General features: G+C 46.6%; 4 protein-coding genes and 4 long non-coding RNA genes across 13 annotated transcripts; 4 read left to right on the top strand and 4 right to left on the bottom strand.

Moving 5' to 3' along the window:
* The first annotated feature begins 873 nt into the window (after positions 1–873).
* Positions 874–18251, top strand: LOC307215121. The gene is made up of 5 exons (XR_013838286.1): positions 874–1038; positions 1214–1249; positions 7540–7645; positions 17274–17335; positions 18131–18251. It is a non-coding gene; the product is annotated as an uncharacterized lncRNA (long non-coding RNA).
* On the bottom strand, positions 3389–8808 carry LOC307215111. The gene is made up of 3 exons (XR_013838272.1): positions 8651–8808; positions 7069–7456; positions 3389–3483 (listed from the first exon to the last, which is right to left on the bottom strand). It is a non-coding gene; the product is annotated as an uncharacterized lncRNA (long non-coding RNA).
* An 11666-nt stretch (positions 18252–29917) lies between the features above and the next one.
* Positions 29918–43282, top strand: LOC307214685 (immunoglobulin lambda-1 light chain-like). Of its 4 annotated transcripts, XM_079973544.1 has the most exons (7): positions 32092–32455; positions 32630–32695; positions 34275–34594; positions 37278–37338; positions 39765–40100; positions 41526–41651; positions 43008–43282. In XM_079973544.1, exons 1-7 carry the CDS (start codon positions 32380–32382, stop codon positions 43013–43015), a joined length of 993 nt encoding a protein of 330 aa, XP_079829670.1. In that variant the 5' UTR covers positions 32092–32379; the 3' UTR covers positions 43016–43282. The 4 variants fall into 4 exon arrangements, with proteins under 4 accessions (XP_079829671.1, XP_079829670.1, XP_079829673.1 ...); XM_079973545.1 differs by lacking the exons at positions 32092–32455; positions 32630–32695; positions 34275–34594 and adding exons at positions 29918–30040; positions 30196–30527; XM_079973547.1 differs by lacking the exon at positions 32630–32695 and having other exon boundaries at positions 32095–32455.
* A 12353-nt stretch (positions 43283–55635) lies between these two features.
* Positions 55636–82294, bottom strand: SLC43A1 (solute carrier family 43 member 1). Its single transcript, XM_079985636.1, has 16 exons — positions 82146–82294; positions 78026–78153; positions 76248–76425; positions 73920–74112; positions 73069–73124; positions 72571–72647; positions 65429–65521; positions 64510–64643; positions 63564–63733; positions 61779–61925; positions 61498–61530; positions 60059–60197; positions 59793–59934; positions 59598–59671; positions 58353–58476; positions 55636–56929 (listed from the first exon to the last, which is right to left on the bottom strand). Exons 3-16 carry the CDS (start codon positions 76399–76401, stop codon positions 56735–56737), a joined length of 1731 nt encoding a protein of 576 aa, XP_079841762.1. The 5' UTR covers positions 76402–76425; positions 78026–78153; positions 82146–82294; the 3' UTR covers positions 55636–56734.
* On the bottom strand, positions 65538–67076 carry LOC307221252. The gene is made up of 3 exons (XR_013841327.1): positions 66945–67076; positions 66155–66186; positions 65538–65837 (listed from the first exon to the last, which is right to left on the bottom strand). It is a non-coding gene; the product is annotated as an uncharacterized lncRNA (long non-coding RNA).
* Positions 68347–72104, top strand: LOC307221247. Its single transcript, XR_013841326.1, has 3 exons — positions 68347–68477; positions 69490–69664; positions 71975–72104. It is a non-coding gene; the product is annotated as an uncharacterized lncRNA (long non-coding RNA).
* A 7274-nt stretch (positions 82295–89568) lies between the features above and the next one.
* Positions 89569–95480, bottom strand: TIMM10 (translocase of inner mitochondrial membrane 10). Of its 3 annotated transcripts, none has more exons than XM_079953709.1 (3): positions 95343–95480; positions 94556–94653; positions 89569–89899 (listed from the first exon to the last, which is right to left on the bottom strand). In XM_079953709.1, the coding sequence occupies exons 2-3, from the start codon at positions 94624–94626 to the stop codon at positions 89698–89700; spliced, it is 273 nt and encodes a 90-aa protein (XP_079809835.1). In that variant the 5' UTR covers positions 94627–94653; positions 95343–95480; the 3' UTR covers positions 89569–89697. The 3 variants fall into 3 exon arrangements, with proteins under 3 accessions (XP_079809835.1, XP_079809833.1, XP_079809834.1); XM_079953707.1 differs by having other exon boundaries at positions 94556–94656; positions 95343–95479; XM_079953708.1 differs by having other exon boundaries at positions 95209–95343.
* A 6310-nt stretch (positions 95481–101790) lies between these two features.
* Positions 101791–119260, top strand: SMTNL1 (smoothelin like 1). Its single transcript, XM_079953680.1, has 9 exons — positions 101791–101944; positions 108191–108650; positions 109720–109855; positions 110874–110928; positions 111786–111953; positions 114213–114315; positions 116062–116213; positions 117701–117908; positions 118854–119260. Exons 2-8 carry the CDS (start codon positions 108255–108257, stop codon positions 117843–117845), a joined length of 1155 nt encoding a protein of 384 aa, XP_079809806.1. The 5' UTR covers positions 101791–101944; positions 108191–108254; the 3' UTR covers positions 117846–117908; positions 118854–119260.
* Positions 119261–119969: the final 709 nt, after the last annotated feature.

Here is a 119969-nt window from a genome sequence, read left to right as displayed (position 1 = left end):
GATTGGGCGAGGGTGCAAAAGGGGAGCTTAAAAAAAAAGTTAAGGAGTTAACTCATTTGCAAGCCCGTAGTCACGTGCGTCAAGGCCTGTGTTTAACCCTTGCGCTCCTTCCCCTCCCTCGCAGTTTGTGACCTCCGGAATCAGCCCTCTCCCGGTCCCTAGAGACGCTCCCTCTTTTATCATCCTGCCCAGATCTGCTCCGCCAGCGGCCTGGCCGATGTCCTCTCTGCGTCCTCGCCCGCGCACCTGCCTCTCAGCTCAGCGCTGCGCCAGGGCGGACAGGGCAAGGGAGAGGCAGGGCGGCTGGCACAGTAGATCGGGGGGGGGGGCGGCGGCGGTGAAAACCTTCGACAGGGTCAAGGGGACCCCTTTGTCCGGCTTGCATCCCAGGGCCGTTTAGGAAGAGGCAGCTACTGTTCCTACTACTTTGGCCTCGCTTCCCCACCATGCCCTTCAGCTCTTGACCTGCGGCGGGGAGAAGGGGCGAGAGACAGCAGGAACAGCACCTGGGGAGCAGGACCAGGAGGCAGTTGGCTGAGAAATTCGCGGACGGAGGAAGGGAATGCAACAGCACTGGACTCCCCCCCCCCCGCCCCAGCAAAAGAGAAACTCGTTGGGATTCAGCCTAGATTGGGTGTGGGGCGGGAGGCCATTGTCCTTCCCGTCGGGCTGCAGTGCGGTGTGAATGGGGCGCGCGAGACAGGATGACACCTTCCCCGGTGGCTGGTAGGGCGGAAGGCAGGGAGGCCAACGGTAGGTGGCGCTAGAGACTGCCAGGCCATGCTGCGTCCCAGGTTGTCACCTTCCTCCCTCTCGATGTTGCCCTGGTGGACGTCAGCAGCGTGGAGGTTGGGAACAAAACTGGAATGAATCGGTTCCGCTTGCCACGGCTTCTGACTCCCGCGGCTTCTGGCCTCGCTGCCTTCTGGCCTTGGGGCACCCGTCCCCGCTGTAACCTAGAGAGGAGACACCCTTTGGATTTTATGCTTCAGAAGCCAACAGCTCTTGGGTTAACGCTTCCCGCATCTTCACCTTTGGGTAGGTATATTTCCCCCAAAGCAGCGGTGCAAAAATCCTTGGGCCTTCCCTGCTCTGCACCCCCCCTTCTTCCACCTCACCTTTCCTTTTTTCCTCCTTTTCCTCTCTCCCTTCCCCCCTCATCTGTATTCTGTCTTAATTAACACGTTTCCCCCTTTCTATTTGCGATCCCCAGAACATGAAACACGTTCCCTGGAATTTGCAGTCATGAGTAAGTGGCAACCAGCTCCTTCCCTCCCACTCCCGAATGCTCCAGTGCCAAGGATTAACCCTTTCCCTTACATATAATTATAATAAACATTATCATGGCTGGCAGCATAGGATCCAGAAAGTCATGAGGCTGGAGAGAAGTGGATACATCATAGCCTGGCTGGATTCTGAATTCACTGGCTGAACTTGGGACTGGTCATTTCTCCTTCTACTCCTTCAAATAGATTTGTCTTAAGGGTCCAAACTTGACAAAAGTAACCACAGGGCAGTTAACCATATGTGGTGTGATGCAATTCAAGTGCCATATGGAAGCTTAAGCATCAACTTGGTTAAGTCCTGCCACAGCCTTCTTCACATGGACAGAGGCTTTATGGTGGAGGATGTGTCAGTTCCTCATGCCCAAGGTTTCATATTTGAAAAAAAAAATGCAAGTAGCAACCTTCCTCAGTGTGAGAAAAGTCTGTATGAAGGCTAATAAGGCTGCAGTCCTGTGCACACTTTTCTGGAAGTAAGCACCATTTAACTTAATACAGTGGTACCTCGGGTTACATACACTTCAGGTTACATACGCTTCAGGTTACAGACTCCGCTAACCCAGAAATAGTGCTTCAGGTTAAGAACTTTGCTTCAGGATGAGAACAGAAATCGTGCTCCGGTGGCGCGGCAGCAGCAGGAGGCCCCATTAGCTAAAGTGGTGCTTCAGGTTAAGAACAGTTTCAGGTTAAGAACGGATCTCCGGAACAAATTAAGTACTTAACCCAAGGTACCACTGTAAGGGCTTACTTCTGAGTAGACATGTATGCAGCAAACTACCCTCTCCTTGAAAATGCTCCTTGACGTGGGAATTCAGTTTGAACTTCCATTGGCTCTAATGGGAGGCTGCTTTATGCACAGGGAGGAGCAGGAAGGGAGGTAGACCTGGACAAAAAGGCCCCCATGGACCAGTTCTAGCCCACCAGCTGGAGGTCTGTATAGGATTGCATTGTGTATTACTTTGCAGGAAGAAAGGCGGGATAGAGAGACGGCTTTGCTTTGGTATTGCTTCATTTCTTAAAGGGTCATAACCTTTTGCTCTGATAAGCAAAGTGCTATCTATCAGCCAATACTGTATTCACCATTTTGATTTGCCTATTATCCCTAGGGAACTGTGTTAAAAGACGGAATGCCACCTTTTAAAATGTATAACGGAGATTAACCTGTAGGGTTTTCTTTTCTTTTTAAAAACTAGCTCCATGCATTCATATGTAAAACAATTCACAGTAGAGAGGTGAAATGGTTTAGCCCTCACTTCCTTGGATTTGAAGGCCATGGCATCATTACTTTTAATGATTTGGGATTGTACCCATTATCTCAATTATGCAGATAGGAAAACAGAGGTGCAAGGAGGAGAAAGGTGATCCTTGGTTGGAGTCATGCAAGAGAGCAATGTTAGGGCACCCAGATTTCCAGAACAATCGTTTTTTAAATATTCTGTCTCTAGGCAACATCCCCTGTGATTTTCTTGCTCATAGGACATTTTGGAAAACGCAATTAACATTTTGTCACAGTATTGGAAACCGAAGCATTTGTCTGTTCACAGCCACCTTTTTCTTCTGCTACTTATGGTCTCCTTTCTGTTTTATTTTTTGCAAACCTAATCTATTTTGAAATTTTAATGGCCTGGAGCTCTTTACCCCTCATTTCAGACAGATTGTCTGAAGAACAATTTTCATACTGCACTATTACTTTTGTCTCCAGTAAGTGTGATACACTGAAATGTTTTCCTTTACTTCAAAATGAATGTTCATTGTTTTCTTTGGAACTGGAAATGAGGTTTAGGAGGAGGTCAAGGAGAAGATTATTTTGCTCCTCAAAATTTCAAACTTCTCATGCAGATATTTGTTTGAGAATGAGTTACAAGTGTTTCTAAAGCAATATGAAAGCCCAGTCCCATCATAGCTGTCACACTGCACTGTGACCAAGAGGGGCTGCGGTTTAGCTTACAGCATTTAGCTCACAGCACAATTATTCTAGCCATGCCAACTCAAGTCCTACTGAATTCAAACTACCATCTCTCTTTCCACACACGGCACCTGTCATGTCATCATGAAGGGCATTTTGCCAGTGTAATAACAACAAAAATAGATTTCCTTTTTAAAACTTCATTTTGGTGTTTCATTATTATAAAAAAGCTGTTTTCCAGTAAAGGTGTGGGGCTTGTTGACATCTCAAGCGATTCTGTCTCCGAAGTTCCTCCTGTAATGCATAATAGTGGTTAGAGACCGTCAGAACCAAAGTGGGGCAATGAGGGTGAAAATCCCCACTGGGTGACCTTGGACCAGTCACTGTCTCTCAGCCTGGGCCTACCTTGCAGGGTTGGTATGAGGTTCAAAGGGGAGAAGAAGGGAGGGGAAAACACCGTGTGCCATTCTTGCATTCTTTGGAGAAAGGACAGGGTGGAACAACTCGGATTTTTGAAAGAAACAATGCATGCTCATCATCAGCAGGGCCATGTTCCATGGGGGGGGGGGGGTCTTAGCAATGGGACTATGCATGGGCCTCCAACGCTACAGCCTTTGTTTTCAAGGCTTTCTGGCCTTGAAGACCTGACCACTGGATGCTATGTCTGTGCTAAGAAAGCAAGACAGCCAATGTCCCTTTGGGCACTCTCAAGCTGATGGGCACTGCCATTCAAATAGTGTGCGTGTCATGTGATCGATTCTCCCCCCCCCCTTTTTTTTATTCAAGTTGGCACCTCTGCCCAGAGAGACGGGGTGGGGGTGGGGTTTGCTGTGCGTGGCGATCCTGGCACCACGCGGCGGGCGACGAAGGAGGTCTTCCTGGCGAGGAAGAAGGCGCCGGGCCAGCCAGGATCGTCGTGTGCTATTCTACTCAGGGCAGGACTCCTCGCTGCTGCTCTGGCTGTTTTCAAGGAAAGAGGGGAGCGGCCCGCCTTGCCTTGCCTTCCTGGAACCGACGCCCGCGCGTTCGGGAAGTCCGTGTTCCCGAATGGGCGGCGGTTTAGTGCTGCGGATCGAAATGTACTCTGCACGCGCCCCGGAGACGCGCGCCCCGAGGGCTTCGCGCCCCTCCCCTGCAAGGAAAAAGGGGCTGACGAGCGCTTCGCGCGCAGACACTATCCAGCCTTTTTGGGACCTACTTGTACTGTAATAAGAAGATAGAGAAAGCCGAAGCTCCCAGCTCAAGCCGGGCTCCAGGGGATTCTCCGGCTTCCTCCTGGCCCGCTCCCTCCATGAATGAAAGGGGCGGGGGCGGGGCCTGAAAGAGAACCCACCCTTCCTGCTAGCTCCCCATCGGGAGATGAGGGGTTTAATCCTTCCTGGTGCTTGTCTCTGCTGGGCCCCCACTTCCATCCATCCATCGCCCCCCCCCTCTAATCCCGGCCCCCGCAGGAGGAGATGCAGCCCTTTCGCGCCATCTGTTCCCTGTTAAGCAGCAAAAAACACGTTGTTTTCCCGTTCTCAGCCCCTCGGTTTGCTCATCGCTGCTGCCTTCCCCCGCGCCCCGGGATTATTATTATTATCTCGAAGCATATTTGTGGCGGGGGGTGGGGGGGAGAGGAGAGAGATGAATGGTCATCAGATACTCCCCTCACCTGCGTTTCTCACGGCTCCTGCGCCTTTAAGAGCTAATCGGCAGGCAGAAGTTCAAGAAATAAAGCTGGGAGGGGTTGGCCAGAAAGCTGCACCTGTTGAGCGACTGCCTGTTGGGAAGCACTGAAAAGGCTTCGGGTGCGGGAGGGATATATATAATCTCGACTGGCCTCAGTTTGCATGAAGTTTCTTTGAACCTTGAATTAAACGCAGGAAGAAAGTCCAAAATGCTTCCTCTCTCCGTTCCCTTCCTATACAAGGGAATGGCTCGGAGGTGGGCAGAGAGAGGAGCCGGCAGGGTTGACCTGACACCACCGGAAACGCCTGCAGAGTTGTTTGTACACTGCGCTGCTAGCCTTGCCTAAGGGCTATTCTCTTTAAGGGCACACTCAGCGCCACCCCACTGTATCCATTGCATTGTACCCCCGATCAAGAGATCCTTATGGAGTGGGTCTCCGCCCCACACAATACGCCCAGGCATTCTTCTAATAATCCATTGTGAACAGAAAACGAGCAGATGGTAGTTATTCGGACTAATGAATCCCAAGTCCCCAAGATGAAGTATTTTCTATGTGGTGGAAAGATGGTTACACTCTTTTATTCCAGATTAATTAACCGCTAACAACTCCCTCCCCCATCCCGTTAAATGTCTTTAAAACCACTAATACCTACCTACCTATATCTATCTATCTATATCTATCTATCTATCTATCTATCTATCTATCTATATCTATCTATCTATATCTATCTATCTATCTATCTATCTATCTCTCTATCTCTCTCTCTATCTCTCTATCTATCATCTATCTATCTATCATCTGTTCACTACGTGTGTGTGTGTGCACCCGCATTTGAATGCATTAGCATCGCCATATAGATAATAACGCATTATAAGAGGAGGGGGAATCCACTCTTTTGCCAGCCCTCGATCATTTGGGTTTCTTTCTTTCTTTCTTTCTTTCTTTCTTTCTTTTCCCCGATCCTATCCTTTTAGCAGCAGCCTGGCGTGAAGAAATGTAGCAAGCTAAGCCTGGCATTCACCGGCTTCGTTTCTGCTTGCAGGGTGCTGCCCAATGCGCAGGAGCCCTGCTAGAAGTTGACACTCATAGCCTCGTTCCACAGTAGGAATCGTGGCTATTGGGGGCCCAGTTTCTGATCTATGTGGTTCCTTACAACCCACAAGGGTCGTGGCACAGCTGAGAAGAGCCGTAGCTCCGTGGGGAGAGCATCGGCTTTTCACGCAGAGGGTCTCAGGTTCAGTCCCCGGCATTTCCAGGCAGGGTCCCAAGAGACACCTGCCTAGGGGTTGCTAGACCAGGGATGGGAAAGCTTTGGCTCTGCGGATGCGGCAGGACTCCAGCTCCCGTCATCCCTGTCCGTTGGCCATGTTGGCCAGGGCTGGTGGGAGTCCAGCATCATCAGGCGGGCTTCAGGGAGGTGGATGGGCCAATGGTCCTTTGGCTTCAGCTTCGGACTATGTTCCAGTAGTGGTTGGGGGCTAGCATGCCAGCCTCCACTAGGTAAACCAGACGTGTGGGGCAGGGGACAGACCTGGGACAGCAGATCAGGCTGTGGGGCTGGTCCCCTCGACAGCTCAACGGGCCAAAGGGGGCTAATAATAACACCACTGAACTCATCACTGAATTCATGTCTCACAGGAGGGAGAGCAGATAGGCAAATGGGGAAATAGTCCAAAGTCTTTGGGAAAGACTACTGATTGATTGATTGATTGATTGATCATCTTAGTGTTTTTGGGAGCCACGAAGTTGTAGAAGCACAAAAGCTCCTGGTTACTGACGAAGTCAAGACTTCCTTGCTTGGTCCTTGTAACTGAGGGGCACTTCTTGCGAAAATACTGTAATGCGGACTTTCGACAACTTGATAAGCATCTCTTCACCCCAGGTGTCGCGGTGAGTGCCTCTCCAAACAGAGAGCGCCTACGGAGGACTAAATACTAAGTGTGTGTGGGGGGGGTACCTGCGGCATTCCATGTTTCTGCATCCCATCTAACATTGAAATGTTAAATTACTAATACTTCATTTCTGCACACGTTGCCGCCGCTAAATTATGCATTCCATCTCTTGAAGGAGAAAATGCTTTAATAAATGAATGAGAGCTGGATGTGAGCTATGTTGGCTGCGACAGCCGTCCCCCCCCCCCCCGGTGTTACGCGGGGCGGGGTCTCTGTATCCCCCCACCCCTCCCTCTCACCCATCCCCTATCTCACCTCTTGACTGGGCGCTGCTCCCTTACTTGCTGCCTCCGGAGGAGAGTGACATAGTTCCGCAGTGCCACCTGCTGGACGTAACTTTCCACTGCACCGTCAAACGCACCAAACTCTGCCAAGGCATGGCTTAAGCGCCGTTAAGCAATTTGCTGCTCTGCAATTTGCTGCTCTGCGCACATGAAGAATTGAAATGATGCTTCGTTCCTGCTTCAGCCACAATATCCTGGAGCATCTGGGCCTGACGGTCCCTCCTCTGCCATCTTGCCAAGGCCTGCCATTTCTTAATGCCACAACAGGGCCTCTTTTGCTAGCGACAACACCCTCTCTCTCTCTCTCTCATATCAGTCCCTGGCTCAACAGCCTCACTGCCCTTCCTTAAGTCTTATTCCTTATCTGCTGGTGGTTCTCACTCGCTGGTGTGGAGAAAACAGATAGACACAAGTTTTTCTTCTCTCTGCCTTATCATACTAGAGTTCAGGACGAATCAACGAAACTGAAGGTTTGAAGATTCAGGACAGATGAAAGAAAATGCTTCTTCACTTGGCATATAGTTAAACTATGGAATTTGGTCCCACAAGTATGTATGTATGTATGGCAGGCATGGCCAAACTTGGTCCTCCAGCTGTTTTGGGACTACAATTCCCATCATCCCTGACCACTGGTCCTGTTAGCTAGGGATGATGGGAGTTGTAGTACCAAAACAGCTGGAGGGCCGAGTTTGGCCATGCCTGATTTATAGCCTTTCCCTCCAAGGAGCTCAAGGCGGCATACATGGTTCTCCCCCGCCTCCCCCACAACACCCCTGTGAGGTAGGTTAGGGCTGAGAGGCCAAAACCGGCTCACGGTCACCCAGTGAGCTTTGTGGTCCAGTGTGGATTTGAACCCTGGTCTAACCACTACACCACACTGCCTCTCAAGCAGTGACCGCCACTGCCTTGGGTGGCTTTAAAAGAGGATTAGATAAATCAATGGAGGATGAGGCTGTCTATGGCTACTAGTCATGAGATTCAAAGGTCGGGACAGCGCTGTTGCTCTCGTGTTCTGGGCTTCCCATGGGCATCTGGTTCACCACTGTGAGCATGGAGGCCACAGCAGGATCCAGCAGGACTCCACTTAGGGAGCGTTATAAGAACCTGAAGCCATGACTGCGAAAGTTCAGCTTCTAACAGAAGATGGCTCCAGGCAATGGTCTTGGGTTGCATTCTATTTTAGGGCTGCTAATACCATGGCATTTGGAGCCTCCCACAGGCAAGAGCACCCATACTTGCCCCTCCCTTAGGGCAATGGGCACAGGCAATGATGGCAGGCAGGGTTTTTTTTGCAGTGGGCACTTTTGCCTGAACCCAGCATCAAGCAGACCTAATGAATCAGGGGAGGTGAGGGCAGGGTGCGTGGGTTGGTGGGAGAACGAGCAGCCTGCATGAAATGACTGCACTTGTTGAAATTCCTACAGGAGGCTCTTGAGAAATAAATGATGGCTTCTGGGATACCCTAGCACTAATAATAAACAGAAGGGATGAAGGATGCAATCTCCTTTATAGCACTAATGCGTTGGCCCTCTGCCTCCTCGTCTAGCCAAGACACTCATAGAGAGGAGTCAGGAGGAAGTGTGGGCCTCTTTGGCAACCGCCCCTGCTTCCCTAGGGAGGCCCATCTCTCGTTGCTGTGGGATCTGCTGACCTTGGGCTGATTCACACATGCTCACTCATCGAGATCACTTGCCAACTGCAGCATCAGCAGCTGCATGTGCGAACGAACCATCCCAGGTAGGTAACCCTCGTGGGCAGAACTTCCACATAGCAAAGCAAAGTCACACAGTCTGCATCAAGTGCAGAGAAACAGCTGTTTCCCTTTCTGCAGGGAGAAGTCAGCTCCAAGCTAAGAAAAGGGCAGATTTTCCCGGAAGAAGTGTGACCTACTTAAGACAGTGTGGTCAGGGATCTTCCACCCTTTTCCCTCTCTGCTCCTTCCTGATCCTGTGCCAGGTTGATTCATAGCAGGAGGCCACACCTGACACCTCTAAAATTCATGATTAATATTTTCCTGGTGTTTTTAAAAAATTCTTTTTATGGCAGCCCTCCCCCAATACAGACACATTTTCTCCTTTTATTTCAGAGATGGTTTATAAGGCAACGTTTGGTTTTAATTTAGCTCCCCCTTCTCCCTCCCACCCCCAATTCAATCCATAGTTGCTCTTTGCTGCATTGAGATCCTGCCTTGTAACGTTGGCCTGATCTGAGTCTCTGGGCCGGAGGCTGTTGTTCTCTGGTTATGTATTCAATAAAGCCCTCCATTGGTTCTACATAATTCACCCTGGTAAAATATGTTCTCATTCAACAGTACTGCAGAGGGATTTGAAGCAGCCCATCTTAGCACCGGTTTCAATATGCACTTCATAGTGACTCATATGTCTTAATGGCTGGCCCATCTCCTTGAACGTCTTTAAATCTTGATTGCTCGCTCTGGTAGTCAAGGCATTGATTAGCCAAAGGAGCAATAATATATACTCACCACTAAAATGTTTTGAGAGCATCTCCCAACCACCCTGTTAATGCTGGGGGCTGGGGAGGGGACAGCTGGCAGGGAGACAGGAGGAGAATAGAACTAGCAGCTTAGCACATCAAAGGGTGGAGCGGGGAAGGGGCTTAATCAGTTTATATTTATTGCATATTTATCCCAGACTGGATTCCAGTTGCTCAAGGCAAGTGCACACATAGGTCTTTTTACCTTCACAATAATAACCTTTTTTATGGAAGGTTAGAGTGCAAGATCACCATGCAAGCTTTGAGCTGAGCATTGATTTGAAGGTAGGGTTGTTTATGCACCACACATTTAAAGCACACACACATCAAGACTCATAGGAACTGTTGTTTAACCCTCAAATAGCTACAGTTCCCAGCACCCTTAACCAACTACAGTTCCCAGGATTCTTTGGGGTGAGGAATGTGCTTTTTGTGGGAATGTTCTGGGGTGCAGGAGAGGATATATTGACTAATTATATCCTTATCCAACTTGTGCTAACAAGTTCCCAAAATATCAGCAGAGTTTATAGACATTCCCCTTTAAGTTCGCAACGGTAACGTGTGCACAGGTTCGCTAGAACCTCTATAATAATTACTCTGGTAATTTCCCCTTTGTTCCCTCTTAAAATGCAAGACACGACACAGTCTTTATAAAAGTATAAAAGAGTTTACTCACGTTCTGTTCACAATATGATCCCAGAAGGTAGGCAGGCTTAAAAAGGTTACATACATTTAGAAACTATCTTATAGGAAGATAGTACTGTCGCCTCTTGGCTGAGAGCCAAGAGGGCATCCTTAGATGTTCCTCATCGAAGGAAGATGGCAGAGAGAAGAGAGAGAGTGGCTGCCTGCCCTGTGCTTTTATCATTACCTGCACAGGTGAGGCCACACCCACCTCTGGTCACATGCGGAGGAAGTCCGTCCCCAGGAAGTTTACCTGCTTGCTGGACAGACATCCCTCCCCATGTTCTAACATGTACACTCTAGGAATGTTGTCATTGACTGCTCCTGTGTTTACATCCCACATACCCCTTCTCAGGCAATACAACATACACAAAACATAAACAACTTTTATTCAACCACCCAGAGTCCCAGCTTGACACGTAGATTCTGGAAACTCTCTCTTGGTAGGGGTTTCGTCAGGATGTCAGCAGTCATCTCTTGGGTGCTGCAGTAGGATAGTTCCACAAGTCCATCCTGGATCATCTGGCGTATGTAGTGGTATTTAACCCCAATGTGTTTTGTTCTGGCCAGGAACTTCTCACTCTGGGTCAGCTTCAGGCAACTTTGATTGTCCTCTAGCAAGCTGACAGGCCCTTTTCTCACCAACCCAAAGTCCTTTATGAGTTGATCAAGCCAGGCGATCTCTCTGCAGGCTTCTGTTGCTGCAACGTATTCTGATTCTGTGGAAGATAATGCTACACAGCTCTGTTTATAACTGCCCCATGAAACAGGTCCATCACCAAACATGAAAACATGACCACTTGTTGATTTATAATCAGCATTATCCCCAGCCCAATCCGCATCAGTATACCCAACCAACTTAGGGTCTCTGACGGCTGGTAACCTTAATTTACAATTCATGGTACCCTTCAAATATCGCACCACCCTCTTTACACCTGCCCAGTCATGCTCAGTGGGAGAATTCACTTTTCTGCTAAGAATCCCCACAGCATTAGCTAAGTCAGGTCTACATGTGGTAACTAAATACAAAAGTTTACCAATCGCCGACCTGTAGTCATTGTTGTCTGGCAACTGCTTCGAATCCTGCTGATTCTTCAGGAAGTCAGTAGCCATCGGTGTAGCAACTGGATGTGCGTCTTGCATCTGCATGTGCTCAATCAGCTCGTGGATCTTCTGTCTTTGGCTGAGAAGAAATGAGCCGTCCTCTTCTCTTTCCACCTGGATCCCGAGGTAGTACTGGACATCTCCTAGCTCCTTGACCTCCACCTCTTTGCTAAGGTGTTTTACTATCTGTGTATAGTCTTTCTCACTTGCTGTGGCAATAATCAGGTCATCAACAAATGCTAAGATATATGAGAATTGTCCATTATTTGACTTACTGTACAAGCACTTGTCAGCGTCGCCTTGCTTGTACCCAAGTTGCGTCAGCATTTTATGCAACTTCTGGTTCCAGGCTCTAGCAGCCTGTTTAAGTCCATAAAGTCCTTTCTCGAGTTTGCACACTAGATGTGCCTCATGTGGTTTCACAAAACCTTTAGGCTGTTTCATATAAATTTCCTCAGAAATCTGCCCATGTAGAAAAGCGGTTGCAATGTCTATGTGTTTCACTCTCATTTTCTTGGAGGCTGCAATGCTTAAAAGCATTCTTACGCTGCTGTACCTCACGGTTGGTGCAAAAACTTCATCATAGTCTTCACCAAAACGCTGTGAAAATCCCTGTGCTACAAGTCTAGCTTTGTAGCGCTGCACTTCTCCTTCTGACCCCTTCTTAACCTTGAAAACCCATTTACTGCCAATGGCCTTCTTACCGGGAGGCAGCTCAGTGAGTGTCCAGGTCTTGTTCTGATGCAGTGCATCCATCTCCTCCTGTGCGGCCTTCCTCCAGAGACTGGCTTCTGCAGCTGGCATCTCCTGTATCTCTTCCCAAGTGGAAGGTTCCTGTGGAAACGCCGACCCTGCAAAGTAGGACAATCGTAATGGTGGGACACCTTTGTTGGTTCTGGACGAGCGCCTGACCTCTGGTTCTGCGACCGCATCAGCTTCCTCATTCTCCTCCAATGCAGGCATGTCCCCATCTGAGTCCTCATCTTCGTCTCTGGTGCCGCCAGGGTTCTGGTCCTCTGCGTCTTCTGGTGCGTCGCCTGTAGGGGGCGCTGTAACACTTGAAGGCAGATTATTACTTTGTGGGGTCTCAAAAGGGAAATATAAGAACTCTTGAGTCCTTTCTGACTCACCGGAAGAATCCACAACAGTGTTCTTAGTGTCTACTTTTCCATATTCATCAACATAAACCGCATGGTATGCATTTGTCTTACCAGTTTGTAAGTCCATAATTCTGTATCCTTTGCCTCCAGAGGCATATCCCACAAGGATACCTGCTTTTGCCCTGGAGTCAAGCTTGTGTCTGTGTTCCTTGGGCACGTGGAAGTAACACGGACTTCCAAACACACGTATGTGCGACAGATTGGGAGCTTTCCCATGGCAAAGTTCAAATGGTGTGCGCTCTGCACCTTTAGTTGGCAGTCTATTCTGCAAATAGACTGACGTGTACACTCCTTCGGCCCACAGCTTCTGTGGCAAACATGCATCCTTTAGCATGCACCTTGTCATGTCCATAATGGACCTAAACTTTCTCTCAGCTATGGCATTCTGCTGTGGAGTGTAAGGAATTGTGGTTACGTGTGCAATTCCTTCCTTGGCCAGGAGAGCCTGCATTTCATTTGAGCAGTACTCACCTCCATTGTCGCTCATTAGCACAGCTGGAGCTCTCTGGAATTTGTTCTTGACCATGGCAATGTATTCCTGGAGCTTGTCCACTGTCTCACTCTTCTCTTTGAGGAAATATACAACACAAAATCTTGAAAAGTCATCCAGAAATATTAAAATGTATCTATTCTTTCCCAGTGAGGGAACATTCATGGGTCCACATATGTCAGTGTGCACTATGTCAAGCACTTTGTTGCTTCTTTGTTCTGCACAACGTGGAAATGAAGGTTTTACAGCCTTCTCAGTAATACAGCTTATGCACTTTGCTGGAGCTTTGTTGCTCTGCTTTACCTGCAAACCTCTTACAAGATCTCTTTTCTGTAGATCCAGAATGACGTTGGTGTCTCTATGTCCAAGCCTTCTGTGCCACAGGTCCAGATCTGCTTCATCCTTCTGGCTGGAATGTGCCACCTTTGCAGACTGGTTCTCTGAAAGATCAAGCTCATATACACCATTGATTAGCTTTGCTTGAGCAAACACTTTGCCATTTCTAGTCACTTTACATTCTCCATTTCCAAATGTGATCTGGAAACCTTTCTTGTCCAATGTGGACACACTGATTAAGTTGCAGCTCAGCTCTGGAACATACAAAACTCTAGAGATTGTGTTCTCAATGCATTCATTGTTTATATTGCATTTCAGACTCATGGAACCTGCACCTTTTGCTTTAACAATGTTGCCATCTGCAATCTCAATTTCAGATCCTTCTTCATCATTTATCTCATTAAAATAGTCCTTTTTATATGAAAAATGCGAACTCGCTCCAGAATCAATTATCCATTTATTACGTCTATTTTCACGATTCTGGACAGTTAAATTCCTTTCTTGCAGTAGCCATGTGCATTCACATTTCCCCTTCTTTTCTCCTTTTGGCTGAAAGGGGTGGGGTTTCTTGGCTTTAGTAGCCCTGCAATTCTTTGCAATGTGTCCTTCTTTGTTACAATTGAAACAAATCACTTTCTTAGGCATCTCTTTCGACTTTGTAAATTGCCTAGATGCATAACTGCTGTCTTTGCTTCTAGCATTTCTCACTGGAGATTCAGCTCTATCTCTACATTCTTCTTTTAAATAACCAATCAAGTCTTTAAAAGTCAGACCTTGTCTATGATCCATCAAACTTACAAATGCGCTAAAGCGTGGTCCAAGTGATGATAACAAAAATGCTATCTTTGTATCTTCATCAAAAGCTTTGGGAGTCAAATCAATTCTTTGAATAATCTCAGTAAACTTGTTGATGTGCTCTGTGAATTCCTCTTTTGAATTCATCCTCACTCTGGTTAATTTACACACCAAGTTTCTGAAGCAGTTTATGCTAGATTCTCCATACACGCGCTCAATATCTCTTAAGATTTGAGATGCATCATCTGTACTATTTATTAATGATAGCTGCTCATCACGAAGTCCACTCAAAATTATGTGTCTAGCTTCGCTGTTCATGCGTTTCCAAGCATTTATCTTGGCTAAATCCACCTCAGACGATCCTGTAGGCTGAGGGTTTAAAGCTTCCAAAATGTGCTTATAATCTAAACATGCTATCAAGCGCTGCTTCCAGTGTATGAAATTGTGTTCATTCAGCATAGGCATTCCTAGCTTTGCATCACTATCAAAAGCTGCTCTAGCCATCTTAAAATCCAAAAATTTGAAAATTCTTCAAAATTTCAAAATTTCTCAAAATTTTAAAATCAAAATCTCAAAAATCTCAAAATTCAAAACAATTCTTCACTGCCTTGGGTCACTGTGAACTCTGAGGGAAGGGGGGGGGGTTGCTTAATCCCCACTGCACAATGGAACAAAGGACCATGTGCTTACCAGGAAGTTAACTCAGAAAAAAAATACTCAACTTAAAAATCACAATCCAATGCGATCCTTCAAAAATACGCAGAAATATGCAATACTGGGGCCAATAACCCTTTGTGTGAATGTTCTGGGGTGCAGGAGAGGATATATTGACTAATTATATCCTTATCCAACTTGTGCTAACAAGTTCCCAAAATATCAGCAGAGTTTATAGACATTCCCCTTTAAGTTCGCAACGGTAACGTGTGCACAGGTTCGCTAGAACCTCTATAATAATTACTCTGGTAATTTCCCCTTTGTTCCCTCTTAAAATGCAAGACACGACACAGTCTTTATAAAAGTATAAAAGAGTTTACTCACGTTCTGTTCACAATATGATCCCAGAAGGTAGGCAGGCTTAAAAAGGTTACATACATTTAGAAACTATCTTATAGGAAGATAGTACTGTCGCCTCTTGGCTGAGAGCCAAGAGGGCATCCTTAGATGTTCCTCATCGAAGGAAGATGGCAGAGAGAAGAGAGAGAGTGGCTGCCTGCCCTGTGCTTTTATCATTACCTGCACAGGTGAGGCCACACCCACCTCTGGTCACATGCGGAGGAAGTCCGTCGCCAGGAAGTTTACCTGCTTGCTGGACAGACATCCCTCCCCATGTTCTAACATGTACACTCTAGGAATGTTGTCATTGACTGCTCCTGTGTTTACATCCCACACTTTTAATATGCTTAAATTGTATGATTTGCCCCACCTAGTTCCCCAGATCATAGCCCTCTAACTACTGGACCACATCAGCTTCCAAAAATATCACACTCTCCTCTTGCATGGGATTGAAATCGTCTCCCATCCAAGGATCCACACCTACTTAACTTTAGAATCACTGCAGCATCAGGTATTCCCTGACTATTCGCTGTACTTGAAGGCCTCATTCAGCCCCGTATTTTTAAAAAACGAGGGCAGCCACCATGGGAGAAAAGTATGATGAAGAAGAGTGTGAACCATACTGTAAGGAAGGAGCTGGGAATGGATTCATTTTCTGCCCACAAGGAATTTCATTTTATTTGTCCAGAAGAAGAGCTATTTGTTTCCCAATGGGAAGGATCCAGGAAACTGATGATGGCAGAGATTCCAAACATGGCAGAATGAATCCACACACCATTCACCTATGCAAAATGTTAACAACTAGATCCTTTTTAATCCTTGAAGAAACTAACAGGAAAACAAAAAGGGAAATGTCAGAGGGGGGCAGAGGCATATCTCTGTGTGCCCTTGTGCCCTTGGCAAGGAGCTGAGAGCCAGCGTGGTGTAGTGGTTAAGAGCAGTGGACTCGTAATCTGGTGAACTGGGTTCACATCTCTGCTCCTCCACATGCAGCTGCTGGGTGACCTTGGACTCATCACACTTCTCTGAAGTCTCTCAGCCCCACTCACCTCACAGAGTGTTTGTTGTGGGGGAGGAAGGGAAAGGAGAATGTTAGCCACTTTGAGACTCCTTTGGGTAGTGATAAAGCAGGATATCAAATCCAAACTCTTCTTCTTCTGTATCAGAAGGTTAGAGTGCAATATAGTGCACACTTTGAGCTGAGCATGGAATTTGAACCTTCTCCCCTCTCTCCCTCTCTCTCAAAAAAAAGCACTTTATCACAATAGCCAACTTAGAAATTACAGTGGTACCTCAGATTACATACGCTTCAGGTTACATACGCTTCAGGTTACAGACTCCGCTAACCCAGAAATAATGCTTCAGGTTAAGAACTTTGCTTCAAGATGAGAATAGAAATCGTGCTCTGGCGGTGCAGCGGCAGCAGGAAGCCCCATTAGCTAAAGTGGTGCTTCAGGTTAAGAACAGTTTCAGGTTAAGAACGGAACGAATTAAGTACTTAACCTGAGGTACCACTGTACTACATTTTACACAACTCAGGTACTCAAAGTGACTGCAGTGAGAAAAGGAGGCAAGGAGGAAGGGCAAAAAAATTGGCATGAGAAGGATGGGAAGCTTCTCCCACGTTTGATTTTGCCACAACAGTGGCAACATGTCACCACACGCCAGTGGCGTAGCATGGGTTGTCAGCACCTGGGGCAAGGCAAGTAATTTGTGCCCCCTAACCCATGGATTTGCGCCCCCTAACCCTAACCCCCAGATGTTGCGCCCGGTGCGGCCGGCCCCCCCTGCACCCCCCACGCTATGCCACTGCCACACGCATATGTGTCCTGCACACCATAGTCTGATACGTGATTTGTGTGCCTCTGGCAGGAGCCAATCTCACCAACCCCTAGTGGTTGAGAGGGCTGTTCTGGCCAACATCTTCAAAGCCTTGGTTACACCTCGCCCTTCTCTGCACCCAACCCAGGAGCCATAGAGATTTGGGGACTTTGCATACAATTGGGGCTTTCACCTGAGTCAACATGCCTAGAATCGGACTTCTTTTCCACCGACTTGCAGGAACAAGTCAAACCGCAGAGCAGCGAGAGGAAGTGAGGGCTGAGATGTCAGCGAAGAGAACGGTAAGTGCTGGAGGGTGTCATGAATTAGCCTCAAAACCACAAACAGCAGCAGCAGCAGCAGCAGGTGCCACAGAGGAAGGCAGCACGTGTCAGTGAAAGGGCAAAGCCTTTGCAAAGGAGGCACTCAGAGTATCCAGGGCCGGCCCTACCATTAGACACAGTGAGGCAACCTCAGCCAATCTGCCTGACCCCCACCCTGCAGCCCAGGATTAAAGGGAACATAAAGTGTGGTAATGGCCTATGTGAGAAGCTTGCTCATTCTATCATGCCATTTTGATTAGGCTTCTACCTAAGGTATTGCCTGTTGGTGGCACTTGTGTCTCAGCTCAGGCTCTGCACTAGTCTTTTTGCTTAACTCCTCACCCAATAGGAAAGAGTCCCATTCTGTCGCTGTGGGGGCAGCACATCCTGCCCAACCCCGCCCCCCCTCCACCCAACATCAACCATTGCAGGAAATTGAGCAGCTTCCAGTTTCTTTCCAGTTGCTGTTGCAGCCCCAGACTGACATGGCTGCAGCACCAGCTCAGTTCTCCCAAGGCTTCTTTAAACTCTGCTCCCTCTTTTTCCTTGTAATCATTTGGTGCGGTGAGTGTTTTCATGTGAGCATGGGCCTGACTCTCAAACTCAGGGTGGTGGCCTGGGCCATTGCCATCCTTGGGGACCCCTATATCCTCCAGTGTGTCTGGAACTGGTGCCTTTTCTTACTTAACCTCCCTTGGCTCAGTGAATCCACAGTCTCTCTCCAGGGATTTTCTTCCACAGCCCCACCTGATTTTGCCTTTTCTCTCTATTTAGCTTTGTTGGTCATTGGAGCTAGAGTGAAGGTCACCCAGGAGCCTCTCTTCACCAGCATGTTGCAAAAGGGGCGCCAGACACTCAACTGCTCCCATTCAGAAAGCTTATCCTACAATTTCTTCTGGTATCGCCAGCTGCCTGGGAAGAAAGAGCTGCAGCATATCGGGAGCCTCTTTGAGTTCAACGAGAAGCTGACCGAGTCAGAGGGGTGGCTGAGTGGGAATTGGCTGGAGAATGGAAAGAGAATGAGTCTTGTTCTTCAAGGTCCTCAGCCTAGTGACACAGGGCTGTATCTGTGTGCTGTAAGGGACACTGTGAAACAGGCAGGAACTGCGGCTGGTGCAAAACCGAGTGCCAGCATCAAACAGCCCCAGCTCCTTCCTCGTGCTGCTGGCACACTTCCAATACCACATAAGTGCAGTATCACTTCCCACAACCAGTGGGCATCCTGGTGCCATCATCTGCATCAGGGACACACAGCGCAAGGAGCTGTGCAGAGGAACAGTCCTGATGTCAGATGTGTGCAACATTACTTCCGATAATCTATCTGTGTACACTGATGCCATAATCTGCACCAGGGTTCCCCAACCCGGTGCCCTCCAGACGCTTTTTTGAACTACAGCCCACATTATCCCTGATTGTTGGGCCTGCTGGCTAGGGCTGATAGGAGCCCGAGTCCAACATGATCCAGAGGACACCAGGTTGCAAAAGGCTGATCTATGTCACACACACAGCAGCCAGCTCAATGCAAAGACTCAGTCACTTGTCACATGGAGAGGCTGTTCTCACTGACACTGTTATCTTCCAGGTGTCTGCTGGTCCCCACATTCCAGACCAATTCACTCATATCACCTCCCTTGATAGTTCCTCGCTCACTTCATTACTCACTACCTCTGAAACAAAAAACACAGGTAGGAAATTATTTTCCATTGCACTTCACAGTCCATCAACAGTTGTTGTTGTTGTTGTTTAGTCGTTTAGTCGTGTCCAACTCTTCGTGACCCCACGGGCCAGAGCACGCCAGGCACTCCTGTCTTCCACTGCCTCCTGCAGTTTGGTCAGACTCATGTTTATAGCTTCGAGAACACTGTCCAACGATCTCGTCCTCTGTTGTCCCCTTCTCCTTGTGCCCTCCATCTTTCCCAACATCACGGTCTTTTCCAGGGAGTCTTCTCTTCTCATGAGGTGGCCAAAGTATTGGAGCCTCAGCTTCAGGATCTGTCCTTCCAGTGAGCACTCAGGGCTGATTTCCTTAAGAATGGATAGGTTTGATCTTCTTGCAGTCCATGGGACTCTCAACAGTACACACGTGCTTTTTGAACTTTTTTCATTATTGATAACCAAGTTAGTTAGCTATTGCAGGCAATGAACAAGCTGCTTTCAAAGGGTGGTCTTGGAGAATACAAACTGTTTTCTGGATTTCAGATGCTTTTCTAAATCTTTTTTGCGTTGTTGTTGTTCAAAAAAGGGAGATATATGAATAATTACATGCAGTAGCCAGATGGCAGGAGATATTCACACTCCCCCCCACCCCACCCCCCGTAGCATATACAATTCCCCACTCCCAGAAAAGTGCTAGCAACCAAGCAGTTGGAACTTGAACTGATCACAGTGCAGCTGAAGGCTGTGTGTTTAAACGTTATTCCAGCCTTGGTGCCAGGCCCAGTCCTGGTGTTAGACAGGGTAAGGCAGGTGCCTGAAGAGCTCACAAAAGGGCTGTTTGCTATTTAATTTAGTTTATTGGACATATCCTGCCAGGGGGGGAGAGGGGTGCTTGTCTTAAGTGTCATAGGTTATTGTCCTATAGAGAAGAAGTTCAGAACTTCTCCAGATGTTGTTGGACTCAAACTCTCATCAGTCCTGGCCAGCAGAGCCAATGGTCAGGGATGGTAGAAGTTGTAGTCTAGGAACAAACGGAGGACCGCCCCCATCTTTCTGTGTAGAGAAAGTGAGCGGGGGAAGGCTCATTTGAATGCTGCCCCCTTCCCTATTTAAATATTTTTAGATTAGTAAAGGTAAAGGGACCCCTGACCATTAGGTCCAGTCATGGCCAACTCTGGGGTTGCGGCGCTCATCTCGCTTTACTGGCCAAGGGAGCTGGCGTACAGCTTCCGGGTCATGTGGCCAGCATGACTAAGCCGCTTCTGGCGAACCAGAGCAGCGCATGGAAACGCCGTTTACCTTCCCACCAGAGCGGTACCTATTTATCTACTTGCACTTTGACGTGCTTTCGAACTGCTAGGTTGGCAGGAGCAGGGGCCGAGCAATGGGAGCTCACCCTGCTGCAGGGATTCGAACCGCCGACCTTTTGATCAGCAAGTCCTAGGCTCTGTGGTTTAACCCACAGTGCCACCCATGTCCCAGTCTTTCTTAAACAGTTTCCTAAGATCAGATGTACATTTTAAAAATATCACACTGTTCAGGGAAGAAACCATTTTAAACCATGACTGCCATATAAAATTCATACGAAAAGTACATTCTTTTAAATATTTATGAAATCTTGCAAAAATATGTGTGAATTTGAGCAAGCAAGAGAGGATAAAACATTTGCAACAGTGGGAAATCTCTCACACACGTTTTCCTGTGGACCTTAGAGAGAAATACTACAAAAATGCTATCTAGTTTCTATTGCACCCCTTTAATTATGTTTAAAATAAATAAGAACCGCAGCCAACTTGTTGGAAATGTCAGAAAGAGAGACAAACTGTACCTATTAGAGATGGAGAATTGATCTTCTATATAATCACCACTGTTAGAACCACATACATACACTAATTAATGGTGATAAATGAAAAAGACCCAAACTACTGAAGAACGGCTGGATAAAAATGTGGAAACATGATTCAGTGACCAAAAAACCCCCAAAAACCCTAATTATGTTTGTGCTAAACAAACAAGACAGAAATGGGAAGGATTCACCAATAACTGGACAACTAAGTAATTTCAGTAATGCTTGCAGAAATTATACAGTGACAAAGTTCATTTCATTCTTGAGCTTGGAGATCATGAAGGCGGCTACCGAACTGCATGACATTTGATCTGGGCTCCCTCACTTCTAAGCTAACGTATCTACTGCCTCATATAGCATATGCCCCCAATAAAAGGTATGCCTCATACTATACTGCTAATGCATTAGACCTGGAAGGCCTGGGTTCAAAACCTCACTCAGCCATAAATAAAACAAATCAAGGTTGGATCAGTTGTTGGTTTTGTGGGCCAAGGCTGGGCCAAGCCAACATTCTACACCAAGGATCACTGGATTATTCCAAGCCGTGAAATTATGGAAATCAAGCAAAATTATGAACACACAATTATGAATACAAGCAAAATTTGTCCGTCTAATTCAGTACCGTCTCCACTGACTAGCAGAGGCTCTCCAGAGTTTCAGACAAGGAGTCTTGTGATTCTGCCTTCTTTTTCTGCTTTTGCCCGCCAAGGAGAGATGGGAAGCTGTGCAACACACTAATGCCTTGAGTACTGTAGTTCCTGCTCTGTTCCCCAGGGATATCTGACATTTCACAGGCACTGCCCACACATTTCCATGCATGCCTTTGCAATCCTAAGGACTAAAAATGCAGCGTGAAGGGAGAAGCAGGGAAGAAAACATGCAGCCCTCACTCTGGGGTCAAAGGTTTCGGAGAAGCACCTGGAATGGAGAACGGCATCCTCTTTGAAACTATTTATAGCCCAGAAGCAGGTGCAGCCAAACCACCACAATCCACCGGCTTCCTTGGGAGGAGTCAGAAATGCAGGGGAAGAAGAAGATGAAAAGAGCTCTGTGCTGAGACTGTCCACTGAAATCCCATCTCTGCTCAATAAAGAAATGAAGCCATGCCGGGCACAAAATCTACATACAGTGGGTGCCTTTATTCAAGTGCATCTAGAGATGCAAAGGCCTGGAGGGAAACTGAAAAGTGGGGGCAGGTGGTTCTCCCCCCCCCATTTTGCAGAAATAAATGGGGGAATTCAGAAAAATTGTGGGGCACACTAAACCTTTGCATTTCTAGGTGCATCTAATGAAACTGGGGTTGAGTCCATGATAGCTCATGCTAGAATGATTTTGTTTGTTTTTAAGGATCCTGGATTGTTTTTGCAGCAGACGGTGACCCCAAAGAAAGTGTTATGACTTATTTATTCATCGAAAGCATTACGAATTCACCCCTTAGCCAAGAATGCTCTCACAGCTGCTTACAAAAACCAGTCGTTGGTCCCTGCTGAAATGTCATGAAACAGTGAGCAAACATTTGAGTCCTCTAGAGCTCTTCATCCAGCTGGATGTGAAACACCAGTGCTTTTATCTCAGGGTAAGCAGTACTCTCTTTTTGTTGTTAAAAAGTGTGGCACTTACTGCGACAACTCCACGTTGAGTACCGGCACCTATTTTTCTAGAGAAAAAGCACTGTGAAACGTTATGGGGGGGGGATGCTGGCGATGTTGAAGACATGGAGCCTAATCTAATGAAGCCTACAATCTCCTCCCATGTTCCACTTCAAGCCTGTGGCTTCCATGTAAACTCTGTTAGCTTTGGCATCAAGTCACCCATTTCTTCCCACCTAGTTCTAACCCCCAGCTTGATGAAGAATTCTGGAGAATTGCAGAAGCTTGCTCATTCTATCACGACATTTTGAGGTGGTTTTGATGGTGGATTAGGATCTGCTCTAAGCTTCTTGCTCAGCTCAGAACCAACAGAAAGCAGTATTACCCTGCCTCTGTGTGGGCAGGACATCCTGTCATGAACACCTGCACCCATGACAGGAAGTGAAGTGGCTTCCAGGTTCTTGCCAATTCCTCTCTCAACCCCAGACTGACATGGCTTCAGCCCAGCCCAGTGCTACCAAGAATCCACTAAACTCCTCTTCCTCGTTGCCCTGTGGTGTGGTAAGTTGGGCACTTTCCATCCTTAGATATCCCTGTTCATTGAAATATGGAATAAACAGTGCTGTGCAGTGGCACTTCTCTGGCTGAGCTCTCTCCCCAGGGACAGCTCTCTCACATTCCCTCCCTGATTTTCTCATTTTCTTCTCCTCAGCTTTACTGAGCGGTGGAGCCACAGTGAAGGTGACCCAGGAACCACCCTTTGCCAGCTCCTTCCAAGGGGAGATACAGGAATTCAAATGCTCACTTTCTGGTGGCAGCAGCAGCACCTACCATTTCTTCTGGTATCGCCAGCTACCAGGAAAGAAAGAGCTACAGCCTATTGGGACCTTGTATTATCATGGTGATAAGCTGCAGGAGATCTCTGATCACAACCCAAAGGACTGGCTGAATGGGAAATGGCTGGAGAAGGGGAAGAACATGAGTCTTGTTCTTCAAGGTCTTCAGCCTAGTGACACAGGGCTGTATCTGTGTGCTGTAAGGGACACGGTGAGACAGACAGGAACTGCTGCTGCTGCAAAACTGAGCGCCAGCGTCAAACAGCCCCAGCTCCTCCCTTGTGCTGCTGGCAAACGCCCAATATCATGTACATACAGTATCACTTCCCACAACTAGTGGGCATGCTGGTGCCATCATCTGCCTCGGGGACACACAAGGCATCTCAGTGCACGCAGCCTCACTCACTCTGGGTCGGCGCTGAAAGCAACCCTTCCACCAGTGCAGAATTAGTAGCACACAATGGGTTTAGAGATTAGTTGCGTTCATGTCAGAAGAAAGCCTCCTGAGACTTCCTCCATGCAAGCATGGTGAGTGGCTCATCCACAAAAAAGTATAGGCTACCACTGTAGTGCTTTACACTAGGAACTGGAATAACGAGGGTTCAAAACCTACTAAAATGCTGTTGGAAAAGTATATGCTATTCTTAACAGTCCATTACAAAGGTGTGGAACGGATGTAAAGGTGTAAGAGGTAATTCTTGACTCTGGACTTTATGAATCTTACAGAGCTGTGACTGGAAGGGGTGGCGTAGTTTCTCCAGGGTTCCTGCCCTGGGTGAAGCTTCTAGAGGGGGACCATTGAGGCTCCCAGCCTCCCAGCATGTCTGGGCTTCAGCTGGAGAGAAAGATGAAAAAGTGAATGGCAGCCACAAGCTCCTTCCTTCCACTTTCCCCATGAAGCTGAAGAAGGTCATTTACAAGGCGACACAGGGAGAGAAAGAGTTGTTATTATTATATCTATATGTTTGTGCTCAAGAGAGCCCAGGGACATGCCATCACCATTGTTGTCATTGCTTTAACCCTCATAGCAGAAGGAGATCAAAGGAAGGGAAACTCAGTGCAACTCTGTGCTCAGGGGCAACAGTCAGGTGACTAAATAGGGTTGCCATATTTGGAAGAGCAAAAAAGAGGACACATTTGCCGGCTTCTACTTTTAACTATAGGGACGCAGGTGGCGCTGTGGGTTAAAGCCTCAGCGCCTAGGACTTGCCGATCGAAAGGTCGGCGGTTTGAGGTCCCAGCGCCTGCCAACCTAGCAGTTCGAAAGCACCTCCGGGTGCAAGTAGATAAATAGGGACCGCTTACCAGCGGGAAGGTAAACGGCGTTTCCATGTGCGGCTCTGGCTCGCCAGAGCAGCGATGTCACACTGGCCACGTGACCCGGAAGTGTCTCCGGACAGCGCTGGCCCCTGGCCTCTTAAGTGAGATGGGCGCACAACCCCAGAGTCTGTCAAGACTGGCCCGTACGGGCAGGGGTACCTTTACCTTTACCTTTACTTTTAACTATGACTCTCATTTTACATACCCATGAAAAAGAGGACATATGACAAGCGCAGCCACACACCATCAACAGAAGAGGTGCAAGCCTTATCTTTTGGTTCACCCAACTGTTCTCAAATAAAACAAAAGTCCAAATCGAGAACAGGCACTTAAAGCAAGACACACATGGATGGGTTTATTCATTTATTTCACTTATTTATAAACCACTCAATCATCCAAGTTTCAAAGCGGTATACATAAAGATTACAACAACAAAAAATATACAGTGGATAAGCCCAAATAATCCCCTCACTCCTCCCACACCTATCCGCCGACCCCTCCCACCCATACCTATACACTCAATACCTACCTTCAATACCCACTACCTTTCCCCTCCCTCACCCTTGCTACAGACCTGCCCAATTCACCCTTACAATCTTACCCCTAATACCCCCCCCATTCTCACCCCACCAGCCCTACATAGCCACACAGATCTCAAACCAAAATAGGGACTTATTTCCTATCACCCTTTTAGAACCATGACACTAACCGAAACAGTACCCACTCACCCCCTTAAGTCATTAACAGGCAAAACAAATATAGAACCAGTCTAAGGGTGGCGCCAGAGTGTGCCATGTAAACATCACACCCCTTTCACCCAAAACCCCACAATGTTGATACTACGACTGATAATCCATGCGCCACAAAGGCTCTCGATGTTGTCTCGCTGACCATCTCCTATCCTAAGCGACAGGGGGTTCAGCCTGTTCTTACACAGGGTTTTCCATGTCACTCGAGACAGCCCAGCACCATATTACAGGTCGGTAAAGCCTTGAGAATGGGAGAGGCTCTAGCTCCTTTGTTGACATCAGAACAGGAGCTACACCTCTTAAAGCAGGGCAACTGAACCTTTGCATCAGTCGCTTCCAGAGGCCTGTTTATTGAGCATTCATCCAGATTTGTTTGTGAGGAGGTGTGGCCATCACACAGGGTCTCTGGACGTTTGACGGTCTATTGATCCCTGTGCCACCACTGTGATTGCTTTCTTCGCTGTCACCAACCCGTTTCCCTCGGGTACACATGGAGTCCAGACAGTTGTTAACATTAACTAATAATCAAGTTTATTTTTATAGGCATGAACAAGATTATGGTTTCAGTTAATTTTTCTTGGCAGTTTCTTAATCTTATAATAATAATAATAATAATAATAATAATAATAATAATAATAATTTATTATTTATACCCCGCCCATCTGGCTGGGTTTCCCCAGCCACTCTGGGTGGCTTCCAAAAGAATATTCAAATACTGTGATACATTAAACATTAAAAGCTTCCCTAAACAGGGCTGCCTTCAGATGTCTTCTAAAAGTCTGGTAGTTGTTCTCTTTGACATCTGGTGGGAGGGCGTTCCACAGGGCAGTTGCCACTACTGAGAAGGCCCTCTGCCTGGTTCCCTGTAACTTGGCTTCTCGCAGTGAGGGAACCGCCAGAAGGCCCTTGGTGCTGGACCTCAGTGTCCGGGCAGAACAATGGGGGTGGAGACGCTCCTTCAGGTATACTGGACCGAGGCCGTTTAGTTTCTATACTGTCCTATTTGTTCCTAACAAATTCAAACTGATTATCCCAACTATCTATCTGTCTGACTCCACCTAACAGCTCCTCTCACTCTCTCACCACACACAACTTATCCTCCCTCTTCCTTATTCAACTCCCAACTCTCAACTGACTTTCACACAACTCCCCCTCTAACCCTAACTCCTCCTATCAGTTTCCACTGGCCAATCATATCACACTCATTTTAACCTTTTCCTTATGACCCACCTAGGAGGCAAACACCACAGGAGGTTATACAACAGGTTGTCAAACAATTGTTACCCCATACTTTCTAGTGGATTCCCCCATCGCTTTACTTATCTCAGAAAGTCTGATTGTCTTGGGGTGGGGGGAAGAAGCAAGTTTGTTATTATGTGAGAGTGCCAAATCCACTTGCACGCGATAATTTGCAACTGAATCCCACCTGCAGAACAGTGAGTCTGCTTACTAGAGACCCTTCCAGCTGGGAATCTCATACTGTGCTTTGAAGCTCCCACATCTGTCTTCCCTGCCATATTTTTCAAATTTGTCTGGATTTGTTGCCGGGAAGGAAAGCTCTCTCTTAAGGTTGTCAACTAACACAGAAAAATGCTATCTGGAATTTAACTGTGTATCCTATGAAATATGCATACACTTATTGCAAATATATATATATATGTCAACTAAGGTGCGTTTTCCGAGAATACAGATTGAAAGTGGCAGTTTCTTAAGCGTCAGGAAACTTGCTCAAATTTAATATGCCTTCTGCTCATTGCCAGAAAAGGAAAAGCCATTTAAAAATATATTGTCTTCCTCAATTTTGGGAAAACAGAATTTTCCTATTATAGCAACGTGCAAAAGGGCTTCAAAAATGAACATATTCAACTTCCATCACTATTATGGAAACACTTGTTTTAAAATATGTGTTGACATGTATTTCAACCTAGCATGCATATATATATATATATATATATATATATATATCACTAATGCTGTCACTTTCAGCTGCCTGTGCTTCTTATTGACAGGAGTTTGTTAGCATGTTTTTTTATTAAAAAAAACCCCACACAGAGTGCAAAGCATCTGCTAGGGTAGGATGCAAACTGTTAGGAAAAGCCATCCTTATGTTTTGCCTTTAACATCTGGCACAGAGGAGACAGCCACACATCTGTATTGCCTCTCCAGCAGCAGGGTTCTCAAGCCAGGCATCTTCCTGCTGGTAGTCTGGAGGAATTTTAATCAGCAAGCAAAGCTTTGATAGATCAAACCTATTAGCCCTGAACCAGCTGAAGTTAGTCACAACAAACCGTTGCTCCTGTTGTTTCGATGGGACGATACAGCTCAATTCTACTTAGCTGGCACTGAATTCCAGTTAATTGAGTCAGACTCACTCTGCATATTAGAAAGGTCTACTTGAAGGAGACTAACTGAGCACATTTGTAAGTTCCCTCAGATGAACAGAAACAACTTTCTAGTGAACGCACCGAGGATCTGACAGTCAGAACTACTTTTTCACTTGAAGAGTAATTTAGCAATCAGATGTGTTGCATTGGATCCGGACTAAATAAGCGGTGCACAGTGGCAGACGTTGGGCTGTAAAATTTCAACAATGCCCTGTGCAATGCCAGAATTGGGTACCCCACCTCTCACCTTCCGTTGTTCATCATTGTCATGGTGCCCCTGTGGCAACCTCTCAGCTCAGTGCCCGGTGCAGGCCAACCAGTTGTGCTCCCCTAAATCTGCCTGTGCTGTGTGTTAGTCCCACTGAAATCAGCAGTGCCTGCATTAGAATAATAATAATAATAATAATAATAATAATAATAATAATAATAATAAATTTATTATTTATACCCCGCCCATCTGGCTGGATTTCCCCAACCACTCTGGATTTTCCCAACCATTCTAGTCCTGGTTAACTAGTCCTACTGATTTAAAGGGATTAAAGCACATGAGGGGTTTCCCTTCCATCTTTACTAAGGTTCCAGTCTAGATCAGGCTCCTCCTTTCACTTCTGCCCATCCCCATTACCAGGCAGAGGCTTTCCTCTACCTTCTAGAAGTCCACTGGGTCTGCTGGCATGGCCCCCAGCTTTCCTATTCACAGAGCTGTTCACTGTGATCATCAGCCTGATCTTTTTCTTTTTTTCTTTTTTCTTTTTTCTTTTTAGAAGGCATGGTGGTTAAGTCAATTGCCCTCTCATGCTGGGGCTGAGCAAACCATCAACTGCCCCATATACTGTCACCGGCATATGCAGTGGTGGCTGATGTCCATTAGGACTGGTGGAGGTAAAGGGATGGAGGCCAACAGTAGGTGGAGCTAGAGCCAGTGACAGGAGCCAATGACTGGCAGAGCAAATTAATTTTAGTTATTTCCCCATCCTCCTCCCTGCTGAGTTTTGCAAAGGCAACAGAGAGACTGAGCAGAAATAAGTTGACAGACGACACCACCCTCTGGACTGGTTATAAGTAAGAAGGCAGACAGGTGGAGGCACTCTGAGGGCCGACAGAGGTTGGTGGGGCAGAGCCCCATCTGTCCTAATAGACCAGCTTTCGCTGCATGCACAGTTTTGAAATGATCCACCAGTTGCCATGAAAGGGATGGGAAATGTTGCATGTCCTCACCAAACACATGATTTTCTTTTGCTCCAGCGATACAAAAATGCACCCAGTAGTTTCTGTCGCCTTTGGGCCCGTGCTGTGTGTTAAATACACAAATGTAACACAGTCCTGATGCAAGAACCAGGCATCAAACCTATGCAGAAAGGAGCTCTGAACACGGCACAAAATTCGCAACTCGCCTTGCGCTCTCTGCTCTCAAACCTCTATCATTGTGCACCCAAAAATGTTGCTTCCTTTGCCATCCAGATTATCACAGGGACACCTTCCTTTTTCAAACTTACCACCGGAACTGAATTCTAATGCTGTTTTATTTGTCTCCTTCCACACTTTCCTTCGCCACACACTCACACAACTAGAAAGGCATCGGGTGTCTGTTCAAAACACTTTTGCATATAATTGATAATTTTTATTGTTTTATTTTATTAATTAATTGCATTTAGGTCCCACCATTTTCTCCAAGGAGCTCATGGTGGAGTGCTTGGTTCTCCCCATCCTCATTTAATCCTCACAACAACCCTGTGAGGTAGGTTAGGCAAAGAGGCAAATAAGAGGCTGGCTTGCATATAACGCTCTAAGTAAAATGTTTTAGATTCCTTCCTCTTTAATAAACCTGCCTGTTGCGTTGAGGATTCTTGTCTCTGGCTTCCTTTTTTTCTCTACATCAGCTGCTAGTACTCTGGGAGGCCCAGTGTCCCAACATATAAAAGATCCTCTACATCTTCAAGTTGCATTCCTGTGAGAATGCAAACCCTCACATAGGGAGGAACACCTTCACCACATGTGTTAAATAATGTTACTATTTCAGAACAATGCAATTGAACTGTAATGAGTTGTAAATTCATTATTTGTATCAAGAGAGCACTGAAATGAAAACAAGAAACTAAACCTAAAAATGACTTGTCGTTGGCCCTCTTATTTTATATATACACACACAGGGTAGGGGAGAGAGAGAGAGAGAGAAGGAAACCACTGGCATCCGTTTTCCTCCCACTGGCAGTTGCTTCAAGGCTGAGATGGCGGCAGGGCTGCCTCAGTCCCGCTGTGGGCTCTTCCAACACCTGCTCTTCTCCCTCTGGGCCCTGCAGGGTGGTAAGTACCTGGTGTAAGTAAATGGCAAGGGCACATTTGGACCCTCAGCTAATTTTCATGTGCCACTTCCAGGACTGTCTCCCCTTTGATTCAAAGCGTCCACACTCCCTGGTGATCTCTTACTAATCGACAGGACATCGTTTCTCTCCTCCTAGGCCTCCGAACCAGCGTCTCTGGAGTGAAAGTGACCCAGCACCCACCACTGGCCAACAAACCAGAGGGCGAGACTGTGAAGCTGAGCTGCAACGCTAATGTAGACAACTATCAGTACTACTGGTACCACCAACGCCCTGGACACACGAACCTAAAGCAACTTGGGGTTATCAAACCATTTACGATTAGAGAGGGGGACACATTGGAGGAGAAACCAGGTGGCGAAATAAATAGTCGTCTGAGTGGCAAACGAGATGGCAGAACAGCAAATTTGATTCTCGAAGGCCTCCAGCTTAATGACACAGGGCTGTATCTCTGTGCTTCAAAGGACACAGTGACTGTGGCAGCCCCAGGAGCTGTCACAAAACTGACTACCAAACAACAGTACGTCTCTCAACGTGCTGCTGAGAAACACATCTTCTCTGTGTATGAGGGGATGCCATTAAGGCGTGTTGTGTCCTGGGGGCCCACTGTCCAGCTCTGTCCAAATTGTCTCTGTCTGTTTCTCACACCTAGAGAGCCAACAGGAACAGTTCAAAGGCCTTAATGGAGAGACCCGCCACCCAAATTTCTTCATGTGCCTGAGAGTCATGATGCACAATTGTGCTGCATCTGCCACCCCAATAACCCCACACTTCACACAGATCCTTACTGATATTTCATTTTCTTGCTACAAACAGACTTCTCTAGTCCCTGCTTGTCTCCAGTGGTGGTTGGTGCCCGCTGGGTCTGTCAAGGCATAAGGCAGAGAGGGCAACAGAGTCAGAGGCAATGACAGGTGGAAATTCGTCTAGTTTTGTCCCCCGTCCTCTTCCCTGCTGCGTTCTACAAAGGAAACACTGAGGATGTGTACACATTACCAACTTAATATGCAGCCAGGTCATTCTTTTTCTCAGCGCAGATCAAAGCTGGTTGCAGGGGAGGGGGGAATGCACCAAACACAGTATTTCATAAGAAACAACAGGACGGATACAGGAAAAATATGGATAGTGGCTATTCTTGTGTGTCCACTGCTTATAAGACCGGTGTTGGGAGTGCACTGGATACAGAGGAAACAGGAGGGTGCACACAGGGTAAGACTAAGGAGGGGGAAGCTGATAGCCAGACACCCACCCACCCCTCGGATTGGTTGTAAGCAGGAAGGAAGTCACTGTGCCCCATTTACCCTAATGGACCACCTTCCACTGCTTCTCTCCCACTGTCTGAAGCCCACAGGAGTCATAATGCTCCTTCCCAGTTTCTGATTTGATCCTGGATCGTCCTGCTTTTCCTTGGGATGTCCCTATTTTTATCCGAAGGTATGAAGTTATGTGGCCCACGGAGCCAAAAAGATAAGTTAACTATACAACTTTTAGAAGACATCTGAAGGCAGCCCTGTACAGGGGAGTTTTTAAAATAAAAAAGTTAAATGTTTCATTATGTAGTTATATATGTTTGAAGCTGTCCAGAGTGGCTGGGGCAACCCAGTCAGATGTGCAGGGTATAAATAATAAAATAATATGAGAAGTGAGGTTGCAGGGAACCAGGCAGAGGGCCTTCTCGGTAGTGGTGCCCGCTCTGTGGAACACCCTGCCATCAGATGTCTATGTCAATGAAATAAACAACTATCTGACTTTTAGAAGATATCTGAAGGCAGCCCTGTTTAGGGAAGTTTTTAATGTCTGATGTTTTATTGTATTTTTAATATTTTGTTGTAAGGTGACAAGAGTGGCTGGGGAAACCCAGCCAGATGGGCGGGGTATAAATAAATTGTTGTTGTTGTTGTTGTTGTTGTTGTTGTTGTTGTTGTTGTTGTTGTTGTTAACCACACTTTCACTTGGCTCACATTCCCCCAGTCAAGACTAAGTTGAACTATATAATCTGGACATTGGGCAGTTTCTTAAATATATCAAAATAGTTTCAAAATTGATGCAATGGTGTAAATTGCTGATTGAACAGATAACTTTTACTCATGATCTGTGCCAAGCTGCCTTGGAATGGAAAATAGAAACTAAACATAAACACACACAAATCAAATCTGCCATTGGTGTCCTCCTTCAGGAGGGAGGGAGAGAGAGGGAGAGAGGGAGAGAGGGAGAGAGGGAGAGGGAGAGGGAGAGAGAGAGAGAGAGAGAGAGAGAGAGAGAGAGAGAGAGGAAACCAGCAGCATCCGTTTTCCTCCCACTGGCACTTGCTTCAAGGACGACATGGTGGCAGGGCTGCCTCAGTCCCGCTGTGGGCTCTTCCAACACCTGCTCTTCTCCCTCTGGGCCCTGCAGGGTGGTAAGTACCTGGGGATGTGAGGCCAAGGGCACATTTGGACACATTGACCTATTATTTAAAAACCACTTGCAGGACAGGGCTAGTTCACTGACCGTCTCCCTTTTGTTCAGGGTGTCCACAGTCCCTGGTGATCAACTATTATTCATTGATGGAATATAATTTCTCTCTTCTTAGGCCTAGTTACCAGCAACCCTGGAGTGAAAGTGACCCAACACCCACCAGTGGTCAGCAAACGGCAGGGTGAGACCCTGAAGCTGAGCTGCGGCGTCAACCAAGTAAACTGGTTTTTCTATTGGTACCCGCCAGCAACCTGGAGAGCCAAAGCTACAATACTTTGGGACGTTCAGCACCTATAGTAGCGATTTAGAGGATGACACAAAAAGTAGCCTCGATAGTCGGCTGAGTGGCAAACGGAAAGACAATGAAACAACTTTGTACTTAAAAGACCTCCAGCTTAACGACACAGGGCTGTATCTCTGTGCTTCAAAGGACACAGTGACTGTAGCAGCCTCAGGAGCTGTCACAAAACTGACTACCAAACAATATTACACTTCTTCGTGTGCTGCTAAGAAACATGTCCTCTCTATAAATTAGTGGCACATTTCCCACTACAAACAGGCATTGTGTATATTCAGGGCCCACAAGGAGCTCTGTTCAAATAGTCACTGTCTGTGGGTCTGTCAGTCTCTTTGCTTCTCTCTCACACACACAAGCACAGCTAAGACAAGCAGTCCAAAACCCCTGATTCAGAGATCTACCCCGCACATGTGTGAATCACAAGGTGCAATCCTGATACTTCTGCCTCCCCAACAATTCAGCTCCTCACACAGATCCTTGTTGATGTTTCTGCTCATTTTCTTCTTGCTGCAAGAGAGGGGAACCGTGTATTGAGATTCCTGCTTTGCAGGGAGTTGAACTAGATGGCTCTCGGGTTCCCTTCCGACTCTACAATTCTATGATTCTATCTCCCTGCTCTCAAATGCAACATTGAGGGGGTGGGTGGGTGGATGTGTACAGCCAGTAATGCTACCTGAACTGGCTGTAAGTAAAGAAGCAGGCAAGTGAGGTCAGGCTGAGGGCAGACAGAGTTTGGTAGGACACTATGCCCATTCACTCCAATGGGCCACCGTCCATGGCTTCTCTCTCTCTGAAGCCCAGAGGAACCATCATGCTCCTTTAACAGCTGGATGAGCAGCAAATAAGCTGCCTTTTTCTGGTATGGGAGTTTCAATTAAGGGCAAAGCTTCCTTCGCTTCTTGCCAGTCACATGCAGAAGTTGAAAGAGCTGGCCACACCTTGGGGGGCAGCCATAGATCATAGTTATTTAAATATATAAAAACAGTTTTGCCATTAATGAATTGGTGTGAATCAGTGGTTTAATAGATGACATCTTGCTCATTATTTGTGCCGAGCTGCCTTTGAATGGAAGATAGAAGCTAAATAAACAGAAAAGGTCTCCCTTTAGATCCTCTTCACACGAGAGAGAGAGAGAGAGAGAGAGAGAGAGAGAGAGAGAGAGAGGAAACCAGCAGCATCCGTTTTCCTCCCACTGGCAGTTGCTTCAAGGACGAGATGGTGGCAGGGCTGCCTCAGTGCCGCTGTGGGCTCTTCCAACACCTGCTCTTCTCCCTCTGGGTCCTGCAAGGTGGTAAGTACCTGGGGATGTGAGGGCAAGGGCACATTTGGACCCTCAGCTAATCTTCAGATGCTACTTCCAAGACAGGGCCAGTTAGTGCCCTTATTGTCTCCCCTTGCTTCAGGTTGCCTCAGTACCTGATGATCATCTCTCACTGACAAGACATCATTTCTCTCCTCCTAGGTCCAGTAACCAGCACCTCTGGAGTGGAAGTGACCCAGCACCCACCACTGGCCAACAAACGGCAAGGCGAGACCCTGGAGCTGAGCTGCGATGTCCATCAAAATACCTATCATTACTACTGGTACCGCCAACTCCCTGGAGAGATTAATCTAGAGCACCTTGGGACTGTTTACTCTACTGCAGACAAATTGGAGGAGATTCCAAAAAACGATCTGAACAGTCGTCTGAGTGGCAAACGGGTTGGCACAAAAGTATATTTGTACCTAAAAGGCCTCCAACTTACTGACTCAGGGCAATATCTCTGTGCTTCTAGGGACACAGTGATTGTAGCAGCACCAGGAGCTGTCATCAAACCAAACAATAATACGTCTCTCCATGTGCTGCTGAGAAACACATCCTCTCTGTACATTAGGGACATTACTTTCCACTACATATCATTAGCAAGGCATCTTGTATACTTACTGCCCACTGGCCAGCTCTGTACAAATAATCTCTCTCTCTCTCTCTCTCTCTCTCTCACACACACACACACACACAGAGCCAACAGTGGTGGATCAAATATCTCATGTGGAGAGCCATATGTCTTCATATGGCTGAGTGTTACAAAGAACAATCCTGTTGGTTCTGCCACCCTAACAAACCCTCTCCTGCCTCACACACATTGTTCTTTATAAAGCTGCTAATTTTCTTGCTGGAGCTGATCATCTCAGCCCTTATCTATCCAACTGATCCCTGCGCTCAGAAAGTAAAGGCCTCTTGCAGATCCCATGTTAGCAGGAGGTCCATTCCACACCACAGAGGGATCAGACTTTCCTTGTGGTGGAAGCTCTCTCCTGTTTGATATCAGGCAGGTGCCACCTCTGTTGTCTTTTTGGCACCTTCTAATGAACTTCCTTTTTCAGCAAGCCTTTTAAGTAGAGTTATTTCCCTGTATTGGAATTGCATCTAGAGGTTTTGTCTCTGGTGTGTTTGCCACCACTTCACATTTCAGAAGAAAACTCTCAGCAGTTTCACAAACGGAAGGGGAGGGGGGTCCAAGGAAATTATTTATTATTAAATTTGTATACCATCCTTCATTTGTAGATCTCAGGGTGGCTCACAGAAATTACAGCTCATTTAACTAGAGGATCCCATGAATTGGCAGGACTCTCTTCAGTCTCATTCATGCTGCCCAGCCCAAATATCTACGTTTGGAAATTTATTAAGGCTGACAAGGGCTAATGGGAATTGTAATCCAAAATATCTGGAAGGCACCTGATTAAGAAAGACTGCACTAAGTTTTGCCAGTTCTCTCTCTTGAGACACACTGCCTTTTAAAGAGGCGGCTGATAAATCCCTGTCTGTTGTGAATCCCTTTGAGGTACAGGAGTCCTGCCATGGAGAACTGCAAAAAGGAAGGGGCACCTCTGTGCTTACTTATAGGAGTGAGGTCCACTGAATCTAAGGGAACTACCTTCAGAGGGAACATGACCGGATTCTAGAGTTTCTGCAAAGTATTCTACCACTGTGCTATACAGGGGGTCACTGTGATGCAATCTCAGGGAGTGCCTTTACAAAAACCTTCTGCCCTAAGAAAAATGAAAACTTGGGTTCCTTGAAGGGTCTAGCAAAACAAAAACAAGAAAAGGGGGGGGTGGACACAAGGAAGAAGATAATTAACCCTTTCCTCCCTGAAATAATCTGAGTTTGTGTTGTATTGCTTATTAAAAGAGGGTTATAGACCCTTAACTCTTTCTTTGCCGGCTGTTTCACTACGCATATCCTTTGTTTGGTTCCAAAAGGGTGTAACCAGGGAGTCCAGATGTACTTAACTCCACACGGAATCAAGCTGCCGAGCAAGTCCTATTGAAATCGGAGCCAGTAGGACGCAAACAGAGGATGGGACTGAGGAAAGCGCCGTCCTCTTAATGCTTTTGAGTGTCAAGTCAGCTGCAGCGGCTAAAGACACAAGAGTAAGATCAGTAAAAGTAAAGTTGGCAACTCTACTTGGGGCTTCAAAAGTGCTTCCCGAATATATGCATTTCTGCACACATTTACTCAGAAGTAAGTTGTGTTCAGTAGGGCTCACTCCCAGCTATAAAGAGGTCCTAAGACGCAACCTTAAGTGCAGATGTGGACACTCAGTAGAGCGATCTTTCGAATGGGAGGAAGAAAGGTTTGAGCAGGGAGCAGATTCTTGCTGGAGAAGTAAGTTGAGAAAAGACTGCCTCTCCCCTCCCTGCAAGAGAGCGGTGTTCTGCAGCCACGAGCGAAGGAGCAGTTGCTGCGGAAAGAAGGGCGGCTGGCTACTCGGCTGGACGGAGCGGGACTTGACTGACCTCCTAGCAGAAATGGAGATCGGTATCAGTCTGGGATCAGGAACGCCGAGGCGAGGGGCGACTGTTCAATCCGGAGCGTTCCCGACTGACAGACGATTGGAGAAACGAGAAGGAGGTGGCGGGGGCGCAAGTGGGGATCATCGGCTGGTCTGGTCCAGCAGCACACTAGAGTGAGCCGCCTCAAGTGCCTCTGGTGATCGAGGGACCGGGCGCGAGGGAGCAGGCTGCTGCTGGGATTGGTAGGCGCTGCCAGGAGAGCTGGGAGAGAGTTTTTGTGCGATCGCGTTCCGCTGTGTCAACAGCGCCACGATGATACACGCCGCGCCCAATACTCGACGGGAGCCTGGAGGAGGCGATGAAGGGGTCAGGGAATGGGCAGCAAACCCAAGCGGCTGCCCCCAGAGAAAAAACCTGCTGTGGGGCCATCGTGACAGATCGAGGTGCTCCGGAGAGGTCTAGAGGGTCTCCCTCTCGAGCGAGATGCGTTCCCAGCCCTCCACGGCACTGGACGGCCCCGAGGGGCTTGGGCAGCCCTCGTCCGGCTGCTCCCTGGCCGCCTTTGGCTTGAAGGGCCGCCCCAAAGGACGCTTCGCCGTCGGAGAGCAAGGAGGGCCGAAGGACGAGGAAGGAGCCGTCCCGGAGGGCCGGGAGCAGCCGGGAAGATTTTGCAAGGGGGCCCCGTGAGGCGGCAGTGCTGTGTGAGCAAGCTTACTTCGCGGATACTGGGACGCAGCTCATAGTCGAAGGTCAGTCGGAAAGCGCTCGCGTCCACCTTCGGGGTGGGGGGAAAGCGGGGAGGGGGCTCTCACCTCCACGGCCACCCCACCGGCCACCTCGTTTTCATTATTTCCCATTAGAGCAAGGCTGATTCGGTCTCTTCGACGGGTGGGGCGGCGGCAGAGGATCTAGATGGGCAGCAATTGGGGTGGGAAGTTTATTTAGATGGGGGGGGGGGGAGTCATGACAGTCCCTTCGAGCCAGATCGGCTTTTCTCCCACCCAAGGCACAAAATCTAACCCTCCCCCCGCCCTAGTCACTCTGCTCCTGCCTCCTTTCTCAGTCCTGCTAAAAAACAAACAAACCACAGATCACCAACGAGGGAGCCCAGATCCAGCCACTGTCTCAAGTCCCAGCTCTCCTTAAAAAAAAAAAAAAGGCACGTGGGATGGGGGTTAAAATATCGAAAAGAGTTTCCAATTCGCTCCAAATGGCTGGAGTGGAGGAATGGATGTTTGCATTTTCTGCCTTGCAACGGTTCTAAATAAATATTTGGGGCCCGGGGCTGGGGGTGGAGATCCTAACCATTCCCAAACAGCGTCATTTTATACCACAGCCCATCAGGGAGTGTTTAGCCAGGTCAGAGTCCAAATGCTCTGGGCACAAAAAGTGCATCCAGTAGAGAGAGAAATTGCCCGGATACAAGAAAGTTCCCAGAGCACTACGACCACTTCCAGTCCACTAACAAAGCCAAAATTTACTACCTTCGTCATGGGAGCCAATGAAAGCCTGCGCTCTAGAACAAAGAAGCTCTTTCTCGGCATCCACGAGAACTAGAATCTTCAGAAAGAGATCCATTAGCTGGAACGGGGAAGAGAAGCCAGATGAGAGGTATACCTGCTGGTTTCTGTTAGCATGGTGAGGTTTCCTGAGAGCGGGGACATTGAGAGTCAGCTGAGCAAATTGTTTCAAACCAGGAATGCTTTATTATTTTAGACTTAATTTGGCCTTATGGGCTCCCCACAGCCATGTTCTGCTGTTGTGATGCACACAATGTACACTTCTCTTCAGCAGTCCATGATTTACAACATTCCTGATAGGTTAGAGTGAAACCCAAAGAAAAAGAAAATACTCTGGTTAAGATAGAACTACTCAGACCATGTGCAGTTTCACATTTTAAACTTGCCTGTATAGCACCACCAACATTACAGGAATAAAGTAGGTTTTGTTGCTGCTGCACAGCTGGCAGTAAGTACCATTTTCTCGTAGAAAGTGATTATGCAGTAACAATAATTGTGTATCTATATCAGGGGTAGGCAACCTAAGGCCCGTGGGCCGGATCCGGCACAATCACCTTCTCAATCCGGCCCGCAGACAGTCCAGGAATCAGCCTGTTTTTACATGAGTAGAATGTGTCCTTTTATTTAAAATGCATCTCTTAGTTATTTGTGGGCCATAGGAATTCGTTCATTCCCCCCCCCCAAAAAAAAATATAGTCCGGCCCCCCACAAGGTCTGAGGGACGGTGGACCAGCCCATGGCTGAAAAAGGTTGCTGACCCCTGATGTATATGCACATGCTTGGGAAGCAACCCTGTGACTTAGGTTATGTACATACCATACACTTAAAGGTAAAAGTAAAAGGACTCCTGACCATTAGGTCCAGTTGTGGCCAACTCTGGGGTTGCAGCGCTCATCTTGCTTTATTGGCTGAGGGAGCCGGCGTACAGCTTCCGGGTCATGTGGCCAGCATGACTAAGCCACTTCTGGCGAACCAGACCATAGACCATAGGAAGGTGGACCATATACTTAAAGTACCCAAAAAACCACACCCCAAACAATCCTGGGAACTGTAATTTAAGGGTACTGAGAATTATACTTCCTTGAGGGGTAAACTACAGTTTCCAGGATCTTTTTTTTGGGGGGGTGGGCTTCCAATGCATGGTGCATACCCAGGCTAAAAAGTCTGATTGTCTTTAAATTGGAGTAAGACAGTGTATATGTGTGTTCAAAGGCAGGAAAAGCAGAAAGAAACAGATAATATCACAGCTGAAGCAGAGAGGTGCCACCTTCAGAAAATCACATATCTGGGCTAACTAACCTTAGCTTCAAAAATCCTGTTTCTCGTGTACTTCATAGACCTCCATGCATAGCATTGAAGCCTAATGCACTTGAATTAAGATTGCCGTTGCATCTTTTAAATCTCCTTTTTAAACCACCTTTTTTGGTTTTGTTTCCCAAGTTGATTAAAATTGTATAATTAATCAGCATCAAGTCATGTGGAGTAAGTGCTTATCTGTGGGTTTATTATAGAGACTTTTAAGGCACCAAGGGTGGCCTGACTGTGATCAGGCACACTCATTCCCCAGCCACCCACACCCATCACGGGGCTGATCAGCTTGGGCCTTCTGTGTATTACATGCCCTCATGCAACAAAGAAAACTTCTCCCTTTGCAGATGAAAATTGTCAACGCTCACAGCCGACTGTCCATCTTCTGGGTCCCGTGTGCCACAAGGACCACGTCACACTCGTGTGTGTGGCACAGGGCTTTCCCTATGAGTGGCCCATTGATGTGAGTTGGAAGCGTGATGCGCAAGAGGTGACTCGTCTCTCTTTCGCCACCGACCCCGTCCGCACCCTGAATAATGGCACATGCAACTTTGGGGTTTCCAGTCGCCTGAGCATGACAGCTGCAGAGTGGCAGGAGAGGCATGTGTACTCATGCCACGTGAGACAAGGGAACATAGCTGAGGCTGAAGAGTCGATGGAGAGGGAGCCGAGTCTGCAGCCAGGTAGGCAAGGACTAGGGTGGAGGCAATTACATGTACCAGGTTGGAGATCCTACATAATGGGGGAAGTAGCCTCTTCCTCTTGGTGGTCAAAGGTTGCAAATACAGGGCTGATTAAAGGGAAAGCAGCAAACATTTCTTCAGGAGCAGATGGTCAAAACAGGGGTGTTTTTCTTTGCTGTTTTAGTTTTCTGATTAATTTTTTTTTTAATTTTATGATGTTGCCTTAATTTGGATTTGTGTATGGTCACCCTGATGGATAAACAAGCAAACAAGGTGGGGAGGGATTGGGAGATAAAGTTTTATCACAACTGGAGGCTGATTTCCCTAAGGGTTCAGCATTTCTGCCTCTCCCAAATATAATTTGAAGTGCTCCTAAATGGTTGTTAACTTTAATGTATGCTAGGTGTTGAAAAAAGAATACCTTCCCATAAGAGGCATAGTGCCCAAGGTTAGTTCTGGAAGCTGAGGCAGAAAATCCTACAAACTCTCCCTGAAGTACAAACATAACAATAATAAATTAAAAAATGAACAGTTTGCTGCCCTTTCATGACATCCACAATTAGCAGTCTGAGGCAGCTGTTCTACTCTGTTTAATGGCAGGGCCAGGCAGCCCTAATATAGCCTATTTATTTATCTAAAATATATACCATGTAATTCAATAGAGCCTTCAGGACAGTTTACAAAAACAAATGAAGTATCCACAAGGTTCTAGACTTCATTTTTGAAACTGCAGCCAGAGTGGTGCAGGCTCTAGTTATCTCCTACTTGGACTACTGCAATGTGCTCTACGTGGGGCTACCTTTGAAGGTGAACTGGTAACTACCACTAATCCAGAATGCGGCAGCCAGACTGGGGACTGGGAGTGGCCACCGAGACCATATAACATGGTCTTGAAAGACCTACATTGGCTCCCAGTAGGTTTCCAAGCACAATTCAAAGTGTTGGTGCTGACCTTTAAAGCCCTAAACAGCCACGGCCAAGTATACCTGAAGGAGCATCTCCACCCCCATCGTTCAGTCCAGACACTGAGGTCCAGCTCCAAGGGCCTTCTGGCGGTTCCCTCCCTGCAAGAAGTGAAGTTACAGGGAACCAGGCAGAGGGCCTTCTCAGAAGTGACGTCCGCCCTGAGTAACACCCTCCCATCAGATGTCAAGGAAATAAACAACTATCAGACTTTTAGAAGACATCTGAAGGCAGCCCTGTTTAGGGAAGCTTTTAATGTTTGATGTTTTATCGTGTTTTCAATATTCTGTTGGGAGCTGCCCAGAGTGGCTGGGGAAACCCAGCCAGATGGGCGGAGTATAAATAATAAATTGTTGTTGTTGTTGTTGTTAGGGAGTGTGTGCTCTAAAAATGCCAGTCTGAAATGTCCGTCTTGGTGAAGGTGAGTGGGCCTCTGACTCTCTCTATTTTCTCTCACATCAGCCTCAACTGTCTTGGAGTTTCAGAGCAGCCTTCATACAGGGCAGCTCATTTTCCTGCTCCTGGTGGTTAAGAGCTTTGCCTATGGTACTGCTCTGGGAGTCTACACAGCCTGTAAGAAGAAAACAGGTACGAAACCCATTTTACTTACTGAAATCTGAAGGGTACAATTTCCTTGGCCACAGGGAAGCATTGCTCATGTATCCGGAGGCCCTGGTGACTGCCGGAGGCTGCCTGTTCTGTTTTGGAGCCACTCTGTGTCATTCCAATTTATTAATTATTTGGGACCCAAATAGATATGTTAAATTTGTTTCCCACTCCCCATCCAATACAATGGGGAAGTTAAAAACAACTTGTTTTCCTTTTTGTAGAAATGGATAAAGTTTTCAGGCATAGGGGCCCCTCCAGAATCGATTAAGCCTACCAAATTGTAGGCAGGAAAAATCCAGGTGTTTTCATGCAGGGCATCTTTACATTTTTATTTTTAAAGAGGGGGGGACAAAGGAAAAGTACTGTATTTTTCGCTCCATTGGACGCAGTTTTTCCCCTCCAAAAATTGAGGGGAAATGTGTGTGCGTCCTATGGAGCGAATGCAGGCTTGTGTCATAGCTGCGCGCAAGCCCTCCAGCAGGGAGAGGCTGCACGGGGCTATGGCTTCTTTAGCTTCACGCAGCCTCTCCCGGCAGGGAGGGATTTCGTGGGGCTAAAGAGGAAGCCAAAGCAGCCAGCGGGATCCATCCTGCTGGCTGCCTTGGCTTGTTCCATAGCCGCGCACAACCCCTCCAGCAGGGAGAGGTTGTGCGCAGCCTGTACGCTGCTCTTTGGGGCTGGGGAAGATTTTTTTTTATTGATTTCCCCGTCTAAAAACTAGGTGCGCCCTATGGTGCAAAAAATACGGTATATTAAATTTTCAGATTCTACCAGAATTAGATGGAATTTGCAAGCGTGGCCATAGCTTCTAAGGGGGTAAATAGCCCGCCAAATTTCAGAACGATAGCCTCAGTGGGGGAAAGAACATGAATTTACAGGAAATATTGGAGCAAGGAAAATGTCACCCCAATAAGGATCCCATTACCCCAAGGGTCATTGATGTGAGGTGCACTCCCCTCCCCAATTTTTTAGGGTGTAATGGAGATTTCTCTATTAACTTCGCATTGAAGAATGAGTAGATCCATGGGAACAAAACAAACACTGTTTTTAATCCCTCCCCAAAACCTGTCCATCAAAACAAAAGATCCCTCTGCCAGCTCTGCATTCCCTCCCCTCTTGAACTCTTAGCATTTCCCAAGCCACAGAATGCTTCAGGATCTGTTTTTGCTCGAGATGCCTTGTTAATGGTGCCATCTAACTTGGAAATCTGAGAACCTTCCGCACATCGCTCTGCTTTGCTTCATATATCACTGTAAACACAGAGTTGATGGTGCATCCTGCACTGATGATCATTGCCTTGCTGGGTTACTACCTCTGAATCCCTTTCTTTTATAGGTCTCTGATGGAGCTATGGAGAGGCTCTGTGTCTTCCTGCTGGTATTGAAGCATTAGCTCTCCCTCCAGTCAAGAAACTTATCCGCTTGCAGCTGGAGGCCATTCTCAGTGTGGATCCTCAGTGTTTCTTCTCTGATGTTTTCCCATCTTCCTTCTCATCTGCTCTTCAATCTTGAGGACCTACACTGGTCACTTGAAAAACTGCTGAATTCTTCCTTTCCTTGAGCAAATTTCCTGTGTAACAATAAACAGAACTAGATTTTATTATCTCCGCATGACTGTGTTGGGAATTATCAATCCAACAAGATGGGAAGCTCCTCATGTGCACCTTTCCTCATTGCTGCATCTTTGTTTGGGGGGAAGACACAGAAGCAGCTCCTGTTAAAGGCACACAACCTCTCTCAAATGTTCATCCATCCATTAAATCCCACCCATATCTAATTAATTATGGGATTGTATGCACTTCAAATGTTGGATGTGGGCTGTAGTGGTTCAGTGGTAGAGCATCTGCTTTGTATTTAGATGGATGTCCAATATCCAGGTGGGGCTGAGTATGCCCCCTGCCAGAAACCCATGGAGAACTGCTGCCTAGACTGTTCACCATGAGGCAGCCTCCCTATGCTCCTGTATTCATTAATCAGTTTAATAATAATAGTAACAACAATAATTATTATTATTTATTTATACTCCACCCATCTGGCTGGATTTCCCCAGCCACTCTGGGCTGTTCCAACTGAATATTAAAGGTAAAGGTAAAGGGACCCCTGACCATTAGGTCCAGTCGTGGCCAACTCTGAGGTTGCGGTGCTCATCTCGCTTTATTGGCCAAGGGAGCTGGCGTACAGCTTCTGGGTCATGTGGCCAGCATGACTAAGCCGCTTCTGGCGAACCAGAGCAGTGCACGGAAAAGCCGTTTACCTTCCTGCCAGAGCAGTACCTATTTATCTACTTGCACTTCATGCTTTCAAACTGCTAGGTGGGCAGGAGCAGGGACCGAGCAACGGGAGCTCACCCCATTGCAGGGATTCGAACCACCAACCTTCTGATCACCAAGTCCTAGACATTATGGTTTAACCCACAGTGCCACCCGCATCCCAACTGAATATTAGAAACACAATAAAACATCAAACATTAAAAACTTCCCTGAACAGGGCTGCCTTCAGATGTCTTCTAAAAGCCAGATAGTTGTTTATTTCCTTGACGGGAGGGTGTTCCCCAGGGCAGGCGCCACTACCACGAAGGCCCTCTACCTGGTTCCCTGTAACCTCACTTCTCGCAGTGAGGGAACCGCCAGAAGGCCCTCGGCACTGGACCTCAGCATCCAGGCAGAACAATGGGGGTGGAGATGCTCCTTCAGGTATACTGGGACGAGGCCGTTTAGGGCTTTAAAGGTCAGCACCAACACTTTGAATTGTGCTGGGAGCCAATGTAAAATGGGCCTGCAGCACATTGCATTCCATGTTCTCAATAGAAGTGGCAAGGGAAAGAAGAGTGTGGCAGGTGGATGAGCAGATTCTCCCAAACATACTGGAATATTTTATAGATATAGATAGATATCTAGACATGCACAGAAACACCATCACCATAGTCAATGGGGATGAGACTACAAAGGGATACTAGCATTAGAACTGGAGAAGGGAAGAGGCAAGTGGTGGTGGGACAAATAGTCCTAGTGGAAGCCATTTTGGTGGTGTGGTTCGAGTGCTGGACTAGGGCTAGGAAAATCTAGCTTCAAATCCTCACTCTACCGTGAAGCGCACTAGGTGACATCAGACCTGTCACCACCTTTCAGCTTCAAAAAGTTGTAAGGATAAAATTGGGGGGGGGAACCTTGAGGAGGGTAGAATATAAATGAAATGGTTTGCCTGCCCATCTCAAGGCCAACAGAGAAGGCACCAGCCCAACTTGCTTTTGGAGGGAGTGGCACAACTGGGGCATAGGTTCCTCGGCTACAAAATGGAGATGAGTCTGAGACAAGACCAGTTTTGCCAAGTGAGTTTGTGGCTGAAATGACATTTGAACTGGAGGGTTGTCATGGAAACCTACCCTACCCACATCTGTCTCTTTAAAAACATACCATTCCTTCAACCTCCATTTCATAGAGGCAGGCAGACCACATCTTTCCCTCCTCCTCTGAAGCTGAAAAACCCTGCTGTCAAGCAGAGAAGCTAAATCGCTCCAGCAATAGTTGATATTTTGGTAGCTGCATCTCTTTGCCATTGACACCTTGATCATGTCATCTTCTAGCCCTACAAAAAGGTAATAACCCTACTTTGCTTGCATAACTGCAACTCCATCTCACAGGTTGTCCCTCCATGCAGCCTCTATCACTCAAAGTCACGAAGCCCTGAACCCCATCAACATAGAAGAACATAACTATGGTGTGGTCCCCCATTCCTCACCATAAATGTTGCTGCATGGGTTTACTATTGAGGTGACCCTTGTATTGTGTGAGTATATGACTCCAGAAAATAAGCTTGTTTCTTGCATTAAAGTTTAAGCTATTTTCTTTAAGCACCTTCTTTGCCTTTTCCCTTTATTCTCTTTAGATGTATTCTTAATAAACCCTCCTAATATTTTCTGCTGGAGTTTGTGCATTTATTTTGTGCCAGGCTTTTGTGTGAGTAGGGGGAGATTTTGAGAGAAAAGCAAGCAGCCTTGCTCTCTGATGAAGAAGAGGGGTGAAAGCTGGATGCTCCCACCACCACCCAAAAAAATACCCCAATTCCCTTGGAATTTCACTTCTGCCTATGGGGAAAGAGAGAAAGGAAAGCATGGTGTCATCAAGCTGATGGTAACACCTCATTGCATGACCAGCCTACAGGCCCAGTACCAAGTCAGGCACTAGCTAATGGCTCCAGGGGCTCAGAAGAGCCCCTCAGCAGCCAGCCCCAGCTGTACTGCCTCTCACTGACCTGAACGGCTCTTTTAGAGATGGGCGGTGCCACTTTTGAATGAGATTGAAGCTTAGCACCCATTTGTAGTGGCCCCCTGTCCTTTTAATGTATCCAAAATGCAATGCCCCAGCTTATAGATCTAAAAAATGTATGACTGAGTAAATTAAAACGGTGGGCAACCGCTGCCCAGCTGCCACTAAAATGCCAAGGGTCCCCCAAATCCTTCTGGCATAGCCCATCTGGCAGACATGACAAGAGGGGACTTTTTACCCACAATGCTCTACTGGTGTGCCAGAATGTTCCGTGCAGCAGTGCTAAGTGCTAAGCAACAGCTCTGACAGCTGACAGTTGAAAGAAATAACTAGGCAAAACATACCAGCATGCTTTACAGGTCTTGGGTTAACTGTAACATACTGTGGAGTGTGGAAGTCTACCAGGTGGCAATTTAAGCAGATGTTAAAAATACATAGAGGAAGCCACACAAGCCAAACTAGGGGTCTTTTAATCTGAGTCAGCTCCCCACTGTGTGCAAACCCAAATAGCCTTGGGGCTCCTATTATCTTTAATCTGGCTCTGTTATAGGGCAAGAAGAAGCTGTGCTCGCCTTCCACTTCACCTGCAGCCTCACTTCTTTTTCTCTTTTCGTGTCAAAGTAAACCTCAATAGTTTCCGTCTTCTGTATCTGCCTGATCTACAGCTGCAGGAGCCGCTTCCTTTCAAACAAGAACCTCTTTTGTTTTTTGAGAACAGTGCAGCTTCAACCCTGATCACAAAAAACCTGCCTGCACTTTGATGACACTTGCTAGGTCAGGGCTGCTGCTCAGCTGCAACATGAGAAAAACCAGAGAGACAATGGTTGCAGTTCTTTTGAGCTCAGTGAGGTTTCATCTGTGCCTTCCAGTCCTTAACAAAGCCTGTTAAGCTAATTCTTAACTTACTGTTGAACTGTTCCTTTCACACCTTTTTCCATTAACAAGGTGAAGCATTGTCATCTGATGCAGTTGAGATCCAGATGGTTTTGCGGTAAAATCTTGATTCCCTCTGCATAGTGGCCACAGATTGGGCTAGGAATGCTAACATCAACTCAGACGAAAGTAGTGCATCTTGCAGAGCTGTCTGTAATGAGATTAATTCCAGCCTCACAATGGACAAGTTCCTACAGTCATCTCTATCAGTGTACTGGTCTGAAACATCTCCACCAACCATCTCCAGTAAGCTCTGGAGTCTACTTTGGCTCAAAGGAGAGGATGCCCCAGGCCCCACAACTTCCCCCTTATAGCACCACCTTACCAAACTGAAAGGAGACCTTGAGAGACCTTGAGAAAAAGGTCTGCTTGGCCAAATGCAGCATGTATTTAGGAAAGTGTAATTTCATCTGTTGCTTGTACCACAGTGTCAGTCTCACTGCCCCGACCCTTACTGCAGTGGCTTCATGCAATAGCCCTGTCTAATCTGTACACAGATCACATCTGAAAGCAGGGATCAGCACTCTCTCTCTCTCTTGTACTTTGAGCCCTGGTCTCCAGCTTCCACAATGCAAATAATAACAGTACCACTAGTTACGAACTTAATTTGTTCTGGAGGTCTGTTTTTAACCTGAAACTGTACTTAACTAGAGGCGTGCTTTTGCTAATGGGGCCTCTTGCTGCCGCTGCACCACCAGCACATGATTTCCATTCTCATCCTGGGGCAAAGTTCTCAACTTGAGGTAACTCTTCCAGGTTAGCGGAGTTTGTAACCTGAAGCGTTTGTAACCTGAGGCATTTGTAACTCGAGGTACCACTGTACTTGTCTCCATTTTGAATGCTGTTCTACCACACAGACCTACCCTACCCTGGCTTTCTGCCTCTTTTGCTTAAAAGGAGTACTTGCATGCCTTTCCATTCCAGCACTTAAACACACACACCTGCACACCCAGACACAGTCAGCTTTTTCAGTTGAGGGGGCAGGTGGCTTCATATCACAGGCACTAGTCAATCAACCAACAGCTCACCACAGTACAACAAAGACCACCTCTCCCCATAGGAACTGACCTGGACCCTGCAATCACCATCTGAGGCCCTTCTTTGTGTGCTCCCTCCATGAGGGGTCCAGAGGGTGGCAACACAAGAACAAGCATTTTCTGCAGTGGCTCTCTGTTTATGAAATGCTCTCCCCAGGGAGGCTCACCTGGCGCCTTCATTACATATCTTTAGGCACCAAGCAAAAACATTCCTCCTCACTCAGGTCTTTGGCTATTAAACAATCTATGACCTTTTAAACTGGGTGGATGGGGTATTGTTTTGTTTGTTATTATGTTTTGTATTTCTGTGTTTTCGTACTGTAATCCACCCTGTGATCCTTGGATGAAGGGCAGTATATAAATTTAACAAACGAACGAACACTGCACACAGCCAGTTCTTCTGGAAAATGAAAAAAAAAATCTGGTATTGACTGAAATTGACCATGAAGAGAAAATGGTACTTTTGACCAAAACACAGTGAGCTTCCATGGAATCACTTGATTTATATATTTCTATGCAGCCTATTTTTAAAAACATTAAATGAATTGGATATACAGTACACTCAAATCTTACACACATTTAACTTGTGCCATTTCAGCAATATGTGGGCACGATGGAGATCCTCTTGCAAGATCTCACAAGAAGTCAGATTGTCCCATGAGATCTCGTGAGAGCATCCCTACCAGTCCCAGAGCTGGTGTGCAAAGTTTAAAAGCTCTTTTCATGCTGGGTAACCCCAAGCTGCCATGGCATGAAAAAAGCTTTTAAGCTCTCGGCCTTGCTTCCCAGACAAGGCCTGCTCTACCACTGAGACTGGTAGAGATACTGCCTCTCTCCCTGTCACCTGCCTCCTTACAGAAAGTAAGGGTAGTGTGGTTTTGGCTATATGTGCTTTTCGCATTCACGCATTACAGTTGGAACTGAACCCCCACATAAGATGCAAGCCAGCTTTACAATAAGTGGATTTGTTTAACACTAAGCAGCAGGGGTCATCTAGTCCAGCCCCCTGCAGTGTATTCAGCTCCCTAGGTCTCAGGGTCCCCAAATGGTTCTGGGGTAGGGGGCAACCCAGCCAGATGGATGGGGAATAATAATGATGATGATAATGATGATGATGATGATGATGTAACCACATTCCAAAATGGGTAGGACTTCTGAAGAAGCTATAATTTCCACAGACACAGCCTTTCCTGTTTGGAACAGTAAGGAAAGCCATACCTGCAGAATATGTTTTAGACCCTTTCAATGGGAAAAAGTGCTTTCCTTTTTGGAATATAGATGCCCCAGTTGTGTAATTAACACTGAATGTTTATTGTTGTAAGCCCTGATAAAGCTTTCTGTCCCAATGAAAGTCTTATCCCTACTCTCTTCTAAATCCTCCTGTTCTAAGTCTCTTGTCTTTTGTGGCCAGAAGTTTCCCAAATTCATTGTGCCCTCTGTTGAGATAATTTTTCTTCTGACACTTTGCCTTTCGGTTCAATTGAGCTATTCCCTCTTTTATTATGAATAATGGAAACCAGAGCAAAGCCGCTTGACATTTTCCAAGCGTTGCTTCTCATAGAAAACAAGGGTGTGTGACTGTGGGGGAGAGAGAGAGACAGCTTTTGAAAGATGCTGTCAAATGTTCCTGAAACCAAGGTTTTCATTCATCATGGGGGTTTATAGTTTAAAGAAACCTAAAAAACAAAACCTAGCTTGTCTGTTTCAAGCACCTTGGAGGGAAAATATTTATCTTCTCTTTTTTCAAGAGCCTACACATGCTAGAGAGGCTGCTAATCTATTTTCTCTTTATCTCATTCACCAAGAGCAGATGAATGGAGTGTGTTAGCTGTCGCAATGAAGGTGCTGAGTACAAATTGTAGAAGTAAATCAGTGAAGTGGTCTGTTGGGAAAGGGCCATAACTCAATAGCACCACATCTGCTCTGCCTGCAGGAGGCACCAATCTGTGCCAATCCTTCCAGGTCAGGCTAGCCCCCTGCCTAGAACCCAAGACATTTGATGCCAATCAGTGTAAGCCATACTGGCCTAGAAGGACCAATGGTCTTACTCAGTGGAAAACAGCTTCCTGCATTCCTATGTTTTGTTTTACATGGAGCCTGAGCATTCCTGTCTCACATTCCTGTCTCACCTTCTCATCCCTGTCTTCTCAGTTCACTTCCCAATCATAGGAGCCAACTTCAGGGGCTATGGGTGTTCAGGCACCCACAATAATATAATTGTGAGGGCCAGGCACCCACAAAGTCAATGAAAAAAGCCAGCAGGCAGCAGCGGGGCTGCCTCCGAGAGAAAAGCAGTTCAGCTCCATCCTCTGCAGCCCACCAGCTGCCACCACTGGCCGTTGCAATGTGGACATGCTACGTCACATGATGCACATGCCTACACATAGTGTGCATGATGTCATGTGATGAAGAAGAAGAAGAGAAGAGTTTGGATTTGATATCCCGCCTTTCACTCCCCTTCAGGAGTCTCAAAGCGGCTAACAATCTCCTTTCCCTTCCTCCCCCACAACAAACACTCTGTGAGGTGAGTGGGGCTGAGAGACTTCAAAGAAGTGTGACTGGCCCAAGGTCACCCAGCAGCTGCATGTGGAGGAGCGGAGACGCGAACCCGGTTACCCAGATTACGTGACTACTGCTCTTAACCACTACACCACACTGGCTCTCGATGTCTCTGTGATGTCATAGTGTGTGTGATGTGCATGTGACGTCGCATGTCTGCTTTGCAGCGGTGCGCACCCACGATCCTGAGGGCGAGATGGCGTCCCTGCAAGCATGAAATGCCATCAGGCTCCTCATTCGAGGTGTCATGAAAGGGCAGCAGATTGTTAGTTATTTAAATGGTTGTTGTATTTTTATTGCCAGGGAAGGAGAGAGGTGCTTGGGAGATTTTCTGAGTTGCCAAAACAAGCACTGGATAATACATTATATACCTTGACTCGAGGGCGGTGGGGGGTGGGTGAGATTTCTGCTGCTCCTTAGGCAGCAAAATATCAGGTGTTTAATCTTAGCTACTTGCCCTTTCATAGACACATTCAGCTATGTGTGTTTTTGTTGTGGTTAAACAAAAGGTCAGAAGTACTGATACTGCATTAACGGCTGCATGAGAGATATGGAAAGCTACACTGCATCTTCAACTGTTGAATAATCTGCCTGTCATTCAGCTGTTAAAAAAAAAAAGGCACAGAGCCTCTGTCAAGTGCGAGGGCGGGGGAGTGGCAAGTACATTTTTGCATTTCCAAACTTTTAATGAAGCAGATTTCATTCCCCAACGGCCTATTTTTGTTTAGCAGCCTGCTCAGATGAAGCATCCCCCAACTGTATTTTTAATCTATATGATAATCCCACAAGCCTCAGTCCCAAGAAATGATAAGACCTGCTATCTCCACGCAGTGGAGGGGCCCACGGTTAGCCAGGCTATCATCACCCTTGTTTAAATAACTGAAGAAGAAGAAGACAACAAACGAGCAAGATCCAACAAAGAAAAGGGGTTTGCAAAACAGTTGGATGGTGAAGAAGAGAGGGAGGACAGTAACAAGGTGGATTTTCTATATTTAAACAGAAGGACCCAAAAAGGGTAGGGACAGGTTAGAGGAACTTGCTTTGCCAGTCAATGTATGTGTCACAGGGAATATCCAGTCGGCGCTTGTGACACCTGTAGACTCCTCGTTAACTACAGCTATACTGGGGTTTTGTGTGTGAGAGAGCTGCCTTGGGGGATCTTTGGATCCGAAAGATGGGATAGTAATTAATTAAGCGGAAGGTGCTGCCTTATACAGAGTCAGAGCAATTATTCACATAACCCAGATCTGTCTATGCTGACTGGCAGTAGCTCTCCAGGGTCACCCACAGAGCTCTTTTCAGCCTTGCTATTTGAAAACCTTTAACTGGATGTGCCAGGAACTGAATATGGGGCTTTATACATGCAGAGCATGGTCTCTGACACTGAGCCACGGCCTCTCCTTCTGAGGCTGCAGTCGCGGTAGCAATGGGGGTGCCATCTGGAGAAAAGGCTGTGTTTCCCCTTGAATAGCTGCCTCAAAGAGCTCCAAAAATACTGCATTCCCACTCATTCTCGCTGCTTCTGCTCAGGGCCGACCCTACCGTTGGGCAGAGTGGGACAGTTGTCCCTGGTGGTGAGACAGAAGCCCCCCTGCACCACAGCCATTTCTCCCGAGTTCCTTCGTCATTCCTCTGTTGGGAAATCAGAGCTGGGCTCCACACAGCCTGCCATACACCTTTTTAATGAGTCTGCTGCCCTCAGGTGGAGAGGAGAATGCTGTCCCGTTGCTAGTGCTGAAGCAAGATTAAAATTGCCAGTCCAGTCAGTTTCTATACATGGAATTGGGGGGGGGGCACTTTTTTTCCTAAAGCAGCAAAAAGCCTTGCACCACCCCTGCTCCTGCTGCTCTACAGCAAGTCTGCTCCAAAGCTCAAGGATGGAAAAATAACAAAAGGAAATGCTTGAATATTGTAGTCCAATCAGACATTAACATTCCCAGAGCTGCAAATTTTGTCACTGAAGTTCATTTTGCTCCCCTGCTCCCTCTCGTTTTGTCACTCCTCCTACCAAGGCAGTTAGGCCGGCAGTGCAGTGACTAGACCACTAGCTTGCTGGAATCGTTAATGCACCGGAGACTGCTATCCTATGCACACTTAGCTTGGGAAAACGTCCCATTGAACTCCATATGAGAGACCTCAGAGTCAGGCAAGCCTAGGATTGCACTGTCAGGCATTGCTTATCATGCATTAGCTTTTCTAGCTGATGGTGTGTGTCAAACAGAAGCCTTCTCTAGTTGAATAAGACAAAGACGACAATGACAAGTGCTGTAATGCCTTAGTGGTTGATTTATTCCGGCAGTTGAAGAGTAATGCCTACTTCATTAGAAGCTGGTACAAGGCCCATTTTATCTCATAAGTCACAACAGCTAAAAGGCTGCAAAGACAGATTGTTGAAAAGTGTTCCTGCATGGATATGCCCTATCCTCAACGTCAGCACATTTTTGTATCCGTGTGTGTGTGTGTTTAAAAGCTCTTCACAGCATCACAGTGTCTTCTTTCTTCTATTTTATAATGGCTACTATGGTAGTTTCCATTTCTAGACACCATTTTTCAGGTGTAAAAGGGATTTGGATGGTACTATGGTCTGGGAATCCACAGGAGCCCTTACAAACCATAACCTGTTTCTGAAATTAACATTATTTAAATTAACATTATTTACCAACATGGACCTTCCATTTAGAACCTCTAAATTAGACCTCCATAATTGGACACAGGTGGCGCTGTGGTCTAAACCACAAAGCCTAGGGCTTACAGATCGGAAGGTCCCCGCAACAGGGTGAGCTCCCGTTGTTCAGTCCCAGCTCCTGCCCACCTAGCAGTTCAAAAGCACAAGTGCAAGTAGGTAAATAGGTACCGCTCCGGCGGGAAGGTAAATGGCATTTCAGTGCGCTGCTCTGGTTTGCCAGAAGCGGCTTAGTCATGCTGGCCACATGACCTGGAAGCTGTCTGTGGACAAACACCAGCTCCCTCGGCCAATAAAGCGAGATGAGCGCCGCAACCCCAGAGTTGCGCTGCAACTGGACCTAACAGTCAGGGGTACCTTTACCTAATTGGATCTGAACATTTTTGGCATGTTCAGGGCTTCACAGTGCTAAAACATGGACCCTCCACCCGTTTCTGGCCACCATCATTTCATACTCAGTTCATCAGGTTATTTCCCATAGCCTTTTGTCACCTTTTAATCTCCAGACTTGATTTTGAGAGTCCAAACAATGTGTGGAGGGCCACGTTCCCCACCCCTGCCGTAAAGGGTGCCAGCAGGACCTTCTTGATTCTGCAGGATCTCTGGGACCATAATGTCCTCCTGAAATACTTGCACATGTTGGGAGCAGCAGGAGTGACTTTTAAAGAGTTCTACCCTCCCTCACAGCCATGTTCCAGAAAGTGCTCTTCCCTATGAGAATTTTCCCTCAAGCTCCCAACTTGTCTCCTTTTAGCATCTACACAAAACTGCTAGGATAAGCGATTCACGGGACTCAGGCACGGTGTCATCAGTATGCTTCTGATGTCCCATTATGTTTCTCTTTTCCCTCTGCATCAGGTGTGCATGCGCTTGATGAATGACTGCCCGAATCAGTAATAGACTGGGCGAGAGTGAATAAACTGAAATTCAATGCAGGCAAAATGAAGTTGCTGATGATGGGAAGATCTGCTGATCCAGATGTCAGGGGAATTACCTGTTCCTTCTCCCATCAAGATTCGCAGCTTGGGAACGATCCTGGATTTAGTGTTACCTTAACACAGAGAGCCGACAGCCATTGCCAGGAGTGTGGGGTTTGGCTTTTGGTTTATTTCCACGTTGGCTGATTCACTAGCTGTGCTCCTTTCTGGAGACTAAAGGCTTGGCCACTGTTGTGCACATTCTGGCAACTTCCCTAAGTGACAACGGCAATGTGCTAAATGTAAGGCTGTCCCTGGAAACTGTTCAGAAAGTGGTTCAAAAGATGACAGATTTGCTTTTAGCTGGCATAGGCCACAGGGTACATAGAACTTAATCCTTTCCATACACAAAAACTTGCACTTACTACCACATTGTGTCTAGGCAAAGTTCAACATGCTGGGTTTGATGTAGGGAACATGTGGCTCTCCAGATGTTGCTGGACTTCTATCAGCCCAAGCTAGCATGGCTAATAGACAGGGCTGGTGGGAGTTGTTGTCCCAAGAGCATCTGGTTCCCCATCTCTGTTTAGAGCTGTGAATGGTCTGAGTCTGGGATACCTCAGTAGCACCTTCTCCTATGTGCACTTCTGTCCTTAACCCGACCCCTCCCCAGTCACAACCAGTGGATTGAGAGCTGCTGCAAAATAACTTTTCCAGATACCAGTAACATTTTCCTTGGCCAGGAAAATATCAGCTGAATTTTCAGTGCTAGCTGTGGCATTATGGAACTCATCCACAAGCGAGACCTGCTAGTCCCAGAAAACCAGTTGTTATTTTAGGTGACTAGTAAGAACTACCAGGTTTTTGTAGAAGGTCGACAGTTTGAATCCCCGTGACAGGGATTCCCGTTGCTCGGTCCCTGCTCCTGCCAACCTAGCAGTTCAAAAGCACAAAAGTGCAAGTAGATAAATAGGTACCGCTCCAGTAGGAAGGTAAACGGTGTTTCTGTGCACTGCTCTGGTTCGCCAGAAGCGGCTTAGTCATGTTGGCCACATGACCCAGAAGCTATCTGCGGACAAACACCAGCTCCCTCAGCCAATAAAGCAAGATGAGCGCCGCAACCCCAGAGTTGTCCACGACTGGACCTAATGGTCAGGGGTCCCTTTACCTTTACGTGTTTTAGTCTTGCTTTTAATCTCTTGAGTACCACGACCAAATCCATCTCCCCACCCACCCCTGTTTAGTGCCCCCAGCAGAATGCTGTTACAGGAGAGGCTTGTCTGCCAAAGCTGCTTTTCTCCTCCTAGGAATTTTAGCATTATTTATTTTTTTACTTTACAACAGTTTGTAGCATGCACACTCTCTCGCTCTCCATTTTCCTCTGGCGGTGGTCTGTGGTGGTTCAGACTTATGTTAAGGGATGGAGGTATTGCTTTTATGATATGATTACCTCGTGTTGTGCTTTGGTTTAAATTACTTTGTGTTTCATATATTGCACTGTGTATTTTACTGTATGTTGCTTTGAGTGACTTGTACAAAGCAGCTTAAGAAGCTTAAATATTGCTAGTAATAAAGTCGAACCAAAACCAGTTTCGTTTTATTGTTGATTGATTGTCTTGCTGTAAGCCACGTTGAGGACAATTTTTGGTAGAAAGGCAACACTAGAGATTTAAATATAAATAAATAAGTCTTTTTGTTGGAGTCTGGCAATATACCTGGTATAATACCTGAAATCCAGCCTCTAGAAAGCACTGCTACAGTCGCTCTTGCTAGGATATAATTCAGCTGAAAGTCATTAAAAATTACATTCTTGTTCTCCTCTATTACAAATCCTGTTACATTAACATCCTCCCCAGAGTAATCCAGAACCAGTTCTGTAATTTGCACATCTTGTCATAACTGCTGTCAAGAGAAGGTCCAAACCCTAGAGAGACACATAGCATTCTAGAGGCCAGCAGAGTTTAGTCTCAGGACAAGATAAACTTGTTTTCATAAAGCTTGGTGTGGGATTAGGAGATAGGAGAGAGGACTTCCAGTGTCAGCTGTAAAATGATGCCCCAATATTGAATCCCCAACAGCAGCTGCCAGAATACAAGGAAGCTGAGGAAACATCTTTGACTCATGAGAGTCAGTTGAGGGAGAAAAGAGCATTAAAATTTGACAGACATCTGTGTGCGTTAATTCAAGCTGGGGAAGGCTGGCTTCATTCATCCCTTGATTGCATCTGCAATAACCACCATGGCAGAGAGGAGGGAACCAAAAAGGGTAATTTGGCAGCACAGCCTCAGAACGTTGAGACTATGATTGGAAAGTGCTGGCTAAGTGGTGTGAACTAGACATAGACACCATGACCTGGACTATTCTAGTCCTCTAATGCTCACTGCCCTAGCATCTATTTAAAAAGTTTTAGGGCCGTTTAAAATACTCTGCAAAAAAAATAGAGTTCTCTTTCTGTATATAGATATATATATAAAATATAGACATAAATATAGATAGGCATTTGTTGAGATTTAAAAGCACCTCGGTTATTTTCATAGTTCCCAAATATAAAATTGTCACAGTATTTCCCCCTCCCCTCTCTAATAGCGTCTCGCTCCATCTGCTCAGCACTCGGATTCCACATTCTGTTCTCTGTCACCCACCAGCTCCCCACCTTCCCTGTCCCTGGCTTATACAGTGGTGGCATCGTTGCTCAACAAGCCATTGGTGGCTGCATTGTCCTGGAGTTTCATCTGGGCACCGTTCGCTTGATCTGGAATCCCTTCTTTGGCTGCCTGTTCCTGGAGGAGCCTGCGGCGATAGAAGTAGAGGTAGCTGGGAAGCAGGAAGCCCACAAAAGAGAAGATGAGGAGGGGAAGGTTCACCTGGGGAGAAGGGCAAGGAGAATCAGCAACGGGAGTGCAGACCCAGTGATGTACACTTATGCTAAATGCTGATGAGGGGCAGGGAAAATGCTGGCTCCTCCACCTGGCCTGCCCTTAAAGTGGGATACTGTCTTCACTGTAAAGTCCCAACTCAGAAAAGGAAGTCAGGTGAACAGAAACTTTTAATATCCTCCCTTTAATGAATTAGAAAGATGCATCCTGCTGCTTCCACATGTAATAATAATAATAATAATAATAATAATAATAATAATAATTTATTTATACCCTGCCCATCTGGCTGGGTTTCCCCAGCCACTCTGGGCAGCTCACATCATCATCATCATCATCATCATCATCATCATCATCATAATGCAATAAAACATCAAACATTAAAAACCTGCCCTAAGCAGGGCTGTATTTAGATGTCTTCTAAAAATCAGATAGTTGTTTATTTCTTTGACATCTGATGAGAGGGCATTCCACAGGGTGGGCACCACCACCAAGAAGGCTTTCTGCCTGGTTCCCTGTAACTTCGCTTCTTGCAGTGAGGGAACCGCCAGAAAGCCCTTGGAACTGGACCTCAGTGTCCGGGCTGAACGATGGGGGTGGAGACACTCCTTCAGGTATACTGGGCTGAGGCCGTTTAGGGCTTTAAAGGTCAGCACCAACACTTTGAATTGAGCTCAGAAACCTACTGGAAGCCAATGTGATGATGCGCAGGCACATGCCCACTCAGCTACCATCCTGTGATTGCTCCTTTTCCCGCACTGCACCAGCATGCTAGAGCACAAAGGTGGCTGCAACAGGCACCTATTGCTCCGCACATGTGACATTACCAACCTCTCCACACTGGCAGGGTAGGTTTGTAACTGTTTTTAAAATGTTAGCAAATCTCTTTTCTTTTTTTGCATGATGTGGGGTGAATGAACAAATGCTGATGCTTGTTTCTTTGTTAAAAGTAGTGCACAAGTATAAAACAGATCTAGTGCTGGATATACATATAAGCTAAACAAGCTATAGCTTAGGGCCCCACTCTTGGGTTGGGGGCCCCAAAAATTTTAAAGGGGAGAAAAACTGAATGTACATTTCCAAAATATAAAATAAAAAACAAATAAAATAAAACCTACATACAGCAACAGTGTTTTGTGTTGTGTAGGCTCCTATTTGTTATGTGCAAATGGCTTGAGATACCTATTAGGTCCATAAATTACCATAAATTACCATAAATCAACACAAAAAACAGTGACAATTTGTTGCTGACAAAGGACAGCTGGACATATAAAGGGCCACATTACCTTCAGTAGCTTAGGGCCTCATCAAACCTAAATCCGGCCCTGACCGGATCCACACTGCAAGTGAAAAGTTCACTGCGATCCCTCTTAAAAAGCAACCTCAGTCTTCACCCCGAGAAGCCATAACTCACCCAAAAGGGATCACCGTGTAGTGGTCCCACCATAGCCATGAAGAGTGGCTGCTGGAGGAGAGCAAATACAGCACTGATCAAGGACTGTAGACCCGTCAATGTACCAAAGTGATTGGACGGATACCTGGCAACCAGAAATTGCGTACAGAGGGTGAGACTCAAAATGCCGCAGAAGCTGGTAACAACCCTCCCCCACTCCCAAGGCCCATTGCACACACCTTCCAGATATCTGGGAAGTGGATCAGCTGCTCAAAAGATATAAAAATCTATCCATATTTTAAAGCAGCCTTTGCCAACCTGGTTCCCTCCAGATTGCTTTGGGTTTTAAATCCCCCCAAAAGTATTGCGGTACAAAACAACTGGAGGGCACCAGATTGGCAGAGGCCGAGCAAGGACATGTGAAACACATAAGGATGTCTATCTATGAACAGGAAAAGGAAAAGAATGTGCGAATGGACAAAGTTAGTAGTGACATGAACAACAGCTGCTACTGAAAAGCAGGAACCGCTTTAAGGTTTGGCAACAGAAATGCAAATATAAACTGCCTCTTTATTGCTGCTCCTTTCCCCCTGCTCAAACTCTCAACTATTAGGGAAGATATGCTGCCTTTAGAAAAAAGATAACTAGAGATAAAGAGAAGGGGAAAGCCAGCCGATAGGGCATCTCCTCCTCCTCGCTTCCAGCTCTCTTTGCCTGTCAGCCAATGAGTAGAGCCAGAGAGCAGAGCTGCTCTTCACGCAGGTGTCACAGCATGAGATTTTGGAGTGGCAGACAATCCTACCAGAATGCAAACACACACAGGGCCCTCCCTCTCCCCCACCTGTATGGTCTTGCTTTGCAGCTCCAAAACGGAAACTGCTACTAGGAAGGGGAAAGGAGCACACTTGGCTGTCTCTCCTGCTTCATCCACCTCCTGTGGAACTCTCCCCATGCCTTGTGCTTTAGCCACATAGCTTTGGGAGGGGGAACTAAAACTAGACCCAAATCAGGGCGTATCCACATTTGAAAGCATTTGATAAGAGGCCTTATTTGGCCTGAGATTTCCATATCCCTGGTGTAGCGTAAGAAGCACAATGCAAGTTCTCCTCTCTCCTGACCATGCTAGCTGGGGCTGATGGGAGTTGGGAGTTCAATGACATCAGGAGGGCAGGGCACCAGGCTGGGGGGAAGCTGGTGCTGACCATAATCTTGCTCCCACTCTGAAACTGGGAGGGCAAGGGCGCTCCACACAGTGGCATAACTCACACAGCGGCATAGAGACCTCCGCAGGCAGAATGGAAAAAACCACGCACCATGGTGTGAAAGATGAAGGTCACATACTGTGGAGAAAGAAACAAAATGAAGGAAGCCACACAGGGCTGATCTGATGAAGGGCAGGGTCAGGGGGAGGCCATATGCCAAGGGGCATCATGGGTGAAATGAGAAGTGGGCAGAAGTTACCTGGAGAGGGAGGTTGTTGATCAGGCAAGTGGTACCAAATCCCACCAGCAGTAGGTTGGTGATGACAAAGGCACGAATAGCATTGGTGAGCTTCTGGATTTTACAGTAGCGAACTTTGGCTGGCTTTCCTTTTGTCTCAGTCCTAAGGAGAAAAAAGGAGAACAGTCAGCCCCCTGTGACTGCATCAACATCCTCACACCAAGCGCATTCAGGTTTGGTCTTCGTACCAATTCCGCTTTTGAAATTAGGAGAATTGTGACTCTCACCTTGCCGATCCAGCGCTGTTGATGTTCCCTGGTGCATCCACACAGTCCTTCATGCGCCAGTCCATCACGTAGCCAATGAAGGGACAGGTGAGAAGGCACAGTAACTGCATGACACCAAAGATGGAGGAGTAGAAGCCAACTGCCCAGCAAAAAGAAAGGGGGTAGGAATGAGAGAACAGTCCGAAAGATTTCCTCACCTGAAGCTAACCAGCAGTGGTTAGACTGCCATCTGAGAGGCCCTATGCACACCACTCTGAACTTGCTGGAGGCAGGGTGGAACAAACACAGGAGAAATAATAATCCTTTGCACCCAGTGCAGATGGTGTGGGAAGTATTTACCAATTGCCACGGGGAAATGCTTTGGTCTAGGCCTGTCCACACAGCATGAATTCACCACTCCACATTTCATCCTTTCCCCTTTGTCCCTGCTTCCCATTATCTTTCTCTCAGCTAATCTAGTCTGGCCCTCACTTTCCCCAGGTAAGTTTTTTTTATTTAAAAATGTCTCTAGGCCACTTCGCGGGGCAAAGGGCCCATCCTAAGCAGCTAACAATCAAAAGGTAAAAAGAACAAAATTGTAAACCAATAAACTACCACTCGACAGCTCCTAACATCACCTGCTATGTTAGGCAAAGGACCAGAAACCCAGTATTCCTCCCATGGGATAAAACTTGCTTTCCCCCCATTTCCAGTCTCTCCATTTTGCATACAGCTCAGCACCAGGTTACTTGAGAAACTGTCTTATCCCTTATATACCCAGAAGGGCAGTGCCTTCAGCCGGAGAATTTCTCCTTAAAGTGCCAAAAATATCAGAAGCTTGCCCCATAGTAAAGTAACTCAGAGCAGGGCTTTCAGTGTGGCTATCCCTTGTTTTGTGGAACAGCATCCCTGTGGAGATACAGCACTATCTGTACTTTCCAGAAACAACTGAAGACATTTTTGCTCTGACAAGCTTTTCCGGCTAGAAGAAAAGGTTTCTTGCCTTAGGTGTTCATTTTGTATTGCTCCAGTTGTTGTTTCCTACCATTTTCAAAATTATTTTTAGCTGTTCTTATGGTTTGTTTGTAAGTTGCTTTGAGACACATGTAAAAGGTAATTCATTTATTAATAACAGCAGCTGCAGAGGCAGCTCTGGTTATCAGTCAAGATGGGCCAGTTCTGCTCCATCAGCACTCATAACTTGCCACTGTGAAAAATTGCTACTTGGACTTATTAAATTTTCCAAAGCAGGCTGAGAACCATTTTATGGTTGCAGGGAGGCGGCTTTGAGATTTTAAAAGGATACTTGGGATCCCTTGTCTAGGCTTTGTTTCCTAGGAAATGGAAGTTCCCAACCAACTCAAAGCCTGGGCAGGCAGAGCGATGAACAGAGGGCTTGTTTACCGCATACATACATGGAGAGGTCTGCACTAGGCTCATCTTCACATGAGGGTTCCTACCTGTTTCCTCAGCTTCATCCACCAACTCTGGAACTGGAATGCCCAAGAAAAGAGGAAGGAAAGAACAAGACTGCATCACAGTAATTGGACCAGGACCTTGTCCCAACAGACCCAGATTCACTCCCCTGGAAACTCTGCACAATTATTATGTAGGTCACCCTGCAAGCAATACTTCTCCCAGTCTCCTATGTTGTTTATTCTCCCCCCAGCTCCCATCTTTTTCTCCTTTGCTTCCAGGTGTCCTTTGGCAGCTGGGAAATCTTTCCCCTATCAGTCCTCACCAGGGTCCTGGCCGCCTGTCACTTGAAACTCCAGCATCTTGTTCATGGCAGCCATGTAGAAGATGACACGCAGCTGGGTCATGCCCATGGTGAAGAGACTCCACAGAAAGATGGGGGAGCAGACGCTGCGGCGGAAGGGGGTGGCACCTGGAGCCAAACAGAGCACGGAATACAGATCAGGAATGGAGAAAACTTCAAGTTTCCCTGGACTGCAACACCAACAAGCCCTGCCACTGGCTATGCTGGGCTGGGGCCTGTGGGGCCAATCATTTGTAGGTTCCCCTTCCTAATTTAGAGGGTTGATGTGGCACAGCAGCCAGAAGGACCTAATAAGGCTGTGCAGATGGACAAAGCAGAGCAAAATTTTGTGTTCACTTAAGGTAAAGTTAAAAAGGTAAATAACCCCTGGACGGTTAAGTCCAGTCAAAGGCGACTATGTGGTGTGGTGCTCATCTTGCTTCAGGTTGAGGGAGCCAGCGTTTGTCCACAGACAGTTTTCTGGGTCATGAGGCCAGCATGACTAAACCACTTCCGGCGCAACGGAACACCATGACGGAAACCAGAGCACACAGAAAGGCCTTTTACCTTCCCGCCGCAGCGGTACCTATTTATCTACTTGCACTGGTACGCTTTTGAACTGCTAGGTTGGCAGGAGCTGAGACAGAACTATGGGAGTCCACCCCATTGTGGGGATTCGAATCTCTGACCTTTCGATCGGCAAGCCCAAGAGGCTCGGTGGTTTAGACTACAGAGCCACCTGCTTGAAGTATATGGGGGTGTGGGATTTTCCACTTGCTGCCCATCCTCATGCACCAACATGGAGCACACTGGCTGGGCTAACAGGGCAATCCTGCTCCCTGTCCATCATCGTTGAAGGCATAGGATGTTTCATCTGAACAGCCCTGCAGGTGGCAAACACCAAAAAAGATGATGGGAAAGATTAGTCTCCAGCTCTCATGGAAGAGCACTAGCTTCACTATCATTTCAGCTCTGGAAAAAGGTGAGCTTTAGTAGAGACAGAAGCACTTCTGAGACTCAGGTTTGTATATTATGCCTTGTTAGAGAACAAGAAGGGGGTGGCTTTTTTGGTAAAACCTTTACCTTTTGAATTCAGGCTCAACACAGTTGCTGGCAACTTCCATTGGATTATTTACAAGGCTATATACATCTCCTCGGCAGGACTCTTAACTCCAGCCTGCAGCAGGGGATTCACCTGGCTTATGGGACGGGAGGTGAGACTCTTTAAGGGGACAGTGTGTACTTAGTGTATCATGCCTGAATACAGGAAAGGGTTTTTTTATTTTTAAAAAAGGATGGACTCTGGAATGGGCTTCAGCCCTGTTTTCTGCTATGAACTAGAATAACCTCCTCCTCAAGTTTAATTCCTTCACATTATGCAGGCAGAGAAAGCCCAGCCACTCCCTAGAAGTTGTTTTTCCTCACAAGAGCGAGACAGATGTCAAAAGGAAACGACAATGGCTTGCTCCTGCCGATAGATGGAGCCAGATGCCAGGGCCTGTTCCCAGCTCTTGCAGCCACTGCCAGGAACAGAGCCTGACGCAAGAGGCCCAAGGCCTTGCAGGAATAAATCTATAGCACTTCCCATCCCTCAGGAAGCCTCGAGGAAGCCCCTTGACCTGCAAGAGACCTGTGTGTGTTTGTGTGCAAGCTATGGAACACTAGACGGGCGCCAAACCAAATCGCAGGCTTTGTCTGACAAGCCGGGGGAGCCGGGATTTCCTTCCTTCTTGGGGAGCTGTGGTGATATGATGAGGGGGCACTCACGATCAGAGGATTTCACGGGCTTTCGGTGCAGGTCCTCCACAGATGGATAGAGGCCATCGAGATGTGGCGCTCTCTGGCTCAGCCGCTGCCCCACGGCCGTCACGTGCACATAGAACCGGTCGCCCGTCACCTTGTGGTCGAGGGCTAAGCTGCTCAGTTTGATCTTCTTCCTATCTCAAGGACATGGAGGGAGCGTTACATGCTTGCTGTCCCCCCACATTGGGCAAAGCCTATGGGAGAAATTCAATGTTGTGCTATGATAGACGCCATCTTGTCTCACAGGAAATTGTTGCCAATGCCAGTGCCAGTTCTACACCAGCAGCAGAGGCAAAGGCGGCATTTCTGGTTTCGCCTCAAGCGGCAAAATGGGATGCACTGCCACAGCTCTAGTGGAAAATGAAGTGGATGCCACAAGCCTAAAGCCTGCCAACCCTTGGAGTAGTGAGAGAGCCCAATGGGCCCAAGTCCAAATTTGAGCTGCGTTGGGCTGAAGGGGGGTGATAAAACTGAGTCTCAGATATTGTGGACTGCTTAGAGTGGAAACAAGCATATGTGGTAGAAGTGCCTCAGGGTCAGGGTTCAGCAGCAGCACCTGGCGTCTTTGGCCATGTGCCATGACTGGCAGGGCCCACTGCTGCTGCTACTGCCCTGCCTGTTTTGGTTGTTTTTTCCTGGCTTGGCACACCAGACAGCTGGTTTTAGCCACCCTTTAAATTTCCCACAGTGCTCATTTCCTAGGAAATCAGAAAGGGTTGCCAGACCCAGCTGCCCAGTTTGCCCAAACAGAGAAGGCCACTCAGCGTACCCAAAGTGCTGCTGCTCTTGGGATAGCCACCTCCCCACTCCCTCACAGAAAGCAGCTCTCTCTGTCCACGGGACAACCTGCCCCAGGTGACGGGAACAGAAGCAACCTTCCTCAGTTAAGGCTGAACCGGCTGCTGCTTACATGTAGCTGACTTCTTCGGGAGCCGGGAAGGATTCGCGGGGCCAGTTGATTATGCAGTTGAGGAAGATGAGGCAAGCCAGGCCTGACCAGACGAGCATAATGGTGATGAAGGAAACTCCGCTGTCGTAGATCAGCTAACAGCAACGGGACAGGAGACAGAAATGAAGGGGTGGGAGAAGAGAGAGGGCGGCAGAGGAGGCCTCAGGTGGGCTTGGGCAGTCTCCCAAAGTAGAATCAAGGGGGAAGCCAACAGGTAGTCCAGAACACCTGGAGAACACAGAGTTCCCATCAGCCCCAACCAGCATGGCTGATAGTCAGAGAAGATTGGAGCTGCAGCCTGCAATATCTAGAGGGCACCACGTTGGCTACCCTACACTAAGCCACAATTAGTTTTAGCCAAAGTGTCCTTTCTTTGAGCATCAAACCCAGTCTAGCACTAATCATGGTTTGTTGTTGGTTTAGAAACCATGGCTTGCTTTAACTAAGTGTGGCGTTCTGTCTGAACCCAACAGCCTTTGTTTAACCATGGTTTGTTTGGCCACCCCACCCTAGACACTTGCCAAGCTACAGAGGCACAGGGCAAGAACAGCTGGGGAAGGAACCAAGCATCAGAGAAGAAAACCATGGTTTGTTTGCTCATGTTAGAAACACCCTGTGGATTGTTGAACAAACCATGGCTAAAGCAAGCTATGGTTTAGTCTTATGTATGAACTCAACCAATGCCTCCTGGATTCCACCCTGCCTCCCTTCAATACCCCTAACAGGTCTAATGGAGGAAATATTATCTCTGAATCAACTGTAGGGCTCCATCAGCCAGGAGAGAAGCACACAGGCATAGATCTGGGAGCTGCCTCAAGCCCTAAGTAATAATGGGACACGCCACACTAGGCAGCGGGGGTGATTCAGGTTTGCTACATACCTTGACCCCAGGAAATGTAACAGCAGAGGAAGCATACGAGCCAATCATCAGGGCCATGAAGGTGGACCGCAGGTGTCCAAACATGTTGGGCAGCTAAGGAGAAACAAAAGGAGAAAACAATTAGCAGAAATGTCCTGCTTCCACTCCAATTCAAGGGCTTCTTCTGTAGGGCTGCAAGAGTCCTTCTGCCTTATTCAAGAACTTCACAGAACACCATGGAAGCTCCAAAGGCTGTGCTGGAGGATTATCACACTCCAGGCACCAAACGGCTGGAATCTTGTTTATTTTCCAAATTCTCATTGCATCTCTCATTCTGAGCTTTCATTTACTACAGATGAGGCACATTCTACATAAATGTATCACAGCTTAATTATCCAACATGTGTTATAGCCCAACTTACATATGCCTACTTGCAGTGGTGCCTCGCAAGACTAAATTAATCCGTTCCGCGAGTCTCTTCGTCTTGCGGTTTTTTCGTCTTGCGAAGCACGGCTATTAGCGGCTTAGCGGCTATTAGCGGCTTAGCAGCTATTAACGGCTAAGCGGCTATTAACGGCTTAGCGGCTTTAAGAAAAAGGAAACAAACTTGCAAGAACTCACAAGATGTTTCGTCTTGCGAAGCAAGCCCATAGGGAAATTCGTCTTGCGGAACGACTCAAAAAACGGAAAACTCTTTCGTCTTGCGCGTTTTTCGTCTTGCGAGGCATTCGTCTTGCAAGGTACCACTGTAGAAGTATTTCTCACAGAGTTCAAGGGGGCTTACCGTATTTTTCGCCCTATAGGACGCACTTTTCCCCCCTCCAAAAATGAAGGGGAAATGTGTGTGCGTCCTATGGGGTGAATGCAGGCTTTCGCTGAAGCCTGGAGAGCGAGAGGCGTTGGTGTGCACCGACCCCTCTCGCTCTCCAGGCTCCAGGAAGCTATCCACAAGCCTTGCACGCCCGGGGGAAGTTCCCCCAAGCACGCAAGGCTTGCAGGCGGTAGCCTGCAGTGCAGAGCACGGGGTGCCCTCCGGAGGACGCCCCGTGCTTCGCACAGGTGTCGGCAAGCCTTGTGTACCCGGGGGATCTCCCCCTGGGAGTGCAAGGCTTGCAGGCGGCAGCCTGCAGCGCAGAGCACGGGGCGCCCTCCGGAGGACACCTCGTGCTTCACGCAGGTGTCCGCAGCCTGCCGCCCGGCGCGTGGGGTGCCCTGAAGCAGAGTGCCCCTCGCGCTGGGCAGACATCCGCAGCGTGGGGAGCCCTGCAAGAGTTCCCGCAGGGCTCCCTAGGCTGCGGATAGCAGCCTGCCGCCCGACGCGCGGGGCACCCTGAAGCAGAGCGCCCCTTGCGCCGGGCAGACATCGGCCAGCCCCACAAGCTCGGGGGACAGCGGGGAGGCGTAGTGCCGCCATCCCACTGTTCCCTGACCTGGTTTTGGGGGGGGGGGAATAAAGGGGGGGATTCCTTTATTTCCCCCCCCCCCATAAAAGTAGGTGCGTCCTATGGGACGGAGCATCCTATGGGACGAAAAATACGGTAATCCCAGGTAAGTGTTGCAACTTTAACCAAGTTCAGTGCACAGAAGGTAAATAGTGCAGCTTAGTTCGCTCTTTCAATTCATCTTGGGAGGGGTGTTTCTAGGATGAAGGGGAAATTATGAAGCTCCCTTGTCATTTTTGCTATTGAATGCTGCATGTTCTTTAAGGAATGCTATATTTACAGTTTTGGAATGTGGTTTTTTGGTATGTTATTATATTTGCTGTTTGCCATGTTATTATGAAACTGCTTTTGTTTTGAAATTGTTGCTATGTTGTTTTGCTATGTTACTATGATATTGTTTTTATCATGTTTGTTTGAAATGCATCCCTTTCTTTGTTGTAAGCCACTTTGAGCATGGGGTGTGTGTGTGTGTGTGTGTGTGTGTGTATGTGTGTGTGTGTGGAAAAGCGGCACACAAATAAAATGGATGGTGAATGCATAAAAGAAAATGAATGGTATGTGGGTACATGCAGAAGATCTGGATACATATGGCTTGTTGCAAGTGGAGAACTAGGAAGTGATAGTCATTAGCCCAGATTTACTAATCCACAGTAAAACAAAGCAGCGAAAGATGTGGCTAATTTCCAAGAGCAGAAAAGATAAACACTATTGTCTTCTAATCTCTGCAAATCAAGCTGCTGTTTAAAGTACTGGAGCAGAGGCTAGTAAAACTATTGGGTGTCTTAGAGACACCAAAAAAAGCCAACTGTTTATCAGGAGGGGAGTTCAGGTGTTGTGAAGAGTTAAGAAACCTCCAGGTAGGAATGTGTATAAATCAGTGGGGAGCAGGAGAAATAATAACCTGGCTTCCATTTAGTTTACTGTTCCGGAAGGGAAACTCCAATTTCTAGATTGATTGCAGCATCTTAAAAATGCAAGGTTGGGTATAGAACAGCTGTGGCCCTCAGAGTCCTTAGTAAGATGTAAGCTGCATCAGAGAGAGATAACTGAACATATGGTGTCGCCTTATGATACCATATGTTGACCCACCAGAGACCATCCAATATCTCAGGCAGGGATAAAATTCCCAGCCCTATGACTAGAACCGTTTCAACTGGAGATGTCCGAGGCTGGACCTGGGACCTTCCAAGTGCCAAATATTTACATCCACTGAGCTATTTGTACTCCACTCCCAAGAAAATATGCTTATACTTGGAGGGAGAACCTTCTAGTTATCCACCTGTTTTTCCTTTGCAACAGCCCCGGGGTTGTGGCATGCTGCCAACCAAGCACTTTGCTTGGGTAAACAGTGGCGCACAGGGAGACTCTGCCACACTCCAGCTCTTCAACATATGCCCTTGCCAAAGGCAAGGGGGAAGCAGGTGGGGCACTCGACTCTGCCTTCTGATTGGCCAGATACTACCCTTTCCTGGCTTATGTATATGTACCCTGTGGGTACAAGAAGGCACAAAAAGGCACTGTGATCTAACAGTGAGGCAAGCACCGTTCCTTATGTGTTCTGGGAAGAACTGGAAATAATCAGAGCATGCACACAAACACCACCACTAAGGGAATGATGTAAGCACCAGGTAAGATATCTCCCCCCCCCCTCCTCAATATCATATTCCCTTTCTTTCTGCCAGCACAGATTGGTTTGGCACAACAGGGACAAACAAACTGTGGGAGACGATTGCCACTCTTCCTGCCATGATCACCACCCATGACATGGACTTGCAACATGGGTTTTTCTAGACAGGGTTTCCCAGACTTGCATCTCCAGCTGTTTTTTGGACTAAAACTCCCATCACCCCCCAACTACTGGCCCTGCTAGCTAGGGATGTTGGGAGTTGTAGTCCCAAAACAGCTGTAGACTCAAGTTTGGGAAACCTTGTGCTAGGGTGACTGTAGCACAGAAGGAAAGGGTTCATGTGCCTTTAAAAAAAAAGTATAATAAGAGGGAATTCCAGTAAGTGCAGCTCTTCTCAGTCCCAGATGATGAGATGCCTACAACATGCCCTCTTTGACATGGCTCTAAAAGGTACGGGGTGTCTTTGGTCACTTCTCCCAGGTCATGTCACCACAGAGCTCTGTCCTCAAAACTTTGCACTCCCTGGAATCTTACACAACAGGAATGAGAAGGCACGCATGTCCCTCCCAATACCTGAACAGAAGACGGATTACACAATGAAATACGCACACCCTATGCCAAAACAGACAAGTTGTGGACTTGCACATGTGCACGTGCACAGAGAGGTGCTCTTGCAACCAGTAAAAGGGGCTTCACATTTTACACAAACACTCTCTGCGCTTGGAAAGAAGACACGCATGCAGAGCAGAGAGATGTCTCAACCTGCAGGGCTGAGTTCCACTACACAGATTTGCATCACTTTAATTGCTGAGCTTTACAAGGGCGGATTTTTCTCAAATTAACTTGTTGCCAATACTTCCATCATAAATCACGCAAATTATACCACAGCGCAGAGAAACAAGGCATGAGAGAGCTAGCGGGACGGAGAGATTTAGTAGAAAACAAACACCTGGGCTTTTAATTATGGTCTCAAAGGGAGACTACTTATTTCTTCGTGCTTTTATCCTGCATAGGTGTCCTTCCCTGCACCAACCCACCCATACAGCAGCCGAGCTTTGCTTTCCCCACTTGTTTTTAAATACAGTGAAGGAAGAAAAAAGCCTGTTTCTGGACAGTACAACCTCAAAATGCAGATGGAAGCTGGCATGACTTAATGGTCCTCCACACAAAGAGGAGGGTGAAGATGATGTGAGTCATTTGTCTTCTGTGTACAAAGATTTAATTCCATGGGAAAGTGCTCAGTCACATGAGTCTCCCTCGGGCCCAGGGGCCAGATGAAACTTCTCTATCTGACCCCTGGGACTCTTCCCAGGCCAAACTTGTCATTGGTCCTTCTCTTCAACCCCTTGAGTTCTTTTGCTTGGCTGGAACATGTCCTTGAACAATGCGCATGCGTCTCAGTGGCCTGAATGGGGGTTGGGGAGATGTGTTTGTGTGTGCAGAGCAACCCCTGACTTGTGCATAGCTGGAACACAGCTTACTATACAAAGGCAAGAGGACTATCAATGGCTATTAGCCCTAATGGCTCTCCTCTGCCTCCAGTTAGAGGTAAAAAAGCTTCAGAATACCATTTGCTAGAAACCACAGGAGGGGAGAAGATTCTTGTGCTCAAATCCAGGCAACAAGATTTGAGAACAGGATGCTGGACAAGATGGGCCACTGGTCTGATCCAGCTGACTCTTCTTATGCTCTTAGGAGTCTCATCTGTCACTCAGGGCGGTATACAAATTTGACAAATAATTACTAATATAAAATTTAAAGTTCTGAGCAAAAGAGGCTAACCTCCAAATTTCCATTCTATGATTTCATGGATCATCATGGCTTTTACATGCAGATCTCAGAAACCCGACACATTAACAACAGAGCAGATCTCTGATATCTCCTCTTAGATATCATGAGGATTCATGCATCTGGTCTAGTTTTTTGCACCATGGCAGTGTCATGAAGTGTGGGGTCTATGGTGTTCACAGAGCAGACTGTGGACACAGATGTAAACTGATGGTTGAGAGTGGATATAGGATGTCCCCATGTAAAAATCACACCTTCTGGGTTCCTTGCAGCCTCAACTGCAGGAGCGGGGCTGAGATTCCCAGTAGGTGTTTATACACAGAACGCAGTATATTTAGCTCAGAATAAAAGATGATGCCTAAGCTCAGATACGAGCAAGTATGCAACAGCTGTGTTTGAAATGAGAGAGGGGCCCAGCACTTCAGTTACCCAGGTTCTTGCCTCAAGTTATCAGAAATTATGAAAGAAATCAAAATGGTCTCAGGTGCTATCAAAGAAGAAAAACATAACTCCTGAGCAATGCAAAGCAGCTCAGTGAGAAATGCAAATGACAACGAGGCCGGTTCTGCCCTCTCTTAAGTACTCCTGCAGCCACATACTCAGCCTTGACACAGGACTGCAGCAATACTTGTTGCAAAGTATAGATAGGCACCCTGCCAGTCCTGTGCAGTGCCCTGCCCCTGCCACACCTTGCCTCTGAGCCAATCATTGTGTGCGTCCCCGTTTCTTGCTGCTGGTTACCCTGTTCCTTGGGAAACAAGTAGCAGCTACCGCCTGGGACAACCAATTATAAACAAGGACAGGGCTTCTGTATGCTTAATAGCCGTACAAAAGAGGGAGCCTTTGGCAGGTTCAACTTTTGCACGCCACACCCTGCTTGGAAAGCCACAGGTGCGCAAAGCTGCACTTCTCCACCAGGGTTAAAGAGACAGAAGCCCTGCCCTCACTGATCTCCCTGGCAGGGGAATTACGTCATTATCATCTGCAGTTTCCCCAACCCAGTGCCCTCTGGATGTTGTTGGGCTGCAATTACCATCAGCCCCAGCCAGCATGGCCAGTGATCAGGGATGATGGGAATTGTTGTCCAGCAATATTTGGAGGGCATCAAGTTGAGGAAGGGGGTTGTCTGAGTTCAAAAGAGTGTTCTTCAATTGATGAAGCCAAATCCCAGCCTAAACCAAATCATACAGATCAATAAATGTGCGTATGTGTTTGCATACTGCCTACCCCCACGACGGTGACAAAAAACGTCCACTCATATACAGTGGTACCTCGCAAGACGAAATTAATTCATTATGCGAGTTTTTTCGTCTTGCGATTTTTTTCGTCTTGCGAAGCACGGATTTTGGAAAAGCTTCAAAAATCACCAAAGTCTTCAAAAACCTCAAAAAAAGCTACCACACCGCGTGCTATGAGTTGCTCCTCGAAGTCAAGTCCCAACTGCACCCCCTGAACGCACGGTTTCAAGAAAAAGGAAACAAACTTGCAAGACGTTTCCGTCTTGTGAAGCAAGCCCATAGGGAAATCCGTCTTGTGAAGCAACTCAAAAAACGAAAAACTCTTTCGTCTTGCGAGGTACCACTGTACTATGTAAAGAATGAAAGTTGAATGTGTCCCTCACCTTCCCCTTATTTCTCTCTCTCTCTCTCTCTCTCTCTCTCTCTCCCCCCCCACCTCTCTTTCTCCCTCAACCCACATTCTACAAAAAAGGCCTCAGACTGACTGCAACTGACCTGTATGAAGGATTCTACCATTTGAAAACAGCAACACTGAATCTACTTTTGTTACCTATGAAAAATCTTTCAATAAAAACATATTTAAACTGCAAACTGTACGTATTTGCAACGTCATTCTGCGCAATTTATTTTTCGCTGCAGGTTTTATGAAATCTGGCTTTTGGGGTGGTATTATTGAAGGAGGGCAGGGAAGGAGGGGATGCTGTACAGTTCTGGCAATGTAACCCACTCCTCTCAGCTCCTGTGAGAATGGGAGAGAGGCCACCAGTACAAGACAGACCCTAAAGGAGGGGTGAGGAATGTGTGACCTTTCAGAGATCGCTCAACTACAGCTCCCATCGTTCCTGTCCATTGGTCCTGCTGGGTGGGGCTGATGGGAGATGGAGCCCAGCAACACCCAGGGGGCTACAGGTCCCCCACCCCTGACTTAAAACTCATCTTGAACTCAGGCCACGTGGAAAGCTCTCCAACGTCCTTGGAATGAATATGGGTGAAGAATCTTGTTCCGGTATCGCCACCCATCTCCTTATGCAGTGAAAGGGCCAATATGTCGGTTTCCCCCATACTTACAGTTAAGGAGGTGAAGGTCAGGCAGATCCCACCAAAGCCATTCAGGGAAAGGCCGAGAAAAATCAGCGGGGAAAGAACTAGCGGAAAGAGAACAGAAATGTGGGGTGAGCACAAAGGAGATAGTGGGATGCTGCAAAGAATGGGGGCACAAAAATAGTGGGGTGACATTGTCCACAGGGCTTGAGAGCACCAAGTGAGTTTGCTAAGGAAAGGGGGTGGAGCAGACTGCAACCTAAAGAACCATCCCATCGTCTTTAGGTTTCTGTAGCCAGAAAGGGGGATCCAGCCATGGCTTCTGCAGCAACTCTCCTTTGCAAGCCCCAATGCTCAGGCCCACATGCTGCCTACTGTGGAGGCACAGCAGGAGGGGGAGGGTGGGCTATGGGAGTTGGTCAAGAGGGGTGACGCTGCAGAACCATCCTCCTTGCTGGTGGGAGGGAGGAAGGGAGAATTCTCCACACTGCTACTGAAAGTAAAGTGCCACATGGCCAGTCTTACCTGGTGGTTTGTAGGCTGCCAGGGCCATGAGAGTGCAGGAAACAGCAAAGCTGGCACTGCAGAGAAATTAAGACAGATGCATGAGAACAATGCAAAGCTAAGTCATGCCTTCAATGAGATGCCCCACAACCATGTCAGGAAGTCATCCCCCCAAACCACAACCCATTCTCAGTTTCTCCGCGGCCTATCCAGTACACCCCACGCTACCATTCCAGGGAACCAGGCAGAGGGCCTTCTCGGTGGTGGCACCCACCCTGTGGAACACCCTCCCATCAGATGTCAAGGAAATAAACAACTATCTGACTTTTAGAAGATATCTGAAGGCAGCCTTGTTTAGGGAAGTTTTTAATGTTTGATGTTTTATCGCTATTAATATTATTATTCTATTGGGAGCCGCCCAGAGTGGCTGGGTATAAATAAATAAATTACTATTACTATTCCAGACCCCTTTGAAACAAGAACCCACTTGCCAGCACTCTCAGGACAATTTGTCACTGTCCCTAGACCGGGGGGGGGGGGCGGAACTTCAGGCCCACGGGCCAAATCTGGCTTTCTAGGTCTTTCTATCTGGCCTTCAAAATTTTCCCTAGGCCACAGCCCTCCCTGGGCCTTCTTCACCCCCAAGTGCTTTTGCCTGGCTGGAATGTGTCCTTGAACTCTGCTAATGCCTCTTGCTTGTCCAGATAGAGAAGAGAAAGGGGCATGTCTAGAAACTTGTCTACCATACAAAGGCAAAATGTACATTACTGGCTCTGCGCACCCCTGGAAAGTGGCCCTCAGAACATTGTCCAGAAAGGCTCTTCAGTTGAAGAAAGGTTCCCCAGTCCTTCCTCTCAATCTCTGATCCATACCTGCCGACCAGGCGCAGTGGCCTGGGGCCAAGCCGATCCATGAGGATCCCCAGAGGCAAAGTGGCCGCGCTCAGTAAAAAGGAGCCGATAGTGAAGCCCAGGTTGAGCATCTCCTCCTGCTCCACGCAGCTGGGCCAAGGGTGAGACGAGGTAGTTGCAGCTGAGCCATTAGTGGCATTGGTGTCATTCGCACCTAGGAAGAGAAAGAGGCAGCTTGGGTCAGAGACTTATCTCTGACTTATCTCTCGCTTTCACACCCCTGTGTCCTAGGGCAAGCAGGCTGCTCTCTACCCCTGAGGTCCCATTTCTCATCCTTCCCCCTCCCTGATGTGCTGGAGGAAATGCAGAATCTGTGTTGCTCCACAGCAGGTTGAGCAACAGAGCCTGGGGTGGAATAAGGTTGGGGATCCAGCATCAGTGCTGTCTTGGACCTGTAAAGCTATAGAATGGTTGCCTCGTTTACATTGTGGTCAAGGGAAGGAATCTACCTGAGATATGCAATCACGGGAAGCATCAGTGTGAGGGGAAAGTGGTTCCCTGGGGCAAGGGCTTGGAGAAGGGAGGGTATCACTTCAATTTATAATTGGTGTTTCTAAAGTTTTGCCCCATAGTAAGATAAGATGGCCATCTGCGGCTTGCAAATTAGTATCCTGGGAGGGGAACAAGTGTCTTGCCCTGAGGCCTGTAGGAGGGAACCAGGCACTCTCACTTCAAGACAGGCCCATAGGCTATGTTTATCATGTGGAGAATGTTTGAAACAGCCTCTGTGTGATTGCTTATGCCTACTACTGCGCTAATGAGTAGCCATAGCTGCCATATTGCGCTTCCACAATGTGTGAAATGTCTCCCCACCAACCCTACCCACTCTTGACCTCAGCATGGGGAAACCCCAGAGGGCTGCCAAGTTTGTGGGGACCCATGACAAGGCCTTTACAGAGGTGGTTCCCCATTGGCAGAGAACCCTCCCTAGTGAGGCGTGTCTGACTTTCAGGAGGAATTTAAGAACATTCTTGTTTACCCTGGTATTTGGTGGCAGTAAGATACTGTGCCCAGCAACCCAGAGATCACAGGTTGTTAAAGTTTTTCACTGTTTTTAGAATGTTTCTTAACAGTTTTTCATTGTTCTTAATAATAATAGTAATAATAAATTACCATTCCCGTGTCTGACATCCTAGGCGCCTTTGAGAGGAACAGGATATAGATTAAATGAATAAGGATAAAAAAGTATGATGTGAATGTATGTGGTGTCCTACTTTGTGTGCTATGATGGCATCAGTAGTATGGCATTGTCTAGAAGCTCTCAAACAGCCTCCGTGTGATAAGTCTAACATGCCACTTTGCTTTGACTTTCAGTCAGTCACAAAAACCCCACATGCTTGATGCGGAGAGTGGGGTAGGGTGGGGAAGACGCATGAATTAGGTATCTTTGTAGTAGTGGTAGTACCAGTACATATTTAATTTCTTACCCACCTTTTTCCAAGAGGTCCCAGGGTGGCTTATGATATAAAAATACAGTATCAGAAACAGATTACAATCAAGAAAATTGTGTGCAAGGATACAGAACTCCTTTTGCAGAAATAAAATTCATTAGAAGTGTTAATGCAAATGGAAGTCAAAAACTCTGTGGCTCTTGATAAGGGATTAAGATCAAGACTGAATGTAATTGGATTAAATAAGCTTTCGGAAGCAGGATGAAATAAAATTATTTTACCTTGAAATCTAGCACACTCAGCGGGTCACACAAAATATACAATTGGCTTTTTAATTTAATAATTATAATGATATTTGAATTTGAATTGCAATTTGGTATTGATAAAATGTGGTTTATATTGGATTTTAGTAATTGAAAACTAATTTACAAAAAAATTACAATTTACAAAAAAATTACAAAAAATAGTAATAAAAGAAAACTATCTGCAGTGTCAAAAGGTCAGAGTAGAACCAGAGGCAGTTGAATGCCAGCCCTACCAAGGCCGAAGTGGACGTGTCCTTTTGCTTGGTCTCATATCCACACCAGAGTTTCTACTGCACACAGTACAACATTCTCTATCAGGCTAGTTCATAAAAACTCTGCTCCAACCAAGACCCATGGCCAGAAGAAGTCTGACCTGGTTAGAAACATCCTTGTGTTGATTAGGGATCTCAAAAGAGCAGAGTGTGAGGAAGGGGTTCTCCAGAGCTTTCTGGAAACCATCGGTCAAGGGTTCTGCTCAGGATCTTTTCTGAAATTCACCCTGCCCAGCCCCTACCATGTTCATCAACTGCCTTACCCCACTCTCTCCCTCACCATAAATGTGCAAGCAGCACCCTGGGCTTTCCCCGTCTCACCTATGCATATATGGGAGTAGAACCCTTCGTGCTTGAGCATGATGAGCAAGGAGCCCCAGCCCAGCAGAACGGCAGAGAAGAAGAGGTTTTCCACCACTGCGGTGCAGGCCATCCACCAGCGCCGCTGGTACGCCTGCTGCAGGCTTGGCGCCATCTTGCCTTGGACTTGGAGACCAGGCTGAAAAGAAAAGGAAGGTGGACGTCACTCCTCGCACCCAGCAGTCTTATCAGAGACATGGAAAACAGCCACTGCTGAAGCAAAGCAGAGATGGGGGAGTAGTGTGCAGCTTGCCACCCCACTGGCAACTATGACCAGGGATGTATCTTGATGCAGGAAAGTAAACAGGTGCAAAGCAGAACAACAGCTGTTGTGTCCTGATTCAGAAAGGGAGAAAGGAAGGGACTGAAAAATCTAAACATGAGGAAAACAAAATATTCTATTCTCCACACTGTATTAGCACTAATCGATGCAACATCCTGTCTGCATGTTAATACTACATGGTGGGGTTGTATTACTATTATTATTATTATTATTATTATTATTATTATTATTATTAAAGTGGATGGGGACTGCTAGCAGGGTTAAGATAAGGAAGGGGTAAGGCACTGGAGAGGGAGAGCATACAATTCCCACCAAGTCACAAGTGCATTTCCTGGCCCAGCCATCAGCCAGAGGACCAATGGCTGCTCTCCCAGCTCTCCCACAGACGACTCAGCTGCATTGTGCCTCTTCATGTGAGGGAAGGAGAGCCTGGCAACAGCAGCCATTCAGAGGGGTAAGAACTGCAAAGAAAGTTGCAAGCCCACCCTCCCTGCAAGAGCACATAGCAGACCTGCCAGCCACTCTCTGCTGCAGAGCACTGACTGCTCTAAGAGTCTGTATGTGCTCTACATTTAAAGCTGTATAATACCACAGTCATGGCTTCCCCCTAAAATTCCTGGGGAGTGCTGTTTATTAAGGGTGCTGAGAGTTCTTAGGAAACGCCCCCCCCCCCCGAGAGTAACAATTCCCAGAATTCCCTGGGGAAATAGAAATCCCCCTTCCCTTTTAGAAAGGAAAAAATGTGAAATTGAAAAGATTTACATATAGCTATCCAGAACCTGAGCAAACAAAATAGCATGGTGGCTTGTGTAGTTGTACTACACAGAATTAAAACCCAAAAGGAGAGGACTTCCACATGTTCAGTTGGATGTCTGCAAACAGCAACATATGTATAGATGCTCATGGGTTCCATGCAGATATTAAATTAATTATATTTACATCAAGGATAGGCAGCAATCCAGCTACACATGTGAACTGGGCATAGTTTGAACATCTGTGTGATATTTTAGCTGTGAACCAAGGAGGCCTCTATTTCAGGATGACAACACCATACATTTAAAATGCATGGCTTCCCCCAAAGGATCCCAGCTACTGTCATTCGTTAAGGATGCTGGGCTCTGTGAGGAGTAAACTACAGATCCCAGGATTCTTTGGGGGAAAGCCATGTACTTTAGTTGTATGATGTGAGTGTGACTAAGACCTCCCCTCTGCCCTGAATTCCCAAAGCAGCCATAAGCAACTTGCTATATCTTAGTCCCCATCTAAAACAATGGGATGATACTAATGTTGTCCTGCCATAAAGTACTGCTGTAAAATGCAGACAAAATGTTCTATGAGCGAGCAGAAAGCTCAAATGTTAGGAGCTGCAAAGGAAAGCTTGAAAACATGACTCCCTCATGAGACTTAACTACAAGTGCCCCAGCGAAATTGCCCAACCGCAGAACCTTATCCTTACTTGTAAGGGCTCCAAGTGTTATGCTGGGCTCCAGAGTCCTGAAGGCAGCCTTTTGCTTCTGAGCATTTGGGGCTGAGACTTCTGAAGCTCGACAGATACAGCGGAGCTCCCAGAAGACTTAACGCTTCCTGTGGCAAGGTAGAAAGGGAAGCAAACAGCTTGGCAATAGAATTCAGAAAAGACACTCAACCCAGCAGCATTTGTAAACAAGCAACATCAGGGGGACGGAGGCGGGGTGTTGATAGATCCAAAAGAAGAAAGAAGACCAAGGAAATGTGGCCACCACAAGATTTCGCATGGAAGCAAAAGAAAGAGGAGCCGTAAACACAGATGTTGCCTTTGGGAAACAATACCAGAAAGCAGCTGCTGCTTGAAGTGCTTGAAGGAAGCCGCCGTTACGGGAATGTGTTGTCGAACACAGGGAACATGGTGGAATTTATTTATTTTTTAAAAGGTGTCCCATTCAACAGAAATGAGGAGACAAGGAGGTGAGGACAGGTGGTCTTTTTGAGACATTTTGAACGTTCCAGGTGAGTGTAGGTAAACTCTAAACTTTAGGATTCATCCCCATCCCAGCACCATGATGTTGCTAAGGACGTTGGAAAAGCCCTACTGAATCAAGCCCAATGGCCATTTTGTTAAGCATTCTCTTCATACAGTGCCCTTCCTAGCAACTGGCAGGTGCTCAAAGGCATAGGCCCCAGACAGTGGTGAGAACCATGGATGGTAGGCATGGGTAGGGTTGTCATTCATGAACCTACTTAACTTACTTTTAAAGCCATCCAAGTTGGTGTCTGTCACTGTGCGCATTAGTTTCATAATAAAAATAACTCCACAAACACATGCACACAAACTCCACACAGATCAGCTGAGGAAGAGGGAAGCTGAGCAGGAAAAAGAAGGGGTCTGTGTGTGTATGAAGTGTGCTGTATGTGTGTGACTGTCTGGTTACAAGTGGCTGTGTGTGCGCATGTTAGGAGAACATCCCTGTACATGTCAGCCAAGGAGAGGGAACAGAGGAGCAATGTATGTGTGCATTTGTGCATTAAGGATGTGTGATTATGTACATGTCTGGCATCACCTCCTGTGCAATCTGGCCCCAACCACTCCAGGCCCTTGGTCAGAAAAAGATTCCCCACACCTGCCCTAAAGAGAAATGAATTCCAAGGGTGGAATGTTTCTATTGCTGCCCCATAATTTTTCCTCAGGCAATTGGCTTACAAAGACAGGTGAGAAGGCTGAGCCATTTTACTGGAAGTACGTTTCCATGTCTTTATTCTCTTATTTCCTCTGAGTACATCCTGTTATAGAAGGAAAGGGTATGAATTATAGAACTAAAGAATACATAAATAAATATTTCCCCCCTGTCTCTTCCAGCAGCGTTAGAGAAAAATTGCTGTGAAATATGCTGATCTGCTATAGGGTTGCATGTTATTGTTCAATTCAAAGTTGCGGGGAGGCAATTGTTCTGTTAGCACAAGCCATTCTGCTTGCCAGGCAGAATGATCTTCCCCTCTTCTCCAGACCACCCAGAGCCCCATTGCCCTAGTGTGACTTGTTCTGCTGGCTCCTGCAAATGCAACAACTCAGCTGAATCCACCCTAGAGATTCTGAAATTTCATTTTACAAGAAAGCAAGCTTCTGTTCTTATGGAGGCAAAGGAAAACCTGGAAGACATCTGGGAACCAGTGTTTATTAACTAAGATGGGAGCTGAAATAAACATTGGAGAGAGAAAGATGTTATTGAACTCTGCACAGTTCCCCACGGTTTAGTGTGCCTGTATATCCTGCTGTCCATCTAAGTTTCCCTGCTTTCCTGTGCTCCACAAACCCCTTAAGGTAAGGTGATCAAATTGCACAGGAAGGCAAAGCTCCTAGATGTCTAACGGAAGAGGGGAGATCAATAGATTCAGCTTTTCTGAACACTGTGTGTCCTGCCAAAGCTCTGCTGCTGTCCTCCTTTGCACAAAGCCACTCTAGCTGAAAACACTTCAGAAGGGGGAAAGAAGTTCCACAAGTTATTTGACCATTGCAAGGTTACAATAAAAACAAATAGTGAGACGTAAGAACATCGAAACAAAGTTGCATCATTCATTCCAAACCCTGGAAGCGACCTTCTCCAGAAGTCTATATTTAGGCATACACACACACACACACATATTTGAAAGTAACATCTGTGTGCACGACACTTCAACATAAGCAAAAGGGGAAAGGAAAGACAAGTCACTGCACCAAGGAACTTGCAATTTAAAATGTTGGCCTGGCAGGCACCAATCTGTCAGTCATCCAGGTGTATTAAAAACAAGGATGCATCAACACAATGCATGCTATCACTCTCTCGCTCACACTAGCTGGATGACAGCATATACCTGGTGAATGGGTTTGCCATGCCCCGTAGTGGCTGCTTCAGATGTCTGCACAAACCTTCAAACAACCATTTCTTGGCTCTGATAGTGGTAAGGTGGGAGGGGGCATGAGAAACTCTCCACCACCAAGATAGAAGGAATAATGTGACTTGGCCTTAAGAAAGACCATTAGGAAGAGGAGGGCAAGATGTCCAATGGACCCCATTCTCCCCTGTGGAAGGGTTGAAGATTAGGGTGGGAAATCTGTGGAACATATTGGGGTTTTTTTGAGAGGGGCAGGTTCTAGCTGGGCATCATCAACCCAGCATTGGCCCTGGGATGGAAATGTTTTCATCTTCTCCAGACATCACAGGGATCTCAGAGTCTGAAAAGAGGCAGGCTAGTGCATTTGGGCAGCACTGCACACCAGCAGATTGTCAGTTATTATGACTATTGTGGGGGGAACACAACTGGGCTTTCTGTCCAATGGACACCAAACAGTCTAGCAGAGCCCCCTTAGGAATGGGTCCCTCTCTGTAGCTGCGAGCCTGTCCTATCTGCATCCCCCTGGGGGGAAATAAGCAGCACAAGAAAAGCTGCAAGTTCCCATATGCCAGGGGCTGAAGTTTGGGGGAGAAGAACAAAAGGCAACAGTTTCCAGGAAGATGCGATTTCCGGGGAAGAACATCAGACTGAGCGCCCTAACGGCAAAAAAGGAGGAAAAAGTTGCTCCAGGAAACTGTGGAGTCTCCGGAGGTGTGAAGAAGAGCAGAGGGAAGAACATCTGTTAGGATTTAAGTAGAGGGAATTCAGTTGTTGCTAAAGGGCAGTGCTCGGATTGGAGGGAGGGGGTCCTTAAGTTCCCCACAGAGCCCTGGCCGACCCTCCCGCCCGCCCCCCACGCCGCCATTGCCCCACTGAAGCCAAACCATGCTCCCCGTCGCCTCTCCACCCACAAGGAAAGGGGCAAAGTGGGGCATCGCAACAGGTAGGAAGGAGATGATCCTAAGCAAATCCACACATGTTTCAAGCACTGCAGGGATTGTCCCATTTCCTCGGTGACCTCGCCTACCCCCATTTATGAACCCCGCAAAGCCCTCCGGTATGGGGGGCCAACTTGAATAAAAAATTGGGGGGTCTGTAAACCCGCCTCGCATATTCGATCACAAGATGCGGTGCTCAAACACCATTTGAATGCCAATGCTCATAAATTTGGGGGGTCGCAGCACCTTCAAATATTCTATTGGGGGCCCGAAGATACCCTAGGAGTACCCTGTGCCCTCCGGAGATCCTGCCGCTTTATTCCCTTCCAGGACGCCCGTCGACTTGGAAATGGGGGCGGTGGAGGGGGAGCGATCGGAATATCCTTATCTCCATGCAGAAGGAGCCACCCCATTTTGGTAGCTATCAGGAAGGTGAGGGGGGAGATCATTGGATTTAGTACGACCCCCTCCCAGCACTTTCCAGCGACTCGACCCCCCTTGAAGCGATCCCTTCGCTTCTCTCCCCCCACCCCCTCCTTCTTCTAGCTTTCGGCCAGGCCCGGGCCGGCCCTGCTTCCCCTTCCTCCCGCACACCCAAAATATCTATGGCTGGCAAAATCAACACATGGCCGAAGTTATTTGTTTTTCCCAGCCCAGGCTAGAGGAAGCGGCTGCTGCCACGTGGAAAGGAGAGCCCTGCCTGGCAGGCGAGCGGCTTGGAGAGCGGAGCGCAGTCCACCGCCCGGGCCCCTCGCCGCCCCGCGCCCCTTTCCCGCCCGTCGAGCAACTCACACTGGGCGCCGGATCTCCGGCGGGCGGCAATGGAGTCGCGCCTGCTCTTCCTTGCCGGCGCTGCGCTCGGGAGGGGTGGAGAGCTGGAGGGGGGGGGGATCTCCTCCTGGCCCTGCCCTCCACCTCGGCGAAGATTACGCGCCACGCCGCGCTGGCGGGTCTTGCCAGCGGCGGCCGCGGGGTGGCTGGTCCCGCCCGCCCCGGAGAAACAAGCGTGTTGCGCGCCTGGAGGGTCGCAAGTGTTGGCCTTCGGGGGAGGGCGGGGGGAGGGAGACGGAGGCGCGTGATACTTTATAAGGCCATCGGAGTGTGTGTGTTTCTGTGTTCCTGTGTCAATCAGTCAAGAGGGGGGAAAGAACATGGGACTCGGGGAAAGTGGAGCAAAAGAGCCCGAGGCCAGGAAAAGAAGGAGCGCAACACTTTCCTCGTGGGGCATCGTCGCCCCAGCCTGCGCGCACGCACAGAGCCTCTTGTTCTAAGCGCTTCTCGCCCGCCTCTCTCGCTTTGGAGCAATAAGCAGCTGGGATATCGTTGGCGCTAGAGGACTGGCTTCGTAGCCAGGGGCAGAAGCGCAGGATTCGAATTCACCGCTACCCCAGGCTACGGAGTCGGGACTCCATGTATGTGCATGTATATGTATGTACACACACACACAATGGGGCTGGGACCGCTGGATGGCTATGTGAGCACGTGTGTGTGTGTGTGTGTGTGTGTGTGTGTGTGTGTGTGTGTCCTCGCTTTTCTCCCCTATGGGGGAAATAAAATTGAGCCACCTCGCTTTTGCTCCTGCCGCTCTTTATTATGCGCAGCAGCGGAGTAGAATTTGTACTAACGCCTATTACCGTACTTTTCATATTGCAGGTGCAGATATGCATCCCTTGGTACTGTGTGCGAATATGAAATAAGTATTTTCAAAGTAAAAATAAAAGAGGTAAATACTGAAAAGCTTTTCAGAACACGCTTGCTTAGAAATTCAACCCTTGTCTATCTGTATACCAATGCAGCTGGATTAAATGCATAGGGTGCAGGGAATGTTGCAAGACAGCATGTTTCTAAGTTAACCATTCCTCTTTGTAACTGAGTCATTGGTTATTTTATTTTTAAAAAAAATCCAACTCAGAACACCCTTGTGCTTCCCCTTTCTCTTCTCTGCACACATTCAACCCTATTGGACTGAAGTGCAGGAGCCGCGCTTTGGTTTGAAATAAACAGTTTCTATAGTTTAACTATGTGCTGTGTATAGAAAAACTTTCTTTTGTCTGTCCTGAACCTTCCAACGTTCATCTTCATTGGATACCCATGAGTTCTAGTGTTAATGCAGGAAAGGATAAAAACTTTTCCCTATCCGCTTGCTCTGCACCATGCATAGATTTATGCACTTCCATCATGTCACCTTTTCTCTAAACTACAAAGCCCCAAATGTCCTCTCCTCGTTGAGGAGTCGTTCCCTCCCCTTGATTGTTTTGGTTGCCTTTTTCTGAAACTTCCAGCTCTACAGTATCCTTTTTGAGGAGAGACAACCAGAACTGTACTCAGTATTCCAAATGTGGGCGCACCATAAGATTTGTATTGTCCAGCTGGCCATGGCAGAAAACAGGATGCTGAACCAGGCAGGTCTTTTGTTTTGCTCCAGGAGGGCTCTTCTTACGTTGCTAGCTTGAGGACTTATTTTTTTGTTTTCAGCCCCGTGTTCTAGTTTATCCATGTCATTGTCTAGTCCAGACACAGCCAATGCAGTGCCTTCCAGATGTTGTTTGATTCTCATCGATCCCAGTTAGCATTGCCAATGGTCAGGAACAGTGGAAATTGTTTTCCAGCCTTGTATTGAGGACATCACATTGGCAACCCCTGGACTGCTGAACCTGGAGTTGTGGATTTGTATTCCTAGCAAACTAGATGAGCATCCTCCACACTCCTCTGCGCATGTTATTAAAACAGCAAATAGAGCAGGAAGACCCACAGCTGTTCCTTTGGAAAAACCCTTGCTCCTTCATTCGCTGCGATTCATTCCTGGCTACATTTTGAGTGCACTTTTTCCGCAACCCGACACATCCCCCCACCTTACAGGAGGCAGCTTTCCAATCCATTCTTCTTTCCATTTTATTTATGACAATGTGATGTGGAACCATGCCAGAAGAGAAATAGCTCTAAGCTCCTCCTGTAATTAAGAAACACAGCCTATTCCAGGCCATTTCAACATCCTGAACACATATAAGATCCTTTGTCCAAGCCCCCTCCAAGGGTTCCTGGGTATGCAGTGAAGATGTTAAATGGCTTCGGCCCATAGGAGAAAACTGCTGCCGGATGCAGCAGCGGTAGGTAATGAGGACAGAATGCATAAAATAGCTGCTCAAAATAACCTTGAAGCAAGCAATGATGAGTTAGTCCTGTCCAATTTAATTGGAAGGGCAAACGGAGCTGGAAATGCAATGAAGGATTCTGGAAAGGGCAGGTCTGGAGGAATCAAGGTAGCTGGTTAATGAGGGAGGTGAGCTGGGCAACGGAACTACATGCCCCCATATGCAGACGAGGGTTTTAAAGGTTATAACCAGCAGTGAGTCGCTTATGTACCATATGAATGCCAAGGAAGGCAAAGGAGCCCAAGGGAAGTGGCTCCAGGCCTAATTGGATGTGTATCATGCAAGTCAGCCTGGAGCTTATGGGGCAGCGTTCATGTCAGAGGAACAAACGCAGCTTTGCTTTCCTGCAGCATCGTACATGTGGAAAGTATAGCTGGCACAAAAAGCTCTACCCTGTGAGCTACTGAAACCCCTACAGTGGAAAGATAGACCTGCATAAATGGGCCCAGTCAGACACAAGTCTGGCATTGGGCAGGGTGACATGTCAAAAGGTGATGGGGACTGTCCCATGGCAGACTTACATGCTGGTTCCAGCAACGGGATCAGCTGGGCTGCCGTCACCCCAATAGACCTGTACATTTGGGCTGCAAGGCATATCCTTGGAGTGGAGAAATGCCAGGAAAACAACTTGTTTGAGGAAACCGGCTCCCTCGGCCAATAAAGCGAGATGAGCGCCACAACCCCAGAGTCGGTCACAACTGGACCTAATGGTCAGGGGTACCTTCACCTTTACCTTTACCTTTATAGGAAATAAAACCAGTTGGGCCAATTAAAAGCAAATTGCAAGCATCGGTGGCTGCAGGTGGAGGCTTCCAAACGAACTCTGCAAAGTCCCTTCCTTTTTGGTACACTTCTGCCAAAACATACATGACAGCAGATTCCAAGAATAGCCCACAGGACAATGTTTTTTAGAAAACTTGGGAGGGTTCCTCCAATGAGAAGATATGTAACCACAGATAAGCTTCTGAAACCTGCCAAGACGGTTCAGTTTGTGCTACACCACATTCCCAGTTCACACAGCGGGTGGGTGGGTGGGTGCAAGAGAGGATGGTGAGGCCCAGAGTCTAGGACAAAGGGAAGGGAACTTTTCCCAGCTCAAGGGCCACCTTCTCTTCTGCACAACCTTCTGAGGGCCGCACGTCAATGGTGGGCAGAGTCATGAATATGAATGTTATCCTTTTAACAGTAGGCTTGTTTCTACTTTCTATCCTCCCTCCAGCCAAGCAAGAGGCATTATCAGAGTTCAAAGGCACATTTAGAGCAGCGTCTTCTGAAATACTACATGGCAGGGAAGCTCCACTGAGTTCATAGGGACTTGTTCCCAGGTAAATGCATGTAGCAAGCACTCCAGCTCTCGTGACCAAGTCAGGGATGAGTTGGGAGTTCAATATCTGGAAGGCCACAGGTTCCCAAGCCCTGGTAAGCAGGACTGCAGCTTTTAGACACTTTTTTGCTTCTGTATCAGTGTTCTAATAAGAACCAAAGTACACCCCCCCCCCTAGAAGTCTGCCCTAGACCACGGCTCAGAATATTTGTTATTTATTGCATGTGCGTCCTACCTTCCGCCAAAAATCTCATGGTGGCATACGTGATTCTCCCCCTCCTCATTTAACTCTCCCAGAGACCATGACGGGCCCAAGTGCGGGAGGAGCTTCCTGGCCAAGTGGAGATTTGAACCCTGGTATCCCCTAGTCCAACACAGTCTAGTCTAACCACTACACCACATTGGCTCTTCAGGGAAAACAAGCAGGAACTCCTCAGCATTCGCATCCATGTAGGAAGCAGCACCTGGAAGTATAACGTTTGAAGTTCACCGCTGCAGAAAATCATGAGGAGGAATAAGCAACAGATTAACATCCAATACACCCTGAGCCCTGCTGAGGCTGTGAACTTTTCTAGCAGGATGTGAGAGGTCTTGATTTTTTTACTAGCTCCCTTAATTGCTCCCGCCACTGCACCTCTAGCTCCACCTTGCCCTTTCCAGCCACCACGGGGTGGACTTGAGAGCTCTGCCAAAGCAGCCGCGGCACAATGGCCTGGCCCTGTGCAGGCATCAAACCACAAGGAAGGCTTGCCAAATAACTTCCAGCATGTGGTTTTAAATAACTTCTAATTGCTTTAAGCAGCTCTAATTGAATAAGTCACCCTTTGGCTAAACACAGCTGGTATTTAATTAGAAAATGCAGAATGAGGCTGTAAGAAATCAAAGGGGCCCAATTATGAGGTATACTCATAAAAAAATAACAGTAAGAGTGCCTGAAAGTTGTTACTCACACACTGTCGGTAAAAGAAAGAAAGAAAGAAAGAAAAGGCACACGTGTTTTGCAATGCCCCCTGCTGGCCACAATGAAAAGCACAGCAAATGTTTAAATCCAGAAACAAAACACTTCTTCTTCATGGGCCATTTGGTTACAATCATGCTAGACGAGGGAGGGGCGAGAGTTTAATGAAAAACAGCAGCGTGCCTCCTCCTTTGCAGAGGATCAAAGGGAAGGGATCGGATCTCCAGTTCAAATCGTACAGAGAAATGGCTTGAGGGCTCCCAGCGAAAAGCACCAGAATGGAGGTGGCTTAACAAGCACATCGGAAGAACTAAGTTTTAGCAAATATGATGAGGGCTGCTGGAAGTTTACCCATTTATTATTCTTTTCTCACATATCCAGTTTTCCAGTGTGTCAGAATTTCCGCATGGCCTTCTCCTCCGAGTGCACCTATTAAGATTGACATACATTCTGCTCTTGGCAGAGACACAGATGCCGCCCACGCTTATCCCTTCACCAGCATCACCCTTGAACTTCTGCGAAACCCTGTGCCTTACTGCTGCAGGCACAGAAAAGGAAATAAATATGAACAAAATCACAATCTTACAGGCTTTAGTTCCCTCTAGCGGTTGCCTTCTGCAATTGCAGACAGCTTCCCTTTCTTTTTGGTGCCTTGCCAACAGCAGTGTGACCACTAATGCTCATTTCATTTCAAATTTTTCATAGTTAAATTAACTGTGCTAACATGCATAGCCTGCCAGGTAATGTGTGTATCACACTCTATTCAAACCTTCTTTTGAAGAAGACTCAGGACACTGAACCATCTAATACAGGGCTAGGAATTATTTCTGCAGTTAGCTCAGCAGGTGACTTCAGATTTTTATTTTTGGACTTCCCCTGTAGCTTTACTGACTTGCTTGAATAATCAGAAGTGATTTTCTGTGCTAACAATATTATGTGGCACCCTTGCTCTCCCACTGTTATGGGCAGATGATCTTGCAAATAGCAGGGCATAGACTATATGTGTTTCCCAACCGGGGGCCATATGGTGAAAAGTGTGTAAATGGGGGGCCATAGCACACACCTAGGGGGCCACAGGTAAAGGTAAAGGGACCCCTGACCGTTGGGTCCAGTTGTGGCCGACTCTGGGGTTACGGCGCTCATCTCGCTTTATTGGCCAAGGGAGCCAGCGTACAGCTTCCGGGTCATGTGGCCAGCATGACTAAGCCGCTTCTGGTGAACCAGAGCAGCTCACAGAAACGCCATTTACCTTCCCACCAGAGCGGTACCTATTTATGTACTTGCACTTTGACATGCTTTTGAACTGATAGGTTGGCAGGAGCAGGGACTGAGCAACGGGAGCTCACCCCGTCGCAGGGATTCGGACCGCCGACCTTCTGGTCGGCAAGCCCTAGAGGTCAGTTAAGTGCAGTGGTGGGGTGGCAATGGGTAGGGCTGGGTGAGCCAGAGCTGCTTGTTGCTGCCACGTGCTGGGCCTAACTCTGCAAGGCGCAGAGTCCAATCCATCCCAGCGCCTAGTGGATCAGGGCCTTCGGATGTTGCCGAGGGTTGCAGGGTCCGTTGGCACTGTCAGTTCAGCTCTGCAAGATGTGGAATGAAATCCACCACAGGGCCTAGCTGATCGGGGTCGTCTGGTGCTGCTGACTGGCGTCTAGTAAATAACTAAGTGTCTACTCAGAAGAAAGCTGCACTGAGTTCAGTGGGCGTTACTCCCAGGTAAGTGGAGGGAGGGCTATAGCGTTTTATCTAGGCAGCCAGGGCTCCTCCGGATGACAAGATCTTTTTGCACCAGGTCAGTGAGGATCACTTGCATTTTAAAACTCTCCCATATATACAGAACTCCATGTGTCCCTTTTGGACTGTATCTGTAGGTTTCCCCCTCTGTGTCAAATAACTGGGATCAAATTAGTGTTGTTAACTTTTAATAATACATGGAAGGTGGATCTTCCTCAGGAGATGGTGGACTCTCCTTCCTTGGAGGTTTCTAAGCAGAGGTTGGCTGGCCATCTGCCATGGATGCTTTAGCTGAGTTTCTTGCATTGCAGGGGGTTGCAATAAAAAGATAACCATTGGTGTCCCTTCCAGCACTATGATTCTGTTTTCCTGCTTCAACATCATTTCATTATCTTCCTATCATTTTATGTAAATGTATTTTGTTTAAATTATAAAAATTATAAATAAAACATGTTCTATTTACAAACAAAACATTTAAATAGGCCCTTTCTACCAGTACGACCGGAGAGGCATGAGGGGGGCATGAGCATAGCCAGGATTTTTGTTAGGGGGGGCAGAACCTCAGATTTATATTGATTTTGACTTATTTGGGTGCTGCTGCCCCATCCCCCCGTCCCCGGCCATGGGGAGGCCACAGGAAGGAAACCAGGTCAGAAGGGGGCCATGGTCGGAAACACTGGACTACATTTCAACTCTTATAGTCTAAATAGCACATCTTGTAATTGAAGCACTGCCTAAATAAGAAAGATTATAAACTCTGCTTCTACCACTGTTCTGCCATTGCAAGAGAGCAGTAAGAAGTCACCAAAACCACCTGTGAAACCGGCTTTTAGGAAAGTGAATCCACCCAGAAGAACGGGATGTGCCAAAAGGCATTCAGTCTCTCTGCAGCCTTCAGATTTATGTGCTGGCACAAGAAAGCTCTATAGGATCCCACAGGTGAAGAGGATCTCCCTTGGCAAAAGAATCACAGACTGCCCCCATCTTCCATCAGGCCTAGCAAGAAAGGACAAAAACTCCAGCATACCTGGTTGTTAACAGATAATATAATGTTCAACATTTTATTGGCAAAAGGAGGGATCAGCACAGAGTCCAGGCACAAAGTAGGGGAAAGGGGGTGGTAAGCACATGGGCATGTTGTCCATTATCAAAAGTGTGTGCGTGTATTTGTTTGTGTTACGCTGGCCCAGCCCCCTGCTGCATCCTCTTCATCAGCTCCTCATCCTGCATTGAGAGCTCCGTCAGCTTCTTGCCCATGCGCTCGTGGATGTCCAAATACTTGGAGACGCAGCGATCCAGGCACACAGACTCTCCCTTGGACAGCTCAGCCTCCTTGTAGTGTGGAGGGACGCATTTGCGATGGCAGGCATTGGTCATTCTGGGGCACAGCAAGGAAAGAACAGAGCGTGAGCGGAAGGAAGTGGCCATCTTTTGGCTGTTCCGAGCCGGCTTTATTTATATTCAGCTAAAACAAGCACATCACAGTTCTTGCTTAAAGCTCTCTATCAAAGCCTAAAAAGCCATGATGTTTCTCCCCTACCACCACCCAAATTCTAATGATCACCAACACAGTCATTCTAAAGATATCTATCTGTGTTTTCGTCAGTGCCAAAGTTCTGCAACCTGCCACTTCAAGCAGGAGATGCCACTTTTGGGGCTACCAATGGCCTTGCCTCTGCGGCTCTGAACTCGTGCAAAGCCTGGTGTCCCTTAGGAAGTGTACGTAACTCCACAGAACAGAGTAACCTGGTTTATCTCAGTTCCAGACTGTCTGCCTGACACTCTTGCAAAAATGAGCAGCACCACTTCGCTCACCTGCTGCCAATTTTGCCCCAGGATATAGGGATAAAGGACAGTACCTTATTAGTAAAAAAAAAAAAAAAAAAAAAAAAAACCACACACAAAGCATTCAAATGCAAAATTCTATTATTATTTTATGTATTATCTACTAAATTCATATACTGCCCTTCATCACAAGGTTTCAGGGTGGTTCACAGAATAACCACTACCGAATGTCAATCAGCATCATGAACTTTGGGATTAAAGAAACTTGTTAAAACACCTCTATTTCTCTACTGCAGCAGGTTCAAATCTTCTGTCTGCATAATCTTACCTGTAAACAATTCCACTCAGGCAACTTTCCCATATAAATCCTTGATCACCACTCTAACTTCCTCCTCCTCTGTCTCTCTTACAACCCTCATCATCCTTCAACTGTCTCTCCCAAATGACATCCTTCACATACTGCAGGGAACTTCTGTCAATTAGACTATTTCTTCAGCAGGTCAGGTTCTAAAGCTATAATTCTAACCCTGTTTACCTGAGAGTAAGACCCATTAAATTCAATAGGGTTTAGTTTCTGAATAGACATGGTTAGGAATGTGCTGCAAGTTATTTCCCAAACTTAATATATCTGTTTACAATTCTAACCAATTGTACAAACACACACGATATTGTCATATCCCATTTAAAAACTAACCGACTGAGCCCTAGGCAATCATTTTGTCAGGGACACACAGTCCACTTCACAGTGAAATGATTAAGACGTACATTAAGGCAGACAAGGAGTGTTTTTGAGTAGCCAACCAGCTTCAGGAACATCTAAGCTGCTACATCCAAATAAACATGCATGCAATCAGTTTGCATGGCTACAGTCCCTCCACACTTACTTGTGTGTAAGCCCCCAGCAAACATTCAAATAAATGTGCATAGGACCAGACTGCATGCCTTCCAGGCTAGAAAAATCTCAATAAATGTTTTTCCTCCAGCTGAAGACTTTGGTAGTCAGGGTCTGCTTGAATCCTTTGCCTTATTTGGTGTCTGAAAAAGATTCCCTGCAACAAAGTGTCTCTGCTCCAGTGTCAAGGCAACAAGCGAATTAAACAGCTGAGCAACTAGAGGGTAAGTACGATCCTTTTATATAAATCATTGGTTTAAACAACACAGTAAGACCACTGTGTGCTAAGAGCTTAATCCTGTAAAACTTAGAACTCAGGAGCTATAAATTCTAGCGGTAGTAAGTCTGTAGAAACCTAGCTTTCATCTCTACTCAAGCAGGGCCACAGTATAGCAGAAACCTAGATAAAATTTCAATTTTAGAGAGGTGGTATTAAACAACAACATAAAATCAACCTCAGATTTATGATTCCCCATGCAACAGAGTAACCCTTAACCATTTTGGTCCAGAATACCTTAAGGACCATCTAATGGCTTAGATTCCTGTCCAATCAGTGAGGAAGTCACTGTTAAGGGTTCCCTAAGGCTCAGATGCAAGGCTTGTATCCACCAGTATTGCCATTAGTATTGTGGGCCCAGTCTTATAGAACTTCTTCCACTTGAGGTCAGACAGGCCCCTTCCCGACTGAACCTCTGAGGACTAAAAAAATAAATAAATCCAGCAGGCATTTTAATTGTAGTTTGATTGTATAGTTCTAATTTATACTTATTTTTGGACTGCCTCTTTTTAAACTGCTTAGAGAGTATTGTAGGTAAGCAGTATACAAATTGTTTAAACAAATAATACATAAATAAATAACAAAAATAAACTAGTGACAGAGTAAGCCTAGATTTTAAAAAGCAGGCTTAGCTTTTAGATCAAGCTCAGTATAGTATAGACTTCAGTTTAAAAGGACAGTAGAAAATGACAGTATAAAACAGTGGTCAGCAACCTTTTCCAGCCGTGGGCCAGTCCACCATCCCTCAGACCATGTGGTGGGCTGGACTATTTTTTTTGGGGGGGGGGGAATGAACGAATTCCTCTGCCCCACAAATAACCCAGAGATGCATTTTAAATAAAAGGACACATTCTACTCATGTAAAAACATGCTGATTCCTGGACCGCCCAGGGTGTTAAAATGACCTAAATTCACACACTCCTTCCAAATTCCTACTCACCAGAAATTGAACAAGCCCAGCAGTTGTGTTACAACTTGTTGTTTTTCAAATGAGAACTTCCTGATCTAACTAGCTGCATTAGCAAGTGGGGAAAGCTAGCCAGGGACATAAATCTGGAAAAACCTAGCCAGGGACCCTGGTCCACAAGCAAGAGGAGAGCCCCTGTGGATGCCTCATCAAGGAGTGAGTTCAGCAGCAGGATGAGGTCAGGGCAAAATACTTTGGCCTGCCCCTTAGTGACCTAACATGTCCAAGCTCCCAAGTAAACAAACAATAAATTGTACAGAATGCCACGCATACAGCTATCTTCCTTTTGGATAAAAGTAATGGATGTGTGCTTAGTAAAATGAGCTCCTGGTCCTCAGTTTGTTCCCTTGAGGGCAAGGTAGATGACCTGAAATAAGGCCAAGAGAGGTTGGTGGACAAGGCCTCTGGGGACAAGCTGTGTCCCAAGGTGACAACTCCTCTGCTGACATACAGAACCACTCTCTATGCAGGGGTGCCCAAACTTTTTTCAAAGAGGGCCAGATTTGATGAAGTGAACATGCATGAGGGCCGACCAAAGTTGCTGAGCTTTTTTTACAATTTTACCCCATGACATATACTGCCACGGGGGCCGGATTAAATTTTAAATTATTAAATTGACCGGCAGGCCGGATTAGGCTCCCGAAATGGACTTTGAACATGCCTGCTCTAGGGGAAGGAGTGCACCACTCTGAGCAAGAGGAAAATGAACTCTTAGAATGACCCAGTCACTGGGGTATGAGCTGTTATCCTCTCATGCAAAGGATACACCTCCAGGTGGAGACAGGGGTATCCTGGTTGTGGGTGATTCAATCATTAGAGATATAGATAACTGGGTATGTGACTGTTATGCAGATTGTAGAGTGAACTGGCAGACACTGCTGGGGAGGAGTCAATGGCCATGGTGCATGTTGGCACTAGTGACACAGAGAAAAGTACTTATGTGATCCTAAAAGAGAAATTTAGGTTGCTAGCTAGGAGGCTTAGAGTCAAGAACTTCAAGGTAGCTTTCTCTGATGTGCACAGGGCCAGCTAGACAGGAACAGCTGTGTGGTCTCAATGCATGCATGAAATGGTGGCATCTGGAGGAGGGCTTTGGATTTGACAGGCACTGGGGAATGTCATTGGATAAGCTGGGCCTGTATAAAAGGAATCGATTCCATTTAGGCCAGATTGTTGGCACTTAAAAACAAAAAGGTGGCAAAGCATATTTTAAAACCAATTGTTGAAATCCCCGTCATGTTTGTCTGTCTGTCTGTCTATCTATTATTATTACTATTAATTCAATTTAAATACCACCCTTTATCAAAAGATCCCAGGTAGTATACAACATTAAGAACACATTTTATGGAGAATAATAATAAAAACACAATAAAAACATAATTTGTGATATAATTTCCCCTGCGCGGGGCCAGCTAGATCACTTAGCAAGCAGCAACTACAGCATTTGGGGTTTTTTAATTTAGCTAAGCGGAACATGGTAGAGACTTATCAAATTTTGAATGAACAGAGGAATCTTTTGCCATCTCTAATTATACTGAAATTCAGTGTTACCCAATGAAACTAACATACAGTAGGTTCAGGATGGACAAAAGTAAATATTTTACCCAATAAGGAATTCTCAGACACAAGATGCAATGATGGACACCAGGTTATGACACCTAGATCTGTCAACGACTATGGTTAAATAAAACGTCTATGTTCAAATACAGTACTCCTGCGAACACCATATGCTAGACTGACAACAGGGAAGGATGGTTTGCCTGTATGTCCTACCTGTAAATTTCCCAATTCAACCACATGAAGCCTTGATCAGATTTTTTAAAAAGGCAATTCTATGATGTTATCCTATGTTTCTATTTTGTGAACCACCCTGTGATCTGTGGATGAAGGGTGGTATACATTAATAATATGTTCTGTACAATGTCTAGTAAGGTATAGGTCCTAAAATAGTACATTTTGGTGGGAGAATAATCTTGGAAAGTCTGAGGTACTTAGAGAGAAGCAAAACACAAGTCACAGCATACAGTGCCTGTATTGTTTTCATAGCTCTTATGCTGCACATTTCAAATGAGCACCACTGAGGAGTGCCCTCATGCTTGCGGTTAGTTGGTACCTGTTGTACATATCAGCCATCATCTCCACTTCCAACTCAGCCGCCAGCTGCTGTGCCCTCACAGGATCCATCACACATTCAAGTATTTGTCCTTGACACTGCTGGAGAACACAAAGGATCAGAACCCAATGACTCTACCTATAGTACACACACACACACACACAAACATTATCAACAAGGTTGCCACTTAGTCTGTATTTTAGATCGCTGCTCAGTTTTTCAGTGGCCAGGTCCATCTGCAGTCCTGGCAGTAAAAGGGCGGTTAAGTGTGAGCTGTTTTGTGCTCCACCTAACAGATTAGTGCTGTGACAAGAGCAGACGCTGACCCTCTGCTGACCCACTAAAGCAGGGACAGGGAGCCCTTCAGATAGTCAGCCCATAGCCAGAGATGATGGAAGCTACTGTGCAGCAACATCTGGAAGGCCAGAGGTTTCCCTGCATTAGGGGATGTCTGACCTGAATGCAGAAGACCACTGCTTGGGGTGAGGGAATGTGGGAATGTGGACCCAAAAGGACAGCACAGGAGCTGCTGCTCTGTTTGCTTTTCAAAAGTAAAACTGGCAACGTCCATCCCGCCGGCTCACTGCTTCCCAGCCTGACCCCCGCACCGCCCTCATTCCTCACAGCTCGTGTGAACCCCCCTCCTCTCGTACACGCACACGGAGGGAGCGAAGAGCCCCCAGGCGGCAGCTCCCGTCCTCTCCCCTCGTCCCCCCGCCTGAGCTGCTCTGCCGATCAACTCCCGCCAGTTGGACAGCATGTCTACCTCACCGCGAGCAACGCTCACCTCCAGCCGCAAATATCAACGGGAAGCACGAGGAACAGGCGCTTCCGCAGCGCGCCTTTCAGGGAAACCATAGAGACTTCCTGGCATGTATAATGCCTTTCTAGGCGGCCTGTTTTTCCTTTTCCCCAGCGAGGGACCATGGCCCGTGTTGCCATAGAGTTCAGGAGGGGATGATGGACGTTGGGAAGGAGGCGGGATTTCCTCAGTTGCGCTGTCAAGGGATGAGAAGCGGCTACGTCATCGCCCACCGAGGAGGGGCTTATTGCCTCATGCCTGCATTATTTACCTTGTGTATTATTTAGTGCGTTTCTTGTCTGCCTTTGTCTGCAAACGCAGGCCGAAGGGGAGAGGGGTTGTAAATAAAAATGCATGGAGGATTGCAAAGCAACACAAAGACGCAGCAGTTCACAGGAGGGCTTTTCCCTCCACTTCCTATGTGTTTATTTTTATGAAATCCAGCAAAAGCTGAAAGGTGCAACACACACACACACACACACACACACACACACACAATTTCATAATTCATTACAGCAACGAATTATAAGCTGAATTAAATATGCTGCCTTTCAAACATTTGATAACTGATCAAAAGGAGAGGGGAAACAGTTTGATTTGCATATTTAAATACTCCATGGGTGGTACTCGTTTTACTTAGAGTAGACCCACCGAACTTGCTGTTGTTTACCTAGCTGGAAAATAATAATAGACTCTTGGGCAGTTGTGAGTACAAATGGATTTTCAACAGATTACTTTCTAAAAAGGAATTGCATGTTTATTTCTATCTTTTCATATTCCAGGAGCTTTAAAGGCTGTGATTGTATGAATATTTATTTGATTATGGCCCTTTAGATTTAGTAGTCTTACTTCTGAGTAAATATGCACAGGCTTGTGCTGTGTGCTGCCTACTACATTGAACAACAAGACTTCTCAGAAAGCAAACATTTATAATAGGTTACCGGTATATAACATGTAACAGTTGGATGTGCTTTTGTTTGTTTTTTGTTTGGTCAGCTCCTGAAGCAAGCTTTTAATATCTGACCTGGACAATTAAGGAATCAGTCACATAATTTCACTGATCTTATATGCAGGCTTAAAGAAAAAGCTATATTCATAAGTTGACACCTTTGGAAACATAACCATCCTAAACCTTTCAGTTTCTTTTATCAAGTGCAAGTAGATGTTCTTACTCTCCTACAGATTTCTGGAAGCATGCCCAAAATTTATGATTGCCTAACAAAAAATCCCTGGGGGCATCTGTGTGACAGTCCCCTGAAAAAGGACAGAAGGAGTGTGGCAGGTATTAAGTGACTGAAGGCACGACAAGAAAATGCTCAGATACTTGGTGATACTGGCCCAAAAAGGACCAAGCCAGTACAGTCAGAAAAGGTTATTTGTTTATCAGCCTTTTATGTACAGTATTCTGTCCTGATGGTGTTAGAAGGAAGAAAAAGATCAGCAGTCATATTAAAGTAGAAACAGAATATATGACTTTGAAGAAAAACAGGAAAATCTATATTCCAACTCTAATGTACCACCTATACCTCAAAGTTCTGGTTGGACACTGCCATCTCAGGCCTAGGGCAAACCTAATGACTTGTCTGCATGAAAAATGAATCCAGGGCTTTGAAATCTGAAAATATGAGTCATTATGTCTGGGGAAATGCTATTAATTTTGAGACTTTAAAACTTTACCCTGGACTCCTGGCTCTGATGTAGCTTATGCCCTGCTGCTTAACTGAGCTGGAGCCCTCTGCAGAGTCATCCTTTTATGAAGAGCCCTCGCTGTGCTTTTCTGAACCTGTAACGAGACAGCCTAGAAAGGACAGACTGTCTGCACAATTACTTTCTGAGGCTAGATGCTTCTCCGTATTCCAAGTTTGCTGTCGGTCAGTGCTAGATGAAATGTGATTTGGCTTGTGGCTGATTTATTTTTGCAATGGGAAATGAGGTGGGCACAGACAGAAGCTGTCTCGATGCCCAGTTCTCGATGCACTGCCCTGAAATGGGCAAATGACCCCTGTAAAACAGAAAATGACACAAAAACAGTCTGGGGACAAAAATGGTGTGTTAGTTCCATATTTAACCACCAAGGTTGTTATGTGTGGACTCAGCTAGATTGCTCCTGCGTCTTGCTGTTCATATACTGGCTGAAACAAAACTGATATCATACCAACAAGATGATTTGGGATGGAACCAATTCTCCATGGTACAGCACTTCCTTTACACACAAAACTTCCTAGGTTCAGTCCCTGGATCCTGTTAAAAGGCTCTGTAGTAGCAGATGGTGTAGCAGCCAATCCTAGTAGACTATACAGAAGTAGGTGGACAAATAGTCTGACTTGGTACAAGGCAGTTCACCTTGTTTATATGAGTTGCAGCTAAAGTCTAGCTTTGTTGCTTTGTGTGTAACTGAAGCTCACAGGGTGACCTTGGGCCAGTCACCATCTCTTAGCCTAACCTACCTCACAGGGTGAGGATGAAATGGGGAGGAGGAGAACCATGTACGCCACCTTGAGCAACTTGGAAGAAAAAAGGTGGTATATAAAAGTACAGTGGTACCTTGGGTTAAGTACTTAATTCATTCCGGAGGTATGTTCTTAACCTGAAGCACCACTTTAGCTAATGGGGCCTTCTGCTGCTGCCGTGCCACTGGAGCATGATTTCTGTTCTCATCCTGAAGCAAAGTTCTTAACCTGAAGCACTGTTTCTGGGTTAGCAGAGTCTGTAACCTGAAGCGTATGTAACCCGAGGTACCACTGTAATAAGTTAGAAAAAATTAAATAAATAAAATGAATATTTGTTTCCTTTGCACCCACATGTGTACATATACACTGTATGTAATCTGCTAGCAGAGGATATAATTTCATGCATTTGATGAAGTGGATCTAGGTTCCTGAAACCTTATGCCATAATATACTTGCAAGTGTTTTAGATGCTACATGACTCATTTCTTTTTTGCCTTTCCCTTTTGCGTTGAAAGTATTTATGTGCAGCGCACTCTGTGACCACACAAGCCTGGCAAAAACTCTGTTGACAAGGTTTGAAGAAAATAAAGCACTGTGGTAATGTAACAAGAGAGCCATTTTTGTTACAGGATAAGCTAATATTCATTTCTAATTCAGTAGCAGTTTCGAGAATCAGATGAATAAGTGATGCAAACCTTAGAGACCATACAATGCAAGACAAACCTGAAACACATTGTAGTCCTTAGATTTCCACCCACCCCTTGACATTCACCACAATACATGGTGCTACAATGCCAAAGAAGGAAACAATGATGTGATCCCAGGGTTCATATTTATCTCATCATAAGTATACCATTGCCAAAGACCTGAACACTATGTATTTAGAAAAAGACCTGTACTGTACTTGGTTGCTCACCTGAGGACATATTTACATCATTGGCTTAACTGACTTAAACAAGACAGCCATTAATAGTGAAAGTGGTGTGGAACTCTCATGACATTCTTTGCATTTGTGGGTTGAATTCACACTTGCTTTCAAATGATTTCTGGCCATTTTCAGATGACACAGTTGTAACATGGAAGCCTGCTCCACTGAGCTGGGAAATCTAGATTGGGCAAATTGCAGTCATTTATTTCCATTCATGGCTTGCAGTGAGATTTGAGCGCCGACAGCTGCCAAGCTTTTAGGTGAATTGTATGAAGTGTGTCACTAGAGCTATTTTCATCAAGGCTGAATTTTGACACCCAAGTGACAAATTGGCTCGGTTTTCTTTCCAGCTCCTTGGAATCTTGTCTGCTTGGGGGCCAAAGCAGTGCAAGCGGTGATGTTTCTTGAGGCATTTTTCAACAATTTGGCAGTAGTCAACTCTTTGCTACATGGTTATATTTAGCCATGCAGCAGTTTGCTTCTTTTTATGTTTGGAAACAAATTTGAACCCACCCTTGCGTAGCCTTGTTATGCAAGCAGTGAATAAAGCAACTTCTGCCATGAGCCAACAATGTCTCCTGCCTTGATGGGATGCTCCTTCTTGATCACTTTGGTTACTCTCCATTTACAGTACTTAGGAAAACAAACAGGCATGGTGGAAAAGGGAGGAGGCCTAACATAGATCACACAGCAAATCAGTCAGACAGAACATGAACAACTTTTCTAACCACTGGGTCATTTTACCACTAGGGTGGTAACTTGGATAAATCAGCAGTGGAAAGCCGCAAGGTGTCAGAAAGACCAGTAAAAAGAACATGATTGGGTGGAAGATGGTCAGGACCACCTCGGTGTGTCCACCATCTGTCTTGTACGATTCTCCTGTGCCTTTATTAGCTATTGGATATATAGCACTGGTCACAAGTGAGTCTTCTTCTGCCCTGACAGATTTCCCAGACATATCATACACTCACAAACACGGTTTGTGAACCAGGATAAAACAAAAAGCTTCATAATACACTACCAAATCTGCCAGTCCTATTGCAGGTTACAAAGGGCCATGTGATATTTAAATGTAGAACTGTATGCTCTTTGAAGCCCGGTCCAATTATTCCTTCTCACTATACACACACCCCTTCCTGGTCCTGTTACAACCCTGGTTAAGGGACCCATTCAGTCTCTATTTGGCCACAAGAGGTCAGAGCTGCTTCAGAAATGAAAAGATGTGGTGGGAAGAGTGTTTACTTGAGTGGATTGAGTGGGTTTTGTGATGAAGAGGTTAATCCCATAGTTTTCACCAGGTTTTCACTGTCACCCTAGGAAGACATTCTAAAACAGGCTTAGAAAGGATAAAGTCCTTGGCAAACAAGGCGTTCGAACCATGGGTTTCTCTCAACTGAGAACTATCGCAGTTTAGTTCCCATAGCAATGTTTATAGGAAACATGCTCTGTCAGGCTGTGAAAGATGCAAAAAAGGACAGTGACAATATTTGTGTAGCTTGTGTTGCCAGCGAAACATTATTTAGGTCTCTGTCATTGAGGAAGATCTTTCCCAGAGGAAGCTGGACTGACACAGACTGGGATTCTATTCCTAGGGACTGCTCAGGTCAGAATATTAACATGCTTTGGGGTCTTGTCCCTAGGCTATTAGTAAATTTTCTATATTGTTAAGTACTAGCTATATAACCTGTCCCTTTATGGAAATAAGGTTGCAACCCTAAATAAATTTGCTAGTCATTAAATTCTGTTGAATTCAGTGGCATTTCTGACCAGCTTTTTTTTGGGGGGGGTAGGTTCAGACCACAAGGCTTGCTTGCCCCTACCTCTTAGAAGAGTGGGTGCTTCCAACATCCCACATGCTACACAGCCATTTCAGCAGATGGCTGCTTTGCTCTCATATCACAGCAAAATACTGTTGTCTTGTGCCCAGCCAGTTTAGGACCTATACAAGTCTCACCCCATCTCAAGGATGAACAAACACCTTGGCCCAAATGGAAATGTGCCTTTATGAAGCTGCTATATCTCAGCTTGCCTCCAAACATTCTGCTCCTGTAGAATTTCCTCACCTTCCCAGGACAGAGACAGTCCTAGGGCCTTGCTCTGGGAACAATATAATAAAGTGTCAGAGAGTGGGGAAATGAGACATAAAGAAGCAACCTGTTCCAGCCTTCTTCCAGGCCCAGATATGAAAACAGAACCCAGATTTCTGTTCTTATTTATTTAGGTTTTGACAGCATGGGTACAAATTTCAATCCTAATTTCAGCCAGTGCATTGCACCTTTTTTTTCTTTTCTTTTTTAGGAATTAGAAAATTAGAAATTTATTTATTTGGTTTTTCAGATTAAAATTTTACAGTCACATATCCAACATACAACATAAAAACAAGATTCCAAGGAATCTCTTGGACTTCCTACTGTTAATCATTTGTTCCTGCATCTTTTATAATAATCCAAATCTTTTATCACTCCATTGTATCCAGAATTCACCATTAAACTACAAGTGATATTCCAATCCTATTAATGATTTTAACTGTTTACAATTGTCTTTAAGATAAGTTATAAATTTTCGCCATTCCTTATTAAAAATGTTGGTCTTCCTGATTCTCATTTGTTTCATGCATGCTCTCTTCAAAGTATTATTTCCTTCTTTTCTGCTGGCTCCATTTCTTTTCGTCTGAGTGGTCTCTGAATCCCTCTCTTCTGCCTTTCATCTAAATGCCTCATGCTTCATAAAGAGTAGCCCTGTTGCTAAGAGCTCCAGGACTTTTGCCACCAATGAAATACATCTCGTTCCCAATGTGCCTCCACGTGGGCAATGCCTCAAGGCATCGGGTCTCTAGCGGACATTTTGCTAGACAGCACTCTCCCCTATAGGGGAGAAAAATGTTTCCTGTGGTTCTCTCCACTAAGACCGGAGTTGCTCAGAGGCTGCTGGGAGAACTGATTTCTCTTCACCTTGCCCCGGCTCCATCTGCCCCTTCTGAGAAGTGGGAGCTGTGATTGAAAGAGGCACCTGTTGGCTTCCTGATAAAAATAGGAGCGTCCAGTTACCCATCACAGTAGGGAGGGTGGGTGTATCAACAGAGTAGTAAACAATGAGAAAAGGCACAGCATGCACAGTGGAGGGGGGAAGAGAGGCTGAGAGGAGGCCAGGAGGAGGAAGCAGGAGAAGGAGAGAGCAAGGGAGAGACTGAGCAGAAGACCAGCCGCTTGGTAGGTGCAACCTCATTTCCAAAGCCCCCTCTTTTTCCAGCAGCCCACTGTAGGGGTTCAGTACTCGAAAAGAACTGTTTGTGTGCATGAGTCTAGATAAGTGTTCATTCTGCAAACATGCCGGGATGCGCAAATGGTGGCTCTGGAGCCATATTCAGGTCCCAAGTACAGCTCCTGGACACTCAAGAGCGAATGATAGAGGTGGAAGTCCACCCTGTGCATTGCTCTCCTGTTCATTCAGGGCCCAAGGAGCAGAAACAGCCACAAAAAGTGAGGCAAAGTAGGGCTACAGATGAGGCTGTGTGGGACTACTTAGCATCTCTGCAATATGGGCCCTTCTTCAGGTATGGAAGGGGCCTTTTCAGCAGTAACTCCCTCACTGGAATAGACTCCCAAAAAGAGTCTTACCTGGTGTCTATGCTGATGCTATTTGGTTGCCAAAGACCTTTCTATGTCTGTAGGCTTTTTAATATAACCTATTTTTACCTCTACTGCTCCTCTTTATTTATTTAACATCTACACCACCTGCTTCTTCCAAGGAGCTCAAGGTGGTGTACATGGTTCTCCCCACACCCCATTTCACCCTCATAACAACCCTGTGAGGCAGGTTAGGTTAAGAGATGGTGACTGGCTGAGTGGCGATTTGAACCCTGGTCTCCCAGTTCACAGTCCCACAATCTGAACATTACGACACTTTTACAGATTGCTTTTATGATGCTCTTTTAAACCCTGTTGTCTTCAGTGCGTTGTCTTAAATCGTGAGCCAATGAAAGACTGAGTAGGTTTCCCTAAAATGAATATTAGAGTTATCTCATATTTTATGGGCAAAGGTTCTGTTTCTTCACCTTCTGAATTTTTGCCTGTCATAGTTGAAAGTGGTTTCTGATGGAAAGATGCAGTAATGTGCAATATTGTACCTGCTGAATTTCTGGCTGTTGCACAGTGGGTTCAAGCAGGGGTAGCCAATATGGGGCCTGTCAGTCATTGTTGTCCCCCCCCCCCATCATCCTTGACCATTGGCAGTGTTGGCTGAGGCTGGTGGGAGCTGGCTCTCAGGAGAGGGCTTTTGGTGAGCGGCTCTGGTTTAAACATATTGGCCACAGTGCCCTAGACCATTATTTGATTCCAAATGCACATATGCTGGCAAGCCAAGAAAATTCCATTATCATTATTTGTATGTACTGGGAAGTAAGGTACTTGGAGACAGCCTGCTTCCAGACAGAGGCTTAATTTGCAAACGAGACACTGAGATATTGCAAATGGGATATTGGCAACAGAGCTGGGGTTTCGGGTTGTTGGGTTTTTATTTATTTATTTATTTATTTACCAGCTTTTCCCTGGGAGAGGTAACTTCAGATGAAATGGGAGATATAGGATGGCGCTTTAATGGCAACGAATTGGCTAAGACCCTGCATGCATGAAGAACAGTGATGCCACAATAAACCCTGTCTGGAAACACCCTCCCACTGTATTCACTGGGGCTTACTCTCAGGAAAGTGTGTATAATTCAGCCTTCATGATCTGCCTCCAACTATCTGGTAGTACAAGGAGCTGAGCTTGAATAAATCTCAACAAGCCAACTAGTTTTCTTATGCCTCCAATAATCCATTTCAAAATCTTGGAAGTCACCCACCACCTTTGTGCACCTATATTCTCAGGGGAAAGATGAGCAGAGATGCCAAAGCTCCTCAGGCTCAATCTCAGAGCCCTGGTGGATCAGGCCCATGGCCCAACTAGTCCAGCATTCTGTCCTCACAGTGGCCAACCAGATGCCTGTGGGGAGCCTACAAGCAGGATATGAGCATAACAGCACTGTCCCCCCCTGTGGTTTCCAGCCACTGGTAACCAGAAGGATGCTGCCTCTGATTGCAGAGGCAGACCATGAATGAGGCTTTTGTATATATGGCCAATGGCCAAAGGCCACGTCAAACTTTGCTCCCTTGCTTCCTGAGCATCCAGGGCAGTCTGTGAATTGGGGAAGGCCTGTCGCTCAGTGGTAGGTCAAATGTATTATGTGTGAAAAGTCCCAGGTTTACCTCCCAGAATCTCCTGGTTAGGCTGCCCAGGTGAAAAAGAGGGAATTCAGCAGGTATAGTTACAGAAATTTCCTCTTTTACACTACTATTCAAGGTATAGGGGCCCTGGCTTCTTTTTCATCTAGTCACTCGACTCCAGGAAGAGCTGGAAAAGACCTCTATCTAAAACCTTGGAAGACCATTGGTTTGACTGGTGTAAGGGATCTTCCTTTATTCCTAATGAGCAGTTTAATTTGATGGAAGGAGTTTTAGGAGGTCTCTGTGAAGACTGGTTTCTTTTCAGCTTTACAGATTGGGAAAACAGCTGAGACAAAATTCAAGGCAAAATTGATGCAGAGCCCCATAATTCCTGAGCTCACCCCATTATCCATTAGTCAGCTCAAACAACAGCTAATAATCCTATTTCCTTCAGTTCTAGGAAAACCTTTGTATGCATTGTGACTGGTCAGCCATACTAGTTTGAAGGGTTCCTTTCTTCAGTGAAGTGTTCATTTTATCCACCCAAAGTTGCTCCCATCACTCAGTCATGCCACCACTGAGCACCTCTGAGGGGAAAACAATGCTTGTACTGTATAGTATTCACAGTCGGTCTAGTTCAGCAGATTTCCATGTCTGAAGAACACCAAACAATTTCAGACAAAGCAAGGATGGAAAGTGGCCATCACTGTCTCTTGTGGGAGCAAATCCCATAGTTTTAACAATGAACTGTGGGAAGATGTACTTTCTTTGTCTATCCTGAATCTCACAACATTCAGGTGCTATGAGAGAGAGAAACTTTTCTCTGTCCACTTTCCTGCACTGTGCATAATTTTGCACACCTCTATCATTTCACTCGCCTTTTCTGTAAACCCCAAAGCCCCAAATGTTGTCATCTTTCTTCATAGAGGAGTTGTTCCACCCCCTTAGGTGTTTTGCTGGGATCCTGCACAAGGTCCCAGGTTCAATCCCTGGCATCACCTGGCAGGACTCGCAGATCCCTGTCTGAAATCCCAAAGAGTCGCTTACAGTCAGTGTCAACAACACTAACCTAGGTTGGCCAATGGTCTGATTCAGTATAAGGCAGCTTCCTAAGTTGCCATAGTGTGAGAATTTAGGGTGCCAATGAATTGTGTAGGTGCCTGTAGGAAATCCAAGAATGGAATAGCAACCGGTGGGTGAGGATAAACTTGAGGGACATTTGTAGGGACATGAGATCACAGCAGGGGCTGACCAGGAAGGACTGGAGGGGTGCAGGTGATTGCTTCTGCATTACTGCTCAGATGTCTTGATAATGCAGCTGCCAATACAGCTTTATTGGATAAATTGCGCAGTCTTAGCTGGCAACAGAGCTGCCTTTCCCCTCTAGTCCTCGTTTCCTGTATAAGAGCTTCCTTTACTGAAAGTGTCAGAATGCTTCCTAGAGCCTCTCTCTGCATAGGGCTCTGACAGGCCTTACTGTGCTAACAGCACAGCAGAAGTGTTAAGAACTGGGGTCGGTGTTCAAACCCTTTAAGCGTGGGCTGCACTGACAACGAAGCAGCGTTAATGACAAGAGTGTTTATTTGATGAGTGATGAAAACAAATTGTCAGTAAACTGAAGTCTGGGGTGAATGTGATTCAATCCAGCAATCTAAATGCATTCCCAGCCACCTAAGGTAATTCCATCCATACTCACACACACACTTAATGTCAATATTCCCACCCATACCCCAACTGCCATTTAGTACTTCCTTCAGCTCCCCGCTCCCTTACCTTAATATCCATTACTTCAATCGAACCCCCTCCTCTCCCCTCCCCTCCAAACACAAACCCCAAACATGGTTCCTTAACAGCACTGTAAGATGGCACAAGTGCTACAGAAGAGGGATAAGAATGTGTGGCCTCCTTAACTGAAAGAGCCCGTTCATTTTCATTGCAATCCTACAAACGGATAGTGCTTAGTGGTATCATGGTGTTGGATTAGGACCTTGGAGGCCAGGGTTCAAATCCCCACTCGGCTGTGAAGCTCCCTGGGTGACCTTGGGCCAGTCACTCGTTCAATCTCAGCCTTGCCTACCTCACAGGGTTGTTGCGAGGATAAAATGGGGAGGGGTATATGGACCGCCTTGAGCTTCCTGGAGGAGAGATGGGATATGAATGTAATGAATAAATACATAATCCCAAGTCTCACAGAGATCAGTGGGACTTATTCCTGGGTAAGAACATGTAGGATCATTGCCTTAGGAAGACTGAGCCGCTCTTTGCTCAGATGTTCTGGGCATCCTGACCTCTTGACTGTATCTGAAAAGGTCAGAGGGTTATTTTTAGCAGGTGACAGCGCAGCTCACCTGCCCCTTCTCCCTATAATTGCCTCTTGCACGTTACATCCCTGAATCACTGGCTGCTCCTGGCGTTTGTCAGCAGGTTTTATTTAAAGATGATTTACTAAGTGACAAGGAAGGAGTGGGTAGGGGCTTACCCCTGCCTCCTCGCCTTCAAGGATCTATGAAGTTCTACTTCAGATAGGTGGCTGCTGTTTTGCAGGGCTGACCAAAGAGTGAGGTGGCTGCCTGAGGCAGCTGATTTGGGGTGTTATTATGAACGGGCAGCACATTTTTAGTTACTTAATTTATTGTAATATATTTTCTGCCTGGGAGGGGTGCTCAGAGGATTTGCTGCCCCACATGATTAATAATAATAATAATAATAATAATAATAATAATAATAATTTATTTATACCCTGCCCATCTGGCTGAGTTTCCCCAGCCACTCAAAATAACTCATCCAGCTTTTGAGACTATTATGTACCTTGACTTGAGGAGAGGGCTCACCATTTGCTGTTCCACCTTGGGCAGCAACACGTATTGGCCCAGTCCTGGTACAAGGTTTGCCAGGGATTCTCGTGACTAATTTAGCCTTCTGTGTAGCTCTGCCTGTCTCCATAGAAAGAAGCTGGATTAGGACACATGTTGGGCAGGATCTATGCCAAGCCATACTTCTGAGCCCACCGGATTCCTGAACTATAAGCTAGGCTGCTTCCTTTACTTAGACACAGGTTGATTCACATCAGTGCAGTGCACCCTTCACTGGAATTTGTGAAGCAAGGAGCTTATCCAGATGCTATTCTAAAACACCCAAGTATCCTATATTACCTTCTGGCTGAAAATTATTGTCTACCACATTGTGGGGATGGCGCAGTCACACCATTTCCTTGAGTGACAGAGACATTTAAAGCAGCACCATGCGTGAAACAAGAATCTATGTTCACTGCCTCGAGTGTAATTACCTTCTCACATAGTTATATCACACACAGCAAGACCCCTGGCCTGGCTGGGCTCCTGCTGTGTAGCTTAATATTTCCATAGCTCTTAAAGACTATTTATAACATACACCCAGCAGAGGGCATCCCTTTTACTCTCCCCCGCCCCTCCAGTACTGCTGGTGGAATTCTTGGTGAAACTTGAGAAGGAAGTATTTGTATTCCAAAAGGTGTAGTATAGCAGGGGTGGGGGAATCCGTAGCTTTCCAGGTATTTGCTGGACTACAATTCCCATCATTCCTAGACATTTGCTATGCTGGCTAGGGCTGATGGGAATTGGAGTCCCATGGCAACTGGAGGGCTGCCCCTCTTCTATGGGCCACCTCATACATGTATGCTAAGGTTACCAGATTTTTTTCAATGAGTCCAGGAACACTTTTCAGTTTCAGTGGATTTTGTATGGGGACTGATTTGTAAATTCAGGGATTGTCCCCGGGAAACGGGGATGTCTGGTAACTTTAATGTATGCTGATCACAGGATGACTGCCACAGGCATGGATGACTTGCATGTGTGAATAGGCCACCATAGATAGATTTGTCACAATGCCTCAAAAATCCAGTGCTTTTCAATGGAGTCGCTTATGTAGCTGCCAGTTATCAAGCGAAGAGAAGTCAAGTGTTAACTATGTACCTGGGGGAATGTGAAGGGCTTGCTATACATTTAAAGCATATTCAACACACATTTAAAGTGCATGACTCCCGCCCACCCCCCAAGAATCCTGGGACCTGTAGAGAACTACCATTCCCAGCACCTTTAACAAACTACAGTTCCCAGGATTCTTGGGGGGAAGTCATGCACTTTAAATGTGCTCCGGATATGCATTAAATGTATACCGTGTGCCTGCCCTAATAGTTGCAACAGTTGGTATCAAAAAGTGACACGTTTTCGCCCTCTGATTTTCACGTTTTGTCCCTTGCCCTGTGAATTTCCAGAACTGGAGCTGGAAGAGGCCACCAGCTTCATCCTCCACTGAAGCAGCCAGAGGAACTTGACACCATGGAGGCCGAAGGCACTAAGGAGCAGCAGGAGGAGAGCCAGCAAATCAATGGACTGGAGCAACAGAGCAAGTCAGGAGATGCTCAGGTTGAGGCTCATGGAGAGAGTGAGGCTGGGAAAACAGAGGCTGCTGCTGGGAAGGAGACCAAGGATGAGAATGAGCCTGCAGGAAAGGCTTCGGGGGCCGAGGAGATGCTGGGATCTGAGACCAAAGAGAAAGCAGAGGAAGCCGGAGAAACCAACCAGGCAGCCTCAGAGGATAGAGTGGCCGTGGGTGTATCTGGAGCAGAGCCCAAGGAAGAAGCTGAGGTTTCTGGAACACCAGAAGAACGGCAGGAAGAGAAAGGAGCAAAAGCTGATGCTTTGGAGAGAAACACCAGCACTTCCAGCACAGAGGTGGGAACAGAGTGCGTTTCATTCCCTGTCTTGTGCATCTCATTCCCCTGGCTGGCTTCTCTTGCTCTCTTTTAGCTTCTATGTTAGTTTCTTTCCTTTATAGCAGCCTTCACTGCTCCAGATGTTTTGGACTACAACTCCCATCAGCCCCAGCCAGCACCCCGATTCTGTGTAGGTCTATTGCACCTCTTTGTCTTTAAGGTTCCCTGAGACCTTTTGCATTTCCATTAACACATTACTCCCAATAGTTAGTTAGTAGCTTTATATGTGTCAGCCACTCGTTTCTGTCTCTATGTGTAAGTGGCTCCTTTGCAAAGCTAAGGCACCAGGTTTCAAAATAGTTTCTGGGAAACACTGAGGGTGCAGGAAAGAACATAGATATGCTCTGGGAATGGTGAACAAGGTGACAGGTAAATGTCTCACCCTACAATTCGTGGAGACTATCCACAGGGCTTGGCTTATTTATAAGGTTTTCATTCTGTCTTTTCGCATATGGCCCCAAGGCAGCTTACAATTGGTTGTTGGTGGTGCTGGGTGATACCTGGTTTTCAACATTGTAATATATCATCGACTAAACACCACAATATACCGATATATCACAATGTCTGAAGTAAGGATGGAACTATGCAGAAGCGAATGGGGTAATGTCCTGGCAACTGCTCCTGATTAGGGGGTCTAAAACTGATATACTTTTACTTACTGTTAACATATTGTTACAACTGTTATTTTATAGTACAGAACAACAGGGGCAACAGGAATCATGAGAGAAGTGACGATCGACTTCTTAGTTTTCCTCATATCACGATGTCTTTTTACATAGCATGCAGACACTGTGATTCACAGTTTATCGCCATATCAAATATAATGAAATTATGTCAGATATTATGAAACCATTATCACGATGTGGACTTCAAACCAATTGGGGACGATGTATTGATATATCACCCAGCCCTAGATGTTGGACTCCAGATTAATGTTGGGTTCACTCCTTATCCCACAAGGCAGTGGAGCTTACAATAACCGCACTGAAAATATGTTTTGGCTTGTCCCTTCTCTCTTATTCATGTAGGGCCGAACTGGCAGCACTTCAGATGAGCCTCTCTCACCAGAACCAGAAGAGGAAGAAGAATTCTGGCCAGAATTCTCTCCAAGTTCTCCTGAAGAGAGCCCACAAAGCCCCACAGAGTTCAAAAATGTGGAGACAGGTAAGAAAAATATGATTCAGTGCACTGAAAATTTAAACCAGAGGTGGGGAACCTGCAGCCTATGAGCCAATCTTGACCTGCCTGACTGTTTTCACCAGGCCAAGCACACCCATTGGCTGACATAACCAGTGACATCAGTTGATGGGCGGGAGGACAGGGTTTAATCCTGCCTAGGTTGTGCTGCCCTATTCCCAGCAGGATCACACAGTCTAGGCAGCAGGATTTAATATTCTCTCATGAGCTGATGAGCAGAGATTAAAACCCTTTGCCTGTTCTTTTCATTGGGCATGGGAGGTGAGCCACAGCTGCCACACCCACTTATTCAAGGTCACAGTTCTCCACTGCTGCCATCCACCTGTTCGAAGCAGTGCTGTTTGAAGCAGCCTCTGTCTCCTTTAAAGGATCAAAAGATACTTAGCAAAGCCACGGAGCGGATTTTGACAGGTGGTCTGCCCTGCCTGCCTGTCAATTATATACTATCACAGTGACATCACAGGATTGACAGATGTGTGGCCCCCACTCAGTTCTCAGATTGGGCCTGTAAGGCTGATCCTGAGAAGAATCTGTGCCGTGGAGCCAAAAAAAAGGGGGGGAAGGTTCCCCATTTAATAGGAAGTACGAAATACACTTGAGATTAAAGCTCTAGGTGGCACTCTTGATTTATTGATTGAAAAGGTACCTTATATGGAATGTGGCAACAGACACAGAATCCTGAGAAACTCAGTTTTATTTTATTTAAAGCATGTTTCTAGCCCTCATCATTCTGAAGGCATAACTGAAAGCAAGCAGTAGCTTCACTTCCTACAAACGGGAATTTCCTGTCTGACTGCATGGGATCCCTCACAGTCTTCAGTCACATTTCACAAGTTGGGAATGGGTGCAAAAGCAATGCCAAGAACAGTGATGGAGAAGTGTTCGGTGTCTGTGTGTTGTTTCCCCTCTCCTCATGTCATTTCTCACATCATTTCAACACAAGTGTGATTTTTTTAAAGGTATAACTTTCTGTAATTCCATCTAGGAAGCACTCCTTCAGGCCCAACTGCCCCTGAAGCTGCCACGGAGAACAGCACCAGGTGAGACAGAGTCTCTGAGAGCAACCCTGGCCTAGTAGAGCTGTATTGTGTGACCCCTTGCTACCACGGGGCAACGTACACAGAAAGCACAGCTCAGCAATGATGGTGATGACAAAGATCCTGAACAATAACTGTTGCCTCATGGAGGAGTGCTGCTAGGTACTTAACGGGCTCCAGGCAGTCACAGGCCCACAACACACAAATGTCCATGAAATGCATAGTGTGCCTCTGGGCATATTAAGATGCCAGGTTGCTAAGGGCTCACCAGCACTGCATTTTGCAATGCACCCAGACACCTTGTAAGCAAAGATAGATATATGGTTGGGGAAAGGGGCAAGAGATTTGGGGTGTGAGGGGGAAAGACCACCACCACAGCCCTGTGTGTTGGTTGGGCCTGGGGACTGGAAATTCAAACATTGCCCTGCAAAGAGCACCAAGTTGAGATTTTAAGCCAGCAAAAGCTATACTGAGCAATGATGGGGAACTTGCAGACCTCCAGATGTTGGACTTCCATCACCCCTGACCACTGGCCATGCTGGCTGGGGCTGATGGGGGTCCAACCACATCTGGAGCACCCTAGGTCTCCCGCTCTTGCCATGGAGGACCACTACCATTATAATATTTCCCCCTTCCCTCGGAGTGGCACTCGTCAGGACTGATGGGGATGCTTTTCCATGAGTGGTGAGGGGAAGGGCTTTCTCCTGGCCACCATCTTGGCCTCTCCTCCTCCTTTTCCTCCTATTTTGAGAAGTTCTGGACTGAGAGGTGATCACAGGTCTACCTACTGCCATGCCCTCATCCAATACCACTCAGCCTTCTTGGGTTTGCTTGTTTGTTTACTTGCTTTTGGTTCTTAGCACTGAAGCAGTCCCAAAGGGGGATGAAAAGCAACTGCCAGCTGCTGAAGGAGCAGCCGCTGCCCAGGAGAAGAAGAAGAGACCCACTTTTGACAGAAGAGAGATGACAAGGCCTCGTATGCCACCCAGAGCTCAGTCCCGCAAGGCCATCATGGATAAGTTTGGAGGGTAAGCCTGGGACTGCACCACTGGGTGCCTCCATTGCAATCCTTCACTGATTTTGTCTTTCTCTCTCTTTCTTCATTGCCCCACAGCCTTTGTACTTCCTGTGTAGCACATGCATGCTTCCTTCTGCCACAACTCCTAGATAAAGGTAAAGGTACCCCGGTCCGTAAGGGCCAGTCGTGTCCGACTCTGGGGTTGCGCGCCCATCTCGCTTAAGAGGCCGGGGGCCAGCGCTGTCCGAAGACACTTCCGGGTCACGTGGCCAGCGTGACAAGCTGCATCTGGTGAGCCAGCGCAGCACACGGAAATGCCATTTACCTTCCCGCTAGTAAGCAGTCCCTATTTATCTACTTGCACTTGGAGGTGCTTTCAAACTGCTAGGTTGGCAGGCGCTGGGACCGAGCAATGGGAGCGCACCCCGCCGCAGGGATTCGAACTGCCGACCTGACGATCGGCAAGTCCTAGGTGCTGAGGTTTTACCCACAGCGCCACCCGCATCCCTAACTCCTAGATAGTGCAATGCATTTTAGGAGCAGGCGCGAAGCCTAAACCCACAAACATTGACTAGGTTCAAGGGAACTTGCTTTCAGTTAAGGTACACAGGGGGCCAGCTTCAGTTGTTTTACACTTTTCATCAAACAGTACCACATTTGTATGCAGCCAGATATTATTTTATAATCTCTCTGTTTTAAAATGTTCATTTACCACCTGTCACGTAAACATTTCCAGGAGGAGCACAAGAATAAAAGCAGTGCAATAATTAAAATCATTAGCCAAAATATTTAAAATCGTTAACGGCAAGCTAAAAAAAGAGGCCTGAACTATAGCATGTTCTTTATTCTGGTGCACGGGTAGCCGAACAAGGTAGAGAAGGCAGCTTTAAAAGATAGCTTTGTAAGAGATTGCAAAATAGATTGTTCCATGTTAAAGAGAAAGAGCAGGGCCAGCATCACCGCCTGTCCTTCTCAGGTAACTGCCAGGGTCCTCAGCATTCTGGCGCTGCTGTATGCTGCCCTGAACCACCCTCAGTTTTTTATTCCTTGCTTCTGCCCCAACTGGCAGGATCTAGTCACTCTCTTCATTTCACAGTGTCCCCACATCCAAGCATTGCTCTGGGACATTGTAAGAAGACCTAGACACGCAGCACTGCTTGGAGTGCTGCCACCACAACCAGCTAAGCACACCAACTCCTAGGGGCCGAAGCTGTGTGTGCATATATATATATATATATATATATATATATATATATGATTTTTATTAATTTTTCATTAATAATACTCCAGTTGATACAATGCCAAATCTTGCCACATCATAATACAAATAATAAAACCAATTATACATTCCAATTTATATATTTTAAAAAGACTTCCCATGTTCTGGCCAGTCAGAGAAAGTTTTTGTTTCTTGTTCCTGCTTTTTCTGGGGCCGAAGCAGTTTTGGGCCCTTCAATGTCTTGTTTTGTTTTGTTTTTGAGGTGGCTGGGCCCCCTCAATGTTCAGAGGGTGTTCAGCTGCATCGCTGGCTCCTTGACACGTCATGTGGCATCGGGACGTCGCATTGGGCCCCTTCAATCATCTTGAGAAGATGGTGCCTCTGGCCAGGGGACACAGAGAGAGGAGGGGACCCAGCAAAAGACACGTTGCCCAGGTGGCCATCAAACCTACAACTGGCCTGGATAGAGAGGTTTCTCTTGGGCAGATCAGTGAATAGATAAGAATCTAAGCAATCGACTAGAGAAAAGGCCACTGATGAGGAATCTTATTATTGTGTGGACAACATTCCAGGTGCCACGTTCCAGGTGTAAATGGGGCTGGAGGGAATAGTGGGTAGAGCAAAGGGTGGGACTCTTGTAGGCTACGTTTAAACAGCAAAGAAGTCAGCAGGTTCTGTACATGCACATCCCTCTCCAGCCAGGTAAACAAGAGGCATTATCAGAGTTCAAGGGCTCATTCCAGCCAAGCAAAAGCTCTCAAGGAAGGCGTGCAGCAGGGATGGTGAGGGGTGTAGCCAGGGGACAGCAGACAAAGGCCTGCATTCATTCATCTAGCCTGAGGTTACTCATCTCAAGTATAGAACTTCATCCTAAAGAGGCAGATCTGTGCCCCCAAGGCTGTCCAGTAGAGAAGAATAGGGAAATGTAAATCAAATCAGTTAAATTCTGTATAATCTGTGGATTCCTGAGAAACTTGTCTTTTTTATTCTGGCTCTAGTCATTCATTATTTTCTCCCTCTTTTGGTTATTTCCCTACTTCCCTTCCAAAGGGCTGCAACCGGTCCTGCCCCCAATATCAAGAAGACGGGTGGTGCCAACACAGTGAAGACTATGTTGCTGGAGTGGTGCCGGGCGAAGACCCGTGGCTATGAGGTAATGAGTCTGTATAAACTGTGAAAATCAATGCCTCCTTAAGTGGTCCTTCAGCTCATGACCCCACTGTTCCCCAGGAATGCAGCAGGCACCCTCATTTCCCTTGTGAGGATGGTGTTGGTCATGCAACTTGTTTGTGTGATCAGCTGTTGTATGACAATAAGATGATTTCTTGTGAAATATGAGTGTATTTTTTTCCTGGTACAGAGGAATGTTCCCTGTTCTTATTATATAACATCAGCATCAGTGTGTAATCAATACTGTGTGATCTCCACAGTCGGTCCCAACAGGTTGTCAAAGGTGGCTGTCTCTCTCATTTTGTGTTAGGCCATGCCCCCCATGCCAGTCATTTTATGACTAGCACCCACAGCACTCTCAAAATTTGAAATGCGCCCATTGATCCAAAAGGCTGGCGATCCCTGCAATGCGTGTTGGAATGCCTTAACATAAAATTACTGACCATAGAGGCTTGTCTGAAGTGTTGCTGAGAAACTGCAGATCCAACCGGGTCATGTGGCGTTTTTAAAGACTAACAAATGTGTTATGGCACAAGCTTTTACATTGCTGCCCTGATAAATTCCTTAAAGATGCCCAAAGACTCTTTTTTGTGTTTGCTGCAACAGACTGACATGACAACCTCACTGAAAATTGAGAAAATGTCCATGAAAAATGAAGCACTTGGAACATTCTAGAAGGGCTATATAACTGCTACCATTTCCCTACACTTCAGATTGTGGTGTGTTATAAATAGGCACAATGTAACCTCAGGTTTATGTTAATACTCTGTGCTTATCACCCTCAGATACATTTTGTAATTCCTCAAAATAGTAGCACTATTTGTCTCACTCTTTCTCTCTCTCTCTCTCTCACACACACACAAATACACACCCCAGAACAGTGCAATCTTGCCAAGAACAAACTGTTGGAGAAAATGTACCTATAAACCAAACATGAGATTCACCCTGCACAGAGGTGCCAGCCACAGTGACAAATTCATGGGATTTCCACCCACAGGTTGTTGGTTTTTTTAAAAAAATCAAAGCAAATAGTAATGCATCTTTCAAGTTCCATTTGGTCACTTCCGAACTTCTGTTTCAAAGCAGTAATTGCAATATTCCCACAACTGATTATCAAGGAGCAAAAGCAGTCTGAACTGCTGTTTGGCTTTAAAAGGGCTTTGGTAGACGCTAACAATCGTGCAAGCCTTTTTCCTGACTTTAGACACTTGCTAAGCAGGCAAGTAATTTTGTTTATTACAGATTCAGCAGTTTTTCTTCTACACATTTGTACTGCAGCCTTTTAACTGTGATGAAAACCTGCCTTTCCCAACCATTTCAGTATTATACATAGTAATGCCATGACCACAGCTATACCAGACATCTTCAGCGCAAACAGATACGTATTCATGAGTCTCAAAGCAGAAAGAGGCAGTGTGGTTCAGTGCTAGAATGTTGGTTTGGATGTTTCCATTCCCACTCAGTCTTGATGCTCATTTGGTGCCTGGCCTACGTCCCGGGGTTGTTATAAAGATTTTTTAAAAATGAGAATTCCATTCACGTGACCCTGAAATGATTGGAAGAAGGAGGGGCATAAATGGGATGGACAAATAAGCAAACTAGTGCAGATATGCTGCTAATCATAATTAATGCCTGTTGCAGCTGCTGGGGTGTGGGGCGTAGAGACTGAGTGTATGCCCAAGGAGAGAAGACAGGTGGCCCTGTTTATGTTTCTCTTTCTCATCCCCAGCACGTGGACATCCAGAATTTCTCCTCCAGCTGGAGCAGTGGCATGGCCTTCTGCGCTCTCATCCACAAATTCTTCCCGGATGCCTTTGACTACGCTGCACTTGACCCAGCAAACCGCAAAGAGAACTTCACTCTGGCCTTCTCCACTGCAGAGTGAGCACCTTCCCAGACCCCAGGATCCCACAACCATAGGGCAGGTTGGGCTGGGTGGAAGAGCCAGGCCACACTTCCACATACCCACATCCTGGTGATTGTGGGTCCATTGCTGTTTGCTGCAGTGAACATGTAAACAAATTTATACTGTACCTGTTTCAAATTATTATTGTTGTTATTAATAATAATAATAATAATAATAATAATAATAATAATAATTCCCCAGCCACTCTGAGCGGCTCCCAACAAAATAAAAAGGCGATAAAATACCAAATATTTAAAAATTCCCTATATAGGGCTGACTTCAGATGTCTTCTAAAAGTCAGATAGTTGCTTATTTCCTTGACATCTGATGGGAGGGCGTTCCACAGGGCGGGTGCCACTACCAAGAATGCCCTCTGCCTGGTACATGTAACATTTGGGCCTTATCTACACTTACCTCTCCCCCCCCCCCGCTTCCACTCTTTCCAGGCACAGGCCCCACACTTTAAAGCTCTGTGTCCTTGCAAAAGCCCGCTCTTTAAAGCTGAAGCACAACAAACAGCAATTTGTGTTTTCCACAGATTGTTGTTTGCTCAGATTCAGATTTAAAGAACTGGCTTTCACTGGGAAAACGCTAAAGCAAAAAAAGCGGGGCAGCACTCAGACACAGATCTTTAAAGTGTGGACTTGTGCCAGGAAACTGCAGAGGAAAAGTTGTGTGTGCATAACAGCAATCCAAAGCATAGCTAAACCATTTCAAACAACTGAGCAACAAAAAACAACAAAGCAATACTTGTACATTTCAGCACAGGTTAATATCAAAGTGCAACAAGAACACTTGGGCAAATAAACAGGTCTTCACTTTGCACCAAAGAAATATCAACATGGGGGGGGGGGCAGAAACAGGGTGCTATACCCAAGGAAGCCATTTCTCCTGTCACTTGACCTCTGGAAGCAGGGGAAGCTGGAGAAGGGCCTCGGAAGGTGATCTCTGCATGCAAATAGGCTTGTTTGGGAGTAGGACAGCCTTTCCCATGCCATGCCAGCCACAGGGAGCTGTAGTCCAAAACCTCTGGTCTCTTTACACCTTCCGCATCTGCCTGAGGAACATGGCATAAACCAAGCCAGAGTCAAAAAGCACTAACAGGGATGTCTCGCCATCTGTACCCTAGCATGTAATGTATTATATGGGCCATGGTTTGTTCATCAGTGGGGAACCTGCTGCCCTCCAGGGCACTGTAGGTTCCCACTACCAGCAGCCCCAGCCAGCACAGCCAAGGATGATGGGAGTTGGAATTCAGCACCCAAAGCACTGCACGTTACACACACACACACACACATACACACCCGCGCTTTAGATCACAGTTCTCTTCAATCCTGTGCCAACTTTCCAAAGTCAAAGGGATGGGGCGGCTTCACTGTTTTTTGGTTTAAGAGTTATGCATCTGTGAAGGTGAAAAAGGTGTCAAGCTAAATCTGGATGCTCTTTGCCATCCTCTTCCCAGGGAGCTTGCTGACTGTCCCCAGCTTCTGGATGTGGCCGACATGGTGCGCATGAGTGTCCCTGACAACAAATGCATCTACACCTACGTCCAGGAGCTTTATCGCAGCCTGGTGCAGAAAGGGCTTGTGAAGACCAAGAAGAAATGAGAACGGAAGGCAGGCTTGCGTTTGAGGCTTACTGGAAGCTGGAGGGAAGGTTTGGCAGAACAGGTGAGAAGGGCTCCATGGAGGACCTCTTCACTAAGTGAGAGCGTAATATAATGGCCAGTAGGGGATGCGGGTGGTGCTGTGGTCTAAACCACAGAGCCTCTTGGGCTTGCCGATCAGAAGGTTGGCGATTCGAATCCCCTTGACAGGGTGAGCTCCCGTTGCTCTGTTCCAACTCCTGCCAACCTAGCAGTTCGAAAGCATGCAAGTGCAAGTAGATAAACAGGTACCACTGCAGCAGGAAGGTAAATGGCATTTCTGTGTGCTCTGGCTTCTGTCATGGTGTTCTGTTGCACCAGAAGCAGTTTAGTCATGCTGGCCACATGGCAAGGAAAGCTGTCTGTGGACGAACACCGTCTCCCTCTGCCTGAAAGCGAGATGGGCACTGCAACACCATAGTCACCTTTGACTGGACTTAACCATCCGGGGTCCTTTAGCTTTTATATATATATAATGGCTAGTAGAAATCGGGGACAGGACACTGGCTCAGTTATTATCACATCTCTGGAAGCAACCTTATTTTAACATTTATACCATGCCTTACAGTTTCAACTTGAAGCACCCAAGGTGGCTTACAGAGCGGTAAGAAGATTTGGAGGTTTGGCAGTGGCTAGTGGGAAGAGGGCTTAAAATGGGAGGTTATGAGCTGAAAGTGGGTGCCCAGCATAAGAGTGTGAAGTGGCAATTGTGGACAGCACTGGTGACAGGCTAGTGGCAGGCAACATGTGGAAGCAAGGGACATTGCTAACCATAATCCTACCACTGGTCTCCCCCTCCAACCCAACCAGGGCAAACCAACCAGTGGGGTTTATGATGCAGATTATGGCTGTGGTCCATCTGTATCTGTCCCTCCAACCCTTTTGGATTCTCCTCGTCTGCGCTGGAAATTACAGCTTCTCTTAGGCTAAAGTGGACTCAGATTCAGGATTTTCTTCTTTTGCTTTTCAGAGAGAAGGTGACATGGGATGTCCCCTGGTCTCTATTCTGCCATTTCTTGTGCGCTGCACTGGATCAAACCAAAGTGGCTTTTGCTCTAGCATTTAAGTCTGCTATACACAAACTTTCTGCCTGTGTGCTTTTGAGATGTGTGGGGAAAGGGATCGTTAACTCTGTCCTGTAGGTGCTTCTAGTCACCTTCAGCAATCTGGCCTCCAAGGAACCAAAAGCCTCTGTCATAAATGGGCATGGCGTGGAACAAGGAAGTCTCTCCAGAAAATTACCACTGCCCATTTCATATACTATTCTCTTGGCTGCAAATGCTGGCAAGTCCTCCTCCAACCCGTGCTGCACTTCTCTTTAACCTCGCTCACTTCTCCTTACCGAGCATCATTAAAGCACAACTGTTTGAAGTCCAAGGCAACTAGGCAGTGTCTGTGATTCCCGCCCGCCTCCCCAAAAGCAAACTACAGTTCAAGCCCCATCCATCAATGGTGAGGTTACCAAGGAGACAGAATGAACAGCTCTCCTTGAAGATATTAAGCACAAGGCATACTAGAGCTGTGCAGCGTACAGGGAAAACACAACCTCATCCGATGCTTGCTTACTAGGAAGGAAGCCCCATGAGAGACTGTGGCCAGGGAGGAATATGGCCAGATAACCCCAACAGTAAGAGGTCCAGCAGAGTGAGAATGAGAAAGACCAGCTGCCACAACAGAAGGAGGAAGAACATTTTTTTATTAGAAAATGCATTTACTCACATATATCTGTGCGAGGCATTCCCATTTCCTAGGGTGCAAGATTCCACTGAAGCAAGAACTTGCCTCTAAATATGTTCTGCTTAGAACAGAACAGTATAAGTGATTTAAAAATAAAATATATTCAGATTTTTGGCAACATAGGCCAATTGTTTGCCAGCTCCAGGTTTGCCCTGCTCTACTCGGAAGAGCCTTCCAGCTCACTTATCACGTCATTACTTACCTACTGTATTTCAAAATCTCCAAGCTAAGTTAGGGTGCTTCTAGGCAGTGGAGCGTTGCCCATTAGGGAGAATGGGGCATTGCCCCACCAACTTCAGTCTGCCCTCAACCAGTCTCCCACCTGCCTACCTTCTTACAACCAGTCCAG

This window comes from Podarcis cretensis (genome assembly GCF_951804945.1).
Source record: "Podarcis cretensis genome assembly, chromosome: 1".
NCBI classification, from domain to species: domain Eukaryota; kingdom Metazoa; phylum Chordata; class Lepidosauria; order Squamata; family Lacertidae; genus Podarcis; species Podarcis cretensis.
Note: the sequence above shows the minus strand (reverse complement) of the source record. Positions and strands in the feature narration are given on the sequence as shown.

What these genes read in the sequence shown, in the direction of transcription:
- LOC307214685 (XM_079973544.1), top strand. Translation starts at nt 32,380, where the DNA reads ATGGTGGCAGGGCTGCCTCAGTCCCGCTGTGGGCTCTTCCAACACCTG. An exon ending in CCTCTGGGCCCTGCAGGGTG is followed by an intron (nt 32,456 to 32,629) that starts GTAAGTACCTGG and finishes CTCTCTTCTTAG; the next exon opens with GCCTAGTTACCAGCAACCCT. An exon ending in GGAGCCGAGTCTGCAGCCAG is followed by an intron (nt 40,101 to 41,525) that starts GTAGGCAAGGAC and finishes CTCTCACATCAG; the next exon opens with CCTCAACTGTCTTGGAGTTT.
- SLC43A1 (XM_079985636.1), bottom strand. Translation starts at nt 76,401, where the DNA reads ATGGCGCCAAGCCTGCAGCAGGCGTACCAGCGGCGCTGGTGGATGGCC. An exon ending in TGACCTTCACCTCCTTAACT is followed by an intron (nt 65,522 to 72,570) that starts GTAAGTATGGGG and finishes GTTTCTCCTTAG; the next exon opens with CTGCCCAACATGTTTGGACA. An exon ending in GCCCGTGAAATCCTCTGATC is followed by an intron (nt 61,926 to 63,563) that starts GTGAGTGCCCCC and finishes GTTTGGCTCCAG; the next exon opens with GTGCCACCCCCTTCCGCCGC.
- TIMM10 (XM_079953709.1), bottom strand. Translation starts at nt 94,626, where the DNA reads ATGGATCCTGTGAGGGCACAGCAGCTGGCGGCTGAGTTGGAAGTGGAG. An exon ending in ATGGCTGATATGTACAACAG is followed by an intron (nt 89,900 to 94,555) that starts GTACCAACTAAC and finishes GCTGTGCCCCAG; the next exon opens with AATGACCAATGCCTGCCATC.
- SMTNL1 (XM_079953680.1), top strand. Translation starts at nt 108,255, where the DNA reads ATGGAGGCCGAAGGCACTAAGGAGCAGCAGGAGGAGAGCCAGCAAATC. An exon ending in ATCATGGATAAGTTTGGAGG is followed by an intron (nt 111,954 to 114,212) that starts GTAAGCCTGGGA and finishes TCCCTTCCAAAG; the next exon opens with GGCTGCAACCGGTCCTGCCC. An exon ending in CTGGCCTTCTCCACTGCAGA is followed by an intron (nt 116,214 to 117,700) that starts GTGAGCACCTTC and finishes TCCTCTTCCCAG; the next exon opens with GGAGCTTGCTGACTGTCCCC.